We start from the raw sequence: 140,296 nt of genomic DNA on the forward strand, positions 1-140,296 counted from the left end.
TTTTGCTACTTTAGGTAATTATCTAATTCACAACCTTTTGTCAAATTAATTTATATGAAAATGTTATTTACTGTCACGCCTTGAATTTTGAATAATTAAATTCAAATCCGAAACGCGAGAACAAACAATACAAAATAAGACTCTTAGAACATTTTTCAAATAAACTAAGCGACAAACAAACTGAACTCACAATGTCAATACCGACTCATTCTTTAGAGTCACATATTACATTACAGATAGTTTACAAATCAAACTGAATGACAATTCAATAAGTAAACACACCCACCACAACTCACTACCCAGCGGAAGACTTAAAACTAAGAGCACCCTTCCACGTCCACGCCATCGAACGTACACCTCAGCTTTGATAATGATCACTCGATATTCAAACCTGCACAATAACCCCTACACCATAGAATAGTGCACCGGGAATGTAAACAACAAACCCGGTAAGCCTTTCAGCCCGTATGAGTAAACTCAAACAAAGTGACTCACGTCACGCATGCTTATAATCTCTCAATTCGTGAGAAGAATTAAAGCAACAACATTTAATTTCACAAAACACAACCAAACATACAAAACCATCCTTCAATATCATGCTCACGTAAGTTAACTCATATCAAAATCAACATGCTCTGACTCTCGACTCAAGCATCCAATTTCACAATACTTCAACGAATCAATTAAACTCAATTATGTTTTACACATTTTAAAACACAACGAACTACAAAATCAACCTTCATTTAACTCAACAAAAGTAGTTGTCACCTCAGTGACGTTTCAAATCATTTTCAGTCTTGACAACAACAACCACGAAATCACACTTCTTTCCTCTCAACATAAAGCACTTATCACCACAATGACGTGATAAAACATTTCTTGACTCACCACGAGTCTCAACCACAACTGCACTGACATCATTAAAGTAAATAAAACCAGTAATCCCTGCTTAGAAAATTAGTTCAGGAGATCACTAAAAACACACAATTCAAAATCACAGTAATCCCTGCATATAGTTTAGTTCAGGAGATTACGATAAAACCAATTAATTCAGAAAATAGTAATCCCTGCATATAACTTAGTTCAGGAGATTACATTAAAACAAATAATAAAAATCATAGTAATCCCTGCATATAACTTAATTCAGGGAATTACATTAAAACAAATAATAAAAATCATAGTAATCCCTGCATATAACTTAGTTCAGGAGATTACTAAGAAAACAAACAATTCAATAATAGAAATAAATAGAAACCTTTACTAAAAACATCCATTAATAACGTCAATCACCACACAGCTCATCACACAGATCACCACACAGGTCAATAACTCACACTAGAGTCGATGATCACCCATCAACACCACCGCATTTATAGAATCTCATTCTCACGTGTAAACCAAGAAAGAACACCAGCAAGGTTCTCCAAAAACTACGTACTCATGATGCAGTAACATCGTAACCACCATGACGTTACACACACACAGACTACGCACTCATGATGCAGTAACCTCGTTACCATCATGACAGTACGCTTGCAACAGACTAGAGCTCTAAATGAATCGTAACCTGTCACCTCGGAACAATCCTACTTCTGTTATCATTAAACAGTCGAACTTTGGACGCCCCCGTCCTCAGAACAATCATACTTCGGTTATCATTAAACCGTCGAACTTTGGACGCCCCCGTCCTCAGAACAATCATACTTCGGTTATCATTAAACCGTCGAACTTTGGACGCCCCCGTCCTCAGAACAATCCTACTTCGGTTATCATTAAACCGTCGAACTTTGGACCCCCTGTCCTCAGAACAATCATACTTCGGTTATCATTAAACCGTCGAACTTTGGACGCCCCCGTCCTCAGAACCGGAATGACTTAAAGTGGCGAAGTTATTTGGGAATGGTAAGTATCGTTTGTTTCCTTAAAATAGAAATGTTAGACAAATGAAGGTGAATGTATCAAGTATGGTCACCATATCCCAAATGATTCAGATGCTATATCATTCGGATTGTTTGGGAATGGAAGTTGCTATTTAATTGCTTAAGGTTTAAAGGCTAAATAAAATGAGGGCAAACCGGTTGACTGAAATTTTAACATGGAAAGAAGTGTAATCACCATATCCTAGATGGTTCAAATGCCGTATCATTTGAATTGTTCGGGAATGGTTACCAATAATTGTGGGTTAGAGATAAATTGATAATTTATAAAGGAATTGAACAATTTGACTATTATGAGTTTATTTCTTATCGGAAATAGTTTGTGTTAAAGGACTCGTGCGTGTGCATTTGGAACTGGACGACGTATTGAAAGTCGAGAACGAAGCTAATTGTGGATGAGCACTCCATATCCAGGTAGGGTGAGCTGTCCCTTCCTTGTTAGAGGCTTTGCAGTATATGTGGAATGCTATACTAAGATAGTATGTTGCCTGTAAGAACGTTTTTGGTTGTTCATTAGTCGATGCCTCGTGATACATGTGTTTTCGGAACTGATAATTGCTAATTGTGAAAACCGAGGCTAGACTTGCATGTTGAGATACTGTACCCTTGTATGTGTGTACTTGTGACCTGAAAGTGAATGGGACCTAGACGCGTTGATTCCTAGGGATCCCACGGTGTCGATAACCGTGAACCTCCGGAGGGGACCGTGCTCCTATGTTTGTCGAGGAAGAGTGAGTACAGACAGTGAACCAGTCATAGGAGACTCAGGGCCAGGAAATGGACACTTTCGCTACTTGTAGTCGGAAGTACTACAGAGTAGTTGGCTGGTTCTCGAATTCAGGACGAACCAGGTCGGTCACCGATTTGTTTTATTTTAGCCGGCAGGTAAGTATCTCGGAGCTCCAAGTGTGTGAAGCATACTGCATATGTTTTATGAAAGAAAACAAATGTTTGTGGTTGCCACTTTTCTTAAAGTATTTTTCGATAAACGTGCACAATATTATGTAGTAAATATTTTCAAGTATATTATTTTTCAAACCTAGCATGGTTGAGTCGGCCCCTATTGGGCATGCGAGGACGAAAGCTCACCCCTACAATAGTGTGCAGGTTTGAGCACGTGGTCGGGGAGCGTACAGGGGAGGTACATGGCTCGGCTTGGCATATTCTTCTTGACTTTATCAAAAGAAGGTTTTGGTCCTTAATCGGATTTTGAAGTAGCTTGTTTATTTACTTTTTATCTATTTCCTAATCGTTTACCAAAATTTCAAGAGACCCGTAACCCTGGGGCGCGTCTCTCACACTTGTATTTACTTGGTGATTTGTTATTTTCCAAATTGGGCTCCTATTGTAAGCCCAAATCCTTTAGCCCACTTTAAATTCCGCTTTTGAAAATATGTTGTTAGGTTGCTAGAATGATTTGTCCAAGAAAGTGTTTTGTGAACCAACAGTCCAAACCCAAAAGGCCTTGCGATTTCGGGTTGATGAGTTATCGGGATGTCATTCGTGACATGTCGGTTTCTCATTGGCTCGGAGTCGCGGCGCTGTGGGACCCCCCCCTCTCGGGTCACCACAGAGGTAGCGCGTGTTTCCAAGTTCAGTATCGCACCTATATTTTTTATAATATGATTATCCTTTTTGATCATTTAATCTAGCCTTGAAATATGACTTTGTTTATGGAAAAGTGTTTATGAGTATCCCTAAACCCTTATTTATAAAAAAGTGTGTGTATAGAATTTTCAGAAATTTTATTATCGAAAAAATACAAAGTTGAGATAAACACTAAAACTTATTGCATATGTGAAATCACAATGAGGAAACATTAGTGAAATCGAAGTAAGGGAAGATGATAGATAATATCCCTATTACAAAGATATGGAGCTTAATAAAGCAAATGGAGGAACCGAGCATACCAAATAAACTCAGTAGAGGCTGAACGCTGTGATACTTGTAAAGGCCGATTTAACGACCTCTTCTCATAGACGTACTTTATGCCGGTCTAGTTCAGTACTAATGATCATAGAATCAACTCGATCTTTGAAAAGCTTAGCTATAATTCAAAAGCTTATATGTCTAAAATGAGCAACATGCACCAATATCACCTTTGTCAAAAGAAACAAAATAAAATGTCAAACATAACTAAAATTAAGGTCTCAACAGTTCCATCCATTAGCCAAAATTCCAATCTTACACTGACATACTATAACTGAAGGAAAACAAAACATAGTATTATAAGCTGGTAAAAGTTTTCTTACTTCTCATACAAACACTAATGATATTGTAAACTTGTCAAAAAACAAACAAACAAACTAATACCGAGCAAGTTGTAGTTGCATCCTTTAGCCATCATTCAAGTCCTACATCGACATATAGGTTGCGTTTTGATGAGACTTTTAAAAAATTTTAAGAACTTTTGAAATGATGAAAGCTAGAACTCCATCGATTAAAATTTTATTATTTTCAATTTCCAATTTTTAGTTGTGTCTATTTAGAATATGAAATGTGTAATAAGTTAAGAAAGTTTGAAACAAATCAAAATATTAAAAATGAAAAAGATATTATTTTGGAAACTAATAAGAAGAAACTTCTACAAGAAATTCGAAATGACACCTATTTTGATGGAATTTGAAGTGAGAAATTCAAACAAACAATTCATTCATTTAAAAATATCATTCATTCAATAGAGATGTGTCACACCAATTACTAAACTGCTTCATACGATGAGAAATCGTTACTTTTGGAATTTCAAGAATTCCATTTGTAAACCGTAGGCCAGACAAATTTCTCGTTGATCCCAATTTGAACTTAACTCCAGCTTGGTTTAGAGCTGTAATGCTCGGCGCAAAACTAGATGCGGCGATGCGTTTCCGTTTTCTCGATGGTATATATTCCGGTGGCATAAAATATTGTCTTATAATATTAAGAATATGTACTCCTAGCAAATCACGGTCTCATTCCTCCCATTTAATTACTCGCGTGATCAAAAAATTAGAAAATAGTTGAACAAATGGAGGATTCATACTCTTGGGATCAAAAACCTCAATATCTTGATATTGTCTACCAACATTGATTGGATCGAAAAGATGCTCAATAAAAAACCTTGGGATCTGATTTTCAAACAAAAGCATATCATGCCTTATGTCATTTATCATGCTTGGTGCTCTAATTATCCCCTCCCACCGAAAACGTACTTTCATTTGGTACTGCAAAAAGAGCTGAATGATGAAGACAGATTCTAGAAGAATCATAGTTACGAAATCATCACTGCTTAGATGAATAGTTTCTGCATAACATCTACGCAAGATTGCTTATGTGTCCCTTATTTCTTGAATATAATAAGGGACACGTATGAAGATAGCATCAAGCAGTGCTGAATTCATATGGATGCAGTAAGGGACAGAAGGGACTAAGAAGCATGGATAAGCACTGAATTCATAAGCAGTGATTTTCTCAACAAAAGCCAAAAAAGCTTGGATTATCTTATTCAAGTAGTAAAGGACAGAGAAGCAACCCTGCGTAGATGTTACGCAGAAGTTATTCATCTAAGCAGTGCTGAATTCATACGGATGTTGTTGTGGATGCTATCTTCATCGGTCAGATCTTTTTGGAGTACCACATGAAGGGACGGGAGGTACGGTTTCAATGGGAGGGGATGATCAAATCACCAAGCATGTGGTACTCCAAAAAGATCTGACCGATGAAGATAGCATCCACAACAATCATCCGTATGAATTCAGCACTGCTTAGATGAATAAACAAAATTGTCGCTGTACAGGTTGTAGTTTCAACCTAAAACCGATGGCCATCATTCTAGTCCTACACAGACATATAATTTTATCTCGTTGGCTAAAATTCAACTAAACAAACGGGAATTATACTCACAAAATTTAACGGACAAGGATTTCATCACGTTTGATTTGAATCCAACGAGATGAAATCTTTGTCCTAAATTGTACCCAAGAAACCCTCCCGACCAGTGGCGGACGCAAGATTTTATCTACGTTGGGGCTAAAAAATTTGAAAGAAGCGGAATAAACCTTAATGAAGAAGCTAGGTTAATATTTGCTATTATTCTATATTAATACTTTCACAACAAGAATATTTTTTTTTTTTCCAATTCGTACATTTCTCAAGAGGAAAAAATAAAGAAAGAAGATAGGAAGAGAACGGCAACCAACAACCTGCAAAGCACAATTAACACAATACATCCATAGAAAAACAGTTTTTTGTTTATGGGCCGGCAAACACCGTTTTTTTTTTTTTACTAAGACTACATATGAAATGTCTTGTATTGCCCAGGGAGGGAGGATTTCAATGGGGACAGTCATGCTGAAACACACCTTTAATTATGTGAAGCTATGAAGCAAATCAAACAAAAGCGAAAAAATGATTGGGGTAGTAGCCCTCATTGGGCCTTCACTGCATTCGCCAGTGCTCTCGACATGCTTAATGTTATTCATCTTCATCCTGAGGTTGAAAAGCCTTCTTTGTGACAAAGAGAATGGCTTGATGAGCAAGGTGGTCATCTCTATAATTGATCAAGCCCTATATCTGAGACTGTAAACTGTATTAATTCCTCTTCCGAAAACTCTAAAGAGTCATATCCTTCCTCATCTTGTTCACTTCGACATTGAAGCATATAGATGAGAATCCTAAACCCAAAGCACTTGACTCGCACCTTAATCTCTCTCTCGTGTTATGAATTTCAATTGATTTTAGTTTTCCTGTTACATTTAAGAGAAGGCCACCTTCAGTTTAGTGTGCTTGTGCTGGGAACGAGGGTCAGTTAGTTATTAGTTAATTAGCTGTTACGAATTAATTAGCTGTGTTAGCTTTTTTTAATGTTAGGCCGCGACACTGCGTGTCCTCATCGGCTAACTCAATACGGAGTAAAACACCTCATGTTTGATAGAGCATTGAAGAAATTAAATGAACAATAATTTTATCTTCTTGCTTATATTATTTTTTTTACCTCATCTTCAATGAAACTTAGCCTAAGTATAAGAATTTGCTTGGGGGATGAAGAAAACACTTAATTTTTCTTTTCTTTGGTCTGAAAATGAAGATGATTATATAAATAGAAGTTTCCCCGTAAAAAGAAAACCAATAATCAACGGCCGACCCGATAGTCAATTGGGCTTTAGGCCGGTCCAACACGGTGAAAGAACAGTAATAAGGAAAAAAAAAAAACGATGCGTCAAGTTTATGACGTGGCGTCACGCCATTGGTCCGCTGAACGTGGCGCATAATATGATTGGCGGAAGCTAGTCGAAAGCAGTGTTGTTACAGATCTATATGTAGAACTGACCCATTGGATCTCACAGAAAGAAATAGAAAGAGAGAGAAATACAGGAGAGAGAGAGAGAGAGAGTCCCTTAAGGAATTCGAAAGAGATGGCTGGGATTCGCTCCGGCGTCGTTTCGGTGCTGTTCGTGCTCTTTGCCTGCTTCTCTATTCAGCAGCTTTCTGCTTCCGACGATACGGTAATCAATAATCCGCTACCTTGAATCTTTTTCTTCGTAATTGTTCCGATTGATTTGTAGTTTCTCAGATTCAATCTCAGTTTGCTTATGGATTTCGTTACGGTTTTGGTTTCTAGGTCTTTTACGATTCGTTCGACGAATCATTTGAAGGGCGTTGGACCGTGTCCGGCAAAGATGAATATCAAGGTCAGTGTTTGTTACAGTTTAAAGATCGGTGATTTAGATTTCTGTTGGATCGTTGTATGATTGATCTGAATGATATTAGAGGTTTTGTGGATATCGAACTCAAACAGCTTTTTAAGTGTGTGTAGACGGCTTTGAAAAACGTTTAAGATAGAAACTTGTAACTATTTGTTTACTGGCGGAGTTATTTATTAGTTCGATTTAGGTATGAGCTATTAGGTATTGTTGTGAGAGATCAAGCTGTTTTGATTAGAGTGATCCACAGTCTGACCAGCAGTAATGGAGTGCAACAACTCGATGTAGAAGTAGGTTAATACTTGTTTGATGAAGCATTGGGAGTTTTGGTCATTGCTTGAACCTGATCGCATGCCCTGTGTGACTGTTATATACTTACGTCGTATGAAATATGTCACACTGGATATGCTCTTAAATGGTTGTCTTGTCTGTCTGATTTTATATAGATGTAGCAACAGAAATTTCATGTCGAACTATGAGAAGAATAATTGGTTCTTGTATGGTGGAACGTTTTCTGATCCGATAGTGTTGGTCTGGAATATTGTTTTCCGTCTGTTGTAGTGTTCTTTTGCAGACTGTGAACCTATGTTGGAATCTGATATCTCATGCTGCCTTATATTTAATCTGAATGTTGTAACTCTCGTGATTGAGTATTTATGTTTTTTTATTATTTTTGTTTAGGTGTTTGGAAGCACTCAAAGAGTGAGGGCCATGAGGATTTTGGGCTTCTTGTGAGTGAGAAGGCCAAGAAGTATGCAATAGTTAAGGAGCTTGATGAGCCTGTGAGCCTCAAGGATGGGACTGTTGTCCTTCAATTTGAGACTCGTCTCCAGAATGGGCTTGAATGTGGTGGCGCCTATCTGAAATACCTTCGACCCCAGGAGGCTGGATGGGAACCTAAGATATTTGACAATGAGTCTCCTTATTCTATCATGTTTGGACCCGACAAATGTGGGCTTACAAACAAGGTTCACTTCATTTTCAAGCATAAGAATCCCAAGAGTGGAGAGTATGTTGAACACCATCTTACCACCCCACCCTCTGTTCCAACTGACAAACTTTCTCATGTATACACTGCCATTATCAAACCTGATAACGAGTTGATAATTCTGGTTGATGGAGAGGAGAAGAAGAAGGCCAACTTTTTATCAACTGATGATTTTATGCCTCCACTGATCCCTGCCAAGACAATTCCTGATCCAGAAGATAAGAAGCCTGAGGATTGGGATGAGAGAGCCAAAATTCCGGATCCTAATGCAGTTAAACCTGATGATTGGGATGAGGATGCACCCATGGAAATTGAAGACGAGGAAGCAGAGAAACCTGAAGGATGGTTGGATGATGAGCCTGAGGAGGTAGATGATCCTGAAGCCACAAAGCCAGAGGATTGGGATGACGAGGAGGATGGTGAGTGGGAGGCCCCTAAGATTGACAACCCCAAGTGTGTGACTGCCCCTGGTTGTGGTGAATGGAAGAGGCCAATGAAGAGGAATCCAGCTTACAAGGGAAAATGGCATGCACCACTCATCGATAACCCCAGTTACAAGGGTATTTGGAAGCCTCAGGAGATTCCTAACCCCAGTTACTTTGAGCTCGAGAAACCTAACTTCGAGCCCATTGCTGCTGTTGGTATTGAGATCTGGACCATGCAAGATGGTATATTGTTTGACAACATTTTGATAACAAAAGATGAGAAAGTTGCACAATCATACCGAGAGACCCAGTGGAAACCAAAATTTGAAGTTGAGAAGGAGAAAGAGAAGGCCGAGGAAGATGTTCCTAGTTCAGAAGGTCTATTAGCCAACGTCCAGGTACATGGTTTTGCAATTTAGCTTTTCGGTGAAACATTGTTTTTTATGCCAAATGATATTGTAGTTGCTTTGTACAGTAAGTAACATATAATTTTCAACTCCTGCAGAAGAAGATATTTGAAATTCTATACAAGGTTGCAGATGTTCCCTTCTTAGCTGCCTACAAGTCTAAGATAATTGTAAGTTATCAGTCTATCGTTCTTCAATCCATTTTTATGATGAATTTGTGGATTGCAGTCTAATATCCAAGCTTCTTCTGCAGGATCTCATTGAGAAGGCAGAGGAACAACCTAATATCACACTTGGTGTCATCGGCTCCATTGCTGTGATCATCTTAACAGCACTTTTCATGTTCCTTTTCGGTGGGAAGAAACCCGTGAGTCCCAAATCACCTTAAAAGAGCCAGCCTCTTTCTTCTTATGGTTTGCTTTTGTTAAATGTTGTTGCTGTTGTTAAATGTTGCTTTGTCTTGTGCAGACAAAGGTTGAGAAGAAACCCACCGTAGCCACTGAGGCTTCTGGAAGTGGTGTGGAGAAGAAAGAAGAGGAGAGTGAGAAGGAAGGTTCTTCAGGTGAGAAGGAAGGTTCGTCAGGTGAGAACGAGAAGGAAACTGGTGCTGCTCCTCGTCGGAGGACAGGACCCAGACGTGAAAACTGAGTGAGAAGAGAGGAAAAGCCTAGCTACTACTGATTACATCGCACTCTTCACTTTGATGACTATCATGAAATTTTGAGCCTAGCTGTTTTTGTAGGTCATTCTTGGCTGTTGGTATTTTTTTTCTTTGTTTTTAGCCTTGTGTTGAGACAGTAATATGCATCAGGAGTGTAAATGACATTTCTATTAAGCTGTTATAGTTCCTTTCGAGTGACCAAGTAAACATTTACTTTGACAGTTTGATACTTTGATTCTTATGTACCGTTTAGAAGTTTATTATGGATGGCCAGAATTTGGTGCTGTGATAGTCTGATTCTTCCTCCCTTTTTCAACCCAGAATGCAAGTAAATTAGTTTCTGAGACATGAAGGTGTTGAGCAGAACGAAATCCATTTGAAACCCTAGAACCTAGTTTTCTCCATTCACAATTGAATTCCTTCTTGGTGCCATTGTTATTCCTACCCGTCCACAACATATTTGATAAACAATTGAGATTATGAAATATGAGAATTTGTATGGTTTGGCTTGGGAGGAATCATAAGGCACTCATGGAATGTGATGGCATGTCAAACATGTTGAACTCGGCAACAATATTGAAATTTCCTTCCACCATAAACTCACCATTCATTGACCATGATTTTTACAACTGTTCCAAGTGAGGGAATATAGCATCCATGAGTTTTTTTTTCTAATGAATTTTATTATTTTCTAATTTCTAAAAATTGTAGAAAAAATATTTTAAAAAAATCTTGCATTGTGATTTTTGAGTTGTATTAGTTCAAGAAGTGTTTGAAAATTATTATTTAAAGTGTGAAAATATTTTAGTAAGAAAATAAGAATATGCAAATTTTAGTCAAAAATCTAAGTGTTATAATCAACGAGTTAGGGTGAAAATCATGATGTTTAAATTTTTCTTGTTCTTTTTTATTTTTAAGACTCAATTTCCAAGAGTTGGGACTTGGGATATGAATTGTAGTTTATAAAGTTATATTTAGAGCTTTATGACACTAATTGCCTAAGAAAATTAGAGTCTTGTAGAGTACACTGCAAGTTCATAATGTTTAGAGACCATACTATTGATTAAACCAACTTATAATCTAATATCACACTCCGTAGATCCTCAGTTCTTTCTGGCTCAGACCAGGGATAAACATGTGCCTTCCTCAATGCCAGCAGCCCACAAATACGAACGATCATCAAGAACAATAATATTTCCCTCGTACTTCATTTCTAGTGCCTTGTTTTCGATATCCACACCATGTCCGTATAGATAATCTTTCAAGGTGGCCACAGTGATTTCTTCATTGACAATCAACGCCAAGGAATACTGGTCGGCTATCCGGATTGTGACTGCAATTTTCCGAAGGAGGGTGAGGACAGAACCATGAGAAATGCCGTATTGTTGCACAGTCATTGCATCACTTTGCAGCCACGTCCCGTTTTCCAAGCTCAGCTCTTGCCTATCGGCAGGGATTGCGATTCCTCGTTCTTGCGAAATCCTTAATTTCACTTGCATAACTGTGGCGGAAAGTGGAATCTGCATAGGGAAATCCTCTTCTTCCCAACGAACCATGATCAGAATGCTCTATCAAACACGAACACCAGCCAATTTGTTATGAACAACATTATGTCAACTATAGTGCTAAAAAAAAGAAATGACCACAATAATTTGAAAGACGAATTCAGCTTGTGGAGTGTGAAAGCTCTTACCGGACAAAAGTTCAGTCGAGGATCCATTTGTGTAAGGTAGATCGACAAAAGTTCTGTAGACAGTTGTATGGTTCATTGTGAAGGCGAGTAATTGCTTGTAATGCATCTGTTCATGGTATTAGGATGAGTTGCTCAAGTGTGTTTTATATGTGATCACTATTAAGGTTCCTCCTTCATACAGATTTTGTTCCAAATTAGACTAGAAACTGCAAATTGAGACTTTGACTAATACAGGGCAATTTGTTATGAAGAAATGAGTTAAAAGATTACTAATAACTTGGGAGTCATTATGGGGTATTATGTATGTATGAACATAATATTTGTTCAACTTTTGGGTTCTTTTTACAAGAATTAAACATCGTCTCGAAAGTTCTACAATACATCAGATGACCATTGGTGTCATCTACCAACTCTAATTTTCTTTTCATGAATACACCCAAAGCACCAAAGCAGTCCTACTTTTGTCCGTCCTAGCTTCATAGGAACAAATCTCACAATTGTGTGAACAAATAGAGATGCGAAATTCTTCACCTTATGATTCTACTAAAAAGATTGGATCAAGCTGTTTGGAAAAGCGACTTTGGCCGTGCTCTTTAACGACAATGGTTTACAATTTTCTTTATATGGCTACACTCCTTTTTACTAAGTAGACTACCCAAAATAAAGCATCAGTAAAGATTGAGATTTGGGGCTCTAGTTCAGGTGTCTCATTGATCACAGTTCAAAATCATCTGGACTGTATCAATATTCTACTTTCAGATTTGTATGGAGATTGGAACAAGCCTACCGCATTTCATATATGAATGTAGTAGCACAGAACCTTAACCTTTTGTTCGACAGACAAAATTGTCTATGCTGGTCTCAAAAAGGAGACTTAACACATACATGGGGAGAGTTCACCTTATTGGAAATGTATGGAAATAATAGTTTCCTCATCTAAAAGAAAAACACAATCCGCATACTGAAAACAAAACTTAAGCAAAGTCTACCTGCAACATTTTTCTTTTTCTTTTTTTCTTTTTTTTTTCTTGCTCTAAAAGCTGTATAACTTAACTCATCTTAGACGACAGGGTTGCCTGTAACTTGGTTTTTCACCACTAGTATTCTATGTTCATCGCTTGCCAGCACCCTTTTTAACAGGAGGAACAATCTCCTCTTCCTCGGAATCATAATGTCCATATTGCCACTTCCCCCGTCGATTAACCTGTGCTTCTTCCTGGAACTTTTCCAAGTTGTCGAGTGCCGCTTTTCGATCCTTGGTGTCAAATTTCTTCTTTTTCTCTAGCCTAGCAAGTCCCTCCTGCAAATTACACAATTTGAAGAAGAAAAAAAATTGAGATACTGTAGAACATTCAAGAGAACTTAAATGGATATATAATGAGGATACTAAATGACTGAGAATGAGCCAGATCAGAGAGGAAGGCAGTGCGATATTATAACTAAGGACTCTGCAACAAAAGAAAAATAACAAGACATCTTGAGCATAATGTGTCAAGTTCCCAAATTACATCTTAAACATTCCTTTGGTTTTTACATATGATGATGGTAAAGATAGCATCCAACACAATCACAAGGATACCACATTAGGCTCCTAAATCTTCATCAAGTGAGATAGAATATTTCCTTTTACAGATGTTTTTATCTGTTCTTTTTATGATGATGTGCATATGATGTATTACAACAATATACTAGGAATCGTGGAACAAAAAGAACATAAGAGAAGCTTTAAATGTTCCACAAACTAGAAAAGAGGGCTAAAAATTCATACCTGGAGCATGGCAGCATTTATACTGATCTCTTCATTAGCAGCAACAAGAGTTACCAAAAGAACCGGTCCAGTTCCCTGGCCTTTAACTTTGCCTCCTGAGAAATCCCTTTCCTCAATCATGGCCGAAAACTCTTTGGATAATGTGTACTCACTTAAAAATTCTGCTGCTTCTTCACCATGGTCCTGCGTCAAGGTGGGGACCTTAAGATATGCAAGGCTGCAAAGTTGGGCAAGACCAGGTGTCGAGGAAACAGAAGTATCAAGAGGCCGTAACGAACTGTAAGGGACAACCTCTTGATTACCATAATCTATGTAGAACACTTCAAACTTGTCTTTAGAGGATTCCACAGGTCCTCGAGGAGCATTGGCAATCTTTGCATATCAAAATAAAAACTTATAAGACTCGGTCCAAAGAAAACACATATCAGAAATATTTTTGAAAAGCAAGATTCTACTAAGAGAATAAATGAGAGATTTAAGTCTAATTACCGTTAAAAATAAAAATCTTAACTTTCCCTATAAAGACTGAAAATAATTTTTAGGGATAATTTGTTACATGTTAAATATATATAAAAGATGCTTAAAAATGGATCAATGTTTTGAAAATAGAGAAACAGAACAGGAAAGAACAGATGTACAGCTCATAAGATTTGAAATCAAAAATCAAATTTTGATTACAACTGAAAACGAAGATTGATATTAGTAATTTTGACTCACCATTGCCCGGTTCCAGGAATTATCTGCACTAAATTGAGCAAGGACAATGTCACCCTTCTTTGGATTAAAAGCACCAATTAAGGGAGCTTCTTGAAGATTCAATGAAGCAAGCTGTTGCTGAATAGAAGATATATTCTGGTCCGCAACTGTCTGAACATAAAATTTACCGCCCTCCAAAACTTCTGTAACCACTACCTGAAAATACAGAACAGAACAGATGATTCGATTATATTGAACACTTTACACCACGGGGAAAAATGTGAAATGTGTGTTAAACTTGGAGCAATCCCATACCTTTAGCACTTCTTTCTGTTTGGTGTCAGTTGGTACACCATTTGGAACTTCCTCTCCTTCAACATATTTCTCCCAAATCTGCAACAAAACGTATATCAGCATCATAAACAGGAGGAGAGCTTTATAGAGTAAGTCTATCCCTATTTAAAAAATAATAATAAACAAATTTGCTGGTTCACATACTTTCAGTTTCTGCTTTTTTGCATTTTTCTCAGCTTGTTCAAGCAGGTGGGCATCTGGGATCCTGTCACTGCCAGCAAAGGAAGTATACTTTGCAAGGCCAGCTTCAACGAGGGCAATTGCCATGTTAGTCCTTGATTCCCATAGAGATCCCAAGAAAGTTCCAGTTCTATCAACAGTCTCCACTTCAATCTGCATAGAGATAACAATATCAGAAAGCAAGCACAAAAAAGAGGAAAGCCATGATATGAATGCTAAATAAGACTCACCTCGACATCTCTCTGCATTATTCTTCGCCTCATTAGTGCAATTGCTTCGTCCGAATATGGCTCATCACGACCAGGACATCTAACACCAGAGAACGAGAAAGCAATGCTACATGTTTCCTTGGGAACCAATAGTTTAAAACGATGACCACTGAGCACATATTCCACAACAGCAGGGATTCTCCTACTTCGATGTAAAAATGGCAAGAAATCTCTGGCTTTCTTAGCCGATGCCTGACAGAGAGAGACATCAATAACAGAACGACCAAGAGATGTATGGTAAATTACATGGAAAACATTGATTCCATTTAACAATTATATTGTATTTCTCACCGTTGTCAGGTCTGTTATGTGCATGACTGGGGGTTCCTTGGAAGAATGCATTCCTTTCTTGCCAGCGGTAGCACGTGATTCCGCTGAAAGAAGAGCATCATAATAGCTTGATCTCTCCTCAAAATCCCGATGCCTGATAACACTGCCAAAGCCACGTGCAACCACGAGCTCAGCAACATTCACCCCAGCCTGCTGGCTGGCTGATGAAGCAGGTGTTGCTGCATCATCTCCCTCAGCTTTACTAGGGGCTGCAAGGAAGACTGATCCAAAATCCATTATCCTGGAATCTGTAGGTCCATTAGCAACTGCAGCTCCATCTGCCGGGCTGATCTTTCTCGAGTACTCCATTTGGACACTGACCTGCAAAAACATACAAAATAGAAATGTTAGAACTTACTTCCCAAGATTGAGATTTCTAATATTATATCACTAAGGAACAATAAATCCAAATTGCCTCTCATACCTGGCGTCCAATAAGGCGTGTTCTAAGGAACTCCTTTGCTTCGCGGGCATATGGAGCTGGCTTTTCCTCCCTACGAGGATTACCCATTTTTGGACACCTAATACTTGAAAGATTTACTCTCCTCTCTGCTAGGGGACTGCCATATGGAATAGAATCATCAGCTACAATAACACAGTCCCCACTTACAACCTCCACAACCTGGAAGAAACCAAAAATCCATTACACGTGTATACATGAAAAAGGGACGGATCATAAGCATGCAGTTGAAAGAGCATAATGGAGACATAACTTTCCACAAAATAAACTTTATGATATTACCTTTCCAGTAAAGTTCTGGTTATGAATTGGCTTTGAATTTGTAGCCGGAGGCATATAGTTTGTCCAAAGCCTCAACTTCGTTTTCTTAGCTTGAAGCTCTGCAGTCTTCAGCCGCCGCTTCGGTTCTTCTTCCATCATGTTTGCACTCCATTCAACATATTTTGCATAACCCTAAACAAAAAGTTCAAGCATTAACAGCATGCCTCTAGGAGAACTTACAGAAGCTAACTATCTGGTCTGAGAGAGACTATAAAAGTTTTACGAGCTAAAACTAAAGCATGCGAGAAGCTACACCAACGATTGAAAGCAAGCATGTTGCAAAATTCCAGTAATGCGTACAAATTAATCATTGCTGATGTGAAATATCACTATACAGTTTATGTTCTTACATGTTCTACAAGCTCCAGAGCCAAATCTTTTGCAGAGTCCCCATCAGGGTAATATACTGACCCAATCAAATTGCTGAATTTGTCAACGCCTTCCAGAACAATGCGAACCTATAAATCCAGCACAATATTCAGAAACTGAAATAAACAATGCAAAAATATATACTTGAGCAGGAATCTGCTTACGTCTCTATTCAACACACGAATTTCAGTAAAGTATTTAGCTTCCAGTGCAAATGGATCCGGAACAGTTTCATTGGGTGATACTGCTGAAGCTGCAATCCTTTGTGCAGAAGTAAGAGGGGCTCGAGGTTCAGCAGAGATATCTCCATTTGTTTTATCTGAAGGAATTTCTGGCTCAGGGACAATTTCTGTTGTAAAAGGTCTCTTTCCCACTGACGGGGCCTGTTTGGAAAAAAAAATACATATATATGTTATATATTCATAATAATATTAGAAAAACAAAGATAAAAACCAAAATTTCTGCAGACTTCTCCATATTAAATGCAAACCTGAATTCCTGCTACAAATACTTGGACGAACTGAAACTCGGGAAGCAAGTAGACCCGAATTGTACTGCCATCACGAACCTGCTCAACAATGGCTTCCATGGGCTTGCCCTTGTTTGCATTTAACAGACTCATGGCGTCTAATTTGCTAGGATCACCAATAGCAGAGGGAGGTAGATTCCTAATGGATGCCTCAGCAGCACCTGGAACCTGCAATTCAGAACACAATGTTCATGCTTTTGCTGTCATTTTCATCACAAATTTTAACTTCCAAATTATGTATACTAAAATGTAAATGTGTTAATAAATGAAAACCTTGCTCCAGCGACCAAGGCCCTGGGTCTTTGCCTGCTCTTCAAGTTGGAGCAGTTCTGCAATGAAAGGACTGGCTTCTATTTTCTGTTGTCCCTGTTTCGGTTGACTAGGTTGCTCCCGAACCTGCACAAGATTCAGTTCATACTCGGACAAAAGGAAAACATTACATAAAAACTTAGCAACACCTAACTTAAGAAATAAAATGACCAACACACCTTTGCCCAGCCCTGTGAAACAACAAGCATGGCAACATTTTTGTCACCAAGGAAAACAGAGCCAAAATCCCGACCTATGGATGATACAGTATAGTCCGTCTTGAAAGTCACCTCCTGTTGGAAGAATACAGAGAGTTAGATGCATTAGGCTTATCACAGTCGAATGAATATGATCATAGTAAAGCAAAAGATATGATCATAGTAAAGCAAAAGACAAGTGGATGATAAAAAAGTACCTTTCCTATGCAGAGCTTCCTCAGGAACTCTCTGCTCTCCCATGCAAATGGCTCATCAATGCCACCCCTACGGGCCTAGCAATAACAACACATCACAAATCTCAGCAACCAAACCACACGCTATCAATGCAGAAATAATGGAGCAATTCAAAGCCACAGTACACGCAATCGTAATCCTTTGAATCAGAGAACAATAATTTTACAATAATCACAGCCATCAAGAGATTACAGAAAACCGAAATTGCTCAAGAAAGCAAGGAATTGTTACCAGCTTGGGAGCCATAAGCGAGGAGAGAGTGATGGTTTTCTCAGGTGGTGGTCCGGGCTTGCTCGAGGTGAGGGCCATGATGACCAGGCAATCGCCGGACGTAACGGCCTTGACTCTGCCTCTCAGCCATCCCGTGGTCCCAGCTGTTGACGATGCCATCTCAACAGCTTCGTATAATATTGATAGAGATCTACACCAACAAAAAAAAAAAAAATTCACACAATCACTATCTCCACCACAATACAATCTATATAACAAACATCACCAACAATCTCACAGCTATCAAATCATCAACATCCAGATCCAAATTGCATGCAATCAATACGACAATGACATGCTCAATACGACACTATTCGCAATCAAGAACACGTCGCCGGAGCAAACGAGTTTTCCAGTCAAAGGCTTCGCAATTGTGTAGCGGAAACAACAACAATCCGATGAGTGATCGGAGAAGATAGACAGAGAGAGAGAGAGAAGAGAGGAAAGAGATCTAGAAATGTGAGAAGGAAGGAGTACCAAGCAGGATCGGATCCGGTGGGCCGGGCTGTCGGTTCCTGGTTCGGATCTAATCCAAGTGGATTTCGGATCCTCGGTTCGGGGCAAATGCGTCGTTGAGCGGCGGATCACGGAGGCGACAGAGTCTTAGAGAGAGAGAGGCACACAGAGATTTCGTTATAGCTTCGGAGTTTCACATTATATAGTAGACGATGACGAGCTGAAGCCAGCAATGGGCTTTATCTTATACCCTCCGTTTTTGCTCGTAATTACCCAAAATACCATTGTGATGTCAAAATGCCCAACGGAAAAGGTTTTCCTTTTCGGGATTTTCTCATTTATTGCGTTGTATTATCTGAAATACCCAGACAGCCCCCGTCTCCAACTCATCAGAGTTTAATCCTAATCCTGAGTAGTTCTGACACGGATTGAGACAAATTGACCGGCCTGCTTTATGATGTCATATTTTTTTGGTGCAACTTCATGATGTCATATTTTGCTAAATGATAAACCTAGATTTCCTACCCTCCACGGCCTTATATTACTCACCAATGAATAAAGACGTCACCCCCAACAAACACGTTGGTCTTCTGCCCTGAACGAACACTAATAAATACTCAATTAGCAATAAAATAGAAGCTTTTAAAAAATTTCATTGACGATACATAATTATATATAGTAATGAAGATCATAGAGGCAAAATAAGGTAAAAATAAAATTAAAATAAAACACGTGCAGTAAATTAGCGTAAAAAGTGAATTGCACGATCTTGTATATACATTATTTAGCATAAATCAATGAAATGGACCTTATTAATGCATTGTACGATATTGTATATGCATTATTTAGCATAAGTCAAACGGACCTTATTACTAAATGTAGATAAGTAGAAAGGTCAAATGGTCTAAATAAAACTGGTGCACTAAATTGGCATAAAAAGCGAACTATAGAATCTTAACGAATAGAGATATCAAGGTCAAATAGTCTGTAAAACATGCACGTGTAGTAAAAAGGCCTAAACAAACTATGTAATCTTACACAAGCATTATTTAGTGTATGTCAACGAAACGGACTTTATTAATGATTGAAGATAAGTGTAACAGTCAAATGATCTAAGTATGTAAAACATGTGCATCAAATTGCCTAAAACGACAAATTATGTGTATGTTATTTACTTGAGGAGTGAACTAAGTAATTTTGTACGTGTGTGATTTAACATCAACTGACATAAAATACCATAAAGAATGTACTGTACTAATTAAAAACAATAACTATAATGATCATACTGTCTAAAAAGGCAAAATAAGTTAAAATATAAAACACGTGTAGTAAAATGACGTAAGGAGTGAACTGTAAATTTGCACGTGTGTAATTAGCATTGATTGATGAAACGATCCTTATTAATGGAATAAAATATAACAGTAATGAACGAATCCTCTTACTAAAACACATAGATCAAATTGGCAAAAACGACAAAACTTGTATGCGTTAAAAGGAGTAAGCCTTTAAATCAGTGCATATATGATTTAAGATCACCTGACATAAAGTATCATATCAACTAACAACAATAATTATAAAAAGATCAAACTGTCTAAAAAGGCGCAATGGAACAAAATATAAAACACATGTAAGAAGCAAATTATAAAATCATGCACATACGTCATTTAGCATTGATTGAGGAGATACTTATTAATGAAATAAAGATAAGAGTAACGATCAGATAATTTAAGTAAAACATGTAGATCAAATTGACTAAAACGATAAAACTTGTATGCGCTAAATTGACTTAAGGATAAGCCATAAAATCATATATGATTTAACATCACTTGATGAAAAGTACCACGTTAACTAATAACAATAACTATAAGGATCAAATTATCTAAAACACTGAACACACATGGACCGAGGTGGCTAAAATGGTAAAACCGTAAAAGTACAAAAGATATTCATATTTACATGTATACCCCTAATGCTAGTAATAAACGTCATTTCTAGTAAAGAACATATGAAAAAGAAAAAAGAAAAAGGGTTATTTCTTTTTGGGTACGAAGTTAATGTGTCCACTGCTTTAACCGAATTTCAGAATCAATAAATACTGACAAAAATAAATTTCCAACGTCATGAAATTAATGAAGAAAATCCATTGTTTTCTCCGGGCTTTACTCTTTTTCAAGTAATCACGCTTTTAGACAACAATGACATTTCACATAATACCCAGGAGCTCGCTTTTTTACCACTTTGGGTAAAAAAAAAATGAAAAATCTAACCTCCCAGTAAAAGACAAAATTCACAGTCTGAATGAGGAAGAAGAAACCCGTGACAATGCAACTGGTACTTTTCCTCGGTTTCTAAAGTCTGAAACTGACTTGCTTGGCGTAAAAGACACAAGAAGAAACGGCAAACTGCAAAGTACGCGTTTCACTTACTTTCTTGTTGCTTTGCTTTTCTTTGCTGACAACCATGAATCTATGAATTTTTTAGGGTGCGTAATTTCTGGGTGGTTTTATTTTTTTAAATTTAATTTCTGGTTTGTTTGGATTAAATGGGACGGCTTTTTTTGGAAAAAGATAATGGAGGAAGAACCCTAATAAAACATTGTTTTGGATAGTTTTGAAACTGACTCTTGCTCTTATACATAAAAACCAAGATTCTGTGTTTTAAATTTAACGTTGGAGTTTAAAACTAATGAAAGCACACTAATGTTGACATTTGGATTAAGATTCCGAAAGCTATGTGGAGAAAATAAATTACTATGTATATTTTGTTATGAATCGTAGATACAATGAGATTAAGTAATGCAACTATAAATGCAGAAATATTTTGCTTGTCAATCGATGATTGTGAGTTGCAAAACTGAACAACCCTCAAGGGTGAGGGTACTAGGCACAATCTTTATTTCAAAATTATAATGGCACTAAGGGTTGATTCAATATATATATATATATTTTTTTTTTATAATAAAAATAAAATTATAATGTAGAACCTCTAGTACAACTGACCCAATTTGGTCAAAAATGACCGCATTTTTAACTAAGGTTGATTTAATAACTCATTTGAGCTTTTTTTTTTTTATAAACTTAAGACTATTATGCACAATTTGTATCGAATTCAGTATTGAACCACACTCTTGATCAAATATGTCATATAACCATAAATTACTATATTTGTCTTTCTTTTATGAGGTGGATTAGATAATTATTATTTCTCTTTTTGTCGTGACTCTCGATTTAGGTCACTTAAACACAATCAATGTCTTTCATCATAATATCACTAACTATAATGTTAGTGAGTTGATGGTATGTAAGGATGAATACGCAGTCCATGAAATTGATATATTTTTCCTGTAGAGCTTGGCAACTCTCAACCTTCTTAGGGTTTCTTAATAGTTGTTATATAAGGCGTCTCTGTGACATTGTCGAGCAATTGTGAATAAACTGCTTTTGAACCCATTTTGTCTTATGCAATATGCTGGGCTTGGTGACGGCTTCATCTTTCTGATTCAGAAAGCCTAAGGATGTATGCATTTGGACTTTGGACATTGTAACAGGCAAGTATGTTGGACAATGTTCTGATTGTTGTCACTTCGTCATTGGTTATATTTGATTCAAAGCTCAAGCCCCCTGTTCTTATCCAATAGCTAACTTTTCCAATTATAAATTCACAATAGCTTTTAACTTGGCTTTGATTAATTAATAAGCACGAAGCATTCCCCTAAAATTAATAACCAAAACACCAAGACATTCCATTATATTACATAACTACCTGACTTGAGCATCAATATTGTCCCATCACATATAGGATTAGGCAAACAAGCCAACTTTACAGGTTGGGACCTCTTCCATATATGAGTTGTAAAGTCTAAAGTTGGCTTTGGCATTAAGCGTATCCCAAATTGCGCAAGCAGCAGTTACAATGCCTTTGCAGATGCGCTAGGGTGCGAGGGTAATACTTAACTAACTCTCGGTCTCTTTTGGATCGAGTCATTTGGTCCAAGATCATCAATGGGAGGTCTTTGCTTGTGGTGATCAGTAGCCGACTGGTATGCCATTGCCAATGCCAGAGCCTGCAAATGATTTTTAATTTTTAATTTTACTAGTTGGATTTGTTATTTAAAAGGATGTACCGTAAAACAAGGAAGACTCACAATGTGATCATGGTGAGGAGGAGCATAAATTCCAGTGGTGATTGTGGCTCTTCGACGACAATCATTGCAAGGTGGGTTAGATATCTTGGGGTACCCCGATGGAACAACGATTACAGGCATCCCTACCAGGTTTCCCATACAAACTCTCTCCCAATCAGCTGCATTGCCAATGAATGCGTCAACAGTGAAGCTCTCTCTTACTTCTCGAATCAGCTTCCCCCTTGCTCTCTGAGCCTGTAGAAGACCATGTTAATATAGGTAGATGACAAAACAGTTAGTTAAATCTATGATGATCAATGATCATGGATTTTTATGAGCCTAACAGTTGAAATTATGACCAAGTGCAATGGACTGTTAACTTGGTAAAAGAGTTGGGCTAAAAGTTGACTGTAAGGTCGTTTGGACCTTGGACCATTGTTTTGAGTAAACGATCACAAATTTGGTATCTTCATTCTGGCTAAACAAGTAACCTGACCTGACCACTAGAATATGCCACTATAAAGGTCAAAAAAGCTCATCCACAGGATACACCAGAACAAGGCTTTGTGATGACATGTAGATAAGCAACCAACCTGGACATAGTCCACTGCTGGGAAAATGCGTGCACGACGTAGCTCAGGAGGCCATTGATCTTGCGATTCATAATCATCATCCTTCCCTGACCGCTGCCACTCATCAAAGTGAGCCAATGTATCCACGTCCATTGTAAAGCTGGCAATACCAACTGAGTCAACCTCATATTTAAGTTTAAAAGGGACCATATTAACACCTTTCGATCCAAGAACATGAACAACCTGGCAAAATCAGAGAAAGGAAGTTTCAGCAAGATTTTCTCCAAGCTCAATAATGCCAAAATGTCTATTGATCATCTCGCCTCAGCCTTATATTAAAACATTATAAATGTCAATAGATCCCACACCTCCTGCTCAGCGTCGTCGACATATCCAACAATAAGCTTTGTTATGTCAACCAGGAAAGGATTCTCAAAGGCAATGTCTCTTGATGAAAGATCATCTGGATCCTTTCCTCTAATAGAATCCAAAATAATAGCACAATCTGCGGCACTTCTGGAGACAGGACCAAGCTTATCCTACATCAAACACATAGAAAGAAGATCAGAACATAAGAATAAGATTACACATTTTATTGGTACTGCAGAAGAACAAGAAGATGATCACAGATTCACAGTACCAAGCTTTCTGATAGGCTCATAACACCGGTTCGACCCACACACCCAAATGTTGGACGCAATGCTGTCACCCCACAGCGTGCAGCAGGTAGAGTCATGGAACCAATCGTTTCTGATGCAATTGCAAACGGTATCATACCTGTAAAACGCTCTTGTTAAGCAACAACTACTACTAAAAGACTTTTTCTCTAAACATACATCTATGAACCTCATATATATACCAGGTGAGCACCTTGAATAAGCTAAGAAAAGATTAATTAATTATTATAATCACAACAAAAAAGCTCAAGAGAAACAGAAGTGAATGAAAATGTTGAGCAGCTTGTAATTGGAAAACACCTGCTGAGGTGCAAGCAGCGGGTCCAGATGATGAACCAGTAGTAAATTCCTTGATATTCCATGGGTTCCTTGTCCTACCCCCAAACCAGATGTCATCATAAGCTAGTGATCCAGAAGCAAGCTTGGCAACGAGAACTGCTCCTGCTGACTTCAGCCTATGTATACACATATACATAATAAAACAGACTCAGATACTAGACAAGAAAGTTTCCATACGAGTCATTTGACAAACATATGTTGCTGCAATTGATTTTTGGAAGGTTTAGCACCTCTTATAAACCCAGGCCTCCGTGTCAAGAACTTGATCTTTATAAGTTTTTGAACCCCATGTTGTTTTGTAGTGGGGAACTGATATTATATCCTTTAATCCATAAGGAATCCCATGGAGAGGACCTAAAACAAAAGTCTATATGTAATTAAGGTGAAGATAAGCAACTTTTGCATAGATTACTATAACAGGTCACAGGCAAGAAAGTGTGACAATTCATCTGGGTATGATCAGAAAAGAAATGTACCAAAATACACCCCTCGGGCGAGCAATTCATCAGCCTCTTTTGCTTGCTGATTAGCTAACTCTTCAGTGTAGGTAACCACAGCCTCAAGAACAGGATTGTACCTATGTTTCCACAAATGTATCAAGTCTCGAACACATTATCACACAGAGGAAGCTCACGTTTGTTACAGCTCACACTTACCTCTTCAATCTTTGGATAAAAATCTGAGTAAGCTGCTGGGATGTAATTTGCTTTGTCCTTATAAGCTCCCCCAATTCAAGAACCTGTACTGACTCAAGATATATAATGTTGTGTGAATGTGCTCGCAATTGTGAGACAGAGAGAGGCATGAAAGCCTTTAAATTACACTCATGAAGGCAATGTCATCGTCATTTTGTGGTCTTTGAATCCCAGAGAGCGAAGAACAATCGAACCTTTTGCTTGGGTGTGGTGCTTTTTCAATGCCCCAATCCGGAACGAAGACCAAACAAGACGGGTCATTCAATCCTCCATTAACAGAAGCAACAAGCTTTCGGTTGGCTCTGATTGTAGGGATATTGAACTTTTTCGCACCCTTCACAAGCTCTAGCAACTAAAGTATAATAAACAGCACACAATTAAGAAGAATGTAGAGACTTATCAACACCATTAATGCACAAGAACAAAATCTAAAGGCTTATTATCCAATCACCTTCTCATCACTGAAGAAGTTGGCATCTATTAATCCAAGCACCCTTTTGAGAGAAGCAACGTCAGCTATATTTTTAGGAGACTCACCGTTTTTCTCACTGTCCTGATCAACGAAACAGGATAAGAACCTTTCAATGAAACTCAAATGGGATTAACAGTAGAATGTCTTGGCCTTTATGACTGATAGTATTACCTGAACATATGTTTAGGGAAATGAGCTTTAACTTTCTGGGAGACCATTTTCCATACATTTTTATAAGTTCTCACCTGTTTTGCATATGTTCATTAGGGTACAATATATGATGGTTACGTTCTCAAGGACGATGAAAAGAAACTACAACAATTCTACAATCTTCCGGAAGTTTGGCCTAAACTTCAGCAATCATATTCTACTTCAAGTATAATTGTCCGAGATTAAGAAGGCTTTCTTACTTAACAAAGTGACAGAAAAACTGGAACTAGTTGCAGAAACAATATATAGAAACATAGAGAGCAGAAACACTATATAGAAACATAGACCGAGAAAGAGAGAGTTACCATATTTGTAAAAGCTTTGGCGAGAGCGAAAGGTTGGTGACGCGGTGGAATAGGGAAGAAATGGAGTTGATTCATAGGAAGAAAGGGTTTGGAGTACTGGTAGTAACTGCTTCAGGATTAAGGAAATTAACTGCCACAATTGCCAAATGTCACACCTCTAGTATTTAGGGATGGGACACCTGTACTTCTGCATGACTTCCTCTAGGGACAACAAAGGTAGCGAAACTGACTGATGCCCTTTTCTTTTTTTGCCATAGTTATTACAATAAATTAGCTAACACGAGCAATAGTAGCTGCCTCATTGCCCAGTTGATTATGATGCTATAATGTTAAATACAAATCAGAATTTGTACTGATATTCACATATTTTAGTGTCACATTGTTCACATTATACATCAAAGTAGTGTTACTGCTTTGTTGTCCGGGTTTGTATTCAAGTATACATATGGTTTGTAATATAAAGAAATAATTTGTCAACATAATATATCAAACTATTCACTACATTTTCCGGGTTAATTTCGAACTGGAGAAACTGAAGATGGATATGGGATTACATCGTCCGGTCCCAGATCATCGATAGGAGGGCGCTGCTTATGGTGATCGGTGACTGATTGGAAAGCCATAGCTAAAGCTAGAGCCTGCACATGAAAACCGTTGTCAAGCATTAGCATTTCTTGATTTAATCCCTTAACAAGTATTAAGTTGATTGGATTGAGCTCACAATGTGGTCTTTCTCAGGAGGAGCATAAATTCCAGTGGTGATAGTAGTTCTTCTCCTACTGTTGCCTGGATGTGGCTGTGATATGTTCTTAAAACCTGTGGGAACAACAATCACAGGGATGCCAACAAGGTTTCCAAGGCAAACTCTCTCCCAATCAGTTGCATTGCCGATGAATGCATCAACAGTGAAGCTATCTCTCACTTCCCGGATTAACTTTCCCCTCGCTCTTTGTGCCTGCACATAAAGTTTAAAGCCATGTAACTTTTGCTACATATCTAACATGTTATGTTCTGGCTCGTCACCTTGAAATGTGATTACCTGCACATAGTCTACTGCTGGAATTACTCGTGCACGACGCAGTTCAGTAGGCCACTGTTCTTGAGCTTCATAATCCTCATCCTGCCCCGATCGCTGCCACTCGTCAAAGTGAGCCAACATATCGACGTCCATGGTAAAGTTCAGAATGCCTTGAACAGAATCAACCGTGTAATTTAGTTTAAAAGGAATCATTTTTACACCTTTCGCGGCTAGAACATGAACAACCTGTGAAAAAAAAGCAACTCTATCTTAAGCTCCACATATGAAAAAGGTTAATCAACAAGTGTTAGGATCTTCAGATGTTGATGTCCAACTAACATCCATCTCGGCATCTTCTAGATATCCAACAGTGAGTTTTGTGATGTCAACTGAAAATGGATCATCAAAGGGAATGTCTCTTGATGAAAGATCATCCGGGTCCTTTCCTCTAATAGCATCCAGAATAATTGCACAATCTGTGGCACTTCTACAGAAAGGACCGAGCTTATCCTGTTAAAGAAGTAAGGCTATAAATTCTAACATGTACTACATCACAAAATTAAGGACTTGAACATGAAGATTTGAGGAGTACCAAGCTTTCTGATATGCTCATTACTCCAGTTCGGCCAGTAGTGCCGAATGTTGGGCGCAATGCTGTCACTCCACAGCGCGCGGCAGGGTAGGTCACAGAGCCAGCTGTTTCTGATCCAATTGCAAATGGCACCATACCTGTGAAAGATGTCTTGTTTACAGAATGAGGCAGATTTTTAAGAGCAACATGGGATGTATTTTGATCTTTGAACTAAGCAAAGACCCTCGAAAAAAGAAAAATGCAACGCTGAGGGATCGAAATGTGAAGACTACTACATACCTGCTGAGGTGGAGGCAGCAGGTCCAGCTGATGAACCAGTAGAGAACTCCTCAATATTCCATGGATTCCTTGTTCTACCGCCAAACCAGATGTCATCGTATGCCAATGATCCCGAAACAAGCTTCGCTACAAGAACTGCCCCAGCAGACTTCAACCTGCAAGTAGAACAGATCAGCAACAAGCAAACTGCAACTCAAGTCACAAGGCTGCTAGGGGTCTTAAAACTTTGAATGCTTTTCTTCTCTGGGTTACTATGCAACTAATTTTGTCAAAACAAACTGTCTAAAACTCTTTTAAGCCATATACAATAGCTAATATATTACTCAAACTTGTTTAGTACCTCTTGTAAACCCAAGCTTCAATGTTAAGAACTTGATGTTTGAAACTTCTGGAACCCCAAGTTGTTCTGTAGTGGGGTACTGCAATTATATCCTTCAAACCATAGGGAATCCCATGGAGAGGACCTACATAGAAATTCAACATGTAAATGCTAACAATTTTAAATGAGGATGAAACACTAACCTAGAAACATGTACATGTTTGATGACACTAAAAAGAAAAGAGGTGTACCCAAATACACTCCTTGTGCAAGCAGATCATCAGCCTCTTTTGCTTGCTCGTATGCTAATTCTTCAGTATAAGTCACCACTGCCTCAAGAACTTGATTATACCTAATATTTCAACAAATGCATCTATTATATTAGCATGATGGGTCCTGGATATTAACAAAAGTCTAAAAAAAAAAAAAACCAGCAAAGAAAACAAATAGAAGGAACTATCTTTACTATTACCTTTTAAGTCTTTTCAGAAAAATTGTAGTAAGCTCCTTGGATGTAATTTGCTTTGTCTTAATGAGTTGTCCTAATTCAAGAATCTGATGAGCACCCAATAAAGTTATATGTTTATAGTGTCAATGAGAGACCGACCACGAGCAAAATTCAATCACGAGTGATCATGATCACATTGTTAATCACATCTCTTAGAAAGGTGGGGCTTATGGATGATATAAATTAATGCAAATAAAACACATAGATTAGACAACAGTGGAGCAAGTGACTTACACTCAGGAAGGCAAGGTCTTCTTCGCTTCTCGGTTTCTGTATGCTGGAAAGAGAAGGAAAACTGAATCTTCTAGTCACATTTTGTGCTTGTTCTTTCCCCCACCAAGAATTAAACACCAAATAAGACGGGTCACTCAGCCCTCCATTCACTGAAGCAACTAACTTTCTGTTAGCTCTGATTATAGGGGTGTTGAACTCCTTGTCACCCTTCACAATTTCCAGCATCTAAAGCACATAGTACCAAAAAAAAAAAATGCTCTGAAACTTAATTAGTCACATGGTAAATCTGAAGCATAATACTGTATGTATCAAAGTCACCTCTGTATCATTGAAGAAGGTGGAGTCAAACAACTCAAATGCACATTTAAGAGGTGAGAATTGACCAACTCTAGCCCAGCACTAATCAAATTGACAAACAGAACCAAGTTAACACCAGTAAAAGAAACTCTGTAAGAACCAGATTTAACAGCAACATGAATAGATTTACGAGTGGAAAGAGAAGCAATTTACCACATTTTTAACTTCTGAAGTAACAACTGGGCAACAGATCATTGCCGGGATTATGAAATAAGTGATACCAGTGAGGGTCCACTTCACTGAGGGAAGAAGAAGACGCTTGTGTTTGAGCATGGTTAGTGGTTAAGGGCTTCGTCAACGTTCTCTGAGAAATCTCTGGCACAGTCTCTCGTTGTCATCTGCTGCCCATTAGCAGAGCTGAGGGTCAAACATGCTTGTATTGGAGTCGTTGTTGACCAGTCACCTTTTGTCCTAGGAAATCTTCCGCCGGCCACCAATCACAATCACAATCACTATTCACACACCATGCTGGCATGCTTGAAATTGAAATAGTCCACGTTCATGTAAAGACCCAAAATATATATATATCTAACCGGCTGCAACCTTATATTCAATTGGTGGAGGGAAAGTGCTATATTTTCCTTGATCAATATAAAAGTACATTGTGAGCCTTTTGTCTGAAAAAAAAAAAAAAATTGTGAGAAATTGAAAATACAAAATTGTTGATTTGGCTCTTGTTAAAATAAAATTTTTATAATGTAAATCATATAGTGTTTCAAATTTGAAGCTGTATAAGAGATATGTTTTAATTTTAGTATTTGGTCGCACAAACTAGCACTCGGTCGACCCCATTGGGGTGTGTCGTTTGGTACTACTTGCTGAATTATAAAACCGGGCTGACATTTTTCGATTCAAAAAAAAAATATATATATATATATGTTTTAAATATTTCTTATATTTTGTATACTCTCTAGATCTAACGAAATTAAAAGGGACTTCACTAAGTAACAATCTAGGGAGAAACATCAAATACTATGGCGAGCCTGAAATTCGGGAGTCGAGATCTTGAGATAAGGCAAACGTTGTTCCTCCTTTTTTATTTTTTTATTCTTGAGTTTGATCTCCATAAATAATCATTTCAACTACAGTCTTCTTTTTAGTTCAAACGCTTACTTATGGGGATCAAAATTTATGTGATTTGTTTCCTCGAGCCAATATGTTTCTTCCATTGGTGGTCCAAAAGTTCTCAAAAAAAATTTAACATGCCATTTTTCACAAATATGGGTTCTCAGATTCTATCTGGTCATGGCGGTTCTTTTCAAGGGGAAGAAGAGGTTGCGCTGCTTGGCTGGACGACGCTTAGCCGTCTGAAATTGGATTTGTACAGTTCTAGTTTGGTGGGGCTGTCACTGGGGTTTTTGGCACGGCGGTGTGAATGAGGGAGAGTTGTTGTGCGGCTAGGTACGATGGATTGTTGCTTATCCATGATCACAGGTGATGGGAAGATGCTAGATCGGAGGCCGGAGTCGGGGAATGGCTTTGGCATTCGCTGCCCCACGACCAGATGGGGTTGGGTCTGGCGTAGAAACTTTTTGGTCCTCCGTGGGAACCTCCCTAGGACTGGTGGGGCAGGCGGTGGCGCCTTGCTTCGACTGGACAAGTCCGGGACAGGAGTTCTCCGGCGAGGAATGGCAACGCAGCAGCTGGAATCGAGAGCAGGGCAGGTCCGGGTGCCAAGAGAGTTTTTGGGTGCCCAACTGTGGACATGGGCTCCTTTTTGTTTGGGCTACTCAAGATTGGCCTTTAGTTGGGCCTTGTCTTCTGTTTGGATTTGCATATGGGATCTAGGAGACTTGTTATGAACTCTTTTTTCTTCTACACTCTGGAATTGGAATTTCGGCTACCTAGGTAGAAGATTGCTCTCTACTCGACGTATTTATTTGCGTGGAGTGGGCAAGGTTGGTCACACTATCGCCGGTTACCTTGATAGAAGGTTACCCTCTATTCGACGCATATTTTTGAGTGGAAATATGGTTGACCATACTATTGGTACTGTTTTACATAGCCCAGGAGTCTACCCGGTGCCTCATCAAATGCTTTTTAGCATCCCCTACTATCCTCTCTAGGTTTTATTTCCGATGTCTTGTTATATCTAGTATTGTTTCTGCTATTTTTCATTTTGATGTAGTGTCTACATCTAGAAGTTGTAATTTTTCTTATTATTATTGTTAATAAAATGGTTGACTATTACTCTAAAAAAAAAAAAACAAATATGGGTTATAGGAGTAATTTTTTTGTCAATTTTCGCATGCTTCACACAAATTGAATTAAAAACCTATTTTCAAACGTTTTTGGACTCCAAATGTGCTTCTACTCGAGATCTGAGAGCTCGTATTGTTGTATTTATTTATAAGTTTTTTCTCTTGAGTATAAACGTTAATGAACAACTAATAATGTACAGTAATTAATCTGTAAGTCGAACTGAGACAACTAATAAAATCTATTGGGTTCTTGACACAAAGCACAAAAATTGGCCAAACTTATCCCAACAATAGATTTTTATTTCCACCAACCCAATTCAAATTGAAATAACAATTTTGCCCTCAATTTGATTAATAAATTACATCATGCCACTCATCTCTTCTCTCTCTCCTCCGCGCCGTCCCTCTCAGTTCATCTCTTCTTTCCGGCGACATCACTGCAATTTCCTCTTCTCCTTCCTCTGGTTCTCAAATGCGGCAAACCACTACGAGTTTAGCAGCCTCAACTAGCCGCTCGACCCGAGGACCTGATTCGGCAAAAATATCAGTTCACGCACGGCCTATCCTCCACCTGGGTCGAGACCTTATGTAGAATATCCGGAACGTTGGAATACGCCGGGCATAACTGGGTCGTGGCGGGCGCCCTGCTCGCCGCCTGAGACTCCAATGCCGAGATAGAGCAGCCCTTGCCGGAGACCTCTCCGATTCGGCGCTCGGTGTTCTCTTACCAGTAGTTGTCGCCGACTGGTTACCGGCCATGAAGCTTGCCACCCAACTGGCACGCAAGTCCGGTAAGCCTTGGGTTCTCGACCCTGTCGCTGTCGGTGCTTCTAGCTTCCAGTTGAAGGCTACCCCAAGGTAGTGAAGAAGACGTGGGTGCCCAGAGCATTTTCTGGGTGCCCATATCATTTTTTTTTTTTTTGTAATAGGGCAGAAGGCCCAAAAGAAAGAAAAAAGGGGGAAAAAAAAAAGTTTTATTGGGGGCAATAGACGTCTATTGCCCCCCAATAGACGACTGATAAAGTCTATTGGGGGGCAATAGACATTTTAACTTGATGTAATCTCCTCGTTTTTTTTTTCTTTAATCAAATTTTTATTTGTCTAATTTTAGGAAGATTAGTTCCCATTCCGGTGACTGAAAGTTCTATTGGGGGGCAATAGACATCTATTAGGGGCAATAAACCTTTTCGGCGACTTATGAGATATCTGACAACCTTTTTTGGGACATCCGGTGAGGTTTTCAGAAAAGTCTGGTGGGTGGCTGACGGTGACTGGAATCCAGCGAAAGTTGGCCTGAATCCGGCGACCGATGACTGAAATTATACGGCCGGTGACCGGAATCCGACGGCCGGTGACCGGGCTCCGACGAAGTCTCCTATGGTTTCTCTCTCTTCCATTCTCTCTCTCTCTCTCTCTAAGTAACAAAGGGTAAGGGTAAAATAGTCTTAAAAAAAAAACACTTAGTGGGGTATTAGGGAAGACTTCCTTAGAGTGTTTTGGGTAAGGGGGAATTAAAAAAAAATTAATGGGGCAAGTGGGAAAAAAATCCCTAGAAATGAGGTAAGACAAAAACCCAAATCTATTTTCTACTAACAAAGTTATCGCTAATACCACCAGATCAAATGATATATATATTTTTTTTGAGTTGAAGAGGTCATCAATTATATGCAATTCAACAAGCAGTACAATAATGACTTGCCCCTGAGGTGCCGTCAGAAAAAGCCATTACTTAGAGCATACTATTCTAACATACTCCTCCCACGAGCATGCTACACACAGCACACTCCTAGCACACCCACCTTTTTGGATTAAGCCAGAGACAAGAAAACTTAGAACTCCAAAGAGGAATAAATGGTAACAACGAAGTTTCTAGTTTCTAGTTTCCCATCCGCAACACCAGCATATGGTCCACGTCCTTGTAGGTCGACGCTCTCAAGGACTTGAACTTCGTTCAGTAACTTAATTTCTAATTTCTGAAGCAAATTCTGGGTGTCTCTCTCTCCATAAAAACTGAGGCCAAACTGGGCATGTCCATTTCATGGGATACAAAGTAGAGGAATTCAGAGATTACGCTGTGCTTAAAAGGGTCTATCCCATAACCTGAACCCAGATCCAACGGTGGAGGACGAGTCTCAGTCCGCCGTGCGGCACAACTAACGTTTGTCCCTCTACCTAAAGCCGGTCGGAATTTCACCGGATGACTGTTGAGAAGAAAACAAAGAACTCAAACACAAGAATTGGATTAAATGACTTAATCCTTTATTGAATAACAGTAGCTATTATATAGCCTTACATGAATAAACAGAATAGCTAGAAAACAGCCCACGCCTACGGAAATGTGGTAGATGCAATAAAAAAGAGTCAAAACAGAAAACCCTAAAGAAAGTGTCAAAGCTGTAAACAACTTCCTAAAGACTAGGGACTTATTTAAACTGAAATTAGAACCTAATCAGCAATGATCCTAATACCACCAGGAAACCAGAAAGCCCTTCATTCCTTCCCTTAAACTTACTGCAAATTGCAGTCAGTTTACATCAGGAACCTTTCGAACACCCAGCAGCTCTCTTAACTTCAGAAAAGCATCAAGCTTCAGAGGTTTAGTCATCAAATCTGCCACCTGGTCCTGACTTCCACAATGAACCAAGGCAATCGTACCTTCCTTAATAAGATTTCTCAAGAAATGTTACCTCACATCGATATGCTTGCTACGCCAATGCATCACCGAATTCTTAAACAGCTTGATAGTTGAGCTGTTGTCACATCTCATATGTGTGCACCCTCCATCATAATGCCTCAATTCCTTCAAAATTCTTTTTATCCAGAGAGCTTGACATGCACACATCGCAGTTGCCACAAATTATGCCTCTGTGGTTGATAGAGTCACTATGGGCTGCTTCTTCGAACTCCACGAAACTGCACCAGAGCTCAGCAAAAATACATACCCACTTGTACTCTTCTTATCCTCCATATCTTCGGCATAGTCATTATCCATAAATGCAAGCAATTCACCACTTCCTCGTTTCTTGTAATGAATTCCAAAGTTTACAATCCCTCTCAAATATCGAAGTGCCCTTTTTGCTACTTGTAGATGAAGCTATGAGGTTTAGACATATATCTACTTATGAGGCAAGTGACAAACATCATATCCGGTCTTGTGGCTGTGAGATACATCAAACTGCCCACCAATTGCTTGTAGTACATTTCATCCACTGTAATGCCATCTTCATCTTTGTTGATTTTGCATCCGGGAACTATTGGATTATTAATTGAATTGCTCTCCATCATACCAAACCTCTAGTGTATATTTCCTTTGGCATATGTAGATACCATCTGACCTCTGTAACACTTCAATCCCAAGAAAAAAACGCATCTTCCCCAAGTCCAACATGTTGAACTCTCTCATCATGGAACTTTTGAACTCAGACAACATAATTTCATCATCACCAATAAATATTAAATCGTCAACATAAACACTTACAATGATGATCTTTCCTTCCCTGCTTTTCTTAGTGAATAATGTCTGCTCGCTATCACACCTTTGGAAACCTTCATTGATGAAGTGTGCTTCAATTCGGCTAAACCAAGCTCGTGGAGCTTGTTTTAATTCGTACAAAGCCTTATGCAACTTGTAAACTAGTTGTTCGCTGCCCCTTTTCTCATACCCATTCGGTTGTTCAACATAGACATCTTTGCTAAGCTCACCATGAAGAAAGGCTGATTTGACATCCAACTAAAAGATTTTCCAGCTTTTCTGTACTGCTAAAGCAATAATCATCCTCACCGTATCCAACCTTGCCACCGGTGCAAAAACCTCTGTCCAGTCTATGCCATGCTTTTGTGAGTACCCTTTAGCGACTAGCCTTGTCTTGTGCTTATCAATGTCCCCATGCTCATTGTACTTCATTTTGTACACCCATTTCACCCTGATTTTTTTTGCACCAGCCGACAGCTCAGTGAGTGTCCAAGTCTTGTTCTTCTCTATGGAGTTGATCTCACAGTCCATATCAAGTCTCCAATTTGCATTCTTTAATGCTTCTTCAAAATGAATAGGATCAGCTGACACAACTAATGCCATGTTTGCTTCATCTTCAGATAAGCCTTCCCCAGTAACATAATCTTGCATCCACACCGGAGGACCCCTCACTCTCCCTTCATCTTCACCTACTTCATCTCTAGTTCTATCTCCCTCACCAATCTCTACACTACTGTTTCTCTCCTCATCATCATTAACATCTTCACCTCCACCGTCACTCTCCCTATCTCCCTCACTGTTTTCTTCATTCTCACCCCATTCTAAGTCTAAAAGCATTTGCTTCTCATAAGACACATCCCAATCCCACTATTTTTCTTCTTCGAAAACCACATCCCTACTCACTACAATCTTCCTAGTGATAGGATCAAATAATCTATACCCCTTTGACTCCTCACTAACTCCAAAAAAAAAAAAACACAAGGAAAACCAAGCTTACCTCTTCTCATATCTGGAATGTGTACATGAGCCAAGCAACTAAAGACTCGGAAGTGATCTACTGAGGGTTTTATCCCGCTCCATGCCTCTTGCGGTGTAATATCTTTCAATACCAATGTCGGACACCTGTTTAGAACATAGAAGGTCCAATTCACTGCCTCCGGCCAAAATGTCTTCGAAATCCTTAATCCTTTTGTCAGAAAGCATCGATCGGACCATGTTCATTACTGTTCTGTTTTTTCTTTCGGCTACACCATTGTGTTGTGGTGTGTATGCTGTGGTCAGCGGCCTATTGATTCCCTTTCGTCTGCAGAACTCATTGAATTCGTTGGAAGTAAATTCTCCTCCCCTATCAGTTCGTAAACACTCCACAAACATCCCTATGTCCTTTTCCACCATTATTTTGAACCTTTTAAAGCAATTTAGTGCCTCTGACTTTTCAACCAATAAAAACACCCATGATTTCCGACTACAATTATCAATGAAACACAATGTGTACCTCTTTCCACTGTTGGACTCAGGTGAGATAGGACTGCAAATATCGGCATGAATCAACTCTAATTTCTGACTTGCTCTCCGAGTGCTTTTCTTCGGCATGGCATCTCTAGGTTGCTTGCCATTAATACAATCCGTGCAGGTCATGCTTGAGGTAGGAAATTGAGGAAGTCCATGTACCATCTTCTTCCATTGCAGGGTTCTTAGACCTTTATAGCTCAAATGGCCATATCGTCTATGCCTAAGGTAAGAGAGGTCTTGAGAGCTTGTGTGAAAACATCTTTCTGGTTGAGCTTGTGCAGGTACTTGAGCTTGAGTCTGTGCTAGTAGGATGAACATTCTGTTGGCACTCATTAGGGTTTGAATGATTAAACCCTTCTCTGGATGGTAGATCTTACAGACTCCTCCTTGAATTAGGATTGCCAAACCTCTCTCTTGAAGTTGTCCTATGCTCAAGAGATTATTTTTGAGCTCTGGAACATACACTTCATTGACAACATGATTAACTCCATTCAATAGTAGCTTCACATTTCCTTTTTCAACCACACTCATTCTACTATTGTTTCCCAACTTAACTGAATGTTGAAACTTTCATCTAAATTGGTAAACATACCTCGATATCCACACATATGATTGGAGCACCCTGAGTCAAGGAACCATGCATCATTCCGTTTCACCTCATGCAATTCAACATACGACATCAACAGCATCTCATCATCTTCATTCAGCTCTGCATAATTGGCTTCCTTGTTCAAAGTTGGACATTCATATTGCAAAATGTCCAAGTTTGTGACATTTGAAGCATTCCACCGTGGCCCTATTGAACACTTGTCCTCTTCCACGACCTCTTCCTCTGTAATTGCTTCTTCCTCGACCTCTTCCTCCAACTCTTTCATCATAGACTCTCAATGCTTGGTCATCTCCTTCATTCTTTCGGAATTTTTGTTCATGAACGAGTAATGAACTCTGCAGTTCATCCACTGAAAGACGATTGATGTCTTTCGACTCCTCGATCGAACAAACTATGTAGTTGAACTTCTCAGTAAGTGTCAAGATCTTCTCAACGATCTTCATATCAGACATGTTCTCTCCAAGATTCCTCATGTCGTTTGCTACCACCATCACCCTTGCAAAGTAGTCTGTAACAGATTCTCCAAATTTAATCTCCAACACTTCAAAATTCCTGCGAAGGATTTGAAGTTGAGCACGCTGCACCCTAGCGTTTCCCTGGTACTTGACCTTCATGGAATCCCACAACTGCTTTGCCGTCTCCTTCTGAGCAATTGTCTTGAGGATGGACTTGTCAATGGATTGGAAAAGATAATTCTTGGCCTTCAGATCCTTCAACTTTGTCTCCTCCAAGGTTTTTCTCTGTGCACCAGTTAAAACTTCTCCAGGTGCAGGCTCTGCATACCCCGTCTCAAAAACACTCCAATACTCCTTTGAACGTATGAGATTCTCCATTAGCATGTTCCAATGCTCATAATCCCCATCAAACTTTGGGATGCAAGGTTGCGCAAAGTTACTTGACTCTGCTGCCATCTTTTCACTTCCTCACTCTTTGTTTTGGAAATCACCCAAAAAGACTGCGGCTTTTTTCTTTCAGACCCAGTGGGGGCTCTGATACCAGTTTGTTGAGAATGAGAACAAGAAAACAAAGAACTCAAACACAAGAACTGGATTGAATGACTTAATCCTTTATTGAATAACAGAAGCTATTATATAGCCTTACATGACTAAACAGAATAGCTAGAAAACAGCCCACGCCTATAGAAACGTGGTAGATGCAACAAGAAAGAGTCAAAACAGAAAACCCTAAAGCAAGTGTCAAAGCTGTGAACAACTTCCTAAAGATTAGGGACTGATTTAAACTGAAATTAGAACCTAATCAGCAATGATCCTAATACCACCAGGAAACCAGAAAACCCTTCAACGACGACTACCGCCAAATCGAGAACTCAAATGAGAGATCGGGGAGGGAGGGAGGGAGAGAGAGAGAGGGTATGTGATTTGGATCGGGGGATAGAGTGAGTACATTATAAAATTATAATTTTACACTTAAATGGGGTGAGTGAGTGACAACTCCAGTGTGTTGGTTGGATGAGTGTGAGTGTTTTAATTAAAATTTGGACATTGGGTCACGATCCCAAATTATTACTAACCATAGTTAAATTATAATACACGTGGCATGTGTTTATTGAGTGATGATGCCAACACCAATGTTTAGGTGATGGGCAAACTAGAATCTCATTTCAAACACTTATTGATGTGGCGCAATGTGGTTGGATGAAATGGATCTTGAAGAGCAAACTAATTTTTTTTTTGTGATAATATATACTATATTTGAGAGAACAGAGCTTGTCCGTTAAAACTGAATTTTTTAAGTAAATACCCTTTATATATCTATACTATTATTAAGAGAATAGGCTTTGTTAGCCAAAATTAAAAAATTTGACAGAAATGACCCTGAAATATTAAAATTTTTTGAGAATTAATTAAATCACAAGGGCAATTAGGACAATTACAAATTATATTTTTATTAAAAAAATATTTAAAAAAATCTTGTAACCCACTTTTGTCTCCCACTAACTTCTCTCTACAATAACTGTTTTAATCCATTATCTTTTTTTTCTTTCTCAAAAAATAAAAATAAAAATACTTGCACATGCAGAGGATGTGTGGAGGAAGACTAGTTAAATTATTATGAAAACCAATTAATTAAACATTAATTAATTAAAAACCAATTAATTAAAAAGGTGAAGAAGTAAAATTATAAATACAGAAAAAAAAATAAAAAAAAAATAAAAAAGACCAGGTATAATCACTCATATTCTTTAGATAATAACCACCCACTAACCACCCACCAGAAATTTATTATATTCTATAATTCGAGTCTTTTTTTTTTTTTTTCGTTCTTTGAATCTTTTCAGAACCGGGAAGCATAGTCGACGTCACGTGGGCACTAGTCCTTAATTTACGGCAACTCGCAATTAATTCAAAAATATAAAGAGCCTCCACTCCTAGCTTCTCTCAGTTCTCTGCACTCGTAGCTTCTGTTGCACTCGATCAGAAACTGATCTCCACAATTTCCAGCTACATCGTCCATGGCTTTACCGCTTTTTCGTCCCAAGTTCTCCGAGCAAGTTAGGTTTTCGGTTTGCATGCCATGATTGATCCGAGAATACGCTAATTATTCAGTTCACAAAAAGCTAGATTTTCCAATATATGCGATTAGAGTACGTGCTTGTAGTGTAATGTGGTTCGAATATATCTGCCTTTTGCTTTCCCCCATTATTAGATCCAATGCATCTCAGTTTCTCTTTTGATTTTAATATGGAATCTGTATCTTTGCATTTAGATTTACCCGTGTACATCTGGTATCATATATATGAATCTACTTTTATATATATAGCTAGCAACTTTTGATAAGATACTTCATAAACCAACCAAGGAAGTGTTGGTTATCTTTGAGTCGAATGTGCTAGGTTGGGGAGTTTTAATGTATATGGAAAACTCGGTATATATGGTTAATAAATAATTAAATATGTTGTGGTTCTTGTTAATAAAAAAAAATATGTTGTACGTGGTTCTTTCGACTGGTTAAATGCTAAATGCCTAAAGCTACTAATCTACTTCGTGTTGGCGAGTCCACTGGTGTCGACTATTGTTTGTAAAGGTTTTGAGGACCTGTGTCTCACTTCTTGAAAACAGGATGGCTCATGCTTAGTTCACTCTAGTTGATTGTACATTTCCAATAAAACATTAATCATGGATTTTTAAGGGAACCATATTAATTCTTGACGATGCACTTCAGATCTTAAATTGTATGCTGACTGCAGGAAAAACATGGAGAACTTTAATTTCTATTCTGTATGATTAATACTGATAATTCTCTTTGTATTCCAGACAATGCTTAAGGTTCCAGATCATCAAGTTGCTGGCCACATGGCCGGTGCTGGAGCTCTTGGCCCTCTTGTTGATGATGCAGGGAACTTTTTCAAGCCTCTTCAAAGTAATGAACGTGGAGCCAAAGAAGTGGCATTCTATAAAGGATTTTCAACTGAGACTAGGATTCCATACAAAATTCGCAAGTTCTTCCCTGTCTTTCGTGGCACCCGGGATTTGGAGGCATCTGATGGTTCTGGCCTGCATCCTCACCTTGTCTTGGAAGATATTGTCTCCAGCCGAACCAATCCATCTATAATAGACGTTAAAATTGGTTCGAGCACATGGTACCCAGAAGCTTCTGAACAGTATATCACGAAGTGCCTTAAGAGAGATAGAGACGGCACGAGCCTGATATTGGGATTTAAAATTTGTGGATTTCAGTTCTATGGAAACAAAGAAACTGGGTTTTGGAAGCCGGACAGGAAGTCTGTTAATGCTTTTACTCATGATGATGTTCGGTCAGCTCTGAGGAAGTTTGTTTCTTCTAACTCGCCGTCAGATTCAGATGCCGAACCCGATTGTTCTTATGCATCAACTGTCTATGGTGGCCCTGATGGAATCGTGTCGCAATTGTTGAAACTGAAGTCATGGTTTGAGGATCAGACCATTTATCATTTCTATTCTTGCTCGACTATGATGGTGTATGATAAGGAGTCAATAATGAAAGGGGAGAATCCAAATCCTCAAATCAAACTTGTTGATTTTGCACATGTCGTGGAAGGCAAGGGTATTATTGACCATAATTTTCTGGGGGGCTTCTGTTCCTTGATAAAGTTCCTGAATGATGTCTTGAACAATCCTAACAAATAATAACCGAACCAGAAGTCGTCGACAGCTGTGGGAGAAGAACTGCAGTCACACTAATAGCAGCCAAGTTGAAATACAATGGACCAGTAATAGCCTTAAAACGTGAAGGCACCTCCTTTTTTCTTTTTCTCTTTCTCTTAGTGTTCCCTTTGGCTCATCTGTAATGCTTTTGTTTTTTGGGGGATTTTAGATTTTAACATCCATGTTCAATTTCTTTTCCCGTTATAACCATTTCCTTATTACTAAAATAAGAGACCGCCTTATGGTTGCAATTTGCTCATGTTTCCGAAAATGTATTGCTAATATATATGTCTTCTAAGCAATGCACTTCTTATACTATAATGATCCATTTCAGACCCCGTAGTGAACTCCAAGCTTTAGAAATTACTTCCATTTCTTCCAACCTCAAACATTGCCTATTTATACATTAAACCATAATCCCTTGATTACTACTAAGCAAACACAAGAGCACCCAAGATGAATAGTCCATCTTTTGCTTGCGGCATTGTCTTTCTATCGGTGATCTTCTGTTTCTGCACTAAAATCTCCTTAGCGGATTCCGATAATCTCCAACTCGCAATTAATTTATTGATTCTTTTTACGAGTGGAAAGAGAAGCAATTTACCACATTTTTAACTTCTGAAGTAACAATCGGGCAACAGATCACTGCTAGGATCGATTATGAAATGAGTGATACCACTCATACCAGTACTGTGGGTCCACTTTACTGAGGGAAGAAGAAGACGCTTGCTTGTGTTTGAGCATGGTTTAAGGGCTTCGTCGACGTTCTCTGAGAAATCTCTGTCAGTCTCTGTCTTTCTCTTTTGGTGCGCATATGCAGAGCTGCGGGTCACACACGCTCGTGTTGGAGTCGTTGTTGACCAGTTACCTCGTCCTAGGAAAACCTTCGCCGTCCGCCAATCACAATCTCTATTCACACACTATGCTGGCATGCTTGACATTGAAATAGTCCAGGTCATGTAAAAACCCAAAATATATACCTCTAACCAGGCTGCAACCTTATATTCAATTGGTGGTGGAGGGAAAGTTTTATATTTTCCTTGATCAATATAAAAGTACATTTTGAGAAAATGAAATTACAAAATTGTTGATTTGGCTCTCGTTAAAATAAAACTTTTATATTGTAGATCATATATATAGTGTTTCAAATTTGAAGATATGTTTTGTATACTCTCTGGAACTAAAGTAAAAGGGACTTTAGTAAGTAACAATCTATGGAGAAACATCAAATACTGTGGCGAGCCCAAAATTTGGGAGTTTAGATCTCGAGACAACTCAAAGGTTGTTCCTCATTTTTCATTTTTTGTTTTCTTTATTCTTGAGTTTGATCTCCATAAATAATTATTTCAGCTAAAATCTTATTTTTAGTTGAAACGCTTATTTATGGGAATCAAAACTAATTATGTGATTTGTTTCCACGAGGCACTCTGTTTCTCCCATTGGTGGTCCAAAAGTTCTCAAAAAGTTTTCAACATGCCATTTTTCACAAACATTATGTGTCATAGAGAGTAATTTTTTGTCAGTTTTCGCATGCTTCACACAAATTGAACCAAATGTTTTTGAACTCCCAATGTGTTTCTACCCGAGATTCAAGAGCTCGTATTTTTGTATGTGTTTATATGTTTTTTTCTCTTTGAGTAGAAACATTAATAAACAACTAATAATGTTAGAGCAATTAATATGTGAGTCGAATTGAAATATTCTACTTATAAAATTATCGCTAATATCATTAGATAAAATGATACTATACCTATCTTAAGTTTTCATAAACTTCAAAGATCAAACTAAATGAATGACTTACTTGACTTATTTTAAGTTTTCGTAAATTTCAAAGATTAGACTAAATGAATGACATGTCCTGACGAGGCGATGAAATCAGCTGTCCCAGATACGAAAATCTCAATTCTGTCCCCTCAATATGATTGGTCTACAGAGATTAAAAAATGGAACAAAAGATTAAGAAAATATTTTTTTAATTTCTGTGAACCAATCATGTTGAGGGGACAGAGTTGGGATAAAATAATGGAGACAGTTGATTTCATCCCCCCGACGAGCAGGTCATCCGAGCAATTGTTCATCGTCTTTGTTATCCCTAATTAATTTCTAGTATTTTTTTTTGGTTGAAAGGATTAATTTCTAATATTAACGTGGCGTGATGTGACTGGCGCGGTGCAACATCTATGAAGCGGACGCCGCACCCAACACTTTCTCAGTTGGGTTCCCACTTTGGGCAAATAAATTTCTTGTTTCAATTGCTCTTTTTACGGGCCCTTTTTCTATATCTTCCTATCGGAGGAGGCCCAATTTCGAGTTACGCAGCCATTTTAAGCTTGAAAGTTCCATTTCAAACACTCCATTAATCGTTGATGTGGCGCGATGTGATTGGATGAAACGGGTCATGGAGAAAAAGTAATTATTCTTTTTGGATAATATTCTACAATATTCTCCCTGAAACTCTTCTTTTTTTTCCCCAGAACTAAAAAAGCCATACTTTTCAGAACCGAAAAGCGTCTGTTGAGAATGACGTCACGTGGCCATTAATCCGTAATTTATTGCAAACTCGCAATTAATTCAAAAATATAAAGGAGCCTCTTCCTCCTCCACCACCACTCGTAGCTTCAGTGCGCGCGAAGATAGGGTTTTGCTCTCAGAAACTCATCTCCACAGTTTCCAGGTACGTCGTCCATCGCCTTTTACCGCTTTTCCGTCCCAATTTCTCCGATCAAGTCAGGTTTCCGGTTTGCATACCATGAATGAATAGTGGATCTGATAACATTGGGGGCGATTGATCCGAGAATACGCAGTTGTTCCGTTCAGAATAAGCAAGATTTTCTATTATGTGCGATTAGAGTTTGTGGTTGTAGTGTAATGTGGTTCGAATCTGCCTTTTGCTTTGCCCATTACTAGATCCAATGCATCTCGGTTTCTCTTTTGATTTTTAATATGGAGAATCTGTCTCTTTCGATATCTACTGTGGTAAATTTTGGGAATTCGACGTGATTTTACTGTTTGATATGACATCTTAGGCTTAGAAATTTTCACAATCAGCCTTTCAGATTTCAAAAACAAACTAAGAATGATTTATCTATAAAAGTTAAAAGCATCTAATTACATTCTTCCAAGCCTTTATAACGAGAAACTTAAACATTAACTGTAGTTTTGGTATCTGCTTAGTTTTGCTTTCGGATTTACCTGTGTACATCTGGCATCATATATGAATCTACTTTTATACAGCTAGCAACTTTTGATAAGATACTTTATAAACCAACCAAGGAAGTGTTGGTTAACTTTGAGTTGAATGTGCTAGGTTGGGGAGTTTTAATGTATCTGGAAGACTCGGTATATATGGATGATATGTTGTGGTTCTTTCGACTGGTTAAAAGCTAAAGCTACTAATCTACTATGTGTTGACGAGTCCAGTGGTGTCGACTACTGTTTGTAGAAGGTTTTGAGGACCTTTGTCTCTCGCTTCTTGAAAACAGGATGGCCTCATGCTGAATTCACTCTAGTTGTTTGTAAATTCCCAATAAAACATTAATTCTTGGATTTTTAAGGGAACTATATCAATTCTTGACAATGCACTTTTCAAAAAATTCAGATCTCAAATTGTATGCTGCCTTCAGGACATGGAGAACTTTCTATTCTCTCTGATTAATACTTATAATTCTCTTTGTATTCCAGACAATGTTTAAGGCTCCGGATCATCAAGTTGGTGGCCACATGGCCCTTAATGGAGCTCTTGGCCCTCTTGTTGATGATGCAGGGAACTTTTACAAGCCTCTTCAGAGTGATGAACGTGGAGCCAAAGAAGTGGCATTCTATACAGGATTTTCAACTGAAACTAGGATTCCGGACGAAATTCGCAAGTTCTTCCCTGTCTTTCATGGCACCCGGGATTTGGAGGCATCTGATGGTTCTGGTCTGCATCCTCACCTTGTCTTGGAAGATATTGTCTCCAGCCGAACCAATCCATCTATACTAGACATTAAAATTGGTGCGAGCACATGGTATCCAGAAGCTTCTGAACAGTATATCACCAAGTGCCTTAAGAAAGATAGAGACGGCACGAGCCTGACATTGGGATTTAGATTATGTGGACTTCAGTTCTATGGAAACAAAGAAACTGGATTTTGGAAGCCGGACAGGAAGTCTGTTAATGCTTTTACTCATGATGATGTTCGGTCAGCTCTGAGGAAGTTTGTTTCTTCTAACTCGCCTTCAGATTCAGATGCCGAACCAGATTGTTCTTATGCATCAACTGTCTATGGTGGCCCTGATGGAATCGTGTCGCAATTGTTGAAACTGAAGTCATGGTTTGAGGATCAGACCATTTATCATTTCTATTCTTCCTCGATTATGATGGTGTATGATAAGGAGTCAATACTGAAAGGGGAGAATCCAAATCCTCAAATCAAACTAGTTGATTTTGCACATGTCGTGGAAGGCAAAGGTATTATTGACCATAATTTTCTGGGTGGCCTCTGTTCCTTGATAAAGTTCCTGAAAGATGTCTTGAACAATCCTAAGAAGTAATAACCGAACCAGAAGTTGTCTACATCTGTCGGAAAAGAACTGAATTCACACTAATAGCAGCCTAGTTGAAATGGAATGTTCCAGGAATAGCCTTAGAAAGTTAAGGCACCTCCTTTTTTCTTTTTCTCTTTCTCTCAGTGTTCTCTGTGGCTCATCTGTAAAGCTTCAAGGGGGATTTTGGATTTTAACATCGTGGATGTTCAATTTCTTTTCGCGTTATAATCCATTTCCGTATTACTAAAATAAGAGACTGCTTGATGGTTGCAATTTGGTCTTGTTTCTGAACATGTACTGATCATATCTGTTGGGAGAGCTATAAAACTTAAAACTACATGCTAGATGCGGAGTTGCGAATATTTGTTTCAATTGCCTCCGTATGGCACTGTTACTAAGATCGTAGACAAGGTTCTTCATTTCATCAACTTTATCGAATCAAGGAACTGATAATCTCTTATTTTAGAATTCAGATGTCCCTTTCCTAAACACTTCTATCATGTGTCGATAGCGATATTGCTTCTCTGGGTTGTAACAAGAGTAAAGCAAGAGACTAGGTTATGATATTGGCTGCAATAGTCATAATCGCAGCTATTTTCTTTCCTGTAATGGCAAGAATAGTGGTATAGGGTCCATACGGAGACCTGGGAGCTGAAAAGCAAAATCCAAACACCAGGCATTTCAACCTTATTGAGACAAATCATATATCTTCTAAGCAATGAACTTCTTATACTATAATCCATTTCACACCCAGTAGTGAACTCCAAGCTTAAGAAATTACTTCCATTTCTTCCTACCTCAAAGACATTACCTATTTATACACTAAACCATACTGCCTTGATTACTACTAAGCAAACACAAGAGCACCCAAGATGAATAGTCCATCTTTTGCTTGCTGCTTTGTCTTTCTATCAGTGATCTTCTGTTTCTGCACTAAAATCTCCTTAGCGGATTCCGATAATCTCCAGGACACATGCCCTACATCCCCGCTAGCAAAACAAACCATCTTCATCAATGGCTTCCTTTGCAAGAATCCAAACGACATCAGCTCCTCAGATTTCAAGACTACCCGACTGACCCAACCGGGCGACACAGACAACTTCTCTGGCTCCGCAGTAACCATTGTCACTGCTGCAGAGTTTCCAGGCTTAAACACTCTTGGCCTCTCAATTGCAAGAACTGACTTCAGAGTTGATGGTCTGGTGAGGCTCCACTCCCACCCAAGAGCTACGGAAATGTTCTTTGTCAGCAAAGGCCTCGTGCTAGTGGGGTTCATCGACACATCAAACGAGCCATTTGGGACGTTTCTTAAGGAAGGAGACGTGTTCGTGTTCCCCAGGGGCCTGCTTCACTTTTGTTTGAATCCTGGCTATGGCACTGCCACTGGTTTATCGGTGTATAATAGCCAGAATCCAGGGGTGGTGACCATGGCTGATGCCATGTTTGAGCCTACGCCGGATGTGATAAAGAAGCTTACAAAAGGGTTTGTCACTGGTCTCCTTAGAAATGCTACTCTAAGCGGAATTTCAAGTTTTTAACATGCAGTAATTCAGAATTATCATATTTGAAGATAAATAGTTGTGTGTGTATTACTACTAGCTAGTTGATGATTGCATAGCGTGTCGATAGTGTGAAGTGTGATGAGTTTGTGGGCTAAGAGCAAAAGTGGTCATAAATTAAGCCCCATAAAGATGTAAAAGCTTTGTGGCCTATTTATTTCATAACAGATTATTGTAAATTGTACTTTTGATCCCCAAACGGTGATAGACCCATACTATGTATTGTATAATTATCCTATTTTACATGTTAAGTTTTTAAATTATTAATAATTTTTATACAAATAAAATTTATATTGTATTTAAGACAGTGAAACGTCACGAAATAGTAAAACAATAATAAAGATGGAAATCAAGATTAATAAGAGCAACAAGATTTTGATTCAAACAACTATAAAAGCAAGTGCAATAAAATTAGCTTCGCTAATAACATGCTTTAACTGCAATGAAAATAGCTTTGTGATTATTAAATTACTATTTATTTTTTTTCAAAATGCAATTTTTTTGTTTTTTGTTTTCCCTAAAAATTTTTAAAATTTGATGAGCACCTTTCGTAATGCACGACATGCGTTTAAGTCAGTCCACAACTCTCCTTTTGGGGGCAAAATCCCCATTTTTTAAAATTCTGAACTTATATATTTCTCATTTAGCGCCAAACCAGCCTCCTCGATACTCTTCAGAAGAAGACGAAGAACTTTTCGTCAGTGTTAGCTTTTTCGAGAGCGATTACGAAGAAGAAGAAGCACCGAAATGGTAGAGCTGTGCTTTGTACTCGATCTCCGGAGCTTGCCGACTCCATTTCTCAGAGACTTAAAGCAGGTAAACAAGCGCTTCAATCCAACTCCACAACTCTTTCTTTCAAATCAATCATACAATTCGTCCTTCGATTTCTGCTTAAATCGAAACAAAATCACGATCCGTGCGCGTTTGGCTGCTCAATTTTTCGTCACAGTCGCTGTTACAGCTCGCTAATCTCTATGCGATTTCGCCGTCGCCGGCTTGGCGCAAGTCGGAGCCGCTCCGAGATCGGATAGGCCTTTGCTTCGTCTTCAAAAATCCGATCAACTCTTCCTATCAGGTAAAGCATATAATGCACAGAAGCTGTTTGATTTATTGTCTCTGAGAGTCTGAAACTGACATGTCGTTTTTGCAGCTGAAGATCGTGTACACGCCTAGTCCAAGCGGCAACTTCAGTCTGCGAGACTTCCACCACGCCGTGAACGGCTTGCCGGAAAGTGCATTCCAGCCTCAGATGGACGATTCCGGTACTCTCTCCTTGTCCCTGGCCTCTAGCATTTTCTCCGACATATACACACACACACACAATCATTTTGTTTGTTGATTTTTATAATTCATTGCAGATGTGAAGCTTTCCAGTGTTATCAATGATGAAGTATTGTACCACTGGGGAGGTAGAGATATAATGAGGAAAGTGATCGTGATCACCTCCTGCTTGCCTCGAGATGTGGACTTTATCATGCAAAAGACTCTCACGGTCAGCCTTTTGTTACTCTTTTTCGATGTTTCGTGTGCCACCTGCCGTGTTTTCTTATGCTGCCTAGTAGTCAGGGAGTTATGTTGGCTTCTCTTTTATGCAGGCTGCGGCGGATAAGTGTGTTTCTGTTGAGTTTCTATTCTTTGAGCAAAAATCAGCCCATCTCAGCAATGTAAAAGAGAATATCAAGAGTTTCGTAACTTGCATCTCCGAGCTTGATAATTGCTCATTTCAAACATGTCTCCCAGGTTAACCGCTCCCTTCCTCTCTATGTAGGACAGTAGGAAAGTATGACACATCAAAATATTTTGTGTAGTTTGTTAGCTTAAACAGATAGCATCAGTTGCTCAACTCATTTCACTAGTACTTGGGCTGATTTATGGTTTCAATGGTTAAAGCTTGGTACTCCAATGCCAAATTGAGCTGCTCACTAAATTTGAGTCAGGAAATTTGCAGATCCCAGAGTATTGCATGGCCTGGTAAATCGATGGTTACAGGATTTAAAGGATGACATTGAGGAACCGATGCAAGCTCGTTTCAACTTCAAGCAGAATCTTGTGGGCTCTGTGAACCACTTATCATGCAACTTGTACATATCTGTCAACCAGATGGTTGATGGTTTCTATCCCTGTCAGGTAAATTGTATGTAATGATGTTTCTCAACTTCATAGCGTTCTACGTATGAATCATTCATGTTGCCTAAACTATACATACCACAGTTACTTTGTACTGTGGACCATGGATTCATATGGTGATATTTCTGGTTATGATTTGTGAACTAAGTATCACTTTATTAAATCTTAGGGTGTGGTATTTGGTATAATATTGTAAATGTCTTAGAGATATTACAACATCACCCTTTAACTCAAGGCTCCAATATCTTTCCACAAGCACTGTAATATCCCAGTTTGAAGTGTCCAGACTGAAAACCTAACTGAAATAGCCAAGGTGATTGATTCAGAGGAACTTACTTCCAATATCAATATTTGGTTGATAATGTTTGGACCATCGTTGCCTCAAGAACATTATGTGTCATAAATATTGAACCATAATCTTGGTGCAGCTACGCTGTATTTCACTTTCACACCTCAAGTCTATGAGGAAGATTTTGATTGTAGGCTTACTGGTTACAGACATGCAGATGTCATGGCATTTCTCTGGAAGACGCTGTTTTAGTTAAAACAGAGGAATCTTGTTGTCCCGTCACAGGGCGTAATATCGGAAGATCTGATGTCATAGGAAATTCTGTGAAAGTTGGAGAAAAAACAATCCTGTTGCTACCCTCATTCCAGATCCCTGTTAAGCTCAAGCGTGCTTCTTCACCAATTGACTTCAGTGTCATTGAGAGGACTAACTTGGGGTCCCTAAGTGAAGGTAAATGATAAGCTTTCAAGCTGAAATTTATTAGTTCCATTGGGAGTTGTGATACATACCGTAAGGGTTTTGATGCTTATTGAGCTGCACAGCTAATCTTGATAACTATCACATGATCCAGCAGTGCATTCATTTGTTGGACAATACGGATCAATAAGATGAATATGCATTAGAGAATGCACATGGGAATATAGCTCTTTCCTATTCAAAATTATTGACAACACAGTACTTTTATGTTTGATGTCAACATTGACAGTTACCTACCCCTTTTTATGGAATTTTCCCACAGGTGTTGTAATGGGAGCTTCATATGTTGTCATTCCATCAACTTTCCAGGAAATGGAAACTGCTTCAGATGAGATCGATCAGTCAGATGTGAATAACGAGCGTATGTCGGAGGCCTTCCTCTTGTTTTCTGGTTTGGGGTGCATAGGACTAAGAGTTATCGACACATTAATCAAAGACAATCAAATTTAGAGAGTTGTGTATATCAAATTAGAGGCCTTACATGAAGTCTCTGGGATTTGTTTAGTCCTGAACGGCTGAACTGAATTAATATTTCAGCTACTTTTTATGAATTTCCTGTTTTTTCATTTTTCCTAATCCGGCTCTACGTGTTGCAGTTTTCCGAGGGATTTGCAGTGCTCTACATTCAATGGACCAGGGTTTGGTGTGTTCTTCAAATTGTAATATAGAAACTATGAGGGAGACCACTTTGCTCTGCTATTATATTCTCCAACCGTCAGACAACGGGCCAATGCTTCTCAGGGTGAACATTAAACTTTTCATATAGAGGCTTAATTGCTATTTCACACGTTTAACAACAAAAGTTGTCTTTTTGAGTTTGTGATGCTCATTCCTTTTCTTCGATCTTGGTCTCATTTAATTCCACATGCTTGTGCAAGAGCATGCATGGTATATCTTGGCTTTTTTTTTTTTTTTTCCCAACTGTGTTGTATGTTGTATCTTTGTTGATCGTTATTATAATATTTGCAGCGCATTGCTGGATCAGAGGAACTTTTGCACATTCCTGATCTCAATCAGTTAACTGTTTCATCAGTGAGGAAGGAATTTGAGGATTCCGTTAAAGACTGTTTGTCAAAGGTATGCACATCTTCGATCTATTTGTGTATGATGTGAATAATATATCTTTTGATAGCTATTTGACAAGCTTGTCCAGTTTTCCTCATTGGATCTGGAACAGATAGAGCTGCATGCTATAAAGTGTGATTTACAGTAGTGAAAATTGCTTGTATTTAGTTCTTCGTTGCTTAATATCTTAAATTTCTCCATACATAGTTAGATTGTCAATAATATACTGTTCCAGATTCTTAAAAGAGTTACAGAAAGCATCTACAAACTAAGTTTTTGTTGTAAAGTGCCTTTAAGTAATTAGTTGAGACCTTTAGCTTGTTTAATGATGGGGTGACTGGGCCTTTCCTTCTCTTGCTTTCTTGCAGATCGACAAAAGAGACTATAACCCAATGCTGCATGAGAGGGGCTTCCATCAGAAATTAAACTTTCTTGTAAAGGAGAGCTTACTGCTGGGGTAATTATTCTCTTAATCCAGATAAAGGAAGGCAGAGTGAAAAGGAACAGAAACATAGAAGCAAAACTAAAAGATACTAAAGATAGTGGGAACTTCACTGAAAACCAATAAGTTATTTATGTTTCATGCTTTCAGCCCTGAAAGTCTTCTTCCTTTATTTCTTTGCTTTTTAAAAAGGAGAAAAAGAATGTTCTCTTGGGCTTTAATACCTGATTAATTTATTTAGAGAAGAGCTTCCAGAACTACAAATTTGGCTGAAAGAGATTTTGCTCATTTTGTTCTCTATTCCTTTTAATCTGCTATGATTTAGTTTGTCTATTTTAGCATTCAATTTGAAAGTGTTCCATTGCGATGAGGATAATAATAATTCCATGTCTCATTTTTCTTTGTTGTCAATTAAAACATTTCTGTACTGCCTAATTGGTCAGAGAGTCTTGTATATTTTGAACTTCAGAACTGAAAACTTGAGATGAGCCCCTGGGCTTTTGCACATCTCTAGAGCGGAGTTTTTAGATTCATTACAGAAGAGTGGAAGCCGTGTGTCTACATACCTGTATTTGAGCTCATGGTAAAAATTTCATCTAATGTTTGCTTTGTTAATGTGAATATTCCAGGTCACTATCCCCTAATGTGGAAGAGGATATCTATGAATCAAATGCAACCCAACCGAAATTTGCAGAAGTGGTAGGGCAGTCAGATCCAACAATAGATATTGAAGCCATCCGAGAGGAAACCTCAAAGTTGGTGGATCTGACAGCCGAAGAAGATAAAACATCGGCTTGCATTACAGAAGAGTGGGAGCAGCTGGTTGTGAATGATGTCTCCAAGTTACATTCTCCAGTTTGCACTTCCAAACCTAAGCCAGATCAGTCAGTTCAATCACCACCAGATGGTACCCGCCAACTTGATGCAAAGACCTCAAGGATTTTAGAGAGACTTGAGGTGCCAAGACAGTTCCGAAGAGAAACACTTTCACCAAATCTTAGAAGCAAAGGTGTGACGAATTTAAATGTTCAGGTAAAGAAGCCTTTACTCCCTTCCAAGCCTACTGTGACTAATAGCCAACTAATAAAACCAAACTTCCAAAGGCTAAAAAGGAAATTCAAATAAAAGGAATGCTTCCCAGTGTATAGCAATCTAGTAAACCTCGAGTAGATATAGTTTCTCAATGGTACCTGGTCTGGAGATGGAAACCTAGTTTCTTCTTATTTCTCAATAGGATTAACTTCAGGGACTCAAAAACATCAACTCCATGTGAGAGTATATAATGTCAAATGTTTAGCTATAGGAGATATAAGAATGGTTTCTTACTTTCTGAAAGTAATGAGTTGTTCGATCATTGCTTCCTGATGTTATGATCATTTCCAGAGATAATACATATCAGCAGTTTTATTAGGTTCTTTATATATATATATATATATATATATATATATATCATCGTTTATATGTTACCATACAGAATTCTGTATGTCAATATTACATAAACTGAAATTCATGCACATCTTCTATCTAGATATTCACTCATTCTTCGACATGCTGACAACTCTTGCATGTTTCTCTCAGCTTGTAACTTCTTCTATAACAAACTCTGTAATATAGGCTACATCAGAATAGGGCATAATACATGAGGACCACGAGGCTTTAGTTACTGTCATAACCACCATTTCAGCAATTCCTTTTGCCAGCTTTGCATACGTGTTAATCTTCTATTCATAACAGTAAAGCGGGGATAGATAAGATAAAAAGATCGACCGATGCGTACTTATATAATTTACATAAAGCAGCAGCAAGAATCTCTCTTTCTGTGTGAAATATATGACATGAGAAAGCGAAGGTGGGACTCTCGAAGACTTTGCTGTGGTTTTCTTTAATTCTGGTCCTGGCCTTTGTGTTCATATCAAAAATTTTCTTTATGGAATTCAAATCTGGTGGAGGTTTTGTGGTTGAAATCCAGAGCTAGCTGTCGTAGTTCTTCAGTAAGAGCAGGTGGCCCGCAGTAGAACACCCCTGCACGACACCCACACACCATTAGATAATCGCAACCTCGAAAAGAATGATTAGACATGGAACATATATTTGTTTAAATTGTTAATCATCTATCTTGAGCAGCAGGAGCCAAAGGACCACCATGCCACCCCTTGTAATTATATCCAAGCAGTGACTTTCACAGTCTTCTAAGTATAAAAATGCAAGAGAATTAGGAATATACTATTGACTAATAATTGAACCAAAGTATATACATCATATTAGTGGTTACAATCTAAATTACATGCTTTGATTGAGAGATAGACATATAGTTGTACATAGCCAGTACTAGAAAAGAAAATCCGACTTAGATAATTCATCATCAATGATTGAACAAAACTATTTGCATTATATATACTAATTTTTATTGGTGATGTATCTCACAGAAATAGAAACTTGTAACAAATATTCTGCTTCTACGAGACATTCATGTGATGCACATTCTATATGGGTTGATAAAATGAACAGTAATATTTCGGTTGATTGATTTTTGTGAAAGAGACTTTTCATATAGAAAATGAACAGTTTTGATGATCACTATTATATAGAGTAGTGGAAAGAGTAAGAAAGGTTTAGTGGTAAAGGGAGGGGACTCACCAACTTTGGCATTGGTGTGATCCAGCGCAATGCGCTTGTAGACCTCACGCCAGTTAGGCTTAGCAAAATGTGACTTCACCCTAGTACCCGACACAATATCGACCCCATTCTTGGCATGATTGAGTGACTGAAGCATAGCAATGAGAGCAGAACGTGCATCACCTTCCTCATAAACACTAGTGCAATAGTTGTGGAACTCTATCACTCTGTTATGGTCCAGCTCCGCCACCTCGTTCATGGCCCCTTTGAACCAGTCGAACGAACCTTGCTCTCGAGTCACCCAATAGAAGTAGGCCCTCTTGGTCTTGAAGTTGCCGTGGAGGCTCACTGGGGCTCCGGAACCGGCCGTGCCGCTTTCTAGGGCATTCTCTGATTCCTCCTCTATGGCTTTGATGTTGTTTACTATGTCCTTGAGGATGCTTATCATTGGGGTTGCTCCTATTCCCAACCCTACAAGTAACACCACTTCGTATTTCTTGTAGTCTTGAGCTGGTGCTCCATAGGGTCCATCTATTAGCACTCTTGGAAAGCTGCTTACCATGATAAATCGATTATTAGTCATCAAAGCAATTATTGGTTTCCCCATCAACATTGGAGAAAAAGAAACCCCATTATAGACACAAAGCAACTTTCTCAAAAATAAAGAAAGAAATAAGTCTAAAATCATCTTCTACTTTGGAGAAAAATGGCAATCATTTCTCTGTTGGCCGTCCAAATTCCCTTTGGATGTTTGTTTAGAAGTCCCTGTCTACTACAAAGTACAATTTACAATCAACAAACAAACAATTGTATATACTTTAGCTTCTTTTGGTTAGAAGAACTATAAGATTTCACCTAAAAAAAAGAAGGAACTATAAGATGATGAATTTCTGACGAAACACAGATACATCACATTATTGCACCACTTAACAATAATTTGAAAGATCACTTTGTTAGGTTTTTATCCAATGCTTTTAATCTACACGATCATATTATGTCGCCAGTCAGATCATTCTTAAGTGGGCATTTCCCTTTTCTATACTTCATAGGTTTGCATAAAACTAATATAAAATAAAATAAAGTTCTTAGGTCTGGGATGAAAAGTAAAGGGTAGAGTTCTTTTACTTGGTTAAAACTTACTTTAAGTCGTTGCCTTGCACACAGTCGGCTCTGAGGAGTCCACTCTTCCCAGAAGGAGGTGGTTGGCATACCTAAAAAAAGAAGAAGAAGAATTAATAGAAGCAGATTAGCTAGCTCTGAGAAATAAGTACCCATGTGGGTTTTAAACTTTTAATTAAACTTATTGTCTTAATCAATTAGTCAAGTAATACATATCCATATAAACGACATTTGTTCTTTTGTGATGGTTAAGCTTTCTTTCTGTACCAAACTGTGTCGTTCTATCGGTCTGTTCCAACATATTGGCGCCACATAACTTGGCTAGTATTGATAATGCTAGATTATGCTTTTAAGACAGTGATTTCAGTCTTTCAGAGGAGTGGTTGGAGGTTCATACCCAAAAATATTTTATAGTGCAAGCAAAATCTTGCATAACTAAACTATATTATAAATTTTGTTTCTGTTAGGCCAAAGAGCTGATGATTAAATTGAACTAAAATAACTCATAACTTAGTGACTCTGAGACGTACTTGTGAAAATACTGTTTTAAGTTGTTGCGTCCAGTCGCCAAGAGTCCGGATATGAACACTGAGGTGGTCGTCTCCTGGGGCCGAGGTGATGGAAAATGGGTGCCTAATGGATATTATATAACCAAATACATAATTAGCAACATAAAAATATTTAAGCACCAAAACTGAAAACTGGGATGCTTGACCTTGTTTTAAGATATGATACATTAGAAGATGATTGCTTAACATGTTATATGTGTTTCATAGACGTGCTTACCATTCAAATGGGGAGACAGCAGCACAATTAATAAACATGTATTGCCCACTATGGTATCTGAAGCCTTGAGGCTTTGACATATGAAGTGCCAACACATTTCCAGGATATAGAGCAACCTTCAACATTATTAAACAAACGAATTGTAATTAGATCTATTTCGATCATTTGGTTTTTATATGTTGATACAAAAATAATGTAGTACAATCAAGAACTATCAATGGATTTCCGCAAATAGGGTAGTGTTGTTTTGTTTACCTTAACTATCTTAACAGGCTTGATGCTAGATCGAAACGCCCGAACCAATCTTTCACCTCCGTAAAGGAGAAGCGGAACGGCCAAGTACATCCAAGTCTGTCAATCACTAAAGATGTTAGAGAAAAGTTCATACAAATAAAAATGGCAATACTATTTAATTGCATTTCCACAAAGTCATTCTACATCCGATCGATGTTTGAAAATAGTAAAACTTAAGATCTATTAGAAGGTGACGAAGAACGTTCTAACCGTTTTCTTGTACCATTCCTTGGTGAGGTACAGGTACTCTCCATGGACAATGAGCAAAGTATAGACAATGACGAAGAGGTGATGGGAGTACCAAAAGGCATTGAAGCCTGTGAGCCTCTTGAGAGGTTGGGGCAGGTTCTTGAGCCTACCTCTTCTAAAACATGGTGCTGCTAGTGTGAAGGCTATTGTCATCAACACTACCATTATAATGCCAGTTACTCCTTCCACTGATTTCAGAAAAAACCAATAGTTTGAAGGTTGTTCCCCAAAAAATTGCTTCATCGGGGCGTACTTGTCACTGTCTGCTTTAATGAGACGAGGGAAATCACAGGCCAAATGGTAAATTGAGTGTATGCCAACTCCTACTGAAATTCCAATAGCTATCACCTAATTTCACCATAAGGAGTTGAATAAGATCACATATGTAAAGAATAATAATGAGCAATGTTATTCTGACACATTAGTTGTCACATAATGTGATCGTCGTTGAATGTTAGTGACAAATTGCTTACCTTATGGAAATTGAGGTTGTCATCAAAAGGAATAGCAACACCCAATTTGGTCTTGTTCCTCAGAAGAGTGATAGTGTTTCTGCACACTGGAAGCAGAATAAGAGCCATGTTGAACTTGAGTGTCTCAGCTGCACCTTTGGCCATGGATACACAATGACCCATTACTTGATATGCAGCCCTGTTTTTATACTGCACATACTTATAGGCAAATAGACCAGCTATGATCCCAATCCACAGTGCCATTACCCAAACTCTCTGCCAATTGTCTTCAAGAAAGTAGTTGGTGCTCCTATACCACCTCCTCAGAGGGTTGTCCTCCCTTACCGGCTTGAGCTTCTGGCTCATCATTTTGCTCAGGTTCCTGCTTTCTTTTCCTCGCACCACCGTCTCCTGCGGTCCATATAGTAGGAGCATCTCCAAACTTTCTATCTGCTCAAAACTATGTCGTTTTAGACTTCTATTTGAAAAGACCGAGAATTTAATTTTTGCATTTTAATACAATTTTATTACCATGATGTATCCAAGATTGTCCGGATCCAACTCTTCCATGATCAATGCTGCATATTCATCTGCTTGTTTCTGGATGTTTGATAGTTTGTTGGCAGAAGCACTGAAGCTAATAATCTGCATTATTAGTTAAACAAACAATCCCATTATTTAGAAAATAATAATTTTGACAAAAATCACATGGTATAGCTGGCTAAGATATATGCCATATTTTAATTAGACCTATACCTCCTTAACCTCTTCTACGGTGATTCTTCCATCTCCATCCTTGTCAACCCTGAATTACAAACAAAACCAAATTGCACATGATTAATTTACCCCGGACACCGAGCTTATCGGAGTTCACTAAGAAGAAATTAGCTTAATACTTACATGTCAAAGAAAATCTGAAGCCTGGAATTGAAGCCCTGCTCAGAAACTTGTCCCCACATCTCCTTCAACTCCTCCTTGTTGATCGAGTCGCCTTTGATACCATGCTTCCTGGCCAAAGCATCGAACAGTTTTCCGGCGAACTCCTTGCAGTCTATGTTCATCCCTATGCACTCCCCGAACGCCGCACGTGTCAGCATCCCGTTGGTCGAGCCGGTGAGCTTGTCGAACCTTTTCTCGACCGCCGGCCACTCCGCATTCCCGTCCGTCTTGCTTATGAACTTTAGCCCCTTCAAGGCCGGAGCAGCCGCCGACTGCATCCGGTCGAAACGGCGCAGTTGCTGCGGCTGCTTCGAGAACGACGCCAGCTTCTTCAGCTCCTTCTTGATCCGTATGGAGGCCGTACGGACGAACGACTGGTCGTTGCTCTTCTCGGGTGCCTTACTGTCGCCGCCCAGCAGAGTGAGCGAGTCGTCGACTGTGTTGTGGTGGTGCTTGTCCTCATCGCCGCCACGTGGCAGGGGCTTGACGCTGCGGACTGCGACGGAGTCGTCGTCGAGGAGGTCGAGGGTGACCTCCACGTTAGGCTCTTGTTCGTCATTGTTGCTCCTCTTGCTGCCTGTTCTTTTGTTCAGAGTTCCGCTGAGACTGAGCGGACTGCTGTAACCTGCGCCGGACATTTCCTCCTTTCCGGCGAGCTCGGTGTTAGAGTGATACTGAGGTGGTGCTACTCCGGCGGAAGCAGCTCCGATATGATCGTCTGGGGCTGTTTCCTTCATGCCAGTAATATATGGATAGATATATATAGAATTCTCCGGCCGATAGAGAAGTTAACGATGGAAAGCCGAGTCTGACCTAGAATTGTGCTGGTGTTTAATGTTCTAAATATATTTCATTTCCAGACCTCTGTGTTTCTTAGTGGTCGGAGTGTAAGAGTAGCAAGAGACATCACCTTAATTATTTATAGGTGTAAGATCATCTTGGGTGAACCCAAAAGGTAGGTTCCTACTCATCAAACTATTCCTTTTTTTGTTTTTGGGTTACGCATCAAATTATTATTTTCACTAGTCCTTTTTGACATTTTTCACACTAAATAATTTTAAAAGCACATATAAGAAAAAAAATAAAATAAAGTTTTGTGAGTTTTATTTTTACGATCGATCTTACTTATGTGATACACGTTGAATTGGACAACTCATTAAATGATTGAAGCATCTTAAAATGTGTTTTAGATAATGAATGATTCAAATACGTTAAAGCGATGATCAATGTATATCAAAGGCTTTGATTAGAAAACCAAAACTGAGAAATAACCAAAGCAATCCAGAATTGTATTGGGCAAATCTGTTGGATGATGCAAAAGTTACAAACGTTAATCACAATTGTATTGGTCAAGTTACTTTTTCCATCTCCTTTCCGTTTTCTTTTGTTTATACTTTTTACTTTTCCCTTATCATAGAGGAAACTTTCTACTACTTGTTTTACCACTTTCACGTGTAGTAGTTTCTAATGAAACAGATAATTTAATTTAACCAGTGCATATATGATATATGCAATCATGGAAACCACTCCTCCTCTTTACATATATATGTCCTGTCCCAAATTATTTTTTTCTTGTTACACAAGAAAACAAATTTCAACAAAAATCAAAGGAAAAACAAAGTTGCAGATGGAGTCCAGGAATTAGAAAAACACAACTAGGGGGAGTTGGTTCAGGGTTATACTTTGGTATTTGGAAGAGGTTGTTTCTGATCATAAATGAATGATTGATAATCGATAATGTCAAATGTGTAAGATGCAAGGTATAGCCATTACTCTTCCACATGACCAAATTAACCAAGCCCCAACTACTCTATGGCACTGGCTGCTGCCCATATAAAACAAATGGAGTCATCTTGTGCAGAACATGGCAGAGAAAATTATACCAAAGATTAGTATTATATATACTACTCATTTTTGTACAGAGTCAACATTAATATATAGCAGGTGCATAAAATAAGAGCAACTATATGTGACAATATTCAAAGCCACATGGTTTTCTAACGTATATATAGTTTGTCTGCGTGATCATGGGGATATTTGGTGATCTTTTCACCTGTTCTAACCTCGACACATTGTATGATCTAACGAAACAAATATGTGCCTACCTATACTAATTCAGAAGTTAGCACAAGATTTAAAAACTAGTTAACTTGGATGACTGGAAGAACGTTTCTATTGTTTAGCAACCGGCCACTACTAATTTTGAACCAACAAAGATATTATTTTCAATTTTAACCATCTAAAAGTGAGTCTTTGAAACAATATAATATGCAAATGGATTAACTAGGGTGTGGGGTACAATTCATCTCAAAATTCAGTGCTGGTAGTTTTGAACTTTTGATATGTCGGGGATTGCTGCAATTCCGACCTTGTATAAACCATGTTCACACGTATCGAGCCACAAAATTCTAGAACACACAGGTTGAGCGAAATGGACGTAAGAAATGGCAGATTATTTAGCATCGACGTCTATCTTTAGATTATTAACTTCGACAAATAGGCGTAGACTTATGCAACCTGGTATATACACGTATAGATAGTAGTCTTTGTCAACGGCGTCCATTGCATCGCTGGAATCGAGAAGAAGCAGTGGAGTGCACATCAAATAGGAGGCCGGCCCAGCTTTGTTTTTGGACTAACCGGAAAAAGGCGGTGGCTTTCTCTTTTAACTGTTCTTTTCTCTTCTAAAAATCATTTAACCCATGGTAAGCAATTTATGCATGAAGCAATTATGGAAAGGAAAAACAAACTTCGATCCTAAAGGATTTTCCATGACGTATCATATCAGACATGACACAACTTCATCAACTGACCACGGCCCAATGGTATTTCTATATGTCGTGTCAACGCGTCATGTTTGTATTAAAATTTCTACACACCACTATCTAAAGAATGTGAGTGGTTATACATGTCTTTTTCTTTATTTTTTTTTCTTTTCTGTTAAATGTGATTTTACTCGTTTACCCTTTTTAATTAATTTGGTTCTCATAGTATTTTAATATATAAAAGGGTATTTATGTAAAAAAAAAAATAGTTTTGACATGTGAAGTATGATGACAGATCCAGCTAATAGCTCCAACTCTTTTAAAGGGGTATCATATTTACTCCTCAAAACATCATTGAAACTTGTTACTTTATCTACAGTTAATGAATCACATGCACTTTAACAAAACTATAGTGCATGACTATAAGAATTAAGAAAAGATCATAAGATTAGGGGTTAATTACAAGATGGATGCTGTATATTGGTTTTAGAGAAAGGGATACTACTCTCACCTGATCCATTACTTACAGAAGGGTTCCCAGAAGCATCTAAATCAATGACGGCAGTGTCACCAGGCTGGTAAACTCCAGCAAGGAGGGCTTCACTCAATGGGTCTTCAATTATTAATGTAATTGCTCGTCTAAGAGGGCGAGCACCATAGATCCGATCATAGCCTTCTTTGCATATGAGGTTCTTGACTGATTCAGACACCTCTAGTCCAATTCCCAGAGATATTAGCCTCTGCTTCACTTCTTGTAGCATTATATTTACAATCTCCAGCATCTAGAGTAAACAAACGATGTAAATTGATCAAAAGTCCAACATGACCAAGTCAAGAAAGCAAGTCACATTATTGAAAAACCTAGCGCTATAGACATGATTCTGCAAACTATTGGAAGATGGCAAACCTGAGACTTTTCAAGGGGATGGAATACAACTACTTCGTCTATCCTGTTGAGCAACTCTGGACGAAAATATGACTTGAGTTCTTCCATTACTGTTGCTTTTATCCCGGCATATGTACTTGACTCATCGTCTGTAAGCACAAAACCAATGGAGCTTTTTCGACCCTTTGCAATGATAGTGGAACCCACATTAGATGTCATCACTACCAAAGCATTCTTAAACGATACTCTTCGTCCCTGTTAAACCCAAATTTCAGACAAAATGAGATAATAATCCAAGATTATGTGATACAGAAGATGAAAGTATGCAACCTTTTTCCTTGTCTTGAGCTAACTGTAACTAAATGCCAAAAGGCCACAAACCTGAGAATCAGTAAGGTGGCCATCTTCAAAGATTTGGAGAAGGATGTTGAATATATCTGGATGGGCCTTCTCGATTTCATCAAGCACAACTACTGTAAAAGGTCGTCTTCTGATAGCTTCTGTTAGAGTGCCTCCCTCTCCAAAGCCAACATAGCCTGGGGGTGACCCTATTAATTTGCTGACAGAGTGCCGCTCCATATATTCACTCATGTCCAGTCGTACCATAGCTTCCTCCTGTAATAATAATGTCAAGGGTCACAACATCTGAATAGGAATTTTGATGCATTAAACCACATGGAAACCACAAATGTAACAAGTTAAAATCCACCAGAAAACAAAAGTAAAATAGTCAAATTGAATGGGTAATAGCCTAATTGGACCTCAAGCCGCAGTGTAAAACTTTGGCCTTGTAATCACCTCTCATCTAGTCAATGTTCTTCAAATTTTTATATCTTCGTTAACATTGTCACCTGCTTACTCAGCCACTATACCTTGTCTAAGAAATATGGATTCTTTCCTATATTGAATAAGTATGCCTAATCCTCATTGTGCTCCTGACTGAATCAAGGATCCTTTCCATTTTTAATCTAAACTATTATTCAATGTAAAAAGAGTAGTGGAGACTTACCGATCCAAAATAACATGCAGACAAAGCTTTTGTCAGTTCAGTTTTGCCAACTCCAGTAGGACCGCAAAAGAGCATTGTTGCCATGGGTCTACTTGGATCCTTCAATCCAACCCGGGACCTCCTAATAGCTCGAGAAATGGCTGCAACAGCCTCATCTTGACCAACAACCCGTCTTCTGAGCTTCTCATCAAGACCCACCAAAAGCAGTCGGTCATCAGCAGTGAGCTGCTGAAGAGGGACTCCTGACCATAGTGAGGCAACTGCTGCTATATCATTTGGTCCCACCACAGTAGGTCTGAAAAGGTTATTACCAAGAAATCCAGTTAATTATCATTCAAGCCCTTGGGGAATTCAGGCAAACAGCATTATCCTTCATACACATTTTCAGGGCCAAAAGTCATACTCATCATCTACTGTGGAAGATGAAATGGACTCTAGAATATGTTCTCTGGTATCATCCACAGAAGCAGCTCCATTTTTCAGTTCACTTGATAGGACCTGCTTATATTAATGATAAACACCAACATTAGTAGAAGAGAAATGAAGTAGGTAAGGTAGGATAGGACTCGGTCGTAATGCTATTACCACTTCATGCATTGCCTGAACTGTACGAATTTCTTGCCAATAATCATCAGGTGACTTTGAAAGTATGCCAACCCGCTCTTCTTTTTTCTTCTTAAAGGCTTCCATACGAGCTCTACTTCCCGCCTCATCAAGGAGATCGATAGCTTTATCAGGAAGATATCTATCAGGAATATATCTTGCTGACAGGTGCACAGCAGCACTAATGGCTTCTGGTGCATATATGCAGTTGTGATGGGCCTCATATTTCTCACGCAAACCAAACAGAATCCTAACTGCATCGTCCTAGAAAATTTCATACGATATCTAATTATGTGCTGTACAGCAAATGACCAGTAGATATACAGTAAGATGAAAACACTTATTGAAAGAGACCTGGCTTGGTTCATTGATCCAGACAGGTTGGAATCTTCGTCCAAATGCTTTATCCTTTTCAAGATGCATCCTGTATTCATCGGTAGTAGTTGATGCAATACACTGAAAAAAAAAAATGTAACGTCCATGCAAACTGAGTTATGCTTTAACAACTTACTTAATAAACAAGATGATTTGAAGAACAGTTGCTTAAAATCCTTGATTGACTTTCCATTGCTTCAGTGCACGAGACTCTTTTTTCAAAGGATCTCTGGGCCATGCATAACCATAACAGTATGGGCCCATCATACAACAGCAGCCGTATGTTTATGAGGATACATTAATGACTGGTCGTGTCAATGACTAAATGATTTCCAGTTAATTCTTAATTATGCCTTCACTAGCAACTATTATTGCTTGCAACAGGTGGCACAGGTAGATGAAAATTAGAGATGGCATGCCAATGTATGAGGACCTTAAATGGTCACTAGAATTGCATATGATGCAAGATGATATAAATAAGAAAAATAAAAAGATAACCTGTAATTTACCCCTCCCAAGTGCTGGTTTCATTATATTAGCAATGTCAAGACCAGACCCCTTATTTCCTCGTCCAACTGTGCCGGACTCAATAAGGGTATGAACTTCATCAATAAACAGAATAACATTTCCTGCCATGCAAGCACATCCACAATCAGCCTAATGAATTTCTATTCCAATAGAAATTCAAGAAGTTGTACTCACCTGATTTTTGTACATCACTTATTAAGGAGGTAACACGCGCCTCCAACTCTCCCCTCTCCTTTGCACCAGCCATTAACAGTGCCACGTCCAAAGACATTACGCGTTTTGTCTGTGGAAACATAAATGCTAAACAATTTGTAAATATACAGTTTTTTCAAAGTTAATACAAGTAAATGCATTTGGATGAGATTGTGAGAACACACCAACAGATAAACAGGGACATCTGCCTGTGCAATACTAGTTGCCAGACCTTCAACAATGGCTGTCTTTCCAACCCCACTTTGACCGAGAAGAATGGGATTATTTTTAGTTCTGCGACAAAGTATCTGAATAATTCTCTGAACTTCAGTATCCCGGCCAATAACAGGATCAATGCGTCCCTCACTAGCACGAGCAGTGAGATCCACACAGAACCGCTCCAAAGCACTTTTTTCTGACAAGAACAATGGGTTAAAGACCATTCCATTTGCCTATAAAATTAAACAATAGAGATAAGCAAACTTACTTCTTACCTTTGGTTTTCTCAGACGATGCAGTTGACTTTTTAGAAAATGTCTTTTGAGATCCCCCAGATGGCTCTCTACCATCTTTGGCAAGCTCTATTTGAAGTCTGGAGGCTGCCTCAGCTAACAACTGGTTTACATTTACCCCCAGTCTGAAATCACATTAATTTAGTTTCCTTCAGAATGCCATAATGGCACATTTTATATTCAACTCTAGATTCTGAAATCATATACAGATAGTCGTTTGCTCTCTCAGGTCACAAAAAGTTCATTGCAAGGTTCAGCCCTTTTGATCAAATAGCAAGTAAAATTCTTGCCAAAAAGAAGACTTTGACCACAACAGTCCATATTTTACATATCCTCTATCATGATCAAACACACTCCTTAAAAGTTGTTCTTTTTTATTACAGAACTGGGGTGCACATGTGTAAATTCTGATGAAGACGAAACATTGTGATATAGTTGCTACCCTCGAAAACAATCAATCCCCATAATGCACATAACTAAATGAGAAGCCAGTCACAATCCAGAAGAACAAACTTCCATCATGTTCTGAAGTCAAACCCAATTTCCAGAATGCAACTCATGGATAGAAACTAAAGCTGAAACTGATTAAAGCAACAAAATAACAAAGAGAGAAAATTGAGGAAAATGGGTTACCTTTTAAGAACCTGACCAGCACTTCCATCATCAACAGTCAATAGACCGATGACAATGTGCTCCGGTGCAATAAAATTATGAGCTCTACTCCTCGAATACTCCAGCGCAGCCTCCAGAACTCTCTTTGTGCTAATCGAAAACGAGAGATCCCTAGCAGAACCCGAACCCGAACCAGAGCCAGCAGAAGAAGCTTGACCTTGGCTTTGACTTTGACTATTATGCCGCCAAATGCTCCGGACGGCGCGGCGGGCCTGCTCCAGGGTCATGCCCGACCCGAGAAACCCGCGCGAATTGGGATGAAGATGGCGATGCTGCTGCTCCTCCTCGGCGATCAAACCGAGCAAGAGGTGCTGAGTAAACACCATGTCCCGGCCCAGAGCTTTGGCTTCTCTCTGGGAAAAGATGACGGCTTTGATCGCGCGCTCCGTGAACCGCTCGAAGACGGCGGAGACGATTTGGAGCTTCGAGTTCTTTCTCCTCCTCCGGCCGCCGAGAAAGGGAGCGGCTTTGGTTTGGGACAAGAAGGAAGAAGAAAATGGGTTGTGTATAAGGCGAATTGGGTAGAGGGAAACGACGGCGTTTCTTCGATCACGGGCGTAACTGATAGTAGTGGAAGTCGTAACGGATTGTAAGGGAAGATGAGTGAATGATACGTGTTGAGATGGAGTTCTCCATTGGAGTGGAGATGATATCAGCACGGAGGAGGATGACGACACATGCATTCTTCAGTTTCCGATGACTTTTCAGGCAGAGGAGGGAGAGAGGGTGGGAAGTCTGGTAGTTTTGGTTTGGTGTCTTTTGAAAGAAATAGTATAATGCGAATAGTAGAATGAAGCATTTTCATTTATATAGGTATGTAGCTATCAGACTGTTGGGATGAAAATGAAAGGAAAATTGTGATTCTATAGTTAACCACGTCCAAGCAAGATCACTTAAATTGCAAGCAAGGATTTCCTCTTAAATGGACTTATTCTAACTTCTCTCGTAATGATCGTACTTTATAGAGATTCAAACTCAAAGTCAATTTTAAGTATGTAAGAGTAAGATAGTTTTAAACACTAGAGCTATAACATCTGTCACATTAGTCGCAAATACCAATGTATCTAATTTGGTTTTTGTTTAGTTAGAGCAACTTCAACAACTTCTCAATATTTTGATTTTTCTCCACTTTAGAAAAAAAATAGCCTCTTTTGCTCCAACAGATTCCCTATAACTTTCCTTATTTTAGGGAAAGTGAGGAAATAGAAAACCAAATTCCCTATATTTAAAGCAATCTCTAAAATTTTGAGGAAGAATATGGAGATTTTAGAGATTGTTGTAAAATAGGGAATCTGTTGGAGTTGGAGAAGAAAAAGATGCTAAAGCTTTAACTTTTGCTTCCTTATTATACAGAAATGATAGGGAAGCTGTTGGAGTTGCTCTAAGTAGTAACTCTATGAGGAAGCTCATATTTAAAGAATGAACAGCCTGTTCACCAAAAACTGGAACATGTGACCAATAATTTAGTAGCATGTGATTGGAAGTTGGAACAAGAGCAAAATGTCACATTGACTTGATTTGAATCTTGTCACATCCACCTGGTTTGAATCTTCCTATTGATATTGAAAGATGAAGAATGGTATAATTAAAAAACCAAATTGCTTTTAGGCTCAGTTTCATGTTCTATCTTCTTCAAGAACAAAAGGGTACAAATTTGAAGTTTAAACCTTGAACTGCAAGGAAAGCAAGGAAGGAGAAAGAGGGACGAAAGGAATTGGGTAGAGTAGTACGACACGTCAACGGCAAGAACATACAAAGTCAAAACTTTAGTCCAATCACAACGCAGCGGTTTGTACTCATCGCATATGTTTGTTTTTCTATTCTACATTCCACAACTGTGTCTTTTGTCTTCTTCAGAAAATAACAAGATTTTTTTTTGAACGGCTGACTCGGCAGAAAGTAATTTGACATGTGATGGGTTCAATTTGATACCCAACTTACTTTTGCTAATTATCAATTTGAGCCTCTAACCCAAAAGAAAATATCAATTTGAGCCCTATGAAAAAGTTTGGTTCAGCATGCAACCTATAACCTAAAGATGTCTTCAGTCATACCCATACAATGTGATGCAAAAGGGCAAAGGGGATACCAGTAATTCAAGAAGCAGAGACCAGAGACCATTTTCAGCTGACTTTCCACTTTTCCAGGACCTGCTTACGTGGAAGGCTAGCAGCTCTTAATCAAAGGTGAAACGACTAAAGGAGCAATGACAGTACCACTCTGCCCGAACATTCTTTCATTTTAGCCTATAATGATCCGACAACTTCAAAGAAGCAAATCTCATAGACGATTGTCCACCTAAAATGGGCCATTCTCTCACCTCAAGCCAATCCTGGGAAGATTCCTAGTGCAGTGTCCCACGCTAATGATCTGATCAGTTCTGAAACACTACCTACTTCTTTGCACAGCACACATCTTCCTGAGAGATGCACTTTCTATCCTCATAAATAAGCAGTTATACATTGGTTGTCAACTCTTTCTGCTTCTAGTATCAAGTATTTCACTTCAGACAGGATTTCAACAGCTCTGAGATGATTGGCTCCAAAGAATCTCAGCGTAAGCCTTCTCATCTTCTTTCTCTTCAGCAACATAATCCGTTGCCTCAACAACTTCATCTTCATCTAGAATCTCTTCCATAGCTTCCGCCTCCATCTCTTCCTGTCTATGTTTTTCTCTCTCTTTTTCAGAAAGTTCAGATAGTGCCTGCCACATAGCCAGCCTTGTTGCTGGCCTGTCTCCTCGCTTGTATTTTGGAGCAGGCACCACAAATGGCAAAACAATATCATCCAAGTTTGTGCTCTTTTGATAAGCACTACTGTCTGTCTCTGTTTGGGGAAAGGTGAAAATGATCCCGAGTTCATAATTGCAAATATGAAGCATCTGATCCAGAGAAGAATTGTCATTCCCTCTTCCATTCCTTTTTAAACCAGATGGAGTAGAAATTGATCGTCCCCAGGCAGCTGCACTGAAGTTATGTGACCCGCAATAAACCCAACCACATGAAGACGCATCTGTCCTAGACTGGAACCGTCTTCGTGCCACCTGCTTACAGATAAGATGATACTGTTATAATCATATGGCAGTGTATGACAAGATGTCAGATCCTTCAAAATACAGATTAGCCCACAGATGATAACATATGCAATAACTACGCATAGAAGTTAAGATGAGGGTACTAGATTCTAGTAGTATGAATACACTTATATATGTCCTCGGTGGAAAAGGAAAAGAAAAGGAGCATGTGAAAAAGAAAATATATGAATGCGGTATTTCTTAAGACGAAAGATTATAATTCTAATCTTCTATTATCAGTAAATACACAGCATAAAGAAGAGGGTTTTGTGATCATGGTTAAAACGTACTAAGCTTCAGGATTGTCTCATTCAAAACTCTCAACTCTGATGTCTCTAAGCTCTTTCTATCTCAAACTTCCTCTCATTCTCTGCTTTTGATTGTTCTAACCTATTTGGTTTTACTTTTACTTTCCACAGACCTTTTCTGCCGCTAACACAAACAAAAACCTGTTTCTCATTGATGAAACATGAAAGCATATAAACCTTTTTCATTGAAAGTGGCCTAAAATCTTTATCTTCTTCGCAGTTTGACATATATATCAGATAAAAATTACTGATAATACCTTGGTATGCATTGGATGTCCTACTCTATCACAGGGATGAGGAATTGCATCATGAAGTATATCTACTGTCCTCAGCCTTTGCCATGTTTTCTGCAAATCAACAAATAATAAGACGTTAAAAGTAAACTATCCAAATGAAAGAAACTATTGAAAGAAGAAAATATTATCAATTGCAGACTTGAGACAGCATGAATTTACAATCAGTAGGAAGATTCTGTAATATTGATTTATTTATTTTGTTACTATTTAAAATAGGTTTTAATTTGAAATATGGAAAAGGAATCAGATAGGCAAATGCAATTCAAGTACTTTCCGTACGAGCCTACTAACAAAAGCATGTGCTGTACAGTACCATAGCATATACCACAATCTAATGTGTCTGCATCCTAACCAAGAAACTGGAAATGTCTCTTAACCTGTGGTGAACAGGGAAAGACTTTTCCTGTCATCCCTGAATAAAGGCAAAAAATGTAATGGAATTCTTTTGAAACTCTATTTACACCTATCAGGTTGAACTGTAAATCCATTTGTAGAAAAAGGCAATTTAGAAGTTGGGGAAGGAAGCAGAATCAATTATCTCTATCTCCAGAATTCTTTACCAACATCGAAATAGCTCATTTTAGTTCTACAGACCCCACCAACTTCCACTTAAGTAATGCATAACCACTGCAGAATTGCAGATAATAATCCACCATAGAGAAATATTATATTTACGCTGAGAAAGATCATACCTCAGAGAAGCAAAGAACACGCTTTGAAGGAAAGATTCCACAATGTGCATTCTTCACTCTTTCAATGGTTGGAAAAATGATTCTAATGGATGGATCTTTTGATTCATGACGAGCATTCCAACATCCCCACTGTTAAAAGCATTCACTACTTGATGAATCAGCATGACATAAATTTTTTTCAAAATTTTTTATAAAACAACAGTGTGTTTAATCACCTCAGGATCAGACTCCTCAGAATCAAACTGAAATGATTTCTTTCCTGCAGCTGCTGAAAATTCGGCTAAAAATTTTGCATTGATTGACCCAATTGAAGATGCACCTTAGAATGAAAAAGAAAAAAATAATAATAATAAACAACATGTCTTTGAAGTTCCTCGTTGTAACTAACAAAGAATCTGTATTTACGAAATTTCTTGCAAATAGATTGAAAATTACACTAACCATAAACAAACTCAGAGTCAAGCGATTCAGGCCATTTATATTGACCTAAAACCTAATCAGAAGAAAAGATTCATAAGACACTGAAAGTGACATCGAGAATAAGAAACTCAGTAAACAACAAGCAAGTGCTGGTTTACTTTGACTATTTATAAGAAATAGATTGATGAAGTATATGAATAATCAATGATGTAAAAATATGTTACAGAAATTTGATGGCAAAGAGTTTCACTGACATTACCTCCTGCAGGCGCCAGAGGCCTGTACACCTTTCAATTGCCGCAACCAAAGAGCATAATGCAATAACATGTTGAGGTTGCATCATCTTTGATATATCTTGAAATTTTGGTCCCTGCAAAAATTCAGCTCTGCATATGATCACTCCAAATCTAAAACATCATGTTATTTTTTTGAGTCTTAGGCTATGCTCCAATCTACGCATCCTCAAATCATGTAGTAATAACCAATAAATCCAGAATATAATTGTACCTGTAACACATGTAGTATCAGCCGTACTTTCTTCTTGTTTCCTCCTAAAGCTGCTCCAAGGGCTTCCTTAGGACAGACATAACCCGAGAATCTAAACATTCCAATATCCCAGAGTGGAGAGACCCATTTTGCAATGTTTCTAGGCAAAAACCCAAGTTGAACACAATCTACTACAAGAAACAAGGACCTTGGTTAGCTAGCAGCATAGATGGTCACAAGACTAACAACTTAGAATCACATTTAGAGGAGTCGGGACAAATGAATAGACTAACTGAGATACATGAAGCAAGATCGAAAGAAATTCGCACAATTGTATGATTATATTCTGCCAAAAACCAAAAATATAGAATAATAAGAAAAATTCTATATCAGTGAGGTGTTTTGGTCCAAGAATTTTACCTCCCTCAGAGAACTCAATAGGATTTGACACATGAATGCTCACTGCATTTGCATCTGCGGGTATGTTTGTGTTTCTTGTTAAGACAATTGATAAATCTTTCGCATTTTCACAAGATGTCCTGAGAAATGAAGCCAGTTTCTTCAGCTTTGCACCATTTGCATCTGTTGCATTGTGAAAGAGGTAGCTTAGACCAACCACAGATGCTTCAACTGATCCAAGGAATTTCATACCAGATGAGCCTGATGGACCACGTTCAGCCTGACAAGAAAATTAGTGAGAAAAATGTTTAATATAGTATAACAAAATAATCTAAAAACCTAGTTAATCAAGCAGCCCTGAAAGAAGCAGATGAAGTGTTCCCCATCATTACTGAAGAGATGCATCAACTAAAAAAGTGAGTTAAATCCTATCGGAAAAAAGAAAAATTTCAGTTTACACTTGACAAGTAGGCATTTACTGAACTCCATACCCAAACAGAAAATAAGAGATAAAAAAATCATGATTTAGATGGAGACAAAATGGGAAATCCAGAAACAAGGTTTGCTGGCACTCAATTTATTGGGAACTGGAGCTTTTTCTTTATTTCCTTTTGATCAGAAAGAAAAGGTAAAACTGAAACTTCAAAGAAAAATACTGAAACATGTTACTATCATTTTTAGCCAATGGGTGAGTTCAATTTCTGAGCAGCCTTTGAGTCCAATGGAGCAAAGTAATTGTTAAGGTGGTATTGACATTTGCACATCAGCTTTCAATTCAACCAAAAGATGTAGGACTGAAAACACTTACACAGGCATAGTGTCTGGATTCCATCATATAGAGCGTTTTATATGAATGGATTCCTGGTACAGAAGCAACCAAATGTCCCACTGCCCCTCCAAAATCATACTTTGCCAACTCAACAATCCACTGGGCCTGACTTGGTACGTCGGTCAGTAGAGTTGCTATAAATCCAGCCAAATAAGAAGCAAAATCCGATTTTGAGTCTTGATTTACTTCCCTGCCGGGAAATTGAGTAAAAATTGATGAATAATCAGGAGCACTTCTGCGAGGGAAATCTTGCCACCAGATGGTATTGGTTACTGCATTCCACTGCTTAGTTTAAGAAGCAATTAGTAATTTTATAATGGATAACATGACGGAAGCTACAACCAAATGTCAGATGAGTGAAAAGTTCGGGTCATCACCTGTGTTGGCACTAAATTTGCGGAGGTAATGATAACACGAATATTATCGTCTCTCTGTAAAACAAACAGTTTTGGATGATGGCAACCAATGCCATGTCTTTTCAGATCTTCACCAAAAGCTATGGCCTCAGGGAACGGGGGATACCTATTAGAATGAAAATGGAAGAACTATTAAAATTAAAAGAAAGATATTCTGCCTCAGTTCAACATATATTACTCTGCTGTACCCTACCATACATGCCCAATTAATGAATGAGATATATGGCAATATACTTACACTACTAATAAGTTTGGAAATTCTGGGTAAGGTGCAGATGTTCTATTTTCAGTGCTTGAACTCCAACATCTCTCTGTATTATGGCAAGCAACTGTTACTGGCAGATGGCTAGGAATCTCACAGGCTGACAAAAACCTACAACCAATACACCACAGTTAGACTTGGAAGAGAAACTAAGATTAACATGCTTGGTAAATATAATATAAGTACATAACAAGAAGGAAAATCCAAATGGAATAAGCAACTACAAGGATGATATATAAATAAACTCCGAAATGGACTTGCTTCTAGAAAATAAGTATGAAGAAAAATAATGCCCTACCATAAAATGTCACTTGTGAACGTTGCAATAAATATTTGTGATATACTTTGAACAGGATGAAGAAGCTCTGGCAAGGAAATAACAGAATGACGACTTGAAGAGCTCTGGTCCTCAAACGCAAGGCGATTCAGGTAGAAGTTCTTGCCAGGTTGTAGACCAACATTCTTGCTGCAGGTCTTATCCTTTACAAAATCGCCAACATGAGGAAGATTATCCGTACCTCTCAAATTGAAAGATGAAGTCCCAGAATTTCCATCAGCAACACGAGTGTCAGAAGGAACCTGGACTTCATCGTCTTGCAGATCTAAACCATCACCTTGCACACAGAGAGCAGCTAAGTCACTGTTCGATTCTGAAGACACTACTCTATCACAGTGCTGCATCACTGAAGTTGACTGCACTTTACTTTTCACATTGCAACAAATCTGTGAGGTTTCACATAGCATTGATCCTTTCCGCTTTACTCCGGATCTACCGATATCAGAACTCGGAGCTCGAATCACATTATCTATACTAAATCCATTGCCAAAAGAATATCTACAACGGGTCCTAATGTAAGATATAGGGTCATCACTACGCAAAATTCGTCTGCACTCACTCAAGAGAAAGCTTGCTCTTGTAATGAGGGAAGACGACGCACCGTCGCCCCTAGAAGCAAAAATCCTTTTACATCCCTTAGGATTTGATACAATTACAGATCCTTGGGAGTTATCTGATACATACATTTCCTCAAAAACAATCTTATGAATCACAAATCCAATCCGAACCGGATTGCTACAACAATTTCCAGTTGAACAAGCAAAAGAGACCTGGTCCCCATCGCTCAACTCCACCGCCTCACTTCCCCTAACCCTAATCCCATTCACAAAAACCCCATTCAACGAAGCCCTACCTACACCACCACCACTCCGACTCCTAAATTGAGAAATCGAAACCAACGCTCCATCAACAACACACAATTTCCGATTCAAAGAATCATAAAAAACCTGGCAATGTCGACTCCCGACGCGGCGGTCGGCGAACACGAAATCGCAGCGGCGGGGGCTCCGGCCGATGGTGTAAGGCCAATCCGGGTGGAGGAGGATGAAATTGACCGGAGAATCGGTCGCCGACGACGTGAGAGGGACGTCGAGATGCTTCAATTCGAGTAGCGCCGCCGTCGTGGTTGGTTGGCCGAGAGGTCTCGGGGTTCGCGGTTTCTTACAAGGAATGAGGGAGCTATGGGTTCGGACTCTCTTATTCTTAATACTAGGATTAGAGTCATGGCTATAGGGCGATGAATCTTTCATGAAAGCGAATCCGTGTTGATGGAATTTACAGTTGGTGAATATAATGTGAGGGGAAGAAGGAGCGAGCGCCGCTCTTTTTAATTTCCCTCCAAATTTTTCTTTCCGTTTTTGCGCGGTTTGGCGTTTGGAAAAGCAGAGCGAGGCCCATTCTTTCTTGGATAATCTCATATTCGGCCCAATTTTTATTCTCATTGTTTTTCATATTATTCTCATTGTAAATGAGGGAATAATTGCACATATATCTTATTCTCTAAATCTTAATAAGTTTCTCAATTAGATACATTATCAATTATGAGGATTCAAAAATGGAAAAAATAATAACGTGGTAGAACCTTTTCCATATTATTCTCATTATACATAAGGGAATAATTGCACATATATCTTAAGGGAAATGATGGAAAAGGTCACATTAGAGTGTGAAATGATAAAAATGTCACCTAGTTTTCCACTTGATAAAAATGTCCATTATGAATTGTTAATAATATTAATTTAGTCCTTACTAATAATGAGATGATATTAAAAAAGGTCAGTTTTTAATTTTTCTGATTCCCATTCTGCCCTTAAAGTCAAAAATCCTAGAGCTCAAATCTTCTCTCTCTTGTTCTTGGCTATTTCGGAGAGAGACAAAGGGAAGGAGCAAAAAATTTCCAATTCCCGTCGGATTCCGCAACCGGAGGGCGGCGGCGGCTCGATTCCGGGGAATGTGCATTGCTGCAACAGTAATATTCGGCGCGTGTGCTTCTGATTCGTCATCGATTGCTGATCGCGACTTGTGGTATTGGACTTTGAATTTTCTGCTTTTGGATTTTCGATCTGTTTTTATCGGTTGCATCGACTCTTGCGTGAAATCTTGACATTTTTTTTGTCATTTTATTATAGTAGGAGTGAATTGTAAGGTTATCTCAATGTCTACGATCTCACACCAATCAGTGGCTGCGCCTATTGGCTTGGCCTCGGTGTCTACTATTCCGGCATGCAAGGTAATTCGTCTGTTTTCTTTCACTATTTCGAGTTTAGATCTGCTGGCATACATCAAATGAAAATCTGGCTTACAAATTATGTTGTTTATGTTCTGCACAAGAAACACTTGTAATTTGGATCTAAATGAATAGTCGAAATCTCGGTCCAGGTTAATTAGTTTTCATCATCAGAGAGATTCTAAGCAGTACAATCAAATTTTGCGTTGCACAGCCACTAATTTGGTTGAGTTAGTGAATTGAATTCCTTTTTTTGTTTGGTCTATTAACGTGAAAACCTGTTCAACTAAAGAGAAAAAAGTTTGAAAACATGGAACACGGAGTGGACTCGGTTGTAAATATGAGTGATCAATTCATGTTTGCTGGTTAAGAAGTGATTTTTATTATAATTCATGTTCTTGGGAGGGAAATAGATTTGTGTAATGAAGTACTAGACTTGGTTATCTATTTCCTCACTCTCACATGTGTATCTAGTTTCTGTGTTTTTAGTAATTTGGTAAGGTAGTGAGATTGCAATAATTTGGTAAGGTAGTGATTGCATGTATGTTCTTGGGATGAGAAAATTGGCTATGTGAGATTGCAATAATTTGGTAAGATAGTGATTGCAATAAATTGGTAAGGTAGTGTCTCGTTCTTTGCTTTTTCCAATGAGCCATCTTAAGTTATGTTTTGTTGTAGTTCTGAAATTTTACTTTGATAATTTCTCTGAGTTTTTGAAAGAAACAAATGTGCCCCTTTATGCCAAAATTTCAAGTGTACTGTGTAATTAAGTGATGAAAACCGATTAATTAAGTAGATAGAACTGTGACCTAAGAAACAAGTAGATAAGGTTAAGTATAGATTCATGTGGTGAACTTAAAAGGCATGATATTTTCCAGGTCAATCAGTTGGTTCAGGTTGCACAGAAGTGCCAGAGTACGATTGCTGAAAGTGGATCTGATGGGGTTTCTCAGCAGGATCTACAAGCAAATTGTAATTTGTGAGTTTTTGAGGCGATCAACCAGTTTGGTATTCAATTTTAATGTCTCCTCATAAAGAAGTAGGGCTTCACTGATGTTGTTTGTTTCCTTCAGGGTTCTAACAGCTGGGTGGTAGCTCACAAAGAGTTTGGAGTTGTAGTCGCTGAATGACTTGGACTTTTCTAAAAGATATGTGAGGTGTTTGCAGGTATATTTTATTGCATTCATGGACGTGATTGTTGAGTTAGAACATAATGTTCAGTTTTTATGTTATGTATATCTTTATACTTGAATTTTATTTTAGTTACTAACTTTCTAACTTTTAACAGATATCAGAGGTTGTGAACAGCATGAAAGATTTGATCGAATTCTGCCAGGAAAACAAAGTTGACCCAATTGGTATTGTCCTGTTTTTCATTTCCTCTTTCCATTTTGTAATTCTCTGCTGCTGCTTTGCATGGTAGTTGAGCATATTGTTAGTAATTTCTTGTGCAATTAGTTGTATATTTGTATTCCAGCACCATTTAGACAGATTCTTGAACAAACCATTATATGGTTTTGCCACTGATACCTGCTTGGTATTGCTTGTAGCTTTAATTTACTCATTCCATGAGTTAACTATCTTCTGGTGAAGTAGTTGTAGTGTTCATTTTGGAGCTAATAGGCAGGCATCTTGAGTATTATGTTTAATTAAGTTAATGGAGGTTTTGGACATGGTGGATCTGGAGTTGACTGGAATCACCTTGTCGTTGTCTTCACATCTTTCCTGTAGGAAGTAATGTTGCTCTTGTTTCTTGTATTTGATATATAATGCGGTGAAGTTGGGTATTTGGCTACTTATTTCTTGCTCTCATTGATTCTTTCTCATTTCCTTCCTCCCTCTTTGTTGTGCTAAACTTTTTGTGAGCTCCTGTATGTTTGTTTGTTGCTTGTTTCAGTTGTTGATTCTATTTCTTTATATTGGTTTCTTTGATTGATCTTCTGCTGAAAATTGCAGAGGGCTTGAAGGTTTATCCTCGACATGCGAATGCAACCAGGCTTCAGATGCAAAAGATGCAGGAAATGGAGCAGTTAGCAAGTGTTCAGGGCATGCCAACTGATAGGAACACTCTGAATAAGCTAATGGTAATAACAACCAGCACATGGCCAGTGGAGGAGCTTTGAGTGGCTCTGCACAAGCAGCTTTAGCGCTGACCAATTACCAAAATCTGCTCATGAGGCAGAACTCGATGAATTGAAATGCAAATTCTCTTTTTTTATTCTTAAACGAGGAGCGATTCTTAAACAAGCTCTCATCTCAAGATTATGTGAGAATTTCACCTTTTTACTATTCTTCTAGCTTCTTCAAATTGCTTCGTAACTAGAGACTTGGCTATTAACAGTGACATGTGATTAACAGTGACTTGGCTATTAACTTGTGAATTGGCTACTGACAGTTACTTGGTTAATGACATGGTCAGTGACATGTAATGTGACATGGTCAGTTACTTAGTTAGTGACATGTGATTAACAGTGACTTGGCTATTAACTTGTGACTTGGCTACTGACAGTTACTTGGTTAGTGACATGGTCAGTTACTTAGTTAGTGACATGTGATTAACAGTGACTTGTTTATTAACTTGTGACTTGGCTACTGACAGTTACTTGGTTAGTGACATTGTCAGTGACATGTAATGTGACATGGTCAGTTACTTGGTTAGTGACATGTGATTAACAGTGACTTGACTACTGACAGTTACTTGGTTAGTGACATGGTCAGTTACTTAGTTAGTGACATGTGATTAACAGTGACTTGGCTATTAACTTGTGACTTGGCAACTGACAGTTACTTGGTGGTGGCATGGTCAGTTACTTAGTTAGTGACATATGATTAACAGTGACTTGGCTATTAACATGTGACTTGGCCAATGACATGTGTATAATAGTAACATGGCCAGTAACATGCAATGCGACCTGGCCAGTGATATTGATCTAACAGTGACTTGGCAAGTGCCGCGATTGACAATGACTTGGCAAGTGAGATGTGATTGACATTGACTTGATCAGTGACATGGTCATGACTATGACTTAGCAAATGACATGTGATTGAAAATGACTTGGCAAGTGATATGTGATTGCTAGTGACTTTGACAGTTACATGATCAGTGACATGACCAGTGATTTGAGGTTAACAGTGACCTGACCATTGACTTTACTAACTATGGACAAGGCCAGTGACTTGTGTATAACAGTAACCTGGTCAGTAACATAAATTTAACAGTGACTTCGTCAATGACATGCAATGTGACCTGGCTAGTGACATAGATATGACGACTTTGAGAGTGACTTGGCTACTGACTTTGATCAGCATTGGACATGCCCAGTGACCTAGTCAGTGACATGCAATGTGACCTGGCCAGTGACTAGAGGTTAACAGTGACGTGAAAATTTCAAAATATGTCAGTGACATGCAATGAGACTTGGCAAGTGACATATGAAATGACCAGTGACATGGAAATAACTATGACTTGGCCGGTGACTTAGCTACTAACTTGTGATCAACATTGGACATGATCAGTGACTTGGACAGTGACAATAAATTTGACACCTAGTTCTACAATTAGCACATGTCCCACAGTTAAAAAACTTTTGAGTATTTATTTCAGAAACTTCTTACATCCAATTTAGTACAAAATTAACCCAATATTTCATCTATATCAGCAAGCTTGCAGTTCACCTGGTTCCATTTGTAGGAAACTTTCACAGTTTTGATTCTTTTGAAGGTGACTTGTACATATTGAGTAAACTACTTCATAGTCATGTAATTATCAAGTCCCCTGTTGAAAAGAGAAAATATAATCACCATCAGTAGTTCATTCACAGTAATCATGGGAGGTAGTCTAGTGATCAATATATTTAAATGTTATGGTTATGTTCATCGGTCTTTCAAATGTTATGGGTGAGGAGATATCTCCTCAAAGAAAATTTGGGTGAGGAGTAAAGTAATTTCTCAGAGTGTGAATATGTGTGAGAAGAAATCCCCTCAAGACCAATATGAGTGAGGAGTAATCTTCTCAAGGGAAATCTGGATAAGGAGATATCTCCTCAAGGAAATTTTGGGTGAGGAATAAAGTAATTTCCTAAAGGTGAGAAGAAATCCCCTCGAGACCAATATGAGTGAGGAGTAATCTTCTCAAGGAAAATCTGGATAAGGAGATATCTCCTTAAGGAAAATTTAGGTGAGGAATAAAGTAATTTCCTAAAGGTGAGAATAAATCCCCTCGAGACCAATATGAGTGAGGAGTAATCTTCTCAAGGAAAATCTGGATAAGGAGATATCTTCTCAAGGAAAATTTAGATGAGGAATAAAGTAATTTCCTAAAGGTGAGAAGAAATCCCCTCGAGACCAATATGAGTGAGGAGTACAAAAACACAAACCACAGGGTTCGGAAAACCAGTAAAGCATCACGTTGAACTATGGTCATACTCTCCAGGTCAGTCCCTCTTTTAAAATAGCGCATCAGTTAGAAGCATTACAAATAAATGTGAAAGACTGGATTTGTTAGGAATGCAAAAGAGAGATCTCAACGTATAATATCATATCCAAACCTGGTTATCTTTTTGCCATCTTCATGATGCACAGCTTTGTGATTGGCTCCCACATTCATGGCCATTGAGCAGATAGGTTCAAATTCGAAATCAAATCAGCAGATAGATGAAGAAACAGAACTTCATATTATTAGCAACAAATTCAAATGCTACATGGAAGAACCATAATTTTCCTTTTTTGTTTTACATGTAAAACTAGTAAAACCCACCAAGCCCAACATTAAAGTCTTCCAAGTTTGACATTTCATCATATAAATAAGACACACCAGACCTGGGAACCAAATGTTGCCACAACAGAAAGAAAATTAAAAAAATCAACAGAACCTATACATTACCGAAACCCGAGGAATCTTGTGATCCCCACTAGATAAGAGAACATAATTTATCATTAATTGCTATAACAATCTTGTGATCAAATACACATTAAGCACACAGTATGCCTCAGATGGAAAACTACTAGCTAAACTTGTAGTTTCTTTTAGAAGGCCGTGCAACTCCAAGCAATAGCCATATATAAGAATCACTTCATAAGAATAGTAGATTATGATACACTTACTCGTATTTTCTAGAAAGAATCTGCAAAACTAACAAAGCTCCATGAACTTGTTGGTCTTGCAAGTTGTGCTTCACCCAGTCTAAAAGCCGTGGCCACCGCTCAGGGTAATCGACATAAATAATTGTCTTTAGGCACTCACCCAGTTGTACCCTGTACAATGACATTAGATCACCAACAAATAAGGAACATAATTTCTCAAGGCATTATATAGAACTAACAACTTAAAACAAAACATGTCACAAGCCCACTGTTGCCACAGTAGCTGAAACAGCAAACAAAGTACCTTAACAATGGGGGAACCTGTGTAACAAAGACAAGAACGTGCTCTCTAACCACGTCTTTGTCAGCTTGTGATATCTTATTCTGCTCATCTACAACAATCAACAGGTGAAGAAGAATAAGCACAGCTAGACTCATCCATGGATTTCGGATACTAACCAAAACCCTATTCAATCAATCATTACATACCCGGCTCATGAGGTAACCAGTTCTTTCCAATGAAGTTCTTGAAATGGATGCTGGCAACCTGACGTACACCCATGTCGCAGTTACCGTCCACAATAATTTGCAACAGTCTCACCAAATGCTGCGGTATATACTGAATCTGCAAACCAAAACCCCCAACATCAACATCATCAGATAAAAACCCCCACATACATATGAAACCAATTTTTCTTCAACCACATATCAATTCCCCATGAAACAAATCAAACAAAGAACTAAAAATCAATGAAAAATCGTTCTCTCCTACTCCAAACCCAGTCTCGAATTACACAATTCTGATCAACACGAGTCAAGATTACATATCCAATTAACCCAAAAAGATAATCAAAAGGTCTCTGATACAAGAAATCACAAGAACCTGATTGAGGCTGTGCTCGGTGGCTTTACGTTCAGGATGAGGATGAAGAAGGAAAGGACATTATCGAAAGCATTCCTCAAGGTTGTACCGCTGGAGGTCTCGAAGGCCTCCATTGACGACCGGAACGAGCTTCCGAGCTCTTCACACCAAAGACGGCGAAGTAGACGCAGTAGGGAGCGGAGGAGGTTGGAGGTCGGCGGGAGGGCTTGATGAAGGCGATGAGGAGGGAGTCGTGAGATTCGGACTAGGCGACGTCATAGACGCCGTCGGCGGTGTCAAAGGGCGATGGCAGTGAAGTCAGTTGAGAGAGGGGGGGGGGGTTAATTATAGTCTGAAATAGATTGGGAAGAGAGAGACGATGAGATGATGGCATGAGTTGTAATTTTTGTTATTTTTAGTGGCAGGTTGTAAAGCGGTGACCTTAATTATCATTGGGATATTTGTGTGTCCTTAATTATAATAAGACACTTCAAAATGACCTCTTTTATCATTGGCCCTATATCTTATTCTCTAAATCTTATTTAAATAGAAAAGTTTGTCAATTAGATAAATTATCAATTATGAGGAATCAAAAATGGCAAAAACTATAACCTGGTAGAACCTCCTTTGATCTGGCTTTAATTTCATCAATCTTCCTGTGTTGCAGACTTGCAGTTAAACAAGTAAGCCTACGGTAGAGATCAAACACAATAAAGGAAAAACGTGTTATTGGAAAAAAAAAAATCGAGTTTGAGTGAGGAGTTACCAACTCCTTTTCTTCTTTCTCAAAACGTGGTCGTGGGTTTGCTGCTAATTGTAAGAGAGAGTCGTGAATTTTTCTTTTTACCCTTTATGTATGGAATTTCTAACAATTAATAGGTAGTTTAGTCATAAAAATTATAATTACGCTATTATTTTTCTTTACTTTCCTTTTCTTCTATCATTAAATTTATACTAGACAAATACAAAGTAAACATAGAATATTTTATAGTTTCTTAATTTTCATCTTCTAATTTACAATTTAAAGAGAACCAATAGATTCAGATAATCCCGCAAACGCAAATTAATGTCGCCAAATAAAACCAGAATCCTAATCCAATCGTGATTAGTGATATTAAATTCTTCTCAAAGAAAAAAAAAATCTATTTATTTAACCCATAATAAAAAAAGTTAGTAATTACTACTCCTATTTGGAATACAGTTATGAGAATTAATTTGTTTCCTCTTGAAATTCATCTACTGCAGAGGAAAGCAAAAAAAAAAAAAAAAAATTCGAAATTTTTAAGATTATCTTCAAATTAAGCAATAATTGTTCTTCAATTCAATACAAGAGGAATAGTTTATCAAGTAACTTTTTTTTTTTTTCCTTTATCTCGCTGCTTTCAAAAAATTAATTTTGGTTCTTCAACGTACAGCTTTTTCCGTCTACGAAATTCAGAAAGATTTATCAGTATTCTTTGTGTAATACCCCGAAAAATCTAAATTATTTTTCCGAGGACATTTTAGAAATGATTTCGTGGTCATGGGAGAAAGTATGAAGCTTGGAGGAGTGGTGAAATTGGTTCGAACAATTTTTATTCGAAAACTGAACGTTTTAGGGGAGGTCAAAGGAGTTGACTTTTTATACATTCATAATTGGGGAAAACTTCCTTCATGAAAGTTGTAGAGCTCGTCGATACGATCTCGTGCATATGTGGTATGCAAAAATCAGAGTTCGTATGAATTAGTTATGATTTTTTTGAAAAAGTTTCCAGTTTAGTATAAAGCTGCCATTTTTGGAAATTACCAAAAATAATTTCAGTTCCATTTCTGGAAACCGAACTCTCTCTCTCTTGCGCGCGTCCGAGCCCAGAAAAAACAGAGCAAAGCTCTCCGGCCGAGTTCTCCCTCCTCCGGCCACCAATCGACACCAGACCACCTCCCTTGCCTTCGCCTCGACGCCGCCTACCTGCTAGACGTGATCACTTCCACCGGAACGGCCTCAAATCCGGCAGTCGGAGCCGCAAACTTTGAAACAAAAATCGGTCAACGCCGGTTTTCTCCTAGCTCCGGCCACCAAAACTCACGATCCTTAGCTCCCTGAACTCGCCTCAACCTTCTGATCATCATTCTAGAAGGATCGCACCTGGAGTGATCGGATTCACGTTCGTCGGAGCTCGCCGGATTCTGGAAATTTTCCACCACCACCGAAGCTTTTGATAGGTATATCTCGAGTTGTAGTGTATCGTTTTGAGTGATTCTTGAACTGGTAAACTCACCTTGAGTTTCTTAACAACTCTCTAGAAGGAATCGAAGCCTGAAATTGAAGTTTTGACGTCGAAATCAAGCCTTGCCGGATTCTGCAAAATTCTGGAATTTTTCCGACCACCGAAGCTTTCGATCGGTATATCTCGAGCTACAGACCATATTTTTCTGTGATTCTTGAACCAGTGAGTTCTTCTTGAGTTTCTTAACAACTCTTCAGAAGGAATCGAAGCCTTAAATTGACGTTTTTACGTCGAATTGGAGCTCGCCGTTTTCTGCAGTTTCTCGCCGGTTTCTGGAAAATTCCGGCCACCTTCATACTGTTCAAGGTAATTTTCGACCCCTTCCGGTCATTTTCAGACTTCGTGCTAGTTATGAAAGTTTTCAAGCATGATGAGAGGAAGAAGAGCAGCCCGGCCCCGACACCATTGGTGGTGGTCGGCGGCGGCTCTGCCACTAACTCCGGCGGCCCTTTCCGGCCACCTCCGGGGATCAAAAATATGGTTTCTGTACATTTTCAGATTCTATATTTCAATACGATCATTTCGATATATTATACGCAATTTTTGGATATCGTATGATTAAGTTATGAATTTTTAAGTTTAGATCGATTTCGATCGTTAGATTTGTGATCTGTGAAGTTAGTACCGTCAGATGGACTTGTAGTTTTGATATGATGATCTTATGACAGTCCCAGTGGCTTTGTGTAGTCATGGGCGAAGATCCGACCGTTGGATCTTCGTATAAATGCAAAACAGTGATTAGGAAGGCGATCCGTGAGGATCCGACCGTTGGATCATCATTTAATTTCAATCCGACCGTTGGATTGTCGTTTGATTATGTTTTTGAGTTATTTGCTAAGTTAAGGTCATGTTTGATTAGGCGATCGACGGTTTGATTTGGCGGACGATTCGTGAAATTGTATTTTGAGCTGTTAAGAAGACGCAGCGGGAATTTAGAGGTGAGTAAACCTCACGTGGTTCATATTACGAACCGAATAAATTTAATTACCTTATTTTGTCGTAATTGCGTGAAAATATTTATGAAATAAATATTTGTTTTAAAATCATATGGACTTGATCAACTACGGTCCATGGGTAAGTAAAATGATTTTTACTATACAAATGAATTTCTCGGTTTATTGCATGTGAACTATAGTTGGTATTAGTGATTATCCCTGAGCGGATAATTACGTATATATATATTTACGTGATTATATGTGAATGGTGTGACATTGAAGAGTGTGGAATTGGGATGATTAAATTATCATGAATTGACATGTAACTTACCATATTTATATGTGATGAACATGATTGATGAGTTCTTGTTAATATTCATGATTTACATTGGAGGATGTATAGAGTTAGAGAATGTAGGATTCTGAGGATGAGGTGTCCGAAGTTCGACGGTTAAGGATAACCGGAGTGTTTGTGTACTGAGGACGGGGATGTCCAAGGTGCGACGGTTTATTATTAACCGAAGTTGTGTGCTGAGGACGGGGATGTCCAAAGCGCGACGGTTTATTATTAACCGAAGTATATGGTGCTGAGGACGGGGATGTCCAAAGCGCGACGGTTATAGGGTTAACCGAAGTATTTTTGCCGTTGCTTGACCCTAGGCCAAGGTGTCAGAGGTAACGAGGCAGTTAGAGCTCTAACGTGTTATGGGATGGGACCAAAGTGGTGATAGTGTTGTGTGATAGGACCAAAGTGGTGATATTGAATTGGTTGACGTTTGCGTCGTGGATGTTGAGATTGTTGGTTGTGTTGTTGAGTTATAAGAATTGTAATTTAAAATCAACAGTTCTTTCTTGTTTACTCATACTGGCTGTAAAAAGCTTACCGGGTTTTGTGTTGTTGCAACTCCCGGTACACTATTCAAATTGTGTAGCGGGTAATCCTACAGGTCAGGAGAACCAGGACGGTGATCGGGCTGCTTAGAGTAGTGTTATGTGAATTACAGCATTATATTGTGAGGTTTGTTATGCTCATTTAGAGCTTTACGATTTTACTTTGTAAGAGTGAATTGTAATAATTAACTCGAGGTTTTCGAGTTTTGTGTTGAGTGGCGAGTGGTGTGTTTGTTTCTGAGAAAAAAAAATTCAGAACGTTATTTGTATTAATTGTTTATTCATGTTTCGGATTTGAATTTATTATTCAAAATTCGGGGCGTGACACTTTGCTCAATCATGTTTTAATTCTAGTGAGATTCTTTTGTTGATTGATATATTATCAGTGTCAGGTTGACTTACATCATGCTAACTGAATAGTTTTTTTTTTTTTTTTTTGTTATCCTAGAGTGGTAATATCAGTTCTACTTGCTCTGCTACTCCCTCTTCTTTAGCCGCTACTACGTACTCTAAGGTCAGGACGTCAGGTCTTTTTTTTTTTTTTTTGAAAGAGAGAGAAAACGAAAGAGTTTGCATGCAATTCATTACAATTGTATAAAGATCGATATTATTCTATATTTATCACAAAGCAATTAAACATAATAATTGACCATTGGTTAAACATTTATTGGATTTTTTATAGGGTTTAAGGAGATGTGAGCAAGGGTTTGACACGCACAGATTGCCGCGCGCCTTCTACCTCTCTCTCTCTCTCTCTCTCTCTCTCTCTCCCTCTGCGTGCAATCAGAATGAACAACGACATGAACGTGTCCGATCTCGGCTCTTGTGGTACTCTCCCTCTCACCCTCTTGTGCTTCTGATACGATATTTTAATCTGATATTGGTTTTTCACATTCTTGTTTGAATCCTATTGCACAAGTTGGGAGCGGAGATGATGGACCAGCCCTTACTCCAACCAAGGTGAGTAGCCTTTACCGCCAGTAAAACTGTAAATAAATTTCACCTGCGCCCTTTGTTCTACTTTCTTTCTTGTTTTTCACTTCTGTGCAGCTCCACAGGTTCCCACTGGATACCCGAAAGCGCATTGAGCATCTTATACAGATACAGGTAATGGTATTATTCTTATTAGTTGATGAATATATGAATATAGCATTTTATTTCCAAATGAAACACCTTGAAGCTTTCCCAACTTGCAGAAAGACCACGATGGATTAAAGGCACAGTTTTACAACGATCGAGGAGCACTTGAAGCTAAATATGAGAAACTCTATCAGCCACTGTACGACAAGGTATCACTCTAACTAGTTTGGATTATGAAAAGAAATAGTTAAAAACAAAAAAACAAAACAAGTTGAATTCTTTGCAGAGATACGATATCGTGAACGGAATTGGAGTTACTACTGATTCTGAATCAGCAACAACAAATCAAGAGGGTAATGCTCACTCTTCCCCCTGACCTTTGTTATATATGCATGTTTTAATTTGTGAATAATTGTTTTATGTATTTCTGCAGAAAAAGGGATTCCTGATTTTTGGTACTATGCTTTGAAAGCCATTTATGTGATAAACATACGGGTGAGACCATAATATAATTTGTATCTTCAATGGTCGTAGTCTCAACTTGTATGTGAAATCAGTAGCTTCTCTTATATATGATTATTTTTAATTAGATTAAAGAGTATGATCAAGGAGCTCTCAAACATCTTGAAAACATCAAGTGGCTTAGGACAGATAACCTTAAGGTTTTCATACTCGAGTTCTACTTTCGTCCCAACCCCTTCTTCAAAAACTCTGTTCTGACCGTGACGTATCATATGATTGATGAAGATGAATCCATTATAGAGAAAATAATAGGGTAAGTTTGGTTCATACCTTCCTAGAATGCTAAACACTCAATTTTCGTTTACGTGCATGGTGGTTTGTATTTAAATCGACTATATATTGACTGGTACCTCACGCTTTGTAGGACTGAAATTGAGTGGACTTCCAAAAATCGCTTGAAGAAACGTAGAACTGGAAATCGTAGAAGTTTCTTCGATCTTTTTAGTCCACCTGAAGTCCATAATGACTGTAAAGTAAGACAGCCTTTTTTTAAAAGTTTATTTCATTTTATTTTAACTATATGTTTGTGGTGTAATTTTATCTGATCTTCTTCTTTCTTTATCAACAGGACCTAGAACTCAAAGATATATTGCAAGGAAACTATTTAATTGGGTGAGTTCATATATTACTGTTATTGAGGTTGCGATGTATTCTTTCAAAAAACAAAATGTCAGATCGTTTTAACCTTTTTTTTTTTTTTTTTTTTTCTGAAGATCATTTTAACTTCTTTGAACTTAATTTGCTATTTCTAAACATTTGAGAACTTAGTGATTTAGTACTTTGACTATTCTGTTATTGGCATTATATATCTTTTCGCAGATCAATCATTCGGGATGATATAATCCCTCGTGCTGTTTTATGGTTTACGGGGGAGGCTAAGCTAGAACAGTTTGAAGAGATCGCATCAAGGCATGAATGTTTCCTTAATAGCCTATCACTGGATGTCCAAAAGCGAGTTGACCTTCTTAGAAAAATTCAGGTAGCCAACGATCTCCTACCTTTTGCATACTGGATTACTGAAGGCAGTCATTCTTTCATTCATTCGGTACTGGAGTAAACTGTATAAGGGTCTATATTTCTATTGCCCTGTGATGTGTATATTAACGTTGCCTGTATTATTTCAACTTTTAAACTAAAGGCTTTCTCAACTTGCAGAAAGATCATGATGGATTAAAGGCACAGTTTTACCGGGAAAGAGCAGAACTTGAGGCCAACTATCAGAAAGCATATAATAACATGTACAATGAGGTATCATGCTAGTCTAAGATATATTTTTAGAGCTGGTCGATGGCTATCATGAGAATGGTAAGCTTATTTCCCCCTCCTTTCTTCAATTATAAATTATACTTTATGTTATTACTTTCCAGCGATATGGGATTGTAAATGGTGTTGTTGAAGCTGAAAAATTGGCCAAGGACTCTGAAGTAGGAAATCAAGAGGTTGAAGCCCCCGAAGGTACACTCTTGACCTTTATATTATATATTTACTTTGCGACAGTACTAGTTATTAATTGTTATTATTTGGCATGTCTTGTGGCAGGGAAAGGTGTGCCCAACTTCTGGCGCCAAGCTTTGGTAAACCATGAGTTGCTAGATACGGAGGTGAGGAGTTGGTGCCTGTACATAATATGTCACTGGTTTAATTTAATGTGTTTTAAGAGGCACTTTAAAATCACTTATTCTCTAATCTTTCGGAATTAGATTAGTATTCCTGATGGAGAAGCTCTCAAGTATCTTACAGACATCAAGTGGTTGAGGAAAGATGACTTTAAGGGGTTCGTACTTCAGTTCTGCTTTGACAAAAACCCTTTCTTTAAAAACTCTGTTTTGACCAAGACATATCAGTTTCTTGATGAAGATGAAACCATTCTACACAAAGCAATAGGCGGGTAAGTTTGGCTCCTACCTTATGACATGGTTGTTGGTATTACTTCACTATAATTTGGCTCAGAGTTGGCGCTTTGCAGGATAGAGATAGAATGGTATCCCGGTAACTGCTTGACGAGAGAATGTGAAAGTTTCTTCAACTTTTTCAATCCCATTCAAATTGATGAAAAGGCTGTAAGACAGTTTGCAGTTACATAAAATATTTTTGTATTCAACAGGCTTGTAGTTTTATCTTATTTTACTTCTATCTTTTTCTTAACAGCGTGAGGAACTCATAGAAGAGATGAGACGAGATTATTACATTGGGTGAGTGTTCGTATTGTTAACTACTTAATAGACCATGGCCACCAATATGATCATATTCTACGTACGTACTACGATGGTTTCAGTCATCAACTCGCTCTAGTATGATTGAGGTCTGCTTGACCTATTGTAAATTTGTAATACAGATTTGTTAATGTGTTGTTAATTTTCTCCTCATTATTTTGTTTAGGTCAACCATTCTCAATGAGATTATCCCTCGTGCTGTATTATGGTATTTAGGGGAGGCTGTCCAGGGAGACAAGGAGGTTGGTTTTAAAGAATCCGAAGAAAGTGATGAAGATGTAGATGAAGTCAGTGAAGATGAAGAGAGTGAAGATGAAGACGATGAAGAGGAAGGTCAATGACGAGAGTGAAAGGCCAATCTTTCTTAAAGAACATCAAAATGTAGATCTATCTCTGTACTTCAAATTTACCCTAATAAAAAATTTTGATCATGTTTTGAAAAGGTAATTGTTAAGCGAGTTCAATACAAAAGGTCAAAAGTAATTTGAAAGGCCTACACCAAGACAACCCGAATTCTTAGTTGCTAAACTTATCGTCTCAATTCTAAATACCTAATACGATGGCATTGAAGAGAGTGGTTTGTGGCAGCTCTGAAGGTGTAGCCGCTGCATTTGAACACCAAAACTTGCAAACAAATGGATGTCAAGCACCAACTGTTCAACGAATTAAATGCATGTCCAGGACATCGAGGTAACATAATAAAGAGTGGACTCAACTTATGCGCTCTTTAAAGGAGAGTTTAAGGCATTAAGGGTGCGCCACATTGAACTTCTTCTAGAATAAAGTCAAGATATGGTGAATTTTAAAGACATAAATAACGTTTATATGAGGTACTATGGAATATAGATAATAGTAAAACGTAGTTCTCTATATTGAGTTTCTCCAACTGACTAACAATGATTTCCAAAAAACTGACTAACAATGTCAAAATTTTGTTAAAGTACATACTAGGATTATTGGTCAAGGAAGAGAGAAATTAATTAACCAAAAAAATGCTCCCTATGGAGATACGAACAGTCGTGGCCCTTAGTAACAGAGTCTTTACTGTTTTAATTTGCCCCCTTCTTTTCTGTGGCGTTTCACACTTTGGCCGCTTCCGTGTTGTTTGAATTGAACCTTGCCACCGCTTTGACTAGCGTGTTTTGGTAGTTGATGCATAGGCAGAAGGAGAGCGGGAGAGAGAGAGAGAAGAGTTTGCATGATCGATCCTGGAGTTTGGTACTTTTTCTTTGTTTGATTGGTGAAAGAATTGTGTAGAAGATAGAGTTCTTTGGTTCTTCAGTGTTTTGGGTCAAGAGATGACCTGCACTGAGCTGATTGCATTTGTTACTTTTTAGTGAATTAGTGAACGAGTTCTGGATTGTCTTTGACTATCTTGGGCATAATCCATTATTTTTGTTTTTTGTAGGAGAAGTTTTCTGAAGTTCCAAGTCCGAGTTGATGAGATATGAGTTGTTTAAATCATTGGTTCTGAATTGTAAAGGCTTTCCAGTCATTTTGAGAATTTTGATTTTCAATTCTAACAAATCTTTCTTACTGTTTTATTTCCTGTGTTTTGACTGTCTGTGTGTGTGTGTGTGAATGAAAAATGAATGATTTTCATGTTTTAGTCTGAGAAAAGGAAATGCAATGATATAGTTAATTAGAAAGAGATAAGTGGTTTTGTTGTTTATGCTCATTCCCCTATACTTCCACTTTAGTTCTCTGGTCTTTCTTTGTGGTTTTATTTTTTATGAGAGTGATTGTGCAAAGCAACAACCATATATTATACATTTGGCTACGTTTTGTTTATGTTGTTTACAAGCCGAATGAAGCTAGGTTCTCTAAAAGAATGTTTTTGTTCCAGGTGTGGGATAATATGATCATTGAATCTGCTGTTAAGACAATCTACAGTAAGTATCTTGAACTAATGATAGAGGCCCTGCAGAGGATTATTATGGTGTGAAGTTTATCTCTTATTGTTGTTTAGTTTGTTTACTTGAGCTCTTGTCCTCACAAAAGGTTTATATACCTGTGCAGCAATGTGATACTTACATTTTCCTTCTTTTTACTCTCCGTAGGATGCTTGGTTCAATGATATGTCACCATGGCAGATTTGTGCAAATAATCGGAGTACTGTATGTCCAAATATGTACATGTTCCTTTTAATTCATCATTTATTGCTTGGTACCACTTTGTGTGTAACATGATGCTTTGAGATGCGTTTTCTGCTAATAGCATTAGGTGCTTGATATGCTTAATATCTTCCCAAGTTCTAGGGAAATTATGAGCTTTGTACGTTGATTCAAATTTCAGAAAATTACTTCACAGCTTCTTAGAAATTTACTCTCTTAACCCCTTATTGCCTGCTCAATTATAGCCTTAAATACTGATCTCTTCATTTTTTTCCCCTTTATTTCTCTGTAAGTCAACAACAGGAGCAAGTGTTTGATTATAAGATCAAGTAGTAATGAAGATTTGTTTATTTTTGTAAATGGAGTTGTTAATTTCTTCATCGCTAAAGTGATGGCTTTAGATCTAAGAACTTATATTTTAACTTTCTTTGCATGTGTTCAATTTTGTTTATATTTTGAGTAATGGATGATGAACAAGTTAGAGGACTCATGTGTTGTCATCGGCAAGTTAATTATGTGATGTTCTCGCCATTCTGCAAGAACACTTGGACAGGATTTTCCAAAGAGGCATTGCATGATATCTTAAGCTTTATCAAGCTTGCCATTCCAGCAGCTATAATGATATGGTAGCTAAGTTTTTTCTTCTCCATATAACTATAAAAGAGGTAGCATATATCTGTTGCAGACTACCTATAACCACCTTTCAACTATACTGGTTTACTAGAATCTTTGTATCGCAGTTTCGAATATTGGACTTTCCAAATGGTTGTTATCTTATCCGGTCTCCTCCCAAACCCAAAACTTGAGACATCTGTGTTATCAGTAAGGTATCACTGCCTTATTCCATCAACTTCCACTTATTGATAGCAAAATATAAAGAACTGATTGTTACTGTTCAAGCAGCGCGCCTTAATACATGTTGGACGGTCTATATGATATCAGTTGGTCTTGGCAGTGCTATAAGGTTAGTGATGCCATGTGTTTTTGGTGATTCCTCATCATTAGTACTGCAAAGTTTATCTCCTCCAGAAAAGCAGCAACATAGAATTAGTAATGGATATGTTTTCTACTAAAAACATTCGTCAATAGGATTAGGTTAGAGTCGAATCAAAACTAAAGGATTTCTTATCTATCTCATAATGAGGTTTTGCTTTCCGTTTCTGTTTTCGCTTTCATGGGTACAGCGAGGAGAGTGAGGCTGCTGTTAATGTACAGATCAAGTGAGTTTGCTTGACATGTTTATAAATTTGTGAAATGAATGTGCTTTTATGGTTGTTGAGGACCGTCATTGTGTGTTATTTTGGACCTAGACAGGCTATTGAAGTTTTCAAACGCCAAGCAAAAGTGAGGGAAACACCAGGCAATACAGAGAGTGTTATGAAACAGAAGTAGCAGAAGCAAAGTTGCAAGATCTGAAGTCGAATATGGGAGTACTAGGGAAGGAAGCAGTTGCAGCAATCAAGGCTCAACAACAGAGATTGACTCTCCAAAGACTCATTGCCATGGTAGTGCAAGTTATTTTAATGAAAGAAGATATATATTGTTGGGTGCATGTACACTGAAAGGTCTAGAATTGATAGTGTTTGTTGTTTATTTTCATGCAGGAGATATAACTTGTGAAAATTCGCTGTTAAGACAAGTATCAAGTCTTCTGAGAAGGTTGCCTGCTGTTGAATCGGGGAAATTTCAAGATGACTTTTTGATGGTGAGTGATGTTTGACTTGACCTCTAATTGCAAAACTCACTATTTTGGGTCTTATTTAGGCCCTTCAGTGCGTAATATTTGACTACTAATTTATTGGTTTTTGAAATGCTAAGATGCTATAGTTTGCATCCACAAGACCCCTGAAATGCAAACCCTTTAAAACAGGAAGTATTTTTCACATTTTTTGTTTAAGAAAATGAGTCTGATTATGCCAACTAAGAAGCTTATGATTGCAAAATGGTTCTCACTTGAAGGATTTTGTACATGTTTCCTACTAAAATGGTTGGTGGTTCACACTTCACACCAAAGCTTATGATTGCAGATACTGCAGACTAAGCTGCTATCTTTATCTCATCAATGTTCTATTGCTCACTGTTTTCTTGTTTTTGTAGGAATACAATGAGAGATTGCTGATTACATATCTAGCTGTGCTTACCAACTGCTCAAGGTAAGATATATTCTTCCAAACTTTTCTATGTTCATCATTATAACAGTCATGTAAAGAAGTTACTGCAACAAAAGAAAGAACATTGCACTGTTTTTGTGTGGACCGTTTTCATGGTATGGTAACCATTTTTGTTATTACATCTATATTAAGTTTTGTATCCAACCCTAAAACATAGTGGGTGTTGACATAGGGTATGGGGTTTGATTCATAAACAAATCTGGCTTTACCTACCTATATGATGAAGGGTGGAAGACACAGCCTCTCAATTGTAGCTAATGCCTTAGATAGTTTGTTCTCCTACAAACAGTTGTATCGAGTTTCTGCTTAAATTTGATTCATATTTCTGTTTTTTTTTTTTTTTAAATTAAAATTTCATTCAGATAAAATCAAACAAGTACAATAGGATGGAGCAGCCATCCTTGACATCAGTCTAGGCACGTAAATCAGCCTGGTAACACTCTAGCAACCACAAAGGTAATGGATCAGACCAAGTACAAGTATATTGGTGCCTAATTGCACGACCTACTAGTTCGTGAGCGACTTTATTACAATCACGTTGTGCAAAACCACATTTTATTGTGTCAAATCGTCGCATCAACCATTTGATTCCATCTAGTAGGTGCCCGTCAAGTGCAAAGTTCTCCTCTTCTTTAAATCTTGAATTATCGCCTGTGCATCTGATTCAAGTTCAATGTTGGGATAGCCTTGCTCTAACGCCAGTTGTAACCCACATGAGATTGCCCTCATCCCAGCATGTCCAGGAGTAGTGACACCAGAAAGGGGAATGGTTCTTGCCACCGCGATTTCCCCTTTATCGTTTCGAAGAACAACACCATCACCTCCTACTCTTTCATTGGGTACAAAAGCACCATCACTATTCAGCTTCATAAAGTCTTGTACCGGAGGATCTCCACCTCTTTTGTTTTTCTTTTGCTCCTCTACCTCTGATAAGATCACAGACATACTCATCATGATTCGTATTTCTGTTAGGGGAAACACTATGGACATTGTATTCTAATTGCATGGTTTCACAATTTTAGTACTATATCTTAACTAGTTTATTAATTTTAAAAGAACTTTTGGCTGTTTTTATACTTTTTGAAGGAGAAACAAACTGTCAATTATGTGAAAAGCTTTGTAAGTCTATGTGAAAAACAGATATCTTTGGCTGTTTTATACTTTTTGAGCAAGTCGTGTTGTGAATTTGGCTCGTTGATATGCCTAAGTTGATTAGGATTCAAGGCAAAACCAGATGGGTAAATGAAGATTAGTGCGCACAGGAATTCTTCTAGTATCCTAATGGGTTTTGGAATAGGAAGAGTTATTCCTATTGATTTAGACCTGGAAAGTAAGTTCTATTCTAGTTAGGAATAGGAAAGCTAGCTCTCTTTCCTTGTTCTAATAGTTTTAGGAATCCTAATGTGACATGTTTGTAACCAGCACCTATAATCTATAAATAGGGCTGCAGGGAGGTCACATAACGTGTCCTCAGATCAGATTAAAGAAGAGATCAAAGAGAGATCTCAGAGAGTTCTCAGTTAACATACAAACACAAGGGCAGGGAGAGCCAAGCTAGGGTGATAGAGAGATCTAGCAAAGGGGTTGGGGATTAGCATAAGGATTTCAATAAGTACTTGTAATCAAGTTGTTATTCTCCATAGTGCTAGTGACTCTCAAGAGAGATCACACAGAGGACGTAGGCAAAGTTTTTGTCGAACCTCTATAAAATTCTGTGTTGGTGTGCTGTGGTTTGTCTTGCTGTGATATTTTGCATCATCATCCTATTACTGTTTGCAGTCATAAGTCTATAAAGAGAAACAAGGTTCTGGGTAAAAGGTGCATATTTACTACAAGTCGAATATGTGAACTATGTGAAAAACAGATTCATAAATGCATGTAAGTCAACTATGTGAACTTTTTGACTTACTTTTTTAGCAATATACGTATGATGCTGCATAAATGCATGTAAGTCAACTATGTGAAAAACAGATATATTGGGACCCCTCATTCCCAAGTTTCCAATCTATTTACTGGAACCAAAGATTTAATTTAGCATATGTTTTATCATCATTTGGATTATCCTTTTTATTTGTTCCTTGCTCACTTCATTAGCTATTTAAAATTATATGAGAGGGAAAATTAAGTTCTTTATTACTTTCTTCTATCATTTAGAGGTTCCACGATGGAAACTAAATAGACAGAATGTGATTAAGTTATTAAATCAACTCGGCTACATGCATTGATTAAATCGGATTTATAACGATGTTTGATCGTCTTTGCAGGCTGCAGCAGCAATGTGCGTTGGAATAGGCAGCTTCTCTGATCCTATGGAAGCACAGGGGCTTGTGCACTTTCTTAGTTTGTGGCACACATGCACATACTGTTCTTTATAGGGTGACTAAATGTTGTTATGCAGAATTACTGACATATTGAATGTTTAAATGTTTTGCAGAACACATGCTCTTCATGGGGAGTACAAAGCTTCCAATTGAAAATGAGGTATGCTTGCATCAAGTACTTCCTTTTTTCTCCCAGTTAAGTTTGTTTTGATGCACCAGTCATTAGGAAATGCACATGTTGTTTGTGTTATTCTTCGTCATGAATTATAATAAGGTTTACTGAGAGTATGTTCATGGCAATATCACTAATTATTTTTACCATGAAATCATGATCAGCTTGCCATTCTACATATATAAGAGTGGAGGACTTGCATGTTCTTTTGCTGCCAACCTGTTCAAAGTTCTATAAGGCTGCATCTTTCAGTTTTTGGAGCTTAAAAAAAGAGGGAGATCGAGCTTATTCTTGGAAACCAAATTACAAGAAAATATGTCATAGTCATATGTGGTTTGCTACTTTTCTGGCATGTATGATTGAGGTCATGTATTAGAGCATGTACAAGCCTTTTTTCTCTTGGTTAATCAAGTGAAGCATTGCATAAAACAGAATGAACTAAAATTTGACTTAATTCCAATCATCAAGTGGGAGCAACTGTGAAACCTCCATTGGAATTGCAGGACCAAGCCTTTTCTTTTTTTCCTCTATGTCCACATAGTTTACATAAATTTTAACACATCTCAAGTAGAGATCACCATGATTGGCACAATTTTCTCCTCAAGGTAAATTCACATTAGTTGGTATGTAACAAGATATACACCAGATCCATTAAAATTTGAAACCCCAATCCATCTACGGAAAAGACATTCAGCCACTTGAATATAAGCATATCTCATCCTAGAGTTTATAATTTATATTAAACAGTTGCCTGAAATCCCCAAAGTTGTCATCTGGTATATTTTGCGTGCTTTGATTTGCAGAAGCATTCGTATCTTTGGAATCATCTGCCACTGATTCTGGAAGTTTAGAAGCTCCCTCGAGAGTCAGATTTGGTGGGTTTGAGGAAGACTTGAGGACATTCGTAGAAGGTGAGAGTGGTCCTGGAGGAGGTGGTGGTTGTTTGATACAGATCAAGGAATCTTTTTGGTTGCTTTTTTTTTTCGCAGTGGCGAATTGCCTTCTCCTTGCTCTGAGAGCTTGGACTTCACACACCTTCAGAAAGACAGAGTTAATCCCTGTGTTGATTCTGAGGGTTCTTATTGCAGGTTTCATTTGCGTTGTAATTATTTCTTATATCAATGCTGTGATTTGGTGTTGAAGCATCTTTCAGTCCTGCAGAAACAAAGGTATGTTGCTACTCAATTAATATGCAGCTGCTGTTTTGATATTGGATTGTGATGTAGGACGAGAATTGACCCGATTCAATCAGAAAACCATAAAAGTAAAGAAGCGGCATAGAATCAAGAAAAGTGATTGGAAAATAGGTAATTCACGTGTAAGGAGATTATTAGCTGCTGGAATATTCAAGAAAAATTGGTTTTGGACTTTTCGGGTTTCTATGCCGCTTCTTTACTTTTATGGTTTTCTGATTGAATCGGATCCATTCTCGTCCTACATCACTTTTCGGGAAACTTGGGTGTGGAAGATTTTCTGGATTGGCAAGTTGAGGTGGATAGGTTCTTCGAAATTATGGAGATTCCAGAGAATAAGCAAGTTAAGATGGTGTCTCGAAAGCTTAAAAGTACTGCTGCTTATTGGTGGGATGAATTGCAAGGAGCCAGAAAGAGGCGAAGAAAAGTGCTTGTTCAGACATGGCGGAAGATGAAAGTGCCTGTTAATCGGATAATTAAAACGACATATTTTGGTCTAAATCCGTTAGGGCTCACTAAAGTGAGTCTTGAAGATCTCGTCGTTCCCATTCTGGAAAGGTATCATGCGTCTCAAACGGACATTCTGGCTAAAAGTTAGTCAAATCTGATTCAAAATCAAAACCTGACTTTTCGCACGAGAAACCCGAAAAGTCCAAAACCAATTTTTCTTGAATATTCCAGCAGCTAATAATCTCCTTACACGTGAATTACCTATTTTCCAATCACTTTTCTTGATTCTATGCCGCTTCTTTACTTTTATGGTTTTCTGATTGAATCGGGTCCATTCTCGTCCTACATCATTCTCCTCCACTATGAAAGAACTCGCCCTCGAGTTCCTCTTGAATAAAAGACAAGAATAGGCATTCAAAAGACCCAAGAAAAAATTAGACAATTGAACCTGTGGATTATTGATCAGATCTTCTGCATATTCTGATGGCACAATCATGAACCCAACAGATGAGTCTATCGTATGCATTTTGGCTTTCATAGGCAACCGTAGTAGATTCTTCTTGGCTCTCAAGGTTGCATTCTTGAATGACATCAGGTTCTGAATGATTTATTTCAGGCTCCAAAACTTCTTCATTATTAATAACCATGTCAACACGAGCAATTTCATATTTAATCTCTTCTTTATCATGGATGATTTCTTGTGGGGCTTCTTCTATTGAAAAATTTTCTATCTTCTCTTCAAGTAAACAATTGCTCTCAACGGGCAAAGCAAACTCTTTGGACTTTAACTTCTTCTCAAAAATCTTAGGAGGATAATTCTTGAAACAAAAATCTCTAGGCAGAAATTTTTCATTAAGAAGACCTTTCATCTTCCGCCATGTCTGAACAGGCACTTTTCTTCGCCTCTTTCTGGCTCCTTGCAATTCATCCCACCAATAAGCAGCAGTACTTTTAAGCTTTCGAGACACCATCTTAACTTGCTTATTCTCTGGAATCTCCATAATTTCGAAGAACCTATCCACCTCAACTTGCCAATCCAGAAAATCTTCCACACCCAAGTTTCCCAAAAAGAAAGGAATTTCGGCCTTGACTTTGTAATCCTGGTCAGAGAAAAATTGGTTTTGGACTTTTCGGGTTTCTCGTCCTACATCAAAAAGAAAGGAATTTCGGCCTTGACTTTGTAATCCTGGTCAGCTTGTCCCTGTTGTTCATATTGCAAAATTTCTTCTTCAGGCTCAGATTCTGAAGTATTAACAACAATTTCACCACGTGGAGCCCTAACTCGCTGGCCTCCTTCCCCGCCTCTATTCCGATTATTGTTGTTGTTGTTGTTGTTGTTGTTGTTGTAGTTGTTCCTCTCACCCAACAATCCACGAATTTCCCCGATCTGATTATTCAAGGAATTGATGGCAGCGGTAAACGCTGTTGTAAGAGCTTCAATATCTGATTTTGTAACTTCACCCATTGCTACTAAGGCAAATAAAAGAGACAGGGAAGACCTGCTCTGATACCACCTGACGCAGTAGGAATGATCGGATTGATAAATTAGGTTTACCAGCAATAAACCTAAGCAAAGATTCTGGAGTCCACCAGAGATAAAAAGAGAATAATCTCAAATTTATTGATAAAAGATAATAGATGCGTTCTGCAGCCACATACGGCTGCTTAAATAAGAGAAATAAAACCCTAGGGCGACTAACATTGAACCCTAAAGCCCATGGGTAAAAACAAAACAAACTAGAAAACCTAAAATAAAAAGAATGCAAAACTAGCCTAAAATATTAAATCCCGAATCGGATAATTAAAACGACATATTTTGGCCTAAATCCGTTAGGGCTCACTAAAGTGAGTCTTGAAGATCTCGTCGTTCCCATTCTGGAAAGGTACCATGCGTCTCAAACGGACATTCTGGCCAAAAGTTAGTCAAATCTGATTCAAAATCAAAACCTGACTTTTCGCACGAGAAACCCGAAAAGTCCAAAACCAATTTTTCTTGAATATTCCAGCAGCTAATAACCTCCTTACACGTGAATTACCTATTTTCCAATCACTTTTCTTGATTCTATGCCGCTTCTTTACTTTTATGGTTTTCTCATTGAATCGGGTCCATTCTCGTCCTACATCAGATTGAAAATAGGATTATTGTTATCCCTGCGTAAAATAAAATTGACATGCCTTTTTGTGGTTTATTGGAATCTCCACAATCCAGACTTAGGGTGGAGGTGATACTTTAAACCCTGAAAATAAGGTGTTAATCGTCGGACGTTGGAAAAGATGAAGGATGCAGAACGCCTCAATGAGGTACTTTGTATCAGTGTTATCAACTGAAATTGTTTGTTTGATAGTAGTAGATGTTTGCTGCTTAAGGTGTGATATATATTAAACTTAGTTGATGGTTCTTGATACCTTCTTATTTTTGTATTGGATGACTATGCCAATTTATGCTTTAATTGCATACATATTCTTGCCACTATTCTACAAAATTTAGCATGGCAAATGAATAACAGTGCTTTAGTTTGTAGGCAGATGGGGTTTGAACCTTTTTTCACCAGTATTTATAATTATTTGACTTATAGCCTCCAGAATTCAAACCTAAGTGTATCAGCCTGGTTATTGAAAAGGGCCCATATGTTGTCATTGTTTCTCATGGGACATCTTGGAGTTCTAATTTCTTAATTAAAACTCTTCTGTTTTTCTTTAAGTTTCTATATTCTCCCCTGTTTTGAATAAATTTCAGGATGAAATGAACAGCTAGCTAAGATTGAGAGGATGGCAGTTCATATATCAAATGTAGCAAATTTGCTGCTCTTTGCTGCAAAAGTTTATGCTTCAATCACGGGCAGATCACTGGCAGTTATTGCCTCTACTTTGGATTCAATGCTATGAGAATTTCATTACCCTATTGGAAAGAAACGCATGCATGCAACCGGTGGCAAGGCATCATTAATTTTGCTGAATAGAACGATTTTGAAAATAGTTAGATTTTTTCTAACAACAGTTGATGAGATAATAGAGATATAGCATTGGTTGAGCGAAGACTATATTTTAGTTTTGGATTATAAGTTTGAGTAACTAGGAATCAGTACCTTTCCCTGGCAACAATCTGTTAAAATTCATGGTAAGGTTGATGAAAATTGAAGAAATCTAGAAGAAAAGCTATGGAGACTATTGAGAATGAAGAAGAAGAACGAGAGAGAGAGAAAGGGAAAAACTGATTATTGGAAATTCAAAGTAGTTTTACAAAGATGACATCCAAACAGTAAAGCAAAGTCCTTATTTATACTAACTTGATGTTGACCATTTCTGTTGACTTTGACCCTATACTCTTAACATCCCCCCTCAAACTAGTGCTTGGAGAACCAAGAACTAGTTTGCAGCAGAGTCCTTTGATAGTAGTTTCAACCAGGAGAAATGAGTGGTAATTGCCATAGCTTCATAGGTCGACAAGCCTGCCTAGAGTTCAGTAGAGATCTTTCAAGAGAAGTACAAGGAAGCTGCCACGTGCCTTGTATCAACAAAGTGTCAATTTCTTTGAGTATAGCTTGTTGCCATTTAGAGGGAATTGAATATGGAGGGATAAATGCCTTGTTTTCTGTAGCATCCTTATTCAAGTCACTATTTTCTTTCTCCTCTGATCCTTCCCTAGAACATGAACTAATTGATGTTGTAGCAGACGAATCAACTTTCTTGTTTTTGAGATGTGACAACCCAATTCCTTGAGTATTGTGTTTACTGTTCAACAACTTGAAATGATTCAAACCCAGCATCCCATCATGATCTCGGATAGCTTGAATCGCTTCCCATCTTACATCATTCACCTTGTGGGGCTTGTACATGTCATTGCTCATACTACTGGAGCTGCTCTTATCACTAACATCATTAATGGCTTCACTTTTGTAGACCTGAGAAGAGTTTGCATCTTGGATTCCAATTTTTGTGTCCATCGGCTTACTAGAACTATGAACTGCTGCACTTAGGCTTACTTCATCAGCTTTGACTTGATTTCGCTCAACCATATCCTTGTAATCAACCACTGTAATTAAGCTATCCTCATCAGGCAAGCAAAGTTCAAAAGGAAAAGTGTCTTTTTCATCAGAGCTCTCCTCCATAAACTTCTCTGGCTGATTTCCCTCATCACCATTCTCACTTTCAGACTCAACTTTCTCCTTAGAAACCTCCTTTGAAACCACTTCTTCCTGTTTTTCTTCACTTGTACTCACATACTCGTCCTGTGAAACATTTTGAGTATTTGCAATATTGGTTTCACTGCCATTGTCATCTTCTCTTGTTACAGGAATCTGAGAGTAGCCCTGCACTTGAGAACCACCATAGAGTACTTGCATTCCCACACAATTGACATTTTGTTGCATAAAAGTACCTGGTTTTTCAAAAATCTGAGAAACAACTGAGCCCGAGTAACTTTGAATGGTGTTGTAACTTTTGTTGTTGCTGATGTGTGGTCTACTGTTGCTGTTCTTGCCATTGTTATCAGAATAGCTTTGCTGGGAGTAATTCTCACTATTAGTGTAGCTCACATGTGGGGAGAAGTTACCGCTTTGATGTGAGAAGTCATGTTGCTGCATTAGTCCTCTATTGGGTTGAAAATTGTGTTTTTGCTGAACACTTGCAGTTTGTTGAAATCCTCTAAGATTGAATGCTCCATTATGTTGAAGTCCACCATTCCCATATCCATCATAAGGCAGCTGCACACTTTCACCATTTTGAGCAATAAATCCAGTGGGTTGAGCAAAACAGCTACTTTGTTGACTAAATTGAGATGACAGGAAACCAGATGTATTGCTAGCTGAGGCATTATTCATCATATAGGTAGGTGAGGAATTGGCAAGACTATTTTGTGCAATCATAGCAGCAAGAGAGGATAATGACAAAGCATTATGCTTTAATTCAATCTCATACTCAGCAGATAATGACAAACACCTAACTTCCTCCATTTCAATATCATTTTTGCCTCTGATAATCTGTCTAGTGGGACCATATTCAATAGGAAGACTGGCAAGAATCAAACCTTTAACATCTTGATCTGATATTGTAACACCAACAGAAGCTAATTGATCTCTAGCACTCTTAAATTTCAGCAAATATTTTTCTATACAGTCGGAACCCTTCTGAATACTTTGCAATGTAGACTTTAATTTCATAATATGCAACTCTGAAGTACTAGCATATCTTTGTTTAAGAGTAAGCCATACCTCCATTGATGTCAGACAACCAACGACTAAAGTAAGAGCGTCAGGAGAGAGTGTAATGATAATCAGAGAAATAACAGAACTATCTTGCTCCATCCATTTTTCTCGAGCAACACAGTTATTCTTGAGAGAGCCATCATCAGTAACAAGAAATTGAGGTGGACAGGGATGAGAGCCATCCACAAACTTTAAGAGACCATGACCTCTAAGGTGATGTTGCATCTGAAAGACCCAAGTTGGGTAGTTGGTCTCATCCAATCGGACTGAGATAGTATTGCAAGTTTGACAAGGAGACGCCATTTCTTCAGAACTTAATTGATCTAAAAGATTGAATCTTGATGAAATTTTTCTTCAAGTATCACAAAGACCCACTAATTGTAGCATCAAAATTGCTCAAGAAGATTATGAATATGTCGATTCATGAACAGATTTTCACAAATCAAGAACAAAGCAGAGTAGATCTGCAAGTAGAGAGATTTCTTTTTGATGATTCTAAAGGGTAGTTTCTTGTTGGTTTTGCTTGATTTCTTGAACAATATCGGTTTTCTACTAGTAATTGAACAAGGAAAACGAAGAACAAAGAAAGAAGAGAAGGAACTTAGGGTTTTGATCAAAGTTGCAGCGGAGAATCTTGATGAAGAATCGAAGTTGCAGCGGAGAATCTTGATGAAGAATCGAAGTTGCAGCGGAGAACTTGATGAAGGATCGAAGGTCAGGCCACCATGGGCTTTGATACCATGTTAAAATTCATGGTAAGGTTGATGAAAATTGAAGAAATCTAGAAGAAAAGCTATGGAGACTATTGAGAATGAAGAAGAAGAACAAGAGAGAGAGAAAGGGAAAAACTGATTATTGGAAATTCAAAGTAGTTTTACAAAGATGACATCCAAACAGTAAAGCAAAGTCCCTATTTATACTAACTTGATGTTGACCATTTCTGTTGACTTTGACCCTATACTCTTAACACAATCTACATACTGTGTTGGACATGCAAAGTTGTGTCCACATTGTTCATAATGAATTACAGTTTCTCAGCCCTTTTCTGTTTTTTTGTGTATATATCTATAGATTCGCTACTAATTATGCTTGCTCATGCAGGGTGACATTGTCTTTGCATCTGCTATGGCAACTTTGAACTGCAAATATTGCTCAAGTCTGCTTGAGAATTGATCTCAAAGGTAAGCAATCTATTTGCTTTCTGCATTCCAACCCGAAAGTTGGAGCCGGTCGATCTCTAGGTTTCGGACTCTGATCTTGTTGGTTTTGCGGAATTTATTGTTGATATGCTCCCTTTTAATTGGCTGCTTATAGGTTCCAATTTCGCATATTGTAATAATTTCTGTGGAGGCATATCCATAGATTTTCACTGTTATTGTAACACCTAAATTAGCAAATCACAAAAGTCAGATACTGGATTTGTCTGCCAAGTTCTGTTAATCTATTTATTCTGTAGTAGTTCAAACTCATCTTACTTCCTGTGTCCTTCATTGGCTGCAGTCCCAACCAGAAATGAATGATGGACAGGAGAAGTGGATTATCACTATCATGGTCTCGGTCACAGTAGTGAAGTTTCTGCTCATGGACTACTGTCAAAGATTTATAAATGAAATTGTACGAGCAGGGTGAATTTCATTGAACCTTGAAGATAACAGTATTTACAAGGCAGGGTGAAGTAGTGGCTGGGCTAAAATGTTGTCTGTTGAAAAATTGTGGAAAAACCAAAAGAATGCGAAAAGGATAGAGTCTACATACTGTTTAGATAAATGATTGAGTCAATCAGCATCCCTAAAAGGCTAAATATAATAAAGTATCAAGTTTTTAAGTTTGATTTTAGATTTTAGCTAATTGCTGTAATTAAACATTTAACATAGGATTGGAGCAGATAATCAAGAGAATAGTCTACCTTTTCTCTTTTTTGGAATCAACTATTTATTTTGCTATAATAATGTCATATGTTTTTTTTTTTTTTTTTTTTGAAGAATATCATGTCGATATATCAATAAATCTCAGGCCAGAAAGGACCATTACATATCCTCCCTCTACCATCTCTGGGTAGATAAAGAGCTTGTGGTAGTAGCACAGTGATACATAGATTAGATCCAATCATTTGACGGTGCCACGCTCATAAGAGAGCCTATAAACTATTAACTACTACATAGTAAATAGGCCGAGTAAACTAGACTCGATGACGCTTACTAAAAAACTAGAAACATAGCTCCCTCAACAAATAGGGAATTATTGGAATTAAATAGCAAAAAAACTATGTAAAACCCTAGTAGCCCAAAATAGCCCCAAAAAGCCCAACTCCAAGCCCAACAAAGACTGGCCTGACATGACCCAGTCCCCGTCCCTCACCCAGCAGCAGCACAATACCGGAAACCAGATGTACGCCGCCCGACCACGCCGTACTCGATCGGTGATACTCCGATCAACGTCGCCCCTGCGCCTCCCAAACCACGAGCTGCGCTGAGTTACATCAACCCAAGCCTCCACGCCCCGCAGCATCCCTAACTCGCCCCACAACGAATCCAATCCACCTCGACCCGCAGTCACCGATCTCATCCCACCATGATCTTGCTTCGCCACAATCCGGCATCCCACGCACATAACCACTGCGCACACAGACTGAGCACCAGAGACCACTACCAAGACAACCATGCCAAGACTAGGAGCACGGAGCCTTCTGGAGAACTTTTCGAGCCAATAGCATCAACACCCCGTCCGGCGGCCAACCGCAAAACATCAGCGAGGCCCGGAGGCCAACACCAACATCCGGGCGCCGCCGAACGAGATCGATTTTGAGAGAGCGGGAGAGCCGACTTTAGGGTTTCTCCTTGAGAGAGAATATACGCACTTACTCGATGAAAATATAAAAATATAATGATGACATATGTTGTGTAGTCATGCCAGGGAAAAATAGGATTTATAAAGCTAATGAGAGGAAACAGAAAATGAGAAAATAAAAACTTTAAATATCATCTTTGCATAACCCTAACTAGCACCAAGTTTGTGTAGAACTTCAACCCCACCCCATCTTCATCATATATTTAAGAACTTGAGATCGTGAGAAAGCCAATGATCTTTTCATTTTTTTTTTTTTTTTTTGACCCCTTTGTTGAATATTCAAATAAGTCAAAAATGCAATCAATTAACAGAATTGAGCTCAGAGTGGATCCACACCTTTTTATTTATTTCTTTAGCAATCTAATTATCTCAGTTGTTTAGGAAGCTCCTACCTCAAAAGGTGAACGTTTTTCATATTAGATTTTATGCGATTTTGTTTATCTGGAAATTTATTCAGCAAGGTAATTTTGTTGCAGGAAGCGCAAGAAATACATAAGAAAGTAAAAGCGTCTGAAAACCTGCAATTTGAAAATCCTTTCACTGGAATTTAAGTATGGTTCTCATGGTTAGGTGATGCTGTAGAGGGTTTAGGGTGAACTGATTATAGACTTGAGCAGACTGTTCAGATCTTATATATTGAATGATTTACTAAAAGCAGTTTAAATAGGTTGAAAGATAATAGATAATATATATTGAAATGGTATAAAAGATAATATATTGAAAGGGTCAAACCTCTACCATAAAAGAAATGCACTCTGTGCAAGAAAAAAGAAGAAGATTAATTTCATATGATTCATTATGTCACTTAGCAATAAAAATTCAGACTGTGTTTGCTATTAGGGTTTAAAAACCCTAAACCCTGGAAGAGATCATTTATTTACCTGTTTATCTTCTGTTTCCCCTTACTCATGAAGTTTCTAATGTTTCTTTTACTGTTAATCTTAATCTCCTGCTTTGCGATATTTAAATAGGGAACCTCCAGAAACAGATTGACTTTTCCCCTGATGCCTTGCAAAACCAGACCCACTCACTTTCTTATGTGTAAGTATATATTTACTTCTCAATCTCTTGACTTTGAACTTCTGTTTTACTATGTTTGTTTCATTCATCAGCTTATATATATTTTTACTTATATGACTTACAGGTTTCTTTCAATTTCACTTTACAACCAACTGAAACATGTTGTGCATTTCAATTTATCAGCAATGAACAGAAGCATGGCCTTCATAAAATACCTGTTGTGCATTTCAGTTTCAATTTAACAACTGATAGTACTATTCAGAAGTTATGAATGAAATTAGCATGACTTTTTCTTTGTGCAGGAATTGATTGCACCACCAATAAAAGTCTACCAAATCTTTGCTGAAAAGGTCAATGAAAATCTTTGAATTGGTTTAAATGTAATTGTAGCTACTTGACCTTAATGGTGCTTTTAGTGCTTCATTGTTGCAGGTCTCAAAGCTAGCAAATCAAATCATCAAGATAAATTCGGTTTGGAGCCTGAAAACTATTGCGGTGGTTAGAGCAAGGTTCAATTGATTGACCCTTAATTTAGGAAGAATGAGGCCAAGGTTCTGAACTGTGTTGTGGTCACTGAGCTGGCGAAGCACCTCACTGCTTACTGCAGGTAAAATTAGCTCAATGTAGTTACTTTAGTTCAGTTTTCTGATTATTTTAGTTCTGCCAAGGTTCTGGACTGTGTTGTGGTCACTGAGCTCGCGAAGCCCCCGACTACTGCAGGTAAAATTAGCTCAATGTAGTAGATTTAGTTCAGTTTTCTGATTATTTTAGTTCTGGACAGATCAAGCTTTTGGAGAAGAAATGAGGTGTGTGATTGAATTGTAGGGAAATTTAGTAACCCACTGATAATAACAGTTCTATTTTTATTAAAATTAAATTTCAAGTTTGTTCTTGGAGATATTTGTAGCAGTCAAATTTCCACCCACACTCACACACATGTAAGATTGCCCAAAACAAAAGCCATTACTTAAATAATTGACGAAGAGTTAGTCTGCATAATCGTCGAGCTTTGTTAGTGCTTCTGTTCTGCTTCATTGATATTATACAGAGGCTTTTTTGCAGAAACTAATGTGTGGATCCCAGTTTTGTTTATCCTCAGTCTTTTCCTTACATCTTTCTCAACTGTTCTTTGGCTTGAAAACTGATATAACTGATACTAAGAATGGAAACTAATCAAACATAGCTTAAATGGGTGAAGGTCATATTTTCAAGCTTTCCCTAACTTCCTTCTATCACAGCATGTGCTTAAGGCTTTTCACTTGGGGTTAGAGGACAGTGGTAATGGTAGGTAACATAATGAAGATACACTAGGCCAGTAGTAATGAGTTGAGAGATGATGAAGTGGACCATGATGTTTCATCCGTTGCAATTATCAGTGAACCTTCTGCCCTATATTGATAAAAACTCTAGATATGCACAAAGCTTAGGCCTCATCAATCTTATTCAGCATTGATTTGAAATCAGTTCTGTAGTGCATAGTGCAGAAAAGGCTTTTTAGTTTAAAGTTTTGATACTGCGGTATATCCTCCTGTTTTGCATCAAAAAGACTACTCATAAGTTTAATTTTTCAGTTAAAAAAGGCTGACATTTTAGTGACTTTTGAACTTGCTATGAATGTTGTTGTTTGTTTGCTTAGGATGGTATTTAGGTGTTTACACTTACACAGTTATATATTAATGACCTACACAACTTTTCAGGTTATATAAATCTCACATAGTTGTCTCAGTGCACATTTTGAATCTCAAAATAATAACCATACTCTGATACTCAAATCATTTATATGCATTGCATATAGAACACTACTGATCGATTATAATATTAATGCTCTTATATTGGTTAATGAATTATCTAACAAACATTGGGAGCTTACTGATAAATTTGAATTACAGGGAAGTGGTCATTTGGAGAAAGGACGTAATTAACTTGGTAACTAGCAGTTAACATCGGCTTATGATCTTCCAATAATGCAAAGTGTAGCTGAGTAGTCTGCTGCTGATTTTGCTCTTTTTTTCTTTTTTTTTTGAATAAAAGGGCTGGTGCGGCTGCCCTCAAGCCTCGATTAATGAAACTGTCGAATACAAAGGGGGGACATTGAGCCTATACCCCTGATTACAATAAGCATCTAGAATATTTTCTGAAATAATATCAGAAATCTCTACAGTAGACTTGTATTCTAACAAGCACCAACTAGCAAAGAGTGCACAAATAGCTACTCCATTTGCTTTAACATAGCAGTGACATAGCAGAAAGATAACTCGATATGTACCCCTTGTACAACATAGCATAATTGCCTGCTTTAGCACAGCTTTCCTTCTATGTTGCCGCCGAAAAGTAAATCCGACGACACTTAGTCTCACCCTGCCACTAGGCGGGAGCGCCCATTTGACTGTCACGCCCCGAATTTTGAATAATCAATTCAAAATCCGAAACATGAATTAATACAACTCACATAAATACAACCTGAATTTTTTTCTCAAAACAACCACACCTCACATCGCTCGATATTACATAAACCAAATCTCAAATTTGTTTATTACAGCACACTCTCACCAAATTATATTGTAAGGCTCAAATGAGCATAACTCACCTCACAATTACAATTGCTGTAAAACTAAAACAAATTCTCTAACCCGCACGATCACCGTCCTGATTCTCCTGACCTGCAGGATTACCCGCTACACCGTTTGAATAGTGTACCGGGATTGCAACAATACAAACCCGGTAAGCTTTTTGCAAAGCTCGTATGAGTAAATGAAAGGATTGCACGATTTAAAGTAACACAGTCAACTCAAGCACATTTTAATTTTGTTTTGCATAAGAATTGAAGTGTACAACATCACTTCAAGCATCAATCAACTCACATCTCATCATGACTACTCAATAATAAACAACTTATTACTCAATATATACTCACAGGCTTATGATTTATTTATATAAATCATCCCATGCAGTATATTATACTTACAGGCTTATGATTAATTATATTAATCACCCCATTCAGTATATCATACTTACAGGCTTATGATTAATTATATTAATCACCCCATTCAGTATGTCATGTCATACCCAAGGGCATATGATAACTCGTTTATCCCCCAAGCAGTATGACGGCAGACAGACTAGAGCTCTAACTGTATCGTAAAGTGTCACCTGGGCTAAGGTTCACCTTACGAATGACTGCTTTTCTCAATTCACTCGACTCCTCATTTAATTCATCTCAACGACTCAACTATCGCACTTTACTCAATTACCCATTATCATAGACAACACAACATCTAAGATAAATCACATATTCCAAGGGTAATGCTCAAAATATAACTCAGTAAATCACACCATCCAATATATATTCCACGTAAATATATATATACGTAGTCACCCACACAAGAGTGACCACTAATACCAACTATAGTTCACATGCAATAAAATCTAGAAATTCATTTTTATAGTTTAAATACATTTTACTTACCTATGGACCGTAGTCGATCAAGTCCATATAATTTAAAACAAATATTTATTTTAGTAAAACAATTTCCACAATTTCTCAATTAAATAAAATCACCGAATTTCGGTTCGTGAATGAACCATGTGCGATTTACTCACCTCGATATTCCCGCTGCGTCTTCAATTCAACACAATACACACCGAAATCGCTCACCCAAGGAAGACCGTCAATCACCTAATCACACATGACCTTAACTTAGCCAATAACTCAAAAACATATTCAAACGACAATCCAACGGTCGGATCGAAATTAAATGATGATCCAACGGTCAGATCCTCACGGATCGCCCTTAGGATCACCCTCCAAAAATCATCACGAAGATCCAACGGTCGGATCTCCCTGAATCGTCCTTACTAACATCTTCACAAATTTATACGAAAATCCAACGGACGGATTCTCACGAATCGCCTCCCTAATCACTGTTTTGCATTTATACGAAGATCCAACGGTCGGATCTTCGCCCATGACCACACAAAGCCACTGGGACAGTCATAAGATCATCGTATCAAAACTACAAGTCCATCTGACGGTCCTAACTTCACATATCACCAATCTAACGATCGAAATCGATCGAAACTTAAAAATTCATAACTTCATCATACGATATCCAAAAATTATGAATTATATATGCAAACGATCGTATCGACACGTAGAACACAAAAATGGACAGAAACTGTCCTTGGGGTGTCCGGAGGTCGCCGGAAACCACCATCACAGTGGCGGCACCGCCACCCATCCAAAGTCAAAATTAGACAAAACTCCCAACATCAAAGTCCTTCAACTCAACTCCAATTTCACTTTTCATAACTACACCAAAGTCAGATTATAAGCCAAAAAGTAGAATTTTACCTCGCAAGTTTTGAAACCCGAAGAACCCTAGTTTCCCAATCTTCAAAATTCGATCACCCCGGATCAAATCACTGCAAGCCTTCTTGGGGATAGCTTCTACTTCCTCTGGGCTAGAAAAGCCCTCAAAGAACTCGAGCTATAGTGGCCGGAGCTGGGAGAACCAAGGTGGCGAAGGAAGACGATTTCCAGCTCGGCTGTGCGGCTTCTCGGTCTTCTAGCGGCCACCACGATGGTTATCTCAAGTCGATGTCTTCTGGAAAGTTGTAGAAAACTTCACGGTGAGAAAAATTGCTTTTGGAATCAGGTCGATCGGAGGCCTGTAGAGGAAGATATGGCCAGAAAAAGTAGAGCCCAGAAAAAGTGGGGAAGAGCGATTTCGTCTCCGACGAGGCTCTCTTCTCGACCTTGTAGAGCCTCATACAGCTCGTATTTCACTTCGATTTCTTCTACAAACTCGTAAAGGGGGTCGAGACTAGAAAAACCCACTTTGTTTCACATCAATCGGTGGCCGGATGAGGAAGAACGAAGGTGACGAAGGGAGGGGGTCGCGGCTGGGCTCGGGAGAGAAATGGGGAGAAATTTCTGGAGTTCCAGAAATTCTGTCCTCATTTGCAATATTCGGATTTTTTTTTCATATTTATAGAAAATCCCAATTTTCAAATATTCGTAACTTATTCATACGAACTCCGAATATTACGTTCCATATGTCCACGAACTCGTATCGACGCGCTCTACAACTTTCATGAAGGAAGTTTTCCCAATTTCCCAATGTATAAAAAGTCAACTCCTTTGACCCCCCTAAAACGTTCAGTTTTCAAAATAAAATCGTTCGAACTAATTCCACACTCCTCTAAGCTTCGTACTCGTGTCCACGACCACGAAATCATTTCCAAAACGTCATCGGAAATTAACTTGAATTTTTCGGGTATTACAATCCACCCTCCTTAAAGAAATTTCGTCCCGAAATTTAAGCGCAAGTTAATTGCTCTCGATTACGGTTAACCTAACCATCGAATCTCCATCCTTTCCAAAGCTGTAGTAATCTACAAAGCCACAGCCCTTTGTATAAAAATACATTCCTAAGGCCACAAATTCTTTCATCACAAAAGTAAACTCACACAAAATCACCACATGGATCCTCACATAGATCTTCACATAGATCATCTCATAGATCATCACATAGATCTTCACATAGATCATCATCCTGTACTGGCATACAAGCACAGTAAACATTCTCACAAAGCGTTTCGCTACTCAATTAGCATCACGGTAAATCTCTATAGTAAAACTTAAGCATGCACTATTCTACACAACAATAGAGATGCATCACTCAAAACAAATCATCCCCAAAAGCATGCCAATAAAATCTGACACCCAGTGATGATGACTTGGGCTTGCTCAATCCTTGGGCTAAGCATTAGGGCTGGCCAATTGGGCCGAAGAAACCGAACCATCCACATTTCGAACCGGCCCGAACCAATTTGGGTTTAACATTTGGACCTACCATTTAGGCCGAACAATTGGGCTTAACATTTGGGCCTACCATTCGGGCCGAACAATTGGGCTTACTATTTGTGCCTACCAATCGGCCGAACAATTGGGCTTACTATTTGGGCCTACAAATCGGCCGAACAATTGGGCTTACTATTTGGGCCTACCAATCGGCCGAACCAAATGCATTTTGAATAGGCCCAACCAAATTTGGGCTTACTATTCGGGCCTACTATTCGGCCCACAACTTTTTAGCTCGGCTACGGTATGAAATTGTACATACCGTATATACGTATACATACCGTACAGACCGTATATACGTATGCATACCATACAACTGTATATACTTATGCATACCGTACAGACCGTATATACTTATGTATACCGTACATACCGTATATACGTCCGTATATCAAGCATATACGAGATCCAAAAATATTTGTAAGAGGTAAGGTTCGAAACCTCAACCTGCTGCACGAAACCTTTGTCCCCAACCACTGGAGCACAAGCTGTGCTTAATATAATGTGTACAAATTTTATACTTATTATGTCATAAACGAACATAATAAAAATAAACGAGAGGCGAGGTTCGAACCTCAGACCTCTTGTACACGAACTTTACACTCAACCACTCGAGCACGGCTGCTCACGTTATTATCCATACCAATCCTTTTATTTAAACCAACTGTTTCAACTGTTTCAACAATTCGGCCCAAAACATCCAAGACTGTTGCAGAAATCCAGCCCAACGTATCCAAAACTGTTACAGAAATCCGGCCCAACTCATCCAAAACTGTTTCAGAAACTCGGCCCATCATGTCCAAAACTGTTTCTGAAACTCGGCCCATCAGGCCTCCACCCACAGCTACAGTGATGCCTTGATCCGAGACAGGCCCAAGTACAGCCCACCTGTGTCACGGCTTATCCCTTCCGTGATTTACGGCAGTCAAATCTGCTTTCGGCTACAGCTGTCTGCCACAGCGCCTCGAGATTCCCTCGGTCCCCTTACACGCTCTCCACGCGCCAACAGCTTTTCCGGGTTTCGGGGCGACTTTAATCCAACGCGTGGATTCAAATTCTGAGATCGTTCATCCAACGGTGGAGATCTGCTCACCTTGTTCTATAAATAGGTGCATTCTGGAGACGCGACTGTTCACTCCAAAGGAAAAGAAATTTTCTTCCGAGCTCAAGCCTTTCTCTCTCAACTCTTCAACCTTTCTCTTCTCAAATCCCCAGTTTTTCACTCTCAGATCTTCAATCTTTTCCTCCAAATCTTCAATCCTTCTTTCTCAGATCTTTTCTTCCATTTGAAGATTCGATCTCATCTTTCCTCTGAGAATCTCAGATCTCCAATCACCAGTTCAACAACTCCAATCCTTTTAACAAAATCTCCCTCAAACACTAAACCATGTATTCCTCGATTTTCACATCCTCTCACTCCATGACCCAAGAGCCACGAACTCTGCAACTAATGGAGCTCCAAACCCCGCAACAAATGGAACCACAACAACAGCAACCAACAGAGGAGGGAGGAAACACCCAAGCAGCTGGAAGTAGTGCCAACATGGATTTCTGGCGAAGCCGTACCAGATGGATTCCTACTCCAGAACAAATAAGAATCCTCAAGGATCTTTACTACGTCAAGGGATTTAAGTGCCCAACTTCAGAGCACATTCACGAGATCTGCCTCCAGCTGAACCAGTATGGGTATGTTGAGGGTAAGAACATTTACTTTTGGTTCCAGAACGTCAGGGCTCGAGAGAAGCAGATGAATAGGTGTAATCAGGCTGCTCCAGTGTCCATGAGAACTAGTTCTCTTGGTACTGGTAGATCCATTGATCTCAATTTTGGGTCCACTGGTTCTACTGGTGCTGGTGGATCCATCGACATCAATTTTGGGCCAGCTGGTGGATCCATTGACATCAATTTTGGGTCCACTAGTTCTACTGATGATGGTAGATCCATTGATCTCAACTTTGGTTCCACCTATTCTACTGGTAATGAAGGATTTCTTGATTTAAATTTTGTTTCATATTCTTCCTCACACTTCAACACTAATACCAGTACAACTCTTTTGGCACAACAGGAGGACAAACATCCCTGCAACAACGAGGAGGAGATCACCAGGAGGTTCAAACTCTTCCTCTGTTCCCCGTGCACGGCGAGGACGTCTTTGGTAACCTGAAGGCTACTTCCGAGGAAGGTAGCGCTTTTGGTTACTATTCTGGTGGCTCAGGCGGTTACCACAGTGGCTCAAACGTTTCTCTTGAGCTCAGCCTCAACCCATCCGGAGCTGCTGACTAGGCTTAGTATAGCATAGTCCTCGTTTCCCTTTTTGTAATATAAAATCAATAAGATTGTGTGCATGTTTTCTTTTTCTTTTTGTTTAACCAACAACAACACCAAGGATCGAACCTTGGTCACCCAATACTATTTTCAAAACCATAAACAACTCTACTGCACACATCTTTCATAATGATGCAATAAAAACAATCACTCAAAAAGAATCCAACAATCAATTAAGTCGCATCGAGGTCTAGCTAGTAACCTCTGAGTCAAACCAAACACAACAATTTCATCGATAGGATTAGGGATTTATAAAGCTAAACACATCCTGAGTTAGCTAGGAAAAACCCACATCTTTAGAGTTACTCTTACAACTCTTATAGAATCTCGATAATTCCATCTATCAATTGCTTCAACAAAAACTCACCACAATTCAATCCTTAACATTTAGCGATTCAGAAATCGAATCACACTCCATATCACATAGTAATTCACTTGAACCACTATGGATACCTAACAAAGTCACTAAAATCAATACTCAAATTTGTGTTTAACCACTTCATCTAAAATCAGCCACCAAAGGCGCACACTATCGTCCAATATCATTTTACAAAGAGTTGATTCTAACTCTCCCAATTATTTACTGACCAAAATCAACTCCATTGCAAAACATTAAGTGTCCCGCCTACGTAAACTTAAAACACCACACGACTTCAAATTCACTTCAGTCCATCTCCATATTACGATCCAAAACTTAAGAAAACTAGTTCACCACACAAAGGCCACAAAAATTCAATTCCCTTCACTTGAACAAAACTAGGTTCACAAGTCACGGTCAGGTCATCAACCCATGATGTTCAAATGAATAAATTTCAAATCCAGTTTTCTTTGTGAATCGTAAAGTATCGTTCCAAAATGATGCTAGCAACATCAACCACATATATAAGACACATCTCGCGAACTCAATTCAAATTCAGAATCACCAAAACTACTACTAATTTCAATTCTACCAACAATCCTGATTCTGAAGGAATTATAGTACTCAACGACAACCCAAAACAATGGTCGTTCATCTCTAACCATTGAGTACAAAATAAAACTCTGGTCTCGCACCTTAAACCCTGCTTAACAACTTACAATCACAAGGAAGAATTAACCACAATAATTTCTTCCCTAACCTCAACCTTACTCACAAACTCCACAAGCACATCCCATTACAAAACAGGATATCTAATCCCTGATACGTACGTCCCATCCAAACATCTGTACGTCCAACTTAAGAAGGCAAAATTTATATCAATTCATACTCGTATCCACACTAGGTACGTGCATAGGTCAACATTATGCCTTCAACCAACACTTCAACATCCAAAAGGACCTCACTTCCATAAAACAAATCTCACCGACTCATCAGAGTTAAATCTAGAGGTCTCTATTCCTCGAAGATTACAACCTGCGGAAACTAAACTTATTCTAATACGAACTTAGAAGACAACTCTACCGTCCTACTGACATACACGCTGTCTAGACCCCATACTAAGACATACCCAATGATTATACCAGTACCGAAGAGTATATGATGGGGATCCGCTGCAGACGGGCCATCACTCGGGGAGTACTGATTATCACCAAATATGTACCTTACGCTCTGATACCAAACTGTCACGCCCCGAATTTTGAATAATCAATTCAAAATCCGAAACATGAATTAATACAACTCACATAAATACAACCTGAATTTTTTTCTCAAAACAACCACACCTCACATCGCTCGATATTACATAAACCAAATCTCAAATTTGTTTATTACAGCACACTCTCACCAAATTATATTGTAAGGCTCAAATGAGCATAACTCACCTCACAATTACAATTGCTGTAAAACTAAAACAAATTCTCTAACCCGCACGATCACCGTCCTGATTCTCCTGACCTGCAGGATTACCCGCTACACCGTTTGAATAGTGTACCGGGATTGCAACAATACAAACCCGGTAAGCTTTTTGCAAAGCTCGTATGAGTAAATGAAAGGATTGCACGATTTAAAGTAACACAGTCAACTCAAGCACATTTTAATTTTGTTTTGCATAAGAATTGAAGTGTACAACATCACTTCAAGCATCAATCAACTCACATCTCATCATGACTACTCAATAATAAACAACTTATTACTCAATATATACTCACAGGCTTATGATTTATTTATATAAATCATCCCATGCAGTATATTATACTTACAGGCTTATGATTAATTATATTAATCACCCCATTCAGTATATCATACTTACAGGCTTATGATTAATTATATTAATCACCCCATTCAGTATGTCATGTCATACCCAAGGGCATATGATAACTCGTTTATCCCCCAAGCAGTATGACGGCAGACAGACTAGAGCTCTAACTGTATCGTAAAGTGTCACCTGGGCCAAGGTTCACCTTACGAATGACTGCTTTTCTCAATTCACTCGACTCCTCATTTAATTCATCTCAACGACTCAACTATCGCACTTTACTCAATTACCCATTATCATAGACAACACAACATCTAAGATAAATCACATATTCCAAGGGTAATGCTCAAAATATAACTCAGTAAATCACACCATCCAATATATATTCCACGTAAATATATATATACGTAGTCACCCACACAAGAGTGACCACTAATACCAACTATAGTTCACATGCAATAAAATCTAGAAATTCATTTTTATAGTTTAAATACATTTTACTTACCTATGGACCGTAGTCGATCAAGTCCATATAATTTAAAACAAATATTTATTTTAGTAAAACAATTTCCACAATTTCTCAATTAAATAAAATCACCGAATTTCGGTTCGTGAATGAACCATGTGCGATTTACTCACCTCGATATTCCCGCTGCGTCTTCAATTCAACACAATACACACCGAAATCGCTCACCCAAGGAAGACCGTCAATCACCTAATCACACATGACCTTAACTTAGCCAATAACTCAAAAACATATTCAAACGACAATCCAACGGTCGGATCGAAATTAAATGATGATCCAACGGTCAGATCCTCACGGATCGCCCTTAGGATCACCCTCCAAAAATCATCACGAAGATCCAACGGTCGGATCTCCCTGAATCGTCCTTACTAACATCTTCACAAATTTATACGAAAATCCAACGGACGGATTCTCACGAATCGCCTCCCTAATCACTGTTTTGCATTTATACGAAGATCCAACGGTCGGATCTTCGCCCATGACCACACAAAGCCACTGGGACAGTCATAAGATCATCGTATCAAAACTACAAGTCCATCTGACGGTCCTAACTTCACATATCACCAATCTAACGATCGAAATCGATCGAAACTTAAAAATTCATAACTTCATCATACGATATCCAAAAATTATGAATTATATATGCAAACGATCGTATCGACACGTAGAACACAAAAATGGACAGAAACTGTCCTTGGGGTGTCCGGAGGTCGCCGGAAACCACCATCACAGTGGCGGCACCGCCACCCATCCAAAGTCAAAATTAGACAAAACTCCCAACATCAAAGTCCTTCAACTCAACTCCAATTTCACTTTTCATAACTACACCAAAGTCAGATTATAAGCCAAAAAGTAGAATTTTACCTCGCAAGTTTTGAAACCCGAAGAACCCTAGTTTCCCAATCTTCAAAATTCGATCACCCCGGATCAAATCACTGCAAGCCTTCTTGGGGATAGCTTCTACTTCCTCTGGGCTAGAAAAGCCCTCAAAGAACTCGAGCTATAGTGGCCGGAGCTGGGAGAACCAAGGTGGCGAAGGAAGACGATTTCCAGCTCGGCTGTGCGGCTTCTCGGTCTTCTAGCGGCCACCACGATGGTTATCTCAAGTCGATGTCTTCTGGAAAGTTGTAGAAAACTTCACGGTGAGAAAAATTGCTTTTGGAATCAGGTCGATCGGAGGCCTGTAGAGGAAGATATGGCCAGAAAAAGTAGAGCCCAGAAAAAGTGGGGAAGAGCGATTTCGTCTCCGACGAGGCTCTCTTCTCGACCTTGTAGAGCCTCATACAGCTCGTATTTCACTTCGATTTCTTCTACAAACTCGTAAAGGGGGTCGAGACTAGAAAAACCCACTTTGTTTCACATCAATCGGTGGCCGGATGAGGAAGAACGAAGGTGACGAAGGGAGGGGGTCGCGGCTGGGCTCGGGAGAGAAATGGGGAGAAATTTCTGGAGTTCCAGAAATTCTGTCCTCATTTGCAATATTCGGATTTTTTTTTCATATTTATAGAAAATCCCAATTTTCAAATATTCGTAACTTATTCATACGAACTCCGAATATTACGTTCCATATGTCCACGAACTCGTATCGACGCGCTCTACAACTTTCATGAAGAAAGTTTTCCCAATTTCCCAATGTATAAAAAGTCAACTCCTTTGACCCCCCTAAAACGTTCAGTTTTCAAAATAAAATCGTTCGAACTAATTCCACACTCCTCTAAGCTTCGTACTCGTGTCCACGACCACGAAATCATTTCCAAAACGTCATCGGAAATTAACTTGAATTTTTCGGGTATTACAAAGAGTGCACAAATAGCTACTCCATTTGCTTTAACATAGCAGTGACATAGCAGAAAGATAACTCGATATGTACCCCTTGTACAACATAGCATAATTGCCTGCTTTAGCACAGCTTTCCTTCTATGTTGCCGCCGAAAAGTAAATCCGACGACACTTAGTCTCACCCTGCCACTAGGCGGGAGCGCCCATTTGACGAAGCAAATAACTCGCCGCCGGCCTAGAGCAGACAAGGCACGTAGAGTGCATACACAGGCACATAGCCCACTTAGGCCTACACAGTACATGTAGGATATTATTGCTGGCATAAAGCCCTTGATAACTAATAATAACAAAAAATAATAAAACAAAATATAAAAGGAGTGTGGGCCCAGAGCCCAAACCCAGACCCAACACACACTTAGCCCAATCCAAAAGAACAGTAGACAGTTGCCTCCTCGTCCCCGACCCGCAAGCCCAATCCACGCCGTCCATCCACCGGCGGCTGACCCGCCGCGCCGAGCGAACTCAGGCCTTCCCGCCGTCCCTCCGTCCTCCCCAACCCCCCAATTGGCCTCGCCGCCACCCCCAGCCACCCTTCTCCACCGGACGGCTCCAAGTAACACAGACCAAATCGGGTCACCCCGATCCGATCTGAGTCCCTCAAAGCCCGCCCTCTCACCACCAGGCAAAGCCACCAGCAGCCATGGGGAGGCCTACCCATAAGCCTCTGCGTCTGATCTGCACTTTTCCGGCATGATCACCTTGCGGTTTGGAGAACGAAGCCACCGCACCACCTTCTAATCAACTGGGTTTATTCCACGAACAACCATCTCCGGGCACTAGGTCCCTGTTACCCCGTCCGACGACACCGCCACGAGGGTGTGCCGTCGGAGGGTTCTCTCGCTGCTGCTCTTGGCTCTCTAGGGTTCTCTCGCTGCTGCTCTTGGCTCTCTTAGGGAAATAGTTTTTTTAAGGTTGTTGAGAATGAAAACCTTATTAGTAAAGTGCTCATTTAAGGTTTTGGGTAGAAATTAAGGGTAAAAGATATATATGATTGCTTTTAAAGTATTGTTTATTTGATATCAATACTTTCACTTCTCGTGGTTTTTCTGTCTTTTGCATACAGCTCAACTCTCATATATAGGTTGTAGGCAGGAAGATTATGTATTGTGACATTTGAGAAAAAAAAATCTGAGGAAAAAAAAAAAAAAAAACCCACAGCATTCCAATCTAAGAGGAGCATGATAAATAATTAATTACTCTTAAAAAACAGTTTGCCCAAAGGGAAGCATGCCTGTGTATGTCTCTGGTTTAAAATTCCTAAAGGCGTTGCTAGACTAAAAGAGACAATCACAAGAGGGATTTTCTTTGAGATATAAATACACAAGTCTGGTTATAACACCAGCTTGGTTTGAACATCAACTTTTGAAATATGTACGTACACAAAACTATATATCATATCCAGTAATATTTCTTGGAATTCAAGAAGAAAACAACCCACACATCACGCGGTCTTATACGCTAGTTATAATTATAATTAAGGACTGTTTAAGGATATCTTTATTTTTGTTTGGCCCAAACTCTAGGTTACTTGACCTAGTGGTAATAGGGTTGAATTAGAAGGATCTAGATTCGTATTCAATGTACGATTACTTTCCTTATATGATTGAGATTCTATACATTGTAATCTTCTATATAAAGAGGCCCCTATTATCAATGAGAACACACAGCAAATTCCTCTCAAATTCAGTTTCTCTGCAACACGTTATCAGCACGAAACCCTAACCCTGAAACCCTAATATTGTAGCCTTCAATCTCAGCAGCCTAGTTACCGGCCTCGCTTGCGCTCCCACACCAACGTAGCAGCACTGCCGTCAACAACAAAAAAAAAAAAAGACGCAAGCGGCAAGACGCTATGAGGCAACAAAGAAAGAAAGAAAAAAACGGAAGCTGCGCACATTGGCAGAAAGAAAAAAAAAAAAAAAAAAAAGACAGAGCAGCCCACGTGCTGGGCAGAAGAAGGAGAAGAAAAAAGAGAGAGAGAGAGAAAGAAGGAGTAGCCCACGTGCTGGGCAGAAAAAGAAAAAAAAAAGAAGAAAACGAGGAAGAAGAAGAAAGGAGAGAGGCGGGCCCAGCAGAAAAAAGAAAAAAAAAGGGGGGGGGGGGGGGGGAGTGCGGCGCCCAGCAGAAGAGGAAGGAAAAGAAAAGAGAGGGCCCGCGGCCCACCTGCCACCAGAAAAAAAAAAAGAACAAAGAAAAAGGGACCAGCCCAGAGAAAAAAAAGGGAAGGCCCACGGCCTGAAGAAGAAAAGATGAAAAAAAAAAAAGGAGGGGAGCAGCCCATCAGTCAACCCTTCCAGTCAACAACTTTTCCGGCAACTTTTTCCGGCTATTTTCCGACCACTTTTTCCGGTCAAATTTTCCGGCGACCTATTTTGAGGTATTTTTTACTAAACGTTCCCGTTTTTTTAGAGTTTTTAAATTTATTTTCTCTTCTTTTCGGGGACTTGCAACCTCCCTTCTTTTATCCCCATTTCTTCATTATAGGGGAGACCAAATTAAGCCGAACTGTGGGGGTTCGTGCTCACTCCAAGCTTAGAGCTTGTTGAGATCTCCAAACTTAGAGTTTGTAGAGAATTTATGATCGACCACTTACATCATTGTTTCGATCTAATCCAATATCTCTTGGAATCGAATTTCTTGGAAGCGACTACGCTCGGAAATTCCTAATTTCTTGGAAGCGATTACGCTCAGAAATTTCATATGTTTTCGTGGTAGCCTATTTCGCTCAGAAACTAACCCTAATTTCTTGTTCTCTTTCAGGATGAGTAACCTGAACAAATTGGACTTTGCTCCATTGGGAACAACTGGCTCTGGATATCACAGGTGGGTTCGTGATATCCGCCAGCATCTCAAGGCTGATGGAATCCTGGATATGATTCTCGAGCCTAGCCAGGACGTGCTAACTGTTGAGCAAGCTCAAGCTTTGGAAGCAAATAGAGCAGCTTTAGAGGCAAATAAGGCGAAAGCCATCATCCTAATGACTCGTCATATGGATGATTCGCTCCAGTACGAGTATATGAACGAAGAAGACCCCAGAAGGCTGTGGGTCTCACTCGAAGAAAGATTTGGCAACGTCCGTGACTCCTTGCTTCCTGACCTAGAAGTGAGATGGCATAGCCTCCGCTTCTGTGATTTCAAGTCAGTTCTTGACTATAACTCGGAAGCACTTCACATTAAATCTTTAATGGAATTCTGTGGTAAAGAGATCACCGATGCGATGTTGATTAAGAAGACTCTCTCTACCTTCCCCGTCTCTGCGTTGATGGTTACTAAGAACTATCGAATCGATGTTAATGCAAGACGGATCATAAGGTTTCATGAGCTCATTGGAGCTATGAATGTCGCTGAAAAGCATGACAATATCCTTGTGAATAACTATAATTCGAGATCCGTGGAAACAGAGCATATTCCGGAATCCAATTATAGTCGCACCTCTAAGAGAGGGCGCCAAGAGCGAAACCCTAATCTTAGGGATACTTCTGGACATTCTGGTCCATATAATTGCTCTACTTGGGAAGGTAACTGCCAAAATAGGCGAACACGGAACCAAAGAGGTAAACGTGGAAAGAGAGAGGGAGGCAACGCCTCTGGCCATGTTGGTGGCGCCACCAACATTAGGAGCCATCTAAAGGACGCTTTCAAAGCGCCTCAATCAATGGAATCTGAGAGAAGAGATGTATGTTCTCGATGTGGAGTATCCAATCATTGGGCACACATTTGTAGAGCTCGTGAAGAAATCATCACTACCTACAAAACATATTGTGAAGCAAGAGAATCTCACTATGTGGAACAAGAAGATCATGAAGATGATCTAGAGTGAAGGGTCAAAGACTACAAATCTGGCTGGGATCAATAGATCGCCAATTCTGTTTAAGTCTTTATTTTTCCAAGAGATGTAATAGGCAATTGCCATATATATACTTTCTAGTAAATGCCAATGGTGTAGTCTTTCTTCAAAGTAGGCTCACCCAAAGTAAGTGTGATGTCTAGGAAGGTTATGAGATTAGTGGTACTTAAGCGAGCCTTGCTCTACCGACATCTCTCTACTCACCTGGTCAAATTTATTTTGGAATTACTGAAAGAAGTTAGACGACTACCATTGTTTTGCATTAGCTAGCATTTGGATTAGATTCTCCTAATGGTTAAGAGACAATGATGTACTCTGTTGGCTTATGAATAAAACTTTAAGTTCTTTATGACTCCATTTTGATTCTGAGCATATGACTTTTGTGACTACGATGGCTGGGCCATCAATATTAATTCAAGGACATGGAATAGCCCAAGTTCCACTTGCCAAATGACACCTTAATTACTGTCACAGAAACTCTCTACGCTTCTAGGGCGAATCACACTATGAATAGCCAACGGATTCCATGCGAAAACGCATGTAGAGAACGGAAATGAGTTCCTTTGCAATACCTCTAATGATTGCGAACAAAGACGCATCTTAGAGAAGTTTATGTGTCTCTCTAGTGGACTCTATGTCACTATTCGAGCTATTAATCCAATAAAAGTTATGAGAGAAGATCTATTGGATTTAGACACATATTGGCTTTGTCACGACAGGATAGATCATCCTAGTCATGATATGATGATCCGTCTACCAAATTCACATGGACATCCTTTCTCTCGAGCGAAATGAAGCATGAATCAGAAGTTGATTCTTGGACTAAGTGTGACCGACGCTGCTGCCTAGGGCACTGCCTCCGTCCACCACCAGCCTAGGGCTGGCGCAGTCCCTATCCATGACGTCATGGATGGCGTCCATCATTGTGATGGCGCCCTAGGTGATGCTGCAATCACCAACTTGCTTCGAATAGCGTTTAAGACGCTTAGGCCCAACCAAAATTCTCATTGGTTGCTTCTAAAGCCTCTCGCTCGTTTTACAAAGCCCGTTCCTTAGGGACATTAGGACTGAGACCGTCCTATGCAAAGGATATGACAATACTCATTATGTTCTTACATAGAATCCATGGGGATTCTGTGGATTGATTCAACCAACTTGCGGACGCTTAAATATTTCATGATGTTGGTTGACATGCAAACACGCCGGTCACGTGTTGTGCCATTGTCCACCTATAAATGCTGCTTATGCTACATTCCTAGCACATATCATCTGACAACGGGCTCACTCCCCAGATCATCCTATGACAACGGGCTCACTCCCCAGATCATCCTATTCAGTCAATTGGATTTGACTATGCTAGAGAGTTTACATCGAAAGATTTCGATGGATATTGCAATGGGACTGATGTTGGACATCATATTCCCATGTACACACCCAAATGGTCTCGCGGAAACGACTACGATGGTAGTCCGAACATTGATAATGCGCACCAATCTTCTTACATCCGCTTGGGGTGATGCAATATCGCATGCAGCTATGCTAATTCGTCTATGACCTACCACCACTCAATGTACCTCTGCGTTACAGCTAGTGACTAGGCACACGTATTTTGTACTTACGCACATTTGAGTGAGCCATTTATGTGCCCATTGCGCCGCCACAACGCACTATGATAGGTCCTTACAGACGAATGGGCCACTCAGTTGGATTTGAGACTCCAACAATCGTCCGCCACTTAATGCCCTTGCAAGGCGATCTCATTACCGCTAGATTTGCGGGTTGTCACTTTGATGAGACAGTTTTCCTGTCGTTAGGGGGAGATAAGAACACGGATGTTCAGCAGGAACGACAGAAATTGTCGTGGCCTGTCCCCACTATGTCTCATCTCGATCCCTATTAAAGTGACGAGATCACACAAATATGCTGCAAACAAGCCTGCAAGGAAGGACGTCCCTACGAGAGGACTTAGCGCCACCCTACATGGAGGTAGGCATGGCGCCAACGCCAAAGAGAGTGGCACTCTAGCGTTATAGGCCATGGACCCAGCTATGATGCATGGGAGGCCCGTGGGTTCGAATGATACATTGGCACAAACCAATCCTTGAATCATCGACACTCAAAATCCGTCTCATGAGAATCTTCCAGGTTATGGTTATCGTTGGGGGACGCCTCAACGTCAAAACCTATTCCTGAGAATATAGAGCTCTATGAAAATTACACTAGTGTATATGAGACGTGGGATAGAAACTCCATCATGATTGATGATGTAGTTGCCATTTTGTTGCGCATGAGTTTGTTGAGTCAGATGATATCGAACCATGCTCCGTTGATGAATGAATGCCAACGTAGAGAAATTTGGCCTAAATGGAAAGATGCGATCCAGGTTAAGATGGATTCTCTAACGAAGAGGAAGGTTTTCGAGCTAGAGATGCCAACACCTCCTAACATAAAACCTGTTGACTAATGGGTCTTCGTTAGAAAGCGTAGTGAGAAAAAGATATGGTAATCTCGCCTTATGGCGCAAGGCTTCTCACAAAACGCCCTGGAATCGACTATGATGAGACATATTCTCTCGTAATGGATGTCATTGCACTCCACTACCCTGTCAGTTTGGTAGTTTCCGAATAACTGAACATGCAGCTTACAAATGTGGTCACTACGTATCTCTATAGGGATCTAGATACGGAATATACATGAAGGTTCATGGTGAACTTCATTTACCCAAGTCAAGTGGCTCTAGACCATGGGAATATGGGAGTGTCGGGTGATTCACACTAACTATCTTGCAAATATCAATGCCAATTTTACAAATGCATGCATTTCCTATATGTGTCAAGTCCCGTATCTAGTACCGGTTAAGGCTACTAAACCAATTATCCTTTCGGTGTATCTATTATGCCGGTTAGGGCCACAATCAACTCTCTAATTTGGGCATTACGCCGGTTAAGGCCGCAATATCCAAAATTAGAGGCCTAGAGTGCAAGATAATAGAGACCCAAGCAAGCTTAGCTACAATTAAGCTAGCTAATGGTTACCACACTTAAATCCTAGATGCAACAAGACCAATAAGTTGTCAATTTATCAATTCATTCATCACAATTGCCCACAACATAATTTCAAAGGGTGACAAAGTCTAGAAACATGTTTCTAAGGACCAATAAATTCGGATTTAAAGCATACACAATGGAAATTGCATTTATTAAAATTAAAGCATCAATATTTATACAAGATGAGTTAGGGGTTCACAACCCTAACACCCAAAATTGAACTACTCACTACCCATAGTCAAATACATCATCAATAGCAAATAAAATTATGGAATAGATAATAAGGAAGAGAGGAGAGAGTTAGCTTGGTCACTTCTAGCTATGAGCTAGTATGAACCAAACAATTTCTTCACCCAACTACCCAAAATAGAGGTGTGGTGCTCTTAATGATGATTCCCTTGAAGCCTTGAGTGAGTCCTTCTAAATTCCCAAAATAAAACTAATGAAACTAAAGAAAATGAAGAGGGAGGAGGAGAGGATGAGAAAGAGAGCAGCCCAAAGGGCTGCCTCAGTTTTTGTGGTGCGGCCCCCCTGGTGTTAGATGGAGATTTAGGTCGTGGTATGTATATATATATGTGTCGAAGAGAGAGGAGAGTATAATTATAATGGGTGGCTGCCAAAGAAAGAAAAGTTGATAGCTGTGCACGTGCAGGGTGCATGAGGAAGAGAAAGAAATATAATGGCTGCCACGTGTGAGCATGTAATTGGCTCAAAGCAATTAAGCAAAAATCACAATTGCTGCACGTCATGGCTAGAGATTAATTAATCAAATGGGTTAATTAATTAAGCTAATAATTAATAATTAGGCCACTAATTAATCAATTAATAGTTTCTTCTCTTCATTCTTTTTCTTCCTCCTCCGGTCTTAGAGCATATCGGAAGGCATCATCTTGAAATACTCGAATTCGGCTTCCTCACTCATGTTAACCATGGTTGACTACTATTGACTTTTCATCTCCTTGTTGAAAACTCCAATTTGTTCCAATTTTGCACCATTTCTTCAAGAATTCTCAACTCCGCTTATTTCCTACACAATAAATAAAAATTGGATTAATTGCATTATAATTGGCTCAAGAATTAGCTTATTTCTAGTGTTTTAGATACAATTACATACATATAAATGCGTGTAATCAAGCGCGTTTACAAAGAGGTTGAAACGCTCGCTAAAATAACTACTTGATTGGGAGGGGATATGCCCACGCGTTTCCATAACAAGTTTCGGATTCCATCGCGGTTCATGTTGGACATGATCTTCATTAGAAGCTCTTAAAGAGTTAAGGGAAACCGCTGAACACTTGAAATCCGAAGTTTGAGATGAAGGATTTTGGGAGAACACGATTATGTCTCGGTTTGGAACTTGAGCATCGTGTTGATAGATGCTTAGGCATTTTGACAAGATCAAACCTTCAAGCACCCCCATGATCGTCCTTAGTCTTGATCCTGAAAATGATCATCTTCGTCTGAAGGATGATGACGACGATGTGCTAGAGGCAGAAGTGCCTTACTTGAGTACAATAGACGCATTATTGTACTTAGCTCAATGCACAAGACCGGACATCTCATTTACAATGAACTTGTTAGCTAAGGTATAGCTTTGCGCCAACGCGACGCCATTTGATTGGTGTAAAAGATATCTTTCAATACTTGAGATGTACGATTGATATGGGCTCGTTCTATCCCTACAGAGAGATGATGGATTCGGACCCATCACACACCAGGAACGCCGCCAACACTGGCCTGCGTCCATTCTCCCCATCCCAAAACAACATGTGTTTTGGAAGGTTTTGCTGATATTGGGTATCTCTCTGACCCATACAAAGGTCATTCCCAAAATGGTTAAGTGTTCACCATGGGAAAAGACAGTGATATCTTGGAGGTCTACAGAACAGACCCTAGTCGCTATATCTTCGAACAATGCAGAGATTATTGCTCTTCACAAAGTGGTTCGTGAATGTATATGGATTGGATCCATAATTACGCATGTTCGAAGCAATTGTGGTTTGAAGTCTACCACAGATGAGCCTACGAGCATTTAGGATAATGCTGCTTGTTTTGAACAAATGAGGGAAGGCTACATCAAAAGCGATAACACCAAGCATAATTAGCAATAACAGACTCTCCTCAAATACCAAAGTGAACTAGGTTCGATCTGAGGATGATGTGGCAGACTTGTTTACTAAGTCATTGCCCAAATCCATGTTCGAGAAACATGTGGCAAGAATTGGCTTGCGGAAATTATCTGAACTCCCATGATCGTAGTCATCAGGGGGAGACGCAGATATCAGGGGGAGATGTCTACATGTTCACCTCGAAACGTGAAGGGTGTGTTGTGCTCTTTTTCCTCTTCGACCGAGGTTATTTTTGTCCCACTGGGTTTTTGTTACTCGGCAAGGTTTTTAACGAGGCAACGAGAGAAGCACCGCGTTTGGACAACACAAGGGGGAGCATCTCTATTTGTGTTTGGCTCAAACTCTAGGTTACTTGACCTAGTGGTAATAGAGTTGAATTAGAAGGATCTAGATTCCTATTCAATGTACGATTACTTTCCTTATATGATTGAGATTCTATACATTGTAATCCTCTATATAAAGAGGCCCCTATTATCAATGAGAACACACAGCAAATTCCTCTCAAATTCAGTTTCTCTACAACAAGGACTAAATTTTCAATAATCAATATCATCTTGAAATTTTTCTTACTTACCAACATTTTTTTTTTTACAGAAATGATATAAATACGCAAGTCTGGTTACACCACCAGTCCATCTTGTAATCTAATTGTAGTTACGAATCTTGACTAGCACATGACCTCATGAAAGTAGAAAAATACCAAAATTATACTAAAGCTCAAACCTGAATTCAGAATGTGACGATTTTCTTTGTTCTTTGACCTTTTTGTCCCTCACTGCTGTCCTGATTGATTCTATCGCCATGTTTGGTATTTGAGAGAGAGAGCGAGGGGTTGGATTTTGATCATCCGTCATGCATGGAGGCAGAAATAGGGGAGCGAAGGATCTTTATCAAGCAGCTAAGAGAATTTTTTATCAGGTCAGTTTTCCAATTGCAAGTAACCAAATTTTACATATGGATTCCCAGCTTTAGCTTACATCTGACTGCTGAGTATTCGTGTTTAGAGTTTGCTATGGTTTTGGGTATAAGAGGATTGTACAGAAAAACATGAATATAGAATTGAAGTTTTATGTTAGAATGGTTTATAGCTTCTTTACTGTGCGTAATTGGGAAAAAATTGTATCCGCAAACCTAAAAGCAGACACAAGTGGCAATTAGAATCATTGATACTAGGTTGATTTGCTGATCGAAACTAAGAGAGATTTAATTGTCAAAGAAAAGGTACCTTACTACTAATTGTGTTTCCCATGATGGAACTGAGCATTTTTTTGAAGATTTGAACGTTTCCAAGAATTTCCGGGCCGTCTCTAACTCTTGCTTCTGTCTTGATTTGTCCCATTTGTGTTCAGTTGCCAATATTGCAATTATGTGAGGCAATGCCGTGCCTGCCGCATCAGTATCAAGGAAAGCAAGCCGAGATCTCCGAGCAATGAAATCAATGACTGATTCACAGTACTCATTTCGTGCACAGTAAGCAACTTCCGCTTCTAGAAAAGGGTACCCATGGGCAAGTCGCTTCCCCAAGTTTTCATTCTAAATTTGAAAAGATTAAGCTATGTGTAAACACCAACCTCAGAAGCACATGATTAATAACTAAACAAAAGGACTACTATGAAGATTGAAGCCAATAGCATATTACGATAAATTTGATTACTTTTCTCCCTCTGTCGCGGTGAACAGAGATGAAGCTGGCAATCAAAAATCTTGATATAGTTTTGGTTGATAACTCTGATTATATATACAGATAGATCCTACTGAATGCCATATATTACTCACAGACCCTCCTCTCAATCCCTCAAAGAACTGTGAAAGGATGGTCTGTTTTTATGATATCTTTATTAGGCAGTATTAGTTTGGTAAATTTATGTGTGTACTGTAATGAATATTATTGTTGGCCTCTCATGATTTGGCTTGATTCAATGTTTCAGATCGAGACCATGTTTGAGAAATACAATTTTGTTGGTGTCTTTATTCAAAATTGAAGCTTTTTTAACACTGTATGCTCAAGGTGCTTATAGAGATGATTAAAGGTTAAATGTTTATATACATGTTTTTACCCCAATTCGTTAGTTCTTTCTACATTGTTTGTACAAATAAGCATATCTTTTGTCTTACTTTTTGTTTTGTGGAATTTCTGGAGTGCAAGGTTTAGAAGGTGTTTTTCTGATTAAGTTAGCCTGGTACAAGGAAAAGGTCTACCGTCAAAATAAGGTAATGTGTTGGAACAATTATAGTTATGTTTTTGTTTGTTATTGAGTATCTTTTTGCACTTATTTTGGACCAAAAATAAATAAGAGATGGAACACTGTCAAATTTATTTTCCTCCCTTCTTTAAAAGCCAAAAGTAGCATTAATGTTTTATTCTTTACTAACATTTGGTTGTAAATGCAGGAATTTCCACGAACAAGCATGCTAGATCCCAAAGTTTATGGTGATCAGACCAGTACAATAACAGAAGAAGACACATCAAGCATAACTTGGATGCACTGACAGTGGAAAGGGTAATATCTTCGATTAACTTCCTTCAAAAGATATTTCATAGGATGTGCAGTCACCTATAAATTAGCTTACGCTGGATCTTACCATTAATAGTGATGAATTTTGTTGCACAGGCACTCAAGAGCAACAAGCTATTCATATTAGACCATCAGGATGCATTGATGCCATACTTACAGCATATAAATTCAAATACCTCCTTAAAGATCTATGCTAGCGGGACACTGCTTTTCTTGAAAAGTGATGGTGTAATAACCTCGATCGTTGGAGGAATAATACGAACCTCGTTGGAGGAATAATACGAACATTTCACCTCTTCCTTTAGCTTTTCACTCTCCCTTTTGGCTGTCTCGGTCTCTCTCTTTCGTCCCAAGCATAATTGCTTCTCTTTTCTTTTTCTCTGTCACGAGCTCTCTCACTCTCTCTCTCTCTCGCTCTCTCGTTCGAAAGCATCCAAGAAACAGAGCAAAAGCTCTCAATTCTCTCTCTCTCTCTCCGCCGGCCACCAATCTGTACCAAACCATCTCCCACAGCTTCAACTCGATCTTGCGCAGCTGCAGGCGGCAGCCTTTCTCTGCAGAACAACCGGATACGACTGCGGAAAACGGTTTGTTTTGAAAACCGTTTTAGTTCCAAGCTTGATAACTCGTGCTTCCAGTCACCAATACTCACCAAACTTCATCCTCGAGCTCGCCTCAACTTCCTGAAGCTCTCAGAAGCAGCCTCACACGGCGGCGTGGCCCGTAGCAGTGGCTGCAAGTCAAACCCAACCAAGAACGAAACCGGAGCTATCGATCCAAATATCTTGAGCTACAGGACGTCGTTTTGAGTGATTCTTAAACCAGTGAGCTCGCCTTGAAGTTCTGAACAACTCTTCAGAAGGGATCGAAGCGAGTAGTGGAAGTTTTTACGTCGAACGGGAGCTCGCCGGATTCTGCAAATTTTCCGGCCACCGACGCTTTCGATCAAGATATCTCGAGCTGTAGAGCTTCGTTTTGAGTGATTCTTGAACCAGTGCGTTCGTCTTTAAGTTCTGAACAAGTCTCCTGAAGGAATCGAAGCGAAAGGAGGACATTTTTACGTTGATCGGAGCTTCGCCGGTTTCTGCAAATTCTCACCGGTTTCTGGAAAAATTCCGGCCACCTCGACTGTTTTAGGTAATTTCAACCACTTCCGGTCATTTTCAGCTTACATGGTAGTTATGAAAGTTGTTAAGCATGATGAGAGGAAGAAGAGCAGCCCGGCCCCGACACCATTGGTGGTGGTCGGCGGCGGCTCTGCCACTAACTCCGGCGGCCCTTTCCGGCCACCTCCGGGGATCAAAATATGGTTTCTGTGCATTTTCAGATTCTATATTTCAATACGATCATTTTGATATATTATACGCAATTTTTGGATATCGTATGATTAAGTTATGAATTTTTAAGTTTAGATCGATTTCGATCGTTAGATTTGTGATCTGTGAAGTTAGGACCGTCAGATGGACTTGTAGTTTTGATATGATGATCTTATGACTGTCCCAGTGGCTTTGTGTGGTCATGGGCGAAGATCCGACCGTTGGATCTTCGTATAAATGCAAAACAGTGATTAGGGAGGCGATTCGTGAGAATCCGTCCGTCGGATTTTCGTATAAATTTGTGAAGATGTTAGTAAGGACGATTCAGGAAGATCCGACCGTTGGATCTTCGTGATGATTTTTGGAGGGTGATCCTAAAGGCGATCCGTGAGGATCCGACCGTTGGATCATCATTTAATTTCGATCCGACCGTTGGATTGTTGTTTGAGTATGTTTTTGAGTTGTTGGCTAAGTTAAGGTCATGTTTGACTAGGTGATTGACGGTCTTCCTTGGGTGAGCGGTTTCGGTGTGTATTGTGTTGAATTGAAGACGCAGCGGGAATATCGAGGTGAGTAAATCGCACATGGTTCATTCACGAACCGAAATTCGGTGATTTTATTTAATTGAGAAATTGTGGAAATTGTTTTATGAAAATAAATATTTGTTTTAAATTATATGGACTTGATCGACTACGGTCCATAGGTAAGTAAAATGTATTTAACTATAAAAAAATGAATTTCTAGATTTTATTGCATGTGAACTATAGTTGGTATTAGTGGTCACTCTTGTGTGGGTGACTACGTATATATATATTTACGTGGAATATATATTGGATGGTGTAATTTACTGAGTTATATTTTGAGCATTACCCTTTGGAATATGTGATTTATCTTAGATGTTGTGTTGTCTATGATAATGGGTAATTGAGTAAAGTGCGATAGTTGAGTCGTTGAGATGAATTAAATGAGGAGTCGAGTGAATTGAGAAAAGCAGTCATTCGTAAGGTGAACCTTGGCCCAGGTGACACTTTACGATACAGTTAGAGCTCTAGTCTGTCTGCCATCATACTGCTTGGGGGATAAACGAGTTATCATATGCCCTTGGGTATGACATGACATACTGAATGGGGTGATTAATATAATTAATCATAAGCCTGTAAGTATGATATACTGAATGGGGTGATTAATCTAATTAATCATAAGCCTGTAAGTATAATATACTGCATGGGATGATTTATATAAATAAATCATAAGCCTGTGAGTATATATTGAGTAAACAGTTGTTTGTTTTTGAGTAGTCATGTTGAGATGTGAGTTGATTGATGCTTGAAGTGACGTTGTACACTTCAATTATTATGCAAAGAAAATACTTGAGTTAAATTTATGCTTGAGTCGATTTGGTTACTTTAAATCGTGCAATCCTTTCATTTACTCATACGAGCTGTCAAAAGCTTACCAGGTTTGTGTTGTTGCAATCCCGGTACACTATTCAAATTGTGTAGCGGGTAATCCTACAGGTCAGGAGAATCAGGACGGTGATCGTGCGGGTTAGAGAATTTGTTATAGTTTTACAGCATTTGTAATAGTGAGGTGAGTTAAGCTCATTGAGCCTTAGAATTTGATTTGGTGAGAGTGTGTTGTAATAATTAACTTGAGGATTTGATTTATTGTAATATTGAGAGGTGTGAAGTGTGGTTGTTTGTGAGAAAAAAATTCAGGACGTTAATTGTAATTGTTATTATTCATGTTTCGGATTTGAATTGATTATTCAAAATTCGGGGCGTGACAGTTTGGTATCAGAGCGTAAGGTACATATTTGGTGATAATCAATACTTCCCGAGTGATGGCCCGTCTGCAGCGGATCCCCATCATATACTCTTCGGTATTGGTATAATCATTGGGTATGTCTTAGTATGGGGTCTAGACAGCGTGTATGTCCGTAGGACGGTAGAGTTGCCTTCTAAGTTCGTATTAGAATAAGTTTAGTTTCCGCGAGTTGTGATCTTCGAGGAATGGAAACCTCCGGATTTAACTCTGATGAGTCAGTGAGGATTGTTTATGGAAATGAGTTTCCTTTTGTATGTAGAAGTGTTTGGTTGAAGGCATGGTGTGGACCTATGCTCGTATCTGATGTGGATACGAGTATTAATTGATAGTAATTTTGCCTTCTTAAGTTGGACATACAGATGCATCTGAATAGATTCTAGACTCATGTGGAGTTGTGAGTAGTGTTGCGGTTAGGGAAGAAATTATTGTGGTTAATTCTTCCATGTGCTTGTAAGTTGTTGAGCAGAGTTTGAGGTGCGAGAACGGAGTTTGATCTCGTGTTTGAGTGATTGAGACGAACGACTACATATTTGAGTTCTCTCCGAGTACCTAAAATCTTAAGGGCTATTTGAAGTGGGACTAGTGGTAGTTTTAGTATTTCTAAATTTAAATCGAGATCCGAGGAACATGTTTTGTATACGTGGTTGATGTTGCGAGCATCATTTTGATTGATATTTTGCGTTTCACAAAGACAACTGGATTGGAAATTCTCCGTTTGGACACCTTGGTCTGTTGACCTGACTATGACTTGTGGACATAGTTTTATTTAAGTGAAGGAAATTGATTTTGTGAACTAGTTTTCTTAAGTTTTGGATCGTAGTATGGAGTTGGACTGAAGTGAATTTGAGGTTGTTTGTGTTTTAAGTTTAAGTAGGCGGGACACTTAAAGTTTTGAAATGGAGTTTGATCTTGGTCGGTAAATAATGGGGAGATTTAGAGTCAACTCTCTGTAAATGTTATTAGATGAGGGTGTGTTTCTGTGGTGATGGATTTTAGGAGAAATGGTTAAGTGCAATTTTGGGTATTGATTGTAGTGACATTGTTGGGTATCCATAGTGGTTCAAGTGAATTACTATGCGATATGGAGTTTGATTCGGTTTCTAAATCGTAAATTCATAGGGTATGAATTGTGGTAAGTTTAATGGAGCAATTAATAGAGGAAATGGTTGAGATTTTATAAGATTTGTAAGAGTAACTCTAAAGACGTGGGTTTTTCCTAGCTAACTCAGGATGTGTTTAGCTTTATAAATCCCTAATCCTATCGATGAAATTGTTTGTGTTTGGTTTGACTCAGAGGATACTAGCTAGACCTCGATGCGACTTAATTGATTGTTGGATTCTTTTTGAGTGATTGTTTTTATTGCATCATTATGAAAGATGTGTGCAGTAGAGTTGTTTATGGTTTTGAAAATAGTATTGGGTGACCAAGGTTCGATCCTTGGTGTTGTTGTTGGTTAAACAAAAAGAAAAGAAAACATGCACACAATCTTATTGATTTTATATTACAAAAAAGGGAAACGAGGACTATGCTATACTAAGCCTAGTCAGCAGCTCCGGATGGGTTGAGGCTGAGCTCAAGAGAAACGTTTGAGCCACTGTGGTAACCGCCTGAGCCACCAGAATAGTAACCAAATGCGCTACCTTCCTCGGAAGTAGTCTTCGGGTTACCAAAGACGTCCTCGCCGTGCACGGGGAACAGAGGAAGAGTTTCAACCTCCTGGTGATCTCCTCCTCGTTGTTGCAGGGATGTTTGTCCTCCTGTTGTGCCAAAAGAGTTGTACTGGTATTAGTGTTGAAGTGTGAGGAAGAGTATGAAACAAATTTAAATCAAGAAATCCTTCATTACCAGTAGAATCGGTGGAACCAAAGTTGAGATTAATGGATCTACCATCATCAGTAGAACTAGTGGACCCAAAATTGATGTCAATGGATCCACCAGCTGGCCCAAAATTGATGTCGATGGATCCACCAGCACCAGTAGAACCAGTGGACCCAAAATTGAGATCAATGGATCCACCAGTAGCAGGAGAACTAGTTCCCATGGGCACTTGAGCAGCCTGATTGCACCTCTTCATCTGCTTCTCTCGAGCCATGACATTCTGGAACCAAAAATAAATGTTCTTGCCCTCAACCTGTCCATACTGTTGCAGCTGGAGACAGATCTCGTGAATCTGCTCTGTAGTTGGGGTCTTAACTCCCTTGTCGTAGTAAAGATCCCTGAGGATCCTTATTTGATCTGGAGTAGGAACCCACCTGGCACGGCTTCGCCAGAAATCTGTGTTGGCACTACTCCCGGCTGCTTGGTTGTTTCCTCCATCCTCGATTTGTTGCTGGGTTTGTAGCTCCATCAGTTGCAGAGTTCGTGGTTCCATGGTGATGGGTTGAGGGGATGTGAAGATCGAAGAGTAAAGTTGTCGGGTGTTTGAAGGAGTTGTTGTTAAAGGGATTAAGGATGATGATGGTGGGTTGGAGATCTGAAAGTTCAGAGAAAAGAAGAGATTGAATCTACCAGATGGAAGAGAAGATCGGGAGGAGAAGGATTGAAATTGATGAAGAAAGGATTTGAGTTTCGAGAGGAAGGCTGAAGAGTTTGAGAGAGAATGGCTGGGGAAAATTTCTTTTCTTTGGTGTGAACAGTTTTTCTCCAGAATGCACCTATTTATAGAGCGAGGTGAGCAGATCTCCACCGTTGGATGGACGATTCCTGTGATTCATTCTACGCGTTGGATTAAAGTCGCCCTGAAACCCGGAAAAGTTGTTGGCGCGTGGAGAGCGTGTAAGGGGACCGAGGGAATCTCGAGGCGCTGTGGCAGACAGCTGTAGCCGAAAGCAGATTTGACTGCCGTAAATCACGGAAGGGATAAGCCGTGACACAAGTGGGCCGTACTTGGGCCTGTCTCGGATCAAGGCATCACTGTAGCTGTGGGAGGAGGCCTGATGGGCCGAGTTTCAGAAACAGTTTTGGACATGATGGGCCGAGTTTCTGAAACAGTTTTGGATGAGTTGGGCCGGATTTCTGTAACAGTTTTGGATACGTTGGGCTGGGTTTCTGCAACAGTCTTGGATGTTTTGGGCCGAATTGTTGAAACAGTTGAAACAGTTGGTTTAAATAAAAGGATTGGTATGGATAATAACGTGAGCAGCCGTGCTCGAGTGGTTGAGTGTAAAGTTCGTGTACAAGAGGTCTGAGGTTCGAACCTCGCCTCTCGTTTATTTTTATTATGTTCGTTTATGACATAATAAGTATAAAATTTGTACACATTATATTAAGCACAGCTTGTGCTCCAGTGGTTGGGGACAAAGGTTTCGTGCAGCAGGTTAAGGTTTCGAACCTTGCCTCCCCCTTTATTTTATTTATGTCGCCTATGACATAATAAATATAACGCGTGTGCATATATTAATGAAAGCAGCTCTTGCTTCAGTGGTTGGGAGCAAAACCTTCGTGTTTGAGGTCGGGAGCTCGAACCTTACCTCCTACAAATATTTTTGGATCTCGTATATGCTCGATATACGGACGAATATACGGTATGTATGGCATGCATACGTATATACGGTCTGTACGGTATGCATACGTATATACGGTCTGTACGGTATTCATACATATGGTATGTACGGTATGTATACGTATGTAAAGTCGATACGGTATACCAACGGTATGTACAACTTCATACCGTAGCCGAGCTGAAGGTTGGTGGGCCGAGTTTCCAGCCCAAATGTTCGGCCCGAATGTTAAGCCCAAATGGAAGCCCAATGTTCAGCCCAAATGGTCAGCCCAAATGGCCGGTTCAAATGCTTAGCCCAAGGATTGGGCAAGCCCAAGCTATCATCATTGGAGTGAACACGTACTAGTGGACCCTCCCAGAGCCCACAAGAAGGCCAAGTGGCCCATGATAAATAAGAAGATGTTGTGGAGGTGTTTAACCTTCTTTAAATTATGAGTGTAGTGAAGCATTGTTCTTCTACACATTATTTTGTGTGGTTAAGTTTGACTAATATTTGTAGTTAAACTTTTGCCTGTGATTCTTGTTCTGGAATGGTTGTGGATGGTTGGTTGTGTGATGTATGCCTCATGGTTGAGGAGATTGTGTGGGTTAGCCAAGGCTACGCCTTATCGTGATTGTGTTATGAGATGATATAACACTTGTTGAGTAGTGATACGTGACTCATTACTATTATGATTGAGTTTCTATGTGGTGATTTGTGAAGTGATGAATTGATTTAGTTACCATTGAGATATGACCTTTGTGGTTAGAACTGTTCGTATCTGGGATAGTTCTACGAAGAGATTTCGTAAGAAGGAGGTTGATCTTGTGAAGGTGCTGTGGAGTCATCATGACGAGGGTGATGCATCATGGGAGTTAGAGTCTGACATGAGAGCGAAGTATCCACAGCTCTTTGTGGAATTAGGTGCTTGAATTTCGGGACGAAATTCCTTTAAGGGGGGTAGATTGTAATAACCTCGATCGTTGGAGGAATAATACGAACCTCGTTGGAGGAATAATACGAACATTTCACCTCTTCCTTTAGCTTTTCACTCTCCCTTTTGGCTGTCTCGGTCTCTCTCTTTCGTCCCAAGCATAATTGCTTCTCTTTTCTTTTTCTCTGTCACGAGCTCTCTCACTCTCTCTCTCTCTCGCTCTCTCGTTCGAAAGCATCCAAGAAACAGAGCAAAAGCTCTCAATTCTCTCTCTCTCTCTCCGCCGGCCACCAATCTGTACCAAACCATCTCCCACAGCTTCAACTCGATCTTGCGCAGCTGCAGGCGGCAGCCTTTCTCTGCAGAACAACCGGATACGACGGCGGAAAACGGTTTGTTTTGAAAACCGTTTTAGTTCCAAGCTTGATAACTCGTGCTTCCAGTCACCAATACTCACCAAACTTCATCCTCGAGCTCGCCTCAACTTCCTGAAGCTCTCAGAAGCAGCCTCACACGGCGGCGTGGCCCGTAGCAGTGGCTGCAAGTCAAACCCAACCAAGAACGAAACCGGAGCTATCGATCCAAATATCTTGAGCTACAGGACGTCGTTTTGAGTGATTCTTAAACCAGTGAGCTCGCCTTGAAGTTCTGAACAACTCTTCAGAAGGGATCGAAGCGAGTAGTGGAAGTTTTTACGTCGAACGGGAGCTCGCCGGATTCTGCAAATTTTCCGGCCACCGACGCTTTCGATCAAGATATCTCGAGCTGTAGAGCTTCGTTTTGAGTGATTCTTGAACCAGTGCGTTCGTCTTTAAGTTCTGAACAAGTCTCCTGAAGGAATCGAAGCGAAAGGAGGACATTTTTACGTTGATCGGAGCTTCGCCGGTTTCTGCAAATTCTCACCGGTTTCTGGAAAAATTCCGGCCACCTCGACTGTTTTAGGTAATTTCAACCACTTCCGGTCATTTTCAGCTTACATGGTAGTTATGAAAGTTGTTAAGCATGATGAGAGGAAGAAGAGCAGCCCGGCCCCGACACCATTGGTGGTGGTCGGCGGCGGCTCTGCCACTAACTCCGGCGGCCCTTTCCGGCCACCTCCGGGGATCAAAATATGGTTTCTGTGCATTTTCAGATTCTATATTTCAATACGATCATTTTGATATATTATACGCAATTTTTGGATATCGTATGATTAAGTTATGAATTTTTAAGTTTAGATCGATTTCGATCGTTAGATTTGTGATCTGTGAAGTTAGGACCGTCAGATGGACTTGTAGTTTTGATATGATGATCTTATGACTGTCCCAGTGGCTTTGTGTGGTCATGGGCGAAGATCCGACCGTTGGATCTTCGTATAAATGCAAAACAGTGATTAGGGAGGCGATTCGTGAGAATCCGTCCGTCGGATTTTCGTATAAATTTGTGAAGATGTTAGTAAGGACGATTCAGGAAGATCCGACCGTTGGATCTTCGTGATGATTTTTGGAGGGTGATCCTAAAGGCGATCCGTGAGGATCCGACCGTTGGATCATCATTTAATTTCGATCCGACCGTTGGATTGTTGTTTGAGTATGTTTTTGAGTTGTTGGCTAAGTTAAGGTCATGTTTGACTAGGTGATTGACGGTCTTCCTTGGGTGAGCGGTTTCGGTGTGTATTGTGTTGAATTGAAGACGCAGCGGGAATATCGAGGTGAGTAAATCGCACAT

General features: G+C 38.9%; 12 protein-coding genes and 5 long non-coding RNA genes across 19 annotated transcripts; 8 read left to right on the forward strand and 9 right to left on the reverse strand.

Annotated features, from left to right (window-relative positions):
* The first annotated feature begins 7,247 nt into the window (after nucleotides 1–7,247).
* Nucleotides 7,248–10,385, forward strand: LOC133742701 (calnexin homolog). Its single transcript, XM_062170384.1, has 6 exons — nucleotides 7,248–7,417; nucleotides 7,534–7,603; nucleotides 8,297–9,426; nucleotides 9,534–9,605; nucleotides 9,689–9,802; nucleotides 9,904–10,385. Exons 1-6 carry the CDS (start codon nucleotides 7,328–7,330, stop codon nucleotides 10,081–10,083), a joined length of 1,656 nt encoding a protein of 551 aa, XP_062026368.1. The 5' UTR covers nucleotides 7,248–7,327; the 3' UTR covers nucleotides 10,084–10,385.
* Nucleotides 10,386–12,561: 2,176 nt separating this feature from the next.
* On the reverse strand, nucleotides 12,562–18,733 carry LOC133742382 (ribonuclease TUDOR 1). Its single transcript, XM_062170040.1, has 17 exons — nucleotides 18,574–18,733; nucleotides 18,058–18,247; nucleotides 17,790–17,864; nucleotides 17,554–17,667; nucleotides 17,339–17,461; nucleotides 17,027–17,233; nucleotides 16,701–16,919; nucleotides 16,518–16,625; nucleotides 16,129–16,299; nucleotides 15,811–16,008; nucleotides 15,348–15,707; nucleotides 15,018–15,248; nucleotides 14,752–14,940; nucleotides 14,569–14,646; nucleotides 14,275–14,469; nucleotides 13,558–13,929; nucleotides 12,562–13,089 (listed from the first exon to the last, which is right to left on the reverse strand). Exons 2-17 carry the CDS (start codon nucleotides 18,214–18,216, stop codon nucleotides 12,901–12,903), a joined length of 2,988 nt encoding a protein of 995 aa, XP_062026024.1. The 5' UTR covers nucleotides 18,217–18,247; nucleotides 18,574–18,733; the 3' UTR covers nucleotides 12,562–12,900.
* Nucleotides 18,734–22,381: 3,648 nt separating this feature from the next.
* On the reverse strand, nucleotides 22,382–25,648 carry LOC133744989 (uncharacterized). Its single transcript, XM_062172999.1, has 12 exons — nucleotides 25,602–25,648; nucleotides 25,410–25,506; nucleotides 25,086–25,310; nucleotides 24,920–25,002; nucleotides 24,740–24,840; nucleotides 24,494–24,617; nucleotides 24,225–24,379; nucleotides 23,888–24,024; nucleotides 23,616–23,786; nucleotides 23,269–23,490; nucleotides 22,697–22,930; nucleotides 22,382–22,615 (listed from the first exon to the last, which is right to left on the reverse strand). The coding sequence occupies exons 1-12, from the start codon at nucleotides 25,646–25,648 to the stop codon at nucleotides 22,502–22,504; spliced, it is 1,710 nt and encodes a 569-aa protein (XP_062028983.1). The 3' UTR covers nucleotides 22,382–22,501.
* Nucleotides 25,649–26,274: 626 nt separating this feature from the next.
* LOC133746310 (uncharacterized) lies at nucleotides 26,275–29,602 on the reverse strand. Its single transcript, XM_062174494.1, has 12 exons — nucleotides 29,406–29,602; nucleotides 29,214–29,294; nucleotides 28,896–29,120; nucleotides 28,626–28,708; nucleotides 28,405–28,505; nucleotides 28,175–28,298; nucleotides 27,835–27,989; nucleotides 27,556–27,692; nucleotides 27,303–27,473; nucleotides 26,985–27,209; nucleotides 26,667–26,900; nucleotides 26,275–26,583 (listed from the first exon to the last, which is right to left on the reverse strand). The coding sequence occupies exons 1-12, from the start codon at nucleotides 29,523–29,525 to the stop codon at nucleotides 26,458–26,460; spliced, it is 1,782 nt and encodes a 593-aa protein (XP_062030478.1). The 5' UTR covers nucleotides 29,526–29,602; the 3' UTR covers nucleotides 26,275–26,457.
* Nucleotides 29,603–40,325: 10,723 nt separating this feature from the next.
* On the forward strand, nucleotides 40,326–41,456 carry LOC133707471 (inositol polyphosphate multikinase beta-like). Its single transcript, XM_062133042.1, has one exon. It carries the CDS (start codon nucleotides 40,326–40,328, stop codon nucleotides 41,172–41,174), a length of 849 nt encoding a protein of 282 aa, XP_061989026.1. The 3' UTR covers nucleotides 41,175–41,456.
* Nucleotides 41,457–43,677: 2,221 nt separating this feature from the next.
* Nucleotides 43,678–45,994, forward strand: LOC133746528 (inositol polyphosphate multikinase beta-like). Of its 2 annotated transcripts, XM_062174698.1 has the most exons (3): nucleotides 43,678–43,866; nucleotides 44,500–44,637; nucleotides 44,874–45,994. In XM_062174698.1, the coding sequence occupies exon 3, from the start codon at nucleotides 44,877–44,879 to the stop codon at nucleotides 45,723–45,725; it is 849 nt and encodes a 282-aa protein (XP_062030682.1). In that variant the 5' UTR covers nucleotides 43,678–43,866; nucleotides 44,500–44,637; nucleotides 44,874–44,876; the 3' UTR covers nucleotides 45,726–45,994. The 2 variants fall into 2 exon arrangements, with proteins under 2 accessions (XP_062030682.1, XP_062030681.1); XM_062174697.1 differs by lacking the exon at nucleotides 44,500–44,637 and having other exon boundaries at nucleotides 43,680–43,866.
* Nucleotides 45,995–46,130: 136 nt separating this feature from the next.
* On the forward strand, nucleotides 46,131–47,517 carry LOC133746529 (germin-like protein subfamily 3 member 4). Its single transcript, XM_062174699.1, has one exon. The coding sequence runs from the start codon at nucleotides 46,592–46,594 to the stop codon at nucleotides 47,255–47,257; it is 666 nt and encodes a 221-aa protein (XP_062030683.1). The 5' UTR covers nucleotides 46,131–46,591; the 3' UTR covers nucleotides 47,258–47,517.
* A 364-nt stretch (nucleotides 47,518–47,881) lies between these two features.
* Nucleotides 47,882–53,219, forward strand: LOC133742657 (uncharacterized). The gene is made up of 12 exons (XM_062170341.1): nucleotides 47,882–48,094; nucleotides 48,228–48,353; nucleotides 48,429–48,540; nucleotides 48,637–48,770; nucleotides 48,874–49,018; nucleotides 49,227–49,405; nucleotides 49,904–50,144; nucleotides 50,434–50,532; nucleotides 50,768–50,913; nucleotides 51,141–51,248; nucleotides 51,605–51,693; nucleotides 52,308–53,219. The coding sequence occupies exons 1-12, from the start codon at nucleotides 48,026–48,028 to the stop codon at nucleotides 52,801–52,803; spliced, it is 1,944 nt and encodes a 647-aa protein (XP_062026325.1). The 5' UTR covers nucleotides 47,882–48,025; the 3' UTR covers nucleotides 52,804–53,219.
* A 150-nt stretch (nucleotides 53,220–53,369) lies between these two features.
* LOC133742656 (respiratory burst oxidase homolog protein C-like) lies at nucleotides 53,370–59,034 on the reverse strand. Its single transcript, XM_062170340.1, has 11 exons — nucleotides 58,095–59,034; nucleotides 57,951–57,999; nucleotides 57,726–57,839; nucleotides 57,216–57,644; nucleotides 56,704–57,090; nucleotides 56,455–56,550; nucleotides 56,200–56,315; nucleotides 55,944–56,046; nucleotides 55,435–55,505; nucleotides 54,316–54,845; nucleotides 53,370–53,700 (listed from the first exon to the last, which is right to left on the reverse strand). Exons 1-11 carry the CDS (start codon nucleotides 58,868–58,870, stop codon nucleotides 53,591–53,593), a joined length of 2,781 nt encoding a protein of 926 aa, XP_062026324.1. The 5' UTR covers nucleotides 58,871–59,034; the 3' UTR covers nucleotides 53,370–53,590.
* A 2,179-nt stretch (nucleotides 59,035–61,213) lies between these two features.
* On the reverse strand, nucleotides 61,214–66,668 carry LOC133742207 (chaperone protein ClpD, chloroplastic). The gene is made up of 12 exons (XM_062169881.1): nucleotides 65,637–66,668; nucleotides 64,986–65,128; nucleotides 64,677–64,906; nucleotides 64,474–64,582; nucleotides 64,270–64,400; nucleotides 63,751–63,852; nucleotides 63,379–63,660; nucleotides 63,197–63,291; nucleotides 62,794–63,088; nucleotides 62,166–62,399; nucleotides 61,806–62,039; nucleotides 61,214–61,680 (listed from the first exon to the last, which is right to left on the reverse strand). The coding sequence occupies exons 1-12, from the start codon at nucleotides 66,356–66,358 to the stop codon at nucleotides 61,354–61,356; spliced, it is 2,904 nt and encodes a 967-aa protein (XP_062025865.1). The 5' UTR covers nucleotides 66,359–66,668; the 3' UTR covers nucleotides 61,214–61,353.
* A 758-nt stretch (nucleotides 66,669–67,426) lies between these two features.
* Nucleotides 67,427–74,515, reverse strand: LOC133742205 (uncharacterized). 2 transcript variants are annotated; one of them, XM_062169880.1, is made up of 12 exons: nucleotides 73,154–74,515; nucleotides 72,832–72,966; nucleotides 72,555–72,699; nucleotides 72,157–72,459; nucleotides 71,370–71,628; nucleotides 70,971–71,137; nucleotides 70,723–70,833; nucleotides 70,485–70,536; nucleotides 70,259–70,362; nucleotides 70,044–70,172; nucleotides 69,313–69,402; nucleotides 67,427–68,717 (listed from the first exon to the last, which is right to left on the reverse strand). In XM_062169880.1, exons 1-12 carry the CDS (start codon nucleotides 74,440–74,442, stop codon nucleotides 68,193–68,195), a joined length of 3,309 nt encoding a protein of 1,102 aa, XP_062025864.1. In that variant the 5' UTR covers nucleotides 74,443–74,515; the 3' UTR covers nucleotides 67,427–68,192. The 2 variants fall into 2 exon arrangements, with proteins under 2 accessions (XP_062025864.1, XP_062025863.1); XM_062169879.1 differs by having other exon boundaries at nucleotides 70,971–71,140.
* Nucleotides 74,516–75,074: 559 nt separating this feature from the next.
* On the forward strand, nucleotides 75,075–77,721 carry LOC133707502 (uncharacterized). The gene is made up of 6 exons (XR_009845139.1): nucleotides 75,075–75,217; nucleotides 75,322–75,422; nucleotides 76,298–76,398; nucleotides 76,493–76,586; nucleotides 76,708–76,777; nucleotides 77,376–77,721. It is a non-coding gene; the product is annotated as an uncharacterized LOC133707502 (long non-coding RNA).
* Nucleotides 77,722–79,202: 1,481 nt separating this feature from the next.
* Nucleotides 79,203–81,684, reverse strand: LOC133746519 (importin beta-like SAD2 homolog). Its single transcript, XM_062174690.1, has 4 exons — nucleotides 81,385–81,684; nucleotides 80,991–81,126; nucleotides 80,806–80,893; nucleotides 79,203–80,672 (listed from the first exon to the last, which is right to left on the reverse strand). The coding sequence occupies exons 2-4, from the start codon at nucleotides 81,061–81,063 to the stop codon at nucleotides 80,519–80,521; spliced, it is 315 nt and encodes a 104-aa protein (XP_062030674.1). The 5' UTR covers nucleotides 81,064–81,126; nucleotides 81,385–81,684; the 3' UTR covers nucleotides 79,203–80,518.
* Nucleotides 81,685–83,043: 1,359 nt separating this feature from the next.
* On the forward strand, nucleotides 83,044–85,742 carry LOC133746375 (uncharacterized). Its single transcript, XR_009864100.1, has 3 exons — nucleotides 83,044–83,565; nucleotides 83,647–84,568; nucleotides 85,498–85,742. It is a non-coding gene; the product is annotated as an uncharacterized LOC133746375 (long non-coding RNA).
* A 23,417-nt stretch (nucleotides 85,743–109,159) lies between these two features.
* Nucleotides 109,160–112,579, reverse strand: LOC133707024 (uncharacterized). Its single transcript, XR_009844868.1, has 3 exons — nucleotides 111,115–112,579; nucleotides 110,364–110,439; nucleotides 109,160–109,438 (listed from the first exon to the last, which is right to left on the reverse strand). It is a non-coding gene; the product is annotated as an uncharacterized LOC133707024 (long non-coding RNA).
* A 3,672-nt stretch (nucleotides 112,580–116,251) lies between these two features.
* LOC133706910 (uncharacterized) lies at nucleotides 116,252–119,419 on the reverse strand. Its single transcript, XR_009844794.1, has 3 exons — nucleotides 118,516–119,419; nucleotides 117,765–117,840; nucleotides 116,252–116,839 (listed from the first exon to the last, which is right to left on the reverse strand). It is a non-coding gene; the product is annotated as an uncharacterized LOC133706910 (long non-coding RNA).
* Nucleotides 119,420–129,259: 9,840 nt separating this feature from the next.
* Nucleotides 129,260–131,256, forward strand: LOC133744185 (uncharacterized). Its single transcript, XR_009863404.1, has 5 exons — nucleotides 129,260–129,431; nucleotides 129,863–129,983; nucleotides 130,442–130,724; nucleotides 130,905–131,014; nucleotides 131,126–131,256. It is a non-coding gene; the product is annotated as an uncharacterized LOC133744185 (long non-coding RNA).
* Nucleotides 131,257–140,296: the final 9,040 nt, after the last annotated feature.

This window comes from Rosa rugosa, chromosome 4, assembly GCF_958449725.1.
Source record: "Rosa rugosa chromosome 4, drRosRugo1.1, whole genome shotgun sequence".
NCBI classification, from domain to species: Eukaryota; Viridiplantae; Streptophyta; class Magnoliopsida; order Rosales; family Rosaceae; genus Rosa; species Rosa rugosa.

Bases quoted from the DNA above. Each gene is read 5' to 3' on its own strand.
- LOC133746310 (XM_062174494.1), bottom strand. From the start codon at position 29,525: ATGCTCAAACACAAGCGTCTTCTTCTTCCCTCAGTGAAGTGGACCCTC. The intron at 27,474-27,555 runs GTACTCCTCAAA...CTTCTTTAACAG, and splicing joins TGAGCATATCAGAAAGCTTG to GATAAGCTCGGTCCTTTCTG. The intron at 27,210-27,302 runs GTTAGTTGGACA...TTTTTTTCACAG, and splicing joins TAGAAGATGCCGAGATGGAT to GTTGTTCATGTTCTAGCCGC.
- LOC133746519 (XM_062174690.1), bottom strand. From the start codon at position 81,063: ATGGGTGTACGTCAGGTTGCCAGCATCCATTTCAAGAACTTCATTGGA. The intron at 80,894-80,990 runs GTATGTAATGAT...TGATTGTTGTAG, and splicing joins CTGGTTACCTCATGAGCCGG to ATGAGCAGAATAAGATATCA. The intron at 80,673-80,805 runs GTACTTTGTTTG...GTCATTGTACAG, and splicing joins CAGGTTCCCCCATTGTTAAG to GGTACAACTGGGTGAGTGCC.
- LOC133742656 (XM_062170340.1), bottom strand. From the start codon at position 58,870: ATGAAGGAAACAGCCCCAGACGATCATATCGGAGCTGCTTCCGCCGGA. The intron at 57,091-57,215 runs GTAAGCAATTTG...TGGTGAAATTAG, and splicing joins ACAACCTCAATTTCCATAAG to GTGATAGCTATTGGAATTTC. The intron at 55,506-55,943 runs GTACGTCTCAGA...TTCTTTTTTTAG, and splicing joins TTAAAACAGTATTTTCACAA to GTATGCCAACCACCTCCTTC.
- LOC133744989 (XM_062172999.1), bottom strand. From the start codon at position 25,648: ATGGTCTCCCAGAAAGTTAAAGCTCATTTCCCTAAACATATGTTCAG. The intron at 24,380-24,493 runs GTGCTAAACCTT...GTGTATACATAG, and splicing joins GAGGCCTGGGTTTATAAGAG to GCTGAAGTCAGCAGGAGCAG. The intron at 23,787-23,887 runs GTACTGTGAATC...TGTTTGATGTAG, and splicing joins TGAGCCTATCAGAAAGCTTG to GATAAGCTTGGTCCTGTCTC.
- LOC133742207 (XM_062169881.1), bottom strand. From the start codon at position 66,358: ATGCATGTGTCGTCATCCTCCTCCGTGCTGATATCATCTCCACTCCAA. The intron at 63,661-63,750 runs GTCTCTTTCAAT...GAAATTTTCTAG, and splicing joins GGATCAATGAACCAAGCCAG to GACGATGCAGTTAGGATTCT. The intron at 63,089-63,196 runs GTATGACTTTTG...TAACCTTTTCAG, and splicing joins TCTTCCACAGTAGATGATGA to ACCTACTGTGGTGGGACCAA.
- LOC133746529 (XM_062174699.1), top strand. From the start codon at position 46,592: ATGAATAGTCCATCTTTTGCTTGCTGCTTTGTCTTTCTATCAGTGATC.
- LOC133742701 (XM_062170384.1), top strand. From the start codon at position 7,328: ATGGCTGGGATTCGCTCCGGCGTCGTTTCGGTGCTGTTCGTGCTCTTT. The intron at 7,418-7,533 runs GTAATCAATAAT...TTTGGTTTCTAG, and splicing joins TTTCTGCTTCCGACGATACG to GTCTTTTACGATTCGTTCGA. The intron at 9,427-9,533 runs GTACATGGTTTT...CAACTCCTGCAG, and splicing joins GTCTATTAGCCAACGTCCAG to AAGAAGATATTTGAAATTCT.
- LOC133742657 (XM_062170341.1), top strand. From the start codon at position 48,026: ATGGTAGAGCTGTGCTTTGTACTCGATCTCCGGAGCTTGCCGACTCCA. The intron at 48,095-48,227 runs GTAAACAAGCGC...TTTTCGTCACAG, and splicing joins TTCTCAGAGACTTAAAGCAG to TCGCTGTTACAGCTCGCTAA. The intron at 50,145-50,433 runs GTAAATGATAAG...ATTTTCCCACAG, and splicing joins CTTGGGGTCCCTAAGTGAAG to GTGTTGTAATGGGAGCTTCA.
- LOC133742205 (XM_062169879.1), bottom strand. From the start codon at position 74,442: ATGAAAGATTCATCGCCCTATAGCCATGACTCTAATCCTAGTATTAAG. The intron at 72,700-72,831 runs GTAAGTATATTG...TCATTCTAATAG, and splicing joins TTTCCAAACTTATTAGTAGT to GTATCCCCCGTTCCCTGAGG. The intron at 71,629-72,156 runs GTAAGTGTTTTC...TTTTCTTGTCAG, and splicing joins AATCCAGACACTATGCCTGT to GCTGAACGTGGTCCATCAGG.
- LOC133707471 (XM_062133042.1), top strand. From the start codon at position 40,326: ATGCTTAAGGTTCCAGATCATCAAGTTGCTGGCCACATGGCCGGTGCT.
- LOC133742382 (XM_062170040.1), bottom strand. From the start codon at position 18,216: ATGGCATCGTCAACAGCTGGGACCACGGGATGGCTGAGAGGCAGAGTC. The intron at 17,234-17,338 runs GTTTTCATTTAT...TCTGAATTGCAG, and splicing joins GCCTTGGTCGCTGGAGCAAG to GTTCCAGGTGCTGCTGAGGC. The intron at 15,708-15,810 runs GTATGAGAGGCA...ATGTTTTTGCAG, and splicing joins CACGCCTTATTGGACGCCAG to GTCAGTGTCCAAATGGAGTA.
- LOC133746528 (XM_062174698.1), top strand. From the start codon at position 44,877: ATGTTTAAGGCTCCGGATCATCAAGTTGGTGGCCACATGGCCCTTAAT.